The sequence below is a fragment of the Moschus berezovskii genome, chromosome 5 (assembly GCF_049115385.1).
Source record: "Moschus berezovskii isolate FMDL1 chromosome 5, NW_MosBer_1.0, whole genome shotgun sequence".
In the NCBI taxonomy this organism is placed as follows: Eukaryota; Metazoa; Chordata; class Mammalia; order Artiodactyla; family Moschidae; genus Moschus; species Moschus berezovskii.
The window spans coordinates 12,816,307-12,946,166 of NC_142464.1; the positions used below are offsets into that span (position 1 = coordinate 12,816,307).

General features: G+C 43.2%; 1 protein-coding gene and 1 long non-coding RNA gene across 3 annotated transcripts; one reads left to right on the top strand and one right to left on the bottom strand.

Annotated features, from left to right (window-relative positions):
* The first annotated feature begins 1,801 nt into the window (after positions 1 to 1,801).
* Positions 1,802 to 116,005, top strand: SEC24D (SEC24 homolog D, COPII component). 2 transcript variants are annotated; one of them, XM_055434892.2, is made up of 23 exons: positions 1,802 to 2,004; positions 4,527 to 4,685; positions 14,681 to 14,810; positions 20,410 to 20,558; positions 22,026 to 22,301; positions 22,562 to 22,692; positions 31,630 to 31,741; positions 38,723 to 38,850; positions 68,684 to 68,822; positions 71,989 to 72,104; positions 79,709 to 79,833; positions 86,100 to 86,291; positions 86,860 to 86,953; positions 95,124 to 95,240; positions 95,952 to 96,122; positions 97,382 to 97,478; positions 97,606 to 97,751; positions 98,721 to 98,859; positions 99,626 to 99,744; positions 106,189 to 106,368; positions 108,107 to 108,298; positions 110,467 to 110,556; positions 115,179 to 116,005. In XM_055434892.2, the coding sequence occupies exons 2-23, from the start codon at positions 4,568 to 4,570 to the stop codon at positions 115,317 to 115,319; spliced, it is 3,102 nt and encodes a 1,033-aa protein (XP_055290867.1). In that variant the 5' UTR covers positions 1,802 to 2,004; positions 4,527 to 4,567; the 3' UTR covers positions 115,320 to 116,005. The 2 variants fall into 2 exon arrangements, with proteins under 2 accessions (XP_055290867.1, XP_055290868.1); XM_055434893.2 differs by having other exon boundaries at positions 22,565 to 22,692.
* LOC148777790 (uncharacterized) lies at positions 108,292 to 115,183 on the bottom strand. Its single transcript, XR_016037402.1, has 3 exons — positions 111,914 to 115,183; positions 111,606 to 111,674; positions 108,292 to 111,095 (listed from the first exon to the last, which is right to left on the bottom strand). It is a non-coding gene; the product is annotated as an uncharacterized LOC148777790 (long non-coding RNA).
* Positions 116,006 to 129,860: the final 13,855 nt, after the last annotated feature.

A 129,860-nucleotide genomic window follows, 5' to 3' on the forward strand; every position in this document is an offset into this window, starting at 1 on the left:
GAACTGAAACCGCAAATTGTTTGTTTCTGGTACCCTGAGCAAGGGGAGAGATCAAATGTACAAATCCAAATTTTGTGGTTTTACAGGAGCTGCAAGCTAACCAAGTCATTACTGTGTTTCCATTTCCAAGTGAGTCTCTCCTCCGTTGTGACATGGCTGTGATATGAAAACTTTTATTTTTTTTAATTGCTTTTTCAAGTTGCACTGCTTCAGCTTAGGTAGAGCTTCCTAAACTCCATCAGATATTTCCATCATATTAAGAATATAAGAAACCTAATGTAAAACAATTTTCATTGTAGATTTTTCAAACCTGACCAACGTTGAACTGGATGTAGGCAGATTCAACCAGGTTAACCACACCTTAATATCTTAACAAAAGTAAAATGGGGGAAGGGACCATTAGTCTTCACTAGGCTGGAACAGCATAAAATGCCTGCCAAACTCATGGATCATTTCAGCAGAAGCATCATGCTCATGCAAGTTTTTACCTAAGCATATCATCAGTAAAAGGAATTTGTCAAGTCGCTTTCACTTTCTTGTTGCCCAGAAGAAAGTATATTTTGAGAACAAAACACTGGTCTGGTGGTCCTTTTCTAAGTTTGAGCAAAGTGGTAGCTACACCAAGCCTTGGATTGGCTGAAGACCTATTTAGCAGTGGGGGGTTGTGAGAAAACAGCCAGATGGTACTGATTTTTAAGGTTACAGAGAGAGGTCAAGCTCCACGTCTCACCCAGGTTGCCTTTCTCAGCTGTCTGTCATAACACTGAGTGCTTATACATGGAGCGATCCCTGTTGTGGGGTGGACTCAGTCATTTTACTTTACAGACAACGAGTATGCCGACATTCGCTGAAGGAATACACAGAAATCTAGCAATCCTAGACCCCTCTTCCCATACTTTTAGCTGGGACGTCCTTTCTTCCGTTTTTGCGCCGCGTTGACAGCTGCCTTGGGCGTTCCTTCCTCTGTAGTGCCTCGCGGAGTGAGTCAAGTCTCTGTACACGTGCCAGATTCGCCTCTAGACTGCAGTCTCTTCGAGATCCCGAAGGGATCTTCCATGGGATACCTTCCCATGTCGGCAGTGCAGTACCCAAAATATCCTAGTAAATATTATTATTATAAACATCATTGTTACTAGTAAATATTATTATGACTCAAGTAATACGTACTGAATGAACAGCTGAACCTGCAACCTGTCGAATGAATGAATGTACTGATGCTGGGAAAGGTTGTGGGTGGGAGGAGAAGGGAACAACAGAGAATGAGATGGCTGGATGGCATCACCGACTCTGTGGACATGAGTTTGAGTGAACTCCGGGAGTTGGTGATGGACAGGGAGGCCTGGCGTGCTGGGATTCATGGGGTCGCAGAGAGTCGGACGCAACTGAACTGAAGTGAACCCTCAATACAGATTCCCTTCTTCCTACGGGAATCCACGGTGAAACTGTGGCTAAAAGGTAGCCACAGCGCTAACATCTTTGAGCTGCTGGAGGGAAACGAACCAACAAACAGAACAGGATAGGGGAGAAATGAGCAAACAGAGGAGGACGCGCAGGCAGCGCGCGCGGCGCGCACGCCCCGCCCCGCCGGCGTATTGCGCGCCCCGCCCCGCCCGGCCAGCGTCTGAGCGCGCGCCCCGCTCCGCCCCGCCCCCGCCCCGCCCCCGCCCCGCCCCCGCCCCGCCCCGCCGGCGTCTGAGCGCGCGCCCCGCCCCGCCCCTCCCCCGGCCCGCCCCGGCCCGCCCCTCCCCCGGCCCGCCCCGCCCCGCCGGCGTCTGTGCGCGCGCGCCGCCGGGGGCGCGGCCGCTGATCGGAGCCCGGCGCCGGGGCGCGCCGCCTGGAGAGGCTTTGACGTGGCAGTTCCCAGCCCGGCTGCAACGCGGCGAGCGAGCCCAGCCTGCGGGGACGCCGGCGCGGGGCGCGGCGCGGCGGGAGCAGCGGCCGCCGCGGAAGCGGGGCGCGGAGCGCGGGCTCTCGGAGGCCCGGCGGCGGGCGGGCGCCGAGCAGGTAACGCCGCGCCCAGCCCGGCTGCGCTGCGGCGGGACCCTTCCCCAGACGCAGTTGTGGCGGGGTGCGGTGCCCGGCTCGGGGTGCGCTGGGGCGGTGGCGAGAGACGGGATGCCCACCTGTGGCGGGGCAGCGGGGGCACCTGCTTCGCTGCTTCAGCCCTTTGGTGTAGTTTCATACTGGGGGGTGGGCGTGGGCAGTGTTTGCCCGCCCGCGCGCCCCTATCTTTGTGTCTGGGGATGCTGAAACTTCCTGGTTAGGGTCCTCAGTAGCCGCGGTATTCCGGCGTACTGCCCGCCGCTTAATTATCTCCGTGTCAACTTAATTTCCCCTTCCTTGGAGGGAGGGAATGCTGGAAATCCTCATTTTGTGATAATGGCAAATGTATCTTCAAGCTTCGGGAAGCCTAACAGTGAAGCTGATTTGTCCAGATCCCAGCTGGGTCCAGTGTAAGACGTGCATCTGGTGAGAATGGTCGAGTGACAGCGGGCTGGGGGTTGTCCTGGGCTTGGAATCCCAGATTTTGAGGCTCGGCCTGCTCGTGCCAAGTGGCTTTCTGCCATGTTGCCGCTTGAAGCTGAGTCAGGTTTCTGTAACTTGGTGCTCCAGTGTGAGGAAGTTTGACGTGGCACACTGGTTTGAGTGAGGAAGCAAATTCCTGCCAGGACCAGTGAAGAGGGACCCGACTGCTTCCTGCTCTTTGGAGTGAACATCCCTGCCTTTCCTTTCTGTCACTCAGCAACAGGCTGCTGCGTAGGTGTGTTACTGCTGACTTCCTAAATCGCTTGGTTGGATGAGCTTGACCCAAGCTCAGGCTGCCACGTCTCTCTCCGCTAAGTGGGAGGAGGGAAGATGTGTTGTCAGTAACATCGTGGACCCAGGGGCCTATCACTCCTCTTTTTTAGATCTCCCCTTCCAAGGAGAATAAAATGATCTTACAGTATTTTTACTTCAGTTGCTTTCATTTTGGAATCGTATAGTTTAACATGAAATTGAAACCAAGTGAATGCAGTTTCCTGAATATGTTTCAAACCTTAGCCGGTTTCACTGATCTTATAGTTTAAAAGATAGCATCGTAAAATAGCAAAAGGAAAAATATTCCAATGCTGGGTGAAGAAAGTGGAAAGAAGTTGTAGAATCGTTGTTTTTTTAATCTAGAAAGGCTTTAGAAGCTTCATTTTGTAAGAGGGAACTGACGCTCAGAGAGGTTCTTCAGCTCATTCTGTGTCACACAGCTAAGGATGAGCAGATGTGTAGTGTAAACCCACTTCTCTTGCCGGGATTCAGAGCTTTTGCTGTTATAATTTTTCTTTTTAAGAGTAGTTCTATGAAATGTCTCTTCTTTTATGAAACCTGGAGAAAATGTCAGCTTTAAAAACATGTTGATGTTTTGGTTCTGAGTAGAATCAAGATGGATCTGTTGTATTTGTGAGTTGTATGTGTGTGCTTAAACACATGTGCAATTGGACTTTTCCCCTTCATTCTTTAAATATCTGTGCATGTATTCTTAGTGTGGTATTTAAATCAGAAAGAAAGTCTGTCATCTTTGCCTGAGAAACAACTGACAACTCTCAAGTAGTTGTAGGCTGCCACTTGGCTTCATCAGTATATGACTCATAAAATCAGTCCATTATCAACTTATTTTCTACTGTATCTGTTGGACTTTTTTCCCCCTTTATCCTAACTGCCTCGTTAAAGTTACTAATTAGGATAGCACTAAAACTCTTGAGAGTCCCTTGGACTGCAAGGAGATCCAACCAGTCCATTCTAAAGGAGATCAGTCCTGGGTGTTCATTGGAAGGACTGATGCTGAAGCTGAAGCTCCAATACTTTGGCCACCTCATGCGACGAGTTGACTCACTGGAAAAGACTCTGATGCTGGGAGGGATTGGGGGCGGGAGGAGAAGGGGACAACAGAGAATGAGATGGCTGGATGGCATCACCGACTCGAGGGACATGAGTTTGGGTGAACTCCGGGAGTTGGTGATGGACAGGGAGGCCTGGAGTGCTGTGATTCATGGGGTCACAAAGAGTCGGACACGACTGAGCGACTGAACTGAACTGAAAATGACACAAGTGAGAACATCCAGTTGCAGGCTACTGGCAAGTCTGCTGGTCAGTCAGCGACAGTGACATGTCGTTACTGCCAGTGACATGTTCTGTGCAGAAACAGGGCCCTGGAAACAAAAGACACCAAGATCTACAGTAGATACATTTATGAGAGACTCTCTGTGACACAGTTTAGGCTTACAATGAAAAAGGGATTGGCAGCTGTTATTCAGGATTTAATGCCTGTGCATTTGCCCAGGGCTATGGAAGTGAGTTACTGAGTTCCATAGAACTGTGGTTAGAGACTTTTTAGGGGAAAGTGATATTGTTTGATATGAAGCTGTCTCGTGCACTTGATAACTGTACCTTTCTTCAGAGTATCATAAACATTTATTAACCGTGTTTATATTTTTAATAACATTAAGTGACTCAAACTCTCGCGTTGATGTTTTTTCTTTTTCCTTCTGTTACAGGGTTCTTTTATAGAACTATTCCTTGGAATGATATTTTCATAATGAGCCAGCAAGGTTATGTGGCTACACCTCCCTATTCTCAGTCCCAGCCTGGAATTGGCCTTTCTCCACCGCATTATGGGCACTATGGGGACCCATCTCATGCAGGTCCTCCACCAGGTAAGGTGCATTATTTTGACACGTGTGTGATTATTGAATCTCAAACTCGGAGACATAAAATATTCAGAAAGAGCAGCTTTGGAAGAGTTGAATGGTAATTAAATAGACAGTGCAGTGGTTTGAGCTTATATGATTATTTAGAAAAGCCTACCTTATCACTTTGGTTTTTGCATGGGGAGTTTATTTTTTAAATATAAATCAAAACAAAGACACTTCCTGAGTGTCTTGTTTTTACTGTTAGACTTGCTCTTGCTATTAACCGGTAGTGTGAGGTTATTATAAACACTAAAACCCCCACAAATTATATATACATACACATATATGTGTATATATATATATATTGTATACTAAATATATATGTCTTGAGTATATACATATACTAACTAATATTGGAAAAATCTCATTAGATTTGTATGCTGAAGTTTACTCAGTGATGATAATAATGAGAAAAACATAGCCTTGCTGTAAAATCATTATTGAATAATGTTGGTTGCCCTAAAATTCGGTACCCAGCAAGGAATCTTGGTTTTTGGAGCAGAGGTGGGAGAAGGAGTCATGGAGAGGAACTCCTGTTGCTCTGACGGTAGCTGATATGGTAAGGTCACCTCCCATTTTCAAGGGGCTGCCCTGAGGGGCCAAGTTTCAGGGTCAACAGGGAGGCTAATAATAGCTTGTTTCGGTGCTGATGACCCCGGAGTCCCTAAAAATATTTGTGAAAGACAGTTCTTGGGACTTCTGAGGAATCAACTCAAATCTTTGGGTAAACTGGGCTTTGTATAAATAATTGAGTATCTCTGGAGATTTACTAGGACTGACTCAGGGATGTAGGATCCAGGCCTTGCTGGGTAGCTTGTGTGGAGTGCAGAGTCAGCCAGGGGTGAGGAAAGCTTCTAGGGAGGCTTGATGGTAGCAGCCACGCACAGTTGTAGCAGAAGATGCTGTGAGACTGAATTTCCTGTGGGAAGTCGTTCTTCTGACTTAGTCCAGGTTTTAAAAACCTCCAGATGAGGCATCATCCTCTTGTCCAGGTTCAGTCCTCCTCATAACATTTCTTGATCTGGGTCCTGTAGGAACCATTTAACCATCTTTCTCCAATTTCTTTTCTGTCTGGTGGTTCATTCATTTATATATAATGATAATTATGCATTACTTTTTTTTTTTTGAGTGCTTACCATGTATCATAAGCTGGTCCTAAAAGAATTATGTGTATAATTTTCTTTAACCGTCATTCATTGCTGTTCAGTAGATTATTAGCCCTATTTTGCAGCTAAGAAAACCAGATGTCTGAAATACCATGATTTACCCAAGGTACAGAGCTGGTAGTGTAACCAGGATTCACACCGAGGTCCCTCAAGAAAACAAACAGCAAACTCGAATCAAAACCTAAGTAAAACATTCAGTGTTGCTCACTTTTCCTCCTGCTCTTTGCAGCCATCTCTTGAACGAGTCCTCAGCCCACTCCCTCACGCCCCGTCCTTGCTTCGCAGCCCTCCACGGCACAGTGTATTCTTGGCTCCGTAGCCTGGGCCCTGTCCACCCTTCCCTTCTCCCACTAGGGTTGTTGGGGATCTCCTGTTACCAAAGGCAGTAGACACTGCCTTGTGCTCTTGAATTTGACACTGTTTACTGCTTTTGTTTGCACAAAACTCTTTTCTCTTTTGTTTTCAATGACACTGTCCTTTCGTTAGTTTTCTTGGTGGCTTTCTGGACATCTCCTCTAAGGGGTTCCCACTTCCTCACATGACCCTTAAGTGGTGCTGATTCTGCCTCTTTGTTCTGTCTTCACCCTTCTTTCCCTCTCACTCTGTAGATTTAGTCCCTTAACTCTATTATTCCATATGAAGGGCTAGTCTCTCAGATCTTTTCCTCCAGCCCAGATGACTTTCTTAAGCTCCAGATCTGTATTTTCAGGTGCCAGCCTGTTTACATGGGTATATCAAACTCATCATGTCCAAAATAACTCAGTATATTTTTTCATAACGCATGTTTTTTCTGGCATTCCATACTCACCGAGCAGCCATCATTCATTCAGCTGCCTAAATTAGAACTTTTCACTGTTTTAAAAAATCTTTCCTTTTACCTGCTATAATCCAAATTCTTTTGGGGGTAATTGTAAATCTTTTCTCCCTGCTTCCTCCTTTCTACCCAGTAGTCACTATTCTTGCTCCAGCCATCCGCCTCTCACCTGGATGACTAACGTTGTCTCCTAATCACATCCTCTCTCCAGCCTTTCTCCAAACAGTCCAGTTCTGTGTTCCATTCATTCAGTTGCTCCATCATATCCGATTCTTTGAGAACCTGTGGGCTGCAGCACGCCAGGCCTCCCTGTCTGTCACCAACTCCTGGAGCTTGTTCAAACTCATTCATGTCCTTTGAGTCGGTGAAACCATCCAACCATCTCATCCTCTGTCTTCCCCTTCTACTTCTGCCTTCAATCTTTCCCAGCTTCAGGGTCTTTTCCAATGAGTCAGTTCTTAGCATCAGGTGGCCAAAGTATTGGAGCTTCAACATTAGTTCTTCCAATGAAAATTCAAGACTGATTTTCTTTTCAATTGACTGGTTTGATTTTCTTGCAGTCCAAGGGACTCTCAAAAGTCTTCTCCAACACCACAGTTCAAAAGGATCAGTTCTTTGGCACTCAGCTTTCTTTATGGTCCAACTCTCACATCCATATATGACTACTGGAAAAACCATAGCTTTGACTAGGCAGACCTTTGTTGGCAAAGTAATGTCTCTGTTTTTTAATATAGGTATAAGTATATTGTATAGATTGGTCATAGCTTTTCTTCCAAGGAGCAAACATCTTTTAATTTCATGGCTGCAGTCACCATCTGCCGTGATTTTGAAGCCCCCAAAAATAAAGTCTGTCACTGTTTCCACTCTTTCCCCATCTGTTTGCCATGAAATGATTGGTCTGGTTGCCATGATCTTAGTTTTTTGAATGTTGAGTTTTAAGCCAGCTTGTTCACTCTCCTCTTTCACTTTCATCAAGAGGCTCTTCATTTCCTCTTCCCTTTCTGCCATAAGGGTGGTGTCATCTGCATATCTGAGATTGTTGATCTTTCTTCTGGCAATCTTGATTCCAGCTTGTGATTCATCCAACCTGGCATTTCACATGATGTACTCTGCATATAAATTAAATAAGCAGGGTGACAATATACAGCCTTGAAGTACTTCTTTCCTAATTTGGAACCAGCCTTTTGTTCCTTGTCTGGTTCCGTCGCTTCTTGACCTGCATTTAGGTTTTTTAGTGCTCTTGCCTGGAAAATCCCATGGATGGAGGAGCCTGGTAGGCTGCAGTCCATGGGGTTGCACAGAGTCAGACACGACTGAGCAACTTCACTTTCACTTTCATGCATTGGAGAAGGAAATGGCAACCCACTCCAGTGTTCTTGCCTGGAGAATCCCAGGGACGGGGAAGCCTGGTGGGCTGCTGTCTATGGGGTCACACAGAGTCGGACACGACTGAAGTGACTCAGCAGCAGCAGCAGCAGGAGGCAGGTCAGGTAGTCTGTGTTGGAGGGAATTTTATAGCCTGCAGATCTAATTCTGACTTTCTTCTGCTTCAGACCTTTCTGGCACCTCCAGAAAGCTGGTCTTGCCTCCGGTCAGTGCCTCCACCCCATCCTCCCCAGGGTGTGTTCTACCCTCCTCCCCCAGACTCAGTTCACCTGTGGGGCTTGCTGACATTTCTGACCACTTCCCGTTCTTCCTCAAGCTCATTCATAAATCCTCTTCTCCTGTGTTCTCCAACCCCTGTGTGGCTTTGCTGCCCGTTACCACGCTGTGTGTAATAGATGTGCCTGAACAGTTCAAAAGGGCCTCAGTCGGTGTTCGTTCAACAAATGAGTGAACGACCAGCTGCTGCATTCATCAGCAAAGTACTCAGGTGTTCACCACTGGTAAAACACTGTTGGATTAGATCCTTCATGCTTTAATTTAAACCTCTTTCTCCTCATCAGTTCTCAGATACCAGGCTATCAGCCTCTATATACATACCCTTCTGTAAATAGTGGTGTATTTGTTTAATGATTTGAAACTGTCACTAACTTACCCTAGCCTATCTTTCTCTGTGCTGAATGACCGTAGATCTCTTAGTCATCAGTCACCGCATACCTTCTTTTCTAGTCTTTTCGTGTACCTTGTATTTATTTATTTTTTTTTGTGACAGACTCAGAGAACTTAGCTGTGGTTCCTTGAACTCTCTGTTCTGCCATAGATCTGGCCACGTCTTGGTTTCTGTTTCTTACGTACCATGCTGTCCTTTGTGCCTAGTGTGTGATGCTTGTGCTATGCGGAAGCAATGTAGCAGGTTTATTGGGTGAGCAAAGTGCCTGTGGCAGTGTAGCAATGAATAAGAGGAACCCAAGCTCTGTCGTATAGTACGGACTTGTCTAGTGGGACATGCGTTAAAGAAATTGATGGTGACAGAGCAGGGGAAACACCATCTGAGGAATTAGGGGGTGGAATGGAAGCTCATAGCAGGGGCACCTAACCAAGGCTTACAGGTGAGGGGGTCTTCCTGGAAGGAAGAACCTGAAAGATGAGGGTCGGCCAAATAGGGAGGCGGGTCACTGGGGTTGGAGAGGTGGCGCCTTTGAGGACCTGCAGGAGGCTCACCGTGGCTCAAAGGACAGTAGGGCGCAGTGAAGCGTCTTAAGCGGGGAAGGGTCACGTATATTGTTTAGTTATATTCCACATTAGAAAGAGTGTGAGGAGGGAATCAGTGGACACACTGCTTTCTGGAGCACAGTTTGGAGTCCTCAGCACTGCTGACATCTGGGGCCACCCTTTGGTGTGGGAGGCCGTGCTGTGCACCCTAGGGCCTTGAGCAGCATCCTTGGCTTCTCCGGCTCATCAGACAGCAGTGCTCCCTCTTCTACTCCCACCCTGGCCCTAAGCCATAGCAACCGAAAGTCTTAGACCCTGCCAAGTGTCCCTTCAGGGGCAGCATCACCCTTGGTGGAGGACCACGGGAGGAGAAGGGGACGACAGAGAATGAGATGGCTGGATAGCATCACCGACTCTGTGGACATGAGTTTGAGTGAACTCTGGGAGTTGGTGATGGACAGGGAGGCCTGGCGTGCTGTGATTCATGGGGTCGCGGAGAGTCAGACACGACTGAACTGAACTGAACTGAACTTGTCTAGAAGCTGAGCAGCAGGATCTGTTGATGTCCTGGAACCGGGAGCTGTGGTGAGGCTTCTAATAAATAGTGAACTTTTGTAGGAAAAGCACCAGCCACAGCACCTTAGAAACGAGTCATTATGGTTCTGCCCGTATAATGGAGAGTTTGTTTATTTTAGATAAACTTTCTTTCTCAAATGGTTTTCAATTTTGGTTTCAGTTTGTCAGATCCAGGGCCAAATCCAAGATACGCTTTTCTGTGATGTTGTCTTGGTCAGAGGTCAGTCTAGCAGAAAGACATTTGTAAAAGGGTATCAGGAAGCTAAGAAAGTAGCAGAGTCAGAGAACCAGGCTTGGGACTCTGTGGTCATGGAGCCGACATCCAGTAAGCATTGCCTTTCAACCCGGGAGCCGTCACTAGAGCACATGGCAGCCCAGTCTGTAAGGAGTCTAGGAAATGGAGATTCCATCTTTCCAGCTCAGGACCACATGGAAAAGCAAGCCAGAAAGGAATTAGAATTGGTGTTGCGTAAGCTAGTCTGGCGGAGAAGGCAATGGCAAGCCACTCCAGTACTCTTGCCTAGAAAATCCCATGGATGGAGGAGCCTGGTAGGCTGTAGTCCATGGAGTCGCTAAGGGTCGGACATGACTGAGCGACTTCGCTTTCACTTTTCACTTTCACACATTGGAGAAGGAAATGGCAACCCACTCCAGTGTTCTTGCCTGGAGAATCCCAGGGAGGGGAGCCTGGTGGGCTTCCGTCTATGGGGTCACACAGAGTCGGACACGACTGAAGTGACTTAGCAGCAGCAGCAGCAGCAAGCTAGTCTGGAGAAAATGTCATTTCTTTAAAGGCCAGTTTATGATTTTAGATATTTTTCTTTGGGCATTGTTGTTGTTGTCCAGTCCCTCAGTCGTGTCTGACTCTTTGCAACCCCATGGACTGCAGCACGTCAGGCTTCCCAGTGCTTCACTGTCTCCTAGAGCTTGCTCAAACTCATGTCCATTGAGTCAGCGATGCCATCTAACCATCTAATCCTCTGCCACCCGCTTCTCCTCTTGCCCTCAATCTTTTCCAGCATCAGGGTCTTTTCCAGAGAGATGGCTTTTTGCATCAGGTAGGCAAAGTATTGGAGCTTCAGCTTCAGCATCAGTCCTTCCAATGAATATTGAGGACCGATTTCCTTTAGGATTGACTGGTTTCATCTCTTTGCTGTCCAAGGAACTCTCAAGAGTCTTTTCCACAATTTGAAAGCATCAGTTCTTTGGTGCTCAGCTTTCTTTATGGTCCAACTCTCACATCCGTACATGACTACTGGAAAAACCATAGGTTTAACTAGATGGACCTTTATCAGCATAGTGATGTCTCTGCTTTTTAATGTGCTGTCTAGGTTGATCATAGCTTTTCTTCCAAGGAGCAAGCATCTTTTAATTTCATGGCTACAGTCACCATCTGCCGTGATTTTGGAGCCCCCAAAATAAAGTCTGTCACTGTTTCCACTTTCTCTCCATCCAATTGCTATGAAGTGATGGGACTGGATGCCATGATCTTAGTTTTTTGAATGTTGAGTCTTAAGCAAGCTTTTTCACTTTCTTCTTTCACCGTCATCAAGAGGGCATAAGCATAGTTAGATCTTTCTCATGGTATGGTTTTGCTTTCCTATGAGTTCTCATACTGAAATTCTCATAACCTGATTTCTCTTTATCTCTGATCACTTATGAAAATGCCAGGTGTGTGACCAAAGACTATCACTTTGCAGTTATCAGTGATACTGATAATAGAGTCCAAGTGGCCCCCGGGACTTTGTAGTCTGACCCCAGCCAACCTGGACAGTCTCTGCTCCGGCCACTTCCCCACCGTCTGACAACACTTCGCCTTTTGCCTGATCACACCCCGCCCTCTCAGATTTTCACTTAAGCTTTGCCTCCTGCCTGGAACCCCTGTCCTATCTGTGCTAAGACAGCTCCTGCGCATTCTTCAGAATTCACCCTGAGCAGGCCTTCCTCTCTGAACTTTTCTTGATTCCCATAGGAAGCGTTAGATGGTTCTTCTGCATTTTACACTCGTCACCAGGCGCTGTGATTGTCTGTTTACACGGTTGGCTCTTCCCTAAGTGATTGAAAGGCACACTGAATGTATGTCGAACAAGAATGAATTTGAATCGTTGCTACAGAGTTGATTTCCAAAAATAAAAGGGAAAGAATCTTTTAGTAAGATTTGTGTGAGACATTTCTGCTTGAGTGTGTAAGAACTGTTTTTGGTTTGGTTTGGTTTTTAGAAACAGGTTTATAAATATATGCGTCTCATGTACACACGAACATAGCAGGATGTGAATAACCCCGAGAACTAGTTTTTGATGCTGTGTGAGGATTGCTGATGAAGCTGCTATTTGCTTACCTGTTTAAGGAATGAGAATATCTTTGGTTTCTTGCAGTGCCTTTGATTATTGCTGCATTAGCGCTAGCATTGTACATTTTCTCTTTTTGTCCAAAATAATCTTTTAAGAATGAAAATACAAGAGTGCATATAATTATGATGTATGTGTCTTGTTAGAATATATTGATAAATCCTTGAAAAGATGCAAAGGATGTGACCAGGGTGAGAAAACCAAGATTTCTTGGGAGATTCCCTCTATATATCTGGCATTGTTCTGGATGCTCCTATGCCCGTTACCTAGTTTAATTCTCAGAATGATCCACAGAGACAGGGGACACTGTTGCCATGGTACAGTGTTAAAAGTTTAGGTTCTGAAAGAAAAAAGTATCTTTTTAGGGTCACAGGTGTTTGGTGATAGAGTAAGATTGCAGACTCCAGTTTGTGTTGCTGTAAGTCTCATGTTTTTCTAACTCTGCTGGATTTGAGGTATAAACCGTATGTAAAAATAAGAATAATATTTGTTGTTTTTGTTCTTGGTATATGGAAAATGGCTAAATAAACTGTGACAGTAAAGTTAATATAAATTTTTTCTTAAGTTTGAGGAATTCAGTTTTAAGAAAAGAAACCTTTGTATAAGCTTCACTAATATTATTCATGAATACTGCTACTTCACTGGCTATGTTTCATTCTGGATTGCCCAGGCATCTGAGAGCATGCCCTTCAGAGGGTTATGATGACCACATAGGAAATTCTTCCTGGGCCACTGTAGGGTCATCCAGTCACTTTCCTTACTCTCTAAGGGAATAAACTTTCTCGGAAGATGAAAGAAGAAAGGAAATGTTGAGCATGAAATACCATTGTGAGGTCAAATGGAAGAGTTCCCAGAAGGCAGCCAGGAGGTCACCGGTGATGGTGCCAGAGAGGAGAATGGGGTCAACAGTGAAGCGAGCGAGAGAACGCAGGCTTGTGGTTATGGGGGAGCAGGGCAGGGGCGGGGTGAACTGGGGGATCGGGACTGGCATATACGCACTCTATATGTAAAATAGGTGACCAATAAGGGACTGCTCTATAGCACAGGAACTCTACTGTGTTCTGGATTGGTCTACATGGGGGAAGTATCTGAAAGAAGAGTGGGTGCATGTATAGTAACCAATTCACTTTGCTGTGGTGTTGAAACTAACATAGTGAACCAACTATACTCCAATCAAAATTAGAAGAAAAAAGTTGAATGGTCTGGAGCAAAAACAAGCAAAATGGAAGTAGGGACAAACACATAGAAGAAATGTACTTTTTCCCTTTTTTTTCCTGAAGTCTGAAAGGGGTGTCACAAGTAATCAAGTCTGAAGCTTTCCTTCTGCAGTGAGGGGAAACTGAGGCCCACAGAGAGAAACTTCTTGCCCAGCGTGGCTGGATGTGGCTTCACACTGCTGTAACCCAAGCTCAGTGATTTTTCTCCTGTACCACCATTTCTCTAGAAGAAGGAGAGTAAAAATGTTTGAGAACAGTTTTTTTTTTTTTTTTCTGACAAAGAGACTTTATTGGAAAGGGCACCCAGGTGGAGAGCAGTAGGGTAAGGGAACCCAGGAGAATAGCTCTGCCACGTAGCTCACAGTCTCGGGTTTTGTGGTGATGGGGTTAGTTTCCAGGTTGTCTTCAGCCAATCATTCTGACTCAGAGGCCTTCCTGGTGCTGCATGCCTTGTTCAGCCAAGACAGATCCCAGAGAGAAGGACTCTGGGAGGTGGTCGGACCTGTGGTGTCTCCTTTTGACCTTTCCCAAACTCTTCCGGTTGGTGGAGGCTTATTAGTTCCGAGAACAGTTTTAAAGAGAAACTTTCAACGATCTCTGTTGCAGAAGAGGTGCTTTTAAATTAAAATGGGCACTGCTGGGAGCATCTTCATTGTGTGTGGTTTCGTAGTTTGTATGAGAAACTGGGATAACTTGCGCAGTCCCTCAGCTGTTTGTCACCCAGCCCATGGGAATCCTGGAAAAATGATTAACTCTGAGGCCTGTGCTCTGGATCCATGGGAGAAACAGATGCTGTTCTCCATTCGCTTTCCTCTTGCTGTAACTCAGGCATTTTCAGAGGTCCTCTTCCCCCTGGAGTTAGAATTACTATGCTTTGTGATGCTTCATACTGTTTTTCTCCCCAGATTTGTAGTCTGATACCCAGTGGGCACATTTCACTGTGTACTCTAGCAGTCTTTATGTGATGGTGTCTATCAGGGTGCCTCTCTACCAGACACAAAGATTTGCTTCTGTTTTAGTTTCTGGTTAGTGTTAAAGTGATGTCTGCGCTCCTGTCACTGTGACGGTCAGACAGGGATGCTGCAGCCTGGCATCGGCGAGTCTCTGCTGGTGAAAGCAAGTGTGAAGGAGACCCTGTTCTAGCCCGTTCTGCCCTTCCTGCTTTCCGTTTTTGACCCATTACCTTTGTGTCCTCTCTCCCTGCACATTCACACTCTTCTAAGCTCCTGTCCTTCCCTTGCAGGCATGATAAAGCCAGCGGGGCCTCTGGGGGCTGCTCCCCCTGGGGGGATGTTGCCTCAGGGCCTCCCGCCTCCTGGACCCCATCAGTTTGGCCAGAACGGAGCTCATGTGCAAGGTCCTTCTCCACAAAGGTGAGCAAGAGGCTAACCCCCATGTGTGTAATCTACTGAAATTGTCTCACAGGTCCCACAAAGGTGAGCTGGAGGCTACCCCCATCTGTGTAATCTACTGAAATTGTCTCACAGGTCCCTTTTGGACGTGCAGTTTTGTCGATTGAAACTTTGACCTCTTGATGCCTCGAAAGGATCTATTGGAAAACTCAGGAAACAAAGCGTTTAGAAAAGTTAGGACATTGAAATACCAGTACTAATAAAATACCAATACTGTTAAAAAATAATGAAAATGACTTGTGTCAGTAGCTTTTAGTTTGGAATTATATTCATCTTGTGTGTATGCATGCTCAGTTGCTAAGTTGTGTCCGACTGCAACCCCACGGACTCTATCTGCCAGTCTCCTCAGTCCATGGGATTTCTCAGGCAAGAACACTGGAGTAGATTGCCATTTTCTTCTCCAGGGGATCTTCGCAATCCAGGGATTGAACCCACGTCTCCTGCATTGGCAGGTAGGTTTTTTACCACTGAGCCACCAGGGAAGCCCATATTCATCTTAGTGTTTTGTATTGATCTCTGATTCCTTCAGATGTCTGTGGTTTATATTTTCCAATGAAATTTTAAATCATCTGTTCTCTTAAATTCTTTACAGAGCTGAGTTCAATGCCAGTAGGTGCTGAATAAATACTTAAAAAATTAGATTGCGGCCAGTGGTGAAGACTGTGGATTTGGTGTGGAAGGCACACAGATGCCAGTGAAGGACTCTTGAAAGTCAGGGTGATACTAAAACCAACCCAGGAAATCAGTCTGTTTGTGTTTATAAATTAAGGAAGGGAGAAGTGGGAGGCGGGCCTAGAGAAGCCAAGGTGTGGGATGTGGGACATGCTGGGAGCCCTGCAACCCTTTGGGACTGTGCCCTGCGGGGCGAGCCCACCTCACACCTTCCTGGCTGGAATCCCATTGTCATGTGTCCTGTGAGATGTTGCTGTTGAGAATCTCAGTGCTAAGCGGTAGACAGTGTTTACGTTGGAATTTGTCCAAGGATTACCCAGAGGCTTTGTTTCCCAGGTTCCTTCCCTAGGTTGTCAGGCTGCAGGGTTGGGGTTGGGAGGGGAGTGGGCCCTCTGGAGGACTCTGGACCCTGCCGATGGTGAGGTCATTGGGTTACCTTTTCAAGGAGACCTAGTCCCTGATAATGGGGAAACTCCCTCTGGCATGTTTTAAATCATCACTGACAGGGCATTCATGAGGCTGTCTTTTCCTGGTTCTTGTTCTGATAACATTTTCCATTGAAATGGTAGGTCTGAGATGCAGTGAAGGTTATTGTAGGGATCACTGGATGAGTGAGTCTAAGTAATTTGGTTTCCATGGGATTGTGCTTTGAACAAGGAGCGTGAAGTCCAAGGCCCCAGTTCAGGACATGCCCCTCCGGCCCCCAGTCTCAACAGTATCGCAGTGGGGCCTGAGGGGAGGACACGAAGGTTGACCCCAGATGCCACCTCCGGTTCATTACCCTTCTGATGCTGGTGACCTTCCTAGGCCTCTAGATCTCATTTTCCTCACTTGCAAAATGAGGAAATAGAATTCTCAGTCCTGAATACAGGGGAGAAATTCTGGAGAAGTACATTGTTGTGGACTGTCAAGCAGGTCAGATTATTTTTTTAAAGAAATGCAAAAATAGAACAGCCACTTTGAAGTTAAAATTTGAGTCACCAGAAATAGCCTAGATTGCTTTGAACTTTTTGGTTATTTCCACTTGTTTTGCTTGAATTAGGTTGCTTATGTGTGTGTGTGTTAGTCACTCAGTTGTGTCCGACACTTTGCAACCCCATGGACTGTAGCCCCCTGGGCTTCTCTGTCCATGGAATTCTCCAGGCAAGATACTGGAGTGGGTTGCCGTTCTCCTCCCCAGGGGGTCTTTCCTACTCAGGGATTGGGCCTGGGTCTCCTCTGAGCCACGAGGGAAGCCCAGGTAAATCATGGACTTGGCCATCAGTCCCATCTTGGCTGTGTGGCTGTGCGCTCAGCACGGCGTCTGCCGCAGTGATGAGTAGCAGAGATGGTAGGGTCGGGCGTGTGAGATACTCGTGGCTCAGGCAGTTCTGGATGGACAAGTTACTCCACCTCTGTGCGCCTTGGTTTCCTCATCACAGGTGTAACAGTAAAGATGTTCTGGTGAGGATTTTGCTCATTAATCCGTGCAGGGAACCTCGCACAGTGCTCAGCACCCATGAAAGGCAAGGTGCGTTAGCGGTTATCAGCACCAGTCCAGTGGACTTGGGAAGTCTCCGGTGTGCGGCTTGCCCTGCCTGCTCGCTCAGTGTAGCTGCCTATCCCAGCTCCGCTGAGGACTCTGCCTGTGTTGTGATTCCTAGGGAGACGCTGACAGATCTTGCCCCATCTCTGTCTTCTCCTGTGCTGTTCAGTTGCTTCAGCTTACACTGAATTAAAGGTTGGAAGTGGAGCTATAGAGACTGAAGTTATGGTTGACGGTGGGGAACGATGGGGGTCAGGGATAGTTAGGGAGTTTGGGATTGTCATGTACGCACTGCTGTGCATGGATAACCAAAGAAGGACCTTCTGTATACCACAGGGAACGCTGCTCAATGTTATGTTGCAGCCTGGATAGGGGAGTAGTTTGGGGGAGAAGGGATACATGTTTATGTATGGTGGAATTCCTTTGCTGTTCACCTGAAACGATCACAATTTTGTTAATCAGCTAGACGCTAACACAAACTAAAAAGTTAAAAAAAAAAGGAGAGGTCTGGTGTTCAGGCTGAGCCTCTGTGGTGAGACTCCCTAGCCTCCAAGGATGCATTTCCGTGTCTGCAGTTCAGGGCAGGGCAAAGGGCCCAGTGACTGTGCTGGTGAGTCATTCCAGCCTGACGACAGGGGTTGTCAGAGAGCAAAGGTCACACATGGCCTTTTTGTGATGATATAGCACTTCAAGGAGTCATCTCTCCTGAGAGGACTCATCCTAGAAGTCTTTTCATTTTACCACATCCAAACTGTTGAATAAAGACGTGATCAATTCAGAGTCGTCCTGCTGGTTTAAATTTTAAAATCATAATTTTTATTTTTAAATATTGCTATTTCAAAGTTTCCTAAAACTTAAAAATCATACCTAGTCATTTGGCTTTTTTATCTTGGCTGAGGCAGAATAATGTCTTAAAATTGTAAATGGTACTAAAGTTATCTACAATGTGTTACTGCTGGGTGGGATTAATTTCTTATATAAAATCTGTAACCTAAAGTTCCATTGTTAAATTTTTAAGGGAAAATTTAATTGTAAGTGTTTTGTTTTGACCCAAGAAATGGGAAATTATGTGAGAGGGAAGGTGGGAAGGAGACTCGTCTTCTCAAATGGAAGCTATTTTTAGGGTGAATCTACCAAGAAATTGGTTTCAATGGAAAAGTAGAAAACAAGAAAAATAAGAGGAACACATAGTTGTGTTGTTTTTCTTTTTTTGTGTGTGTATGTGTAAAGCAGTGACGATTTGGCAGAGCTTTTTTTTATTCAGTGGGCTTAGTATTTAAAAATCTAGATTTTGTAGCAATCAAATCTTGAAAATTTGGTACCTTACCTCCAGATTCTAACAAACTTCAGCATGTCACTCACTTCTTCTTAGGCAATTTGTTAACTTGAAGATGAAAAGTGTTTGAGGTTGAGCAGACCACAGACAGCTGAGTCATCTCTTGAGAGGTTTAGGGTGAAACTGAGGCTCACTTCTGATATTTATTAATCCTTAGGTTATAACCCTTTATGGTTCTTTTTGATTACTTCTTCTGACGGTCAATGAAACGGTTAATTAAAATATGTAATTGAATAAAAAAAATAATAAAATATGTAATTGGAGCTTTTCTATTCTAATTTTCATTATAATTGTGTTAAATCTATAGATTTAACTTGTAAAGGATTGATCTCTTAGTAACTTTGAATCTTTTGATTTATAAACAAGTATATCCCTCTATTTAAGTCTACTTTAATTTCTCTCAGCAGTAATGTATATCTTCTGGTATAGAGGTTTTGCACTTATTTTGTTAAATTCATTCCCAATATTGTATGTTTTTCAATGGTATTATAAACGGTGTATTTTAAACTTTCACTTCATTGTTTGTTGCTAGTATATAGAAATAGAATTCATTTTTGCAAAAAAAAAAAAAAAAGTGAATGGTTCTTAGCCAAGAAACATACTCAGTGGAGTAATCAATGAGAAACACTTAAATCTGTATGATTTTTCATTCTAACCACATTATATTTAGAGCGGGGAAAGGGACTGTTCCATTTTTTGGGTTGAAAACTGAGAGCTACAAGGAATTACTTGGCTTGTCCCAGCTCACACAGCAAGTCTTTAGGTTAGGAATCAGGGGCCTGGATTCTCACCTAAGCTCTGAGATCCACGTGGCCTTGAATAAACTAATTTAGAAAAGTAATGAAACTTGAAAAATATTAAACTACTTTGTATGTTTAAGATGTTTTGTTAATCATTTCATATGTATGTCAGCTTTTAAAAATATTTTTATTAAAAAGTTGTCTAATAAAAGTTATCCTTTTAATACTACTTTATTTTTACTTTTAAGTTGATAATATTGCTTGACTGATTCATGTTGACATATGGCAAAAACCACCACAATATTGTAATCATCTTTCAATTAAAATTGATTAATTTAAAAAATCCAATATGTTTAAGAGTTAGGTTGATCAGAAAAAAAAATTGCAAATTTCTGATGCCTAACTTCTAGAATATGTATTAGGCAGTGAATGATAAGTTGGCATTTATGGGTCAAAAAGTAACAGCTAATGGTTATTCAGTCTCTCATTCTGTATTTTATATCTTTAACCTTTTGTTAAACAGTACTTGAGGGTGCTTGTCCTACTTCTATTTGAAACGTATTTCATCCTGTCTATACTGTCTCTTTAAAAGTGATTCACAGGATTTTATATTTAAAAAATATTGTTAACATCTATGAAATATTTCTGAACATGTTGGGGAAATGTTTTTTCTCAGAAGAGTGACTGATACTGCCTGCCTTCTCCGGTTAGCCCGCACCCTGTTCCTGGACCTCACACTGCAGTCACTAATACGTTCTGTAGCATATGTGCATTCTGCCTGTGTGCAAATGTTTCATTTATACGTGCAACCCCATGAATGAGTTTTAAGAAAAAGACAAAGAGCATAATTTTTTGAAAAAAATGAAGTGATTTCTTTTTATGAAGCAATGGATTTAGAAAGCATATCTTTAACACGGTTCTCAAAAACGTAGTTCTAAGTGATCATAAAGATACAGTCAACAAACATTTTAGTTTTCTTGATTTCTGTCCTGTTGATCATTAGCCCATAGGGCTAATGGACTCAGCTTCCTAAATTGATTTCCAAAGCTTGTTAAGTGATTATCATTAGCTTTCTTTTTTTTTTTTTTGGCCAGGTGTCTTGATATCTTTAGCATGTGAACATAACTATGGGATGGTGCTGCACGATTGATTTTGAGCTCACATTGAGGTTAAAGACGGATCATGTAAACTAGTCCTTTTCCTGGTGCCCGCTAGATGGGCTGAGTTAACTTTGCAAGTTGTTGTATGTTATTTGCATGTGACATTAACACCCCTTTTCTCTCTCAGATTTCCTGGCCCTCCACCTGTCAACAGTGCGGCCCCTTCCTACCCACCATACTCGCCCTCAACACAGTCATCGTATCCAAGTCCGGGGTCCACTTCGTCCATCGCCCAGCTGGGCAGTCAACTCAATGCTATGCACATTAACAACTATGGTAACAATTTCATTTTTCATGCTTATTGACTGCCTTGTTTCATGAGTATTTTTAGTAAGAAACTTTCTCCTTAGATTCAAAATAGCCATATCTCTGCTATACTATATTGAACTAATTTTGGACATTTTCATATAAATTATCTGTATTATATGTGGCAGTAATTTTTTTTTCCCAAATCATGCTGCCATTTATTTCAAGGTAAGTGAAGGACCTGCAGAATGCCTTACATTCAACACTAGACCAATAAAAAAAAATACTGACTTTACAAATAAACGTTAGAATAGTGAAATTACTTTAAGAAATGTAAGTATTTACCCTGTGTTTATTATGAGGCCCACAAATCAAAAATATAGTACTCTTTGTTTCACAGTGCGTTTTAAATTCTGCATTAGATCATGGGAGGAATGGAAGCTCAGATGTTGTGAGGCAGAAAAGAATAATAGAGAAAACAGTTACAGTACTGAGATGTACATCAGTAGAAATGCTGTCTATTTTAGGAACCATGGAAATGTTCACGGCAACAACTGCAGGGTCAGCCATTGATCTTGATGACAAATGCTTTCATTACTTATAGTTAGTTTCTTAAAAGTATCGGTAAAACTCCCCTCAGAATGTTTTCTTTTACTGATTTCAAAATGGATACACCTTCAAAGCAGCAACTCAGTTTCACATAATCAGAGAAAGGAAAAAATTATCTGGTTCTACAATTTCAAATATGACTGGATAGAATTTTAGTTGCTAGTCTCTTCTCCTTCGTGACTTCTTCCTACTTCCAAAATCCATTCTATCAAGTCAAGCACAGGATGCAAATAATTTATTGACCTGAGTAAATAATGCTTGTTATGTAAAACATTTTTTTCTTCTGTATGATTTTCTATACTCTGTACCAAAGTTTAGTTGCTCAGTCGTGTCCGACTCTTTGTGACCCCATGGACTGCAGCACGCCAGGCTTCCAGTCCACTTTTCAGGAAAAGACTCTGATGCTGGGAGGGATTGGGGGCAGGAGGAGAAGGGGACGACGGAGAATGAGATGGCTGGATGGCATCACTGACTTGATGGATGTGAGTTTGAGTGAACTCCGGGAGTTGGTGATGGACAGGGAGGCCTGGCGTGCTGTGATTCATGGGGTCGCAAAGAGTCAGACATGACTGAGCGACTGAACTGAACTGAACTGAACTGAATGCCATGTATTAGGAAAAGTGAATGCAACTGAGTTAAAATTTATCCCTCTAATTTTCTATCATTACAAATGTAGCTCTTTTAAAATTCTTCACTTGTATAAAATACCCCAAATAGGATTTGTGTTACTGTCCAAATGATGATTTCTTCTTATGGAGGAAAAAATTGACTTGTAAGAATGCCTTCTTGCTTTACATGGGAAGAGGAGTGTCCCTGTATATATGTGGTGGAACTGAAAGTGTTGCAGAGTTTGGTGTTTAGGTGGGCTGGTCTTCTGTTTTTGCCTAGGTTCAGGGGTGGCTCCCCCCAGCCAGGGCCCGCCTGGCCCTGCGTCAGCAGCGTCATTCCAGGGGCCTCCACAGCCTCCACAGCCGTCCATTTTGCAGCCTGGATCTCAGATTCTCCCCCCACCGCCCACTGCACTAAACGGTCCTGGTGCCTCAGCCTTGCCTCCGTCAGCGCACAGACCAGACGGGCTCCCTGGGCCTGCTCCTCCGAACGCCCAGTACCAGCCCACGCCTCTCCCAGGACAGACCCTGGGCCCTGGATATCCTGCACAGCAGGGTAAGGTCGCCTTGGGTTACCTGGGGGTACCCTTAATTGGGAATCAGGTTTGTTCCTATGGTACTAGACATCCATCCCTTACTGTTTTTGAATAGTGTAACGAGTAAAAAGACAAGGGGAACTGTAGATGTTTGCTTTTAATTCCCTGCCTTATTTAATATGAAAAGCGCAGCATGCTCGACTGACCAGCATAGTATTGTCAGTGAGCCCTCTGTCTGCGGCTGGGGTTATAGTCACTTCTTTTTAAATTTTCTTCCAAGCAGCCAACTACGGGCCCCCAGTGGCAGGGGCACAGCTCTCCTACCCGGGAGGCTTCCCGGGAGGGCCTGCACAGATGGCTGGCCCACCTCAGCCCCAGAAGAAGCTGGATCCCGACTCCATTCCCAGCCCAGTAAGTGCTTTGCTCTCCATCTCCCTCACGAAGAACCCATTCTTCACTCAGAGCTCTCAGAAACACTTCAGCTTGTCAGCGTTCACCCTGTCCTTTATCGTCCAAGCACAACACCCATCACGTGGGTGAGGCTCGCTTCCCTCTGTGTATGTACGGGGTGGGGAGGGCGCGTCATGGTGTACCAGCGGTCTCCATGAAAGAGGCAGCCTATGTGGGCTTGTTTGGTATCATGTAATCTTGGCAGGATCCACTGATGTTTATTCTCATGTGCATCAGCAGTATTTATTGATACTTAATACTTTGGCCTCTTCATGCGACAAGTTCACTCACTGGAAAAGAGTCTGATGCTGGGAGGGATTGGGGGTGGGAGGAGACGGGGACGACAGAGAATGAGATGGCTGGATGGCATCACCGACTCGATGGACATGAGTTTGAGTGAACTCTGGGAGTTGGTGATGGACAGGGAGGCCTGGCGTGCTGTGATTCATGGGGTCGCAAAGAGTCGGACACCACTGAGCGACTGAACTGAACTAAACTGAATGATTCATTTGTAATAAGAATATATTCTATATAAAAATGCTATTTTCAGAAACTAAAAGATCCTTTCAGGATACCTATAGGAGTGAAAGTACAAAGTATTTTACATATTTTTAAAAACTGCTTTAAATAAAATTAGAGCTATAACTTATTCTCCTCCACCGAAGTGATTTTCTTTAGAGGAGTACTCTTTAGTAACTGTATCAGTCAGCTTTATTAGGTTTAGTCTGCATAATAAACAGTCCTCAATTTAGTTTATATCCACAAAGATTTATTTATCACCTAGGTTACCTGTCAGCTGCATTAGCTGCAGTTTGATTTTAGATTCTGCTCCATATGCCCTTATCACTCCAGAATCCAAAGTGAATGGACATCCCTACTGGGGACATGTATTATCATGATAAAGGGAGAAAAGGAGGAAAACTGTTTAAAAGATGCAATAGCTCTTAAAGCTTCCAGTCAGATGTAACACATGTCAAAATCACTCACATGTCCTTGGCTGCAGCAAGTCGTATATCAAAGCCTGATGTCAGTGGCGGAGGGATATAAATGTTTGCCTCAGCAATTGGAAGTCTTATGGCTCTGAGCAGGGATGTAAACTCCTTTGGTGTAAGAATGAAATTGTTTACAGTTAACTTTCATCTTTGAAGTGGTTTTATAAACATGAGTAGAAAAATTTAGAAAGAGATTAAAGAGCACTAAGAGATACTATGTTTATATTTTATATTATTTATAACCTAACTTTTGTATTAACAAATCATCAGAAAACTTAGTAGCTCAGAAGCACTATTTATTCATGCTCATGAGTCTGGGCAGGTTTGCTAATCGGGACTGGATTTGACTGATTTGGGCTTGCTTTGTGCATGTGGGGTCAGCTAGAGGCTCGGCTGGAGTCTGAATGGTCTAGGATGGTCTGTGCGTTTTCTGTGGTTGCTGTAGCCAAGTGCCATGAACTTGGTAGCTTAAAGCAACAGAACTTTCTCGTCTTTGAATTCTGGAGGTGGCACGCCTGAAGTCAGTGTGTAGGCAGGGCCGTGCTCCCTCCAGAAGCTCCGTGAGAGAGCCTGCTCCTTGTCGTTTCTTTGCAGCCTTTGCCTCTGTTGTTGCATCACCTTTCCCCCTCTCTGTCTTCTCCTCCAGGTGTCAGTCTCAAAACTGCTTGTGCCTCTCCGTAAGTTTCATGTGATTCCCTGTAGGGTCCACCAGATAACCTAGAATAAGCATCATCTCTCAGAATTCTTAAATTTGATCAATTCTTTTGCTGTATGCAGTGTTTTTGTTGTTTAGTTAGTAAGCTGTGTTCGATTCTTTTGTGACCCCATGGGTTGTAGCCCACCAGGCTCCTCTGTCCATGGGATTCTCCAGGCAGGAATACTGGAGTGGGTAACCATTTCCTTCTCCAGGGGATCTTCCCAACCCAGGGGCCAAACTTGCATCTCCCGCTTTGCCGGCAGATTCTTTCCCTTCTGAGCCCCCGGGAAAGCCCCATATGCAGTGCCCTTATTGATGATCATATTTCCAGCCATTACTTTACTAGCTTAACATTGGGTTGGCCAAAATGTTCACTCAGGTTTTCCTGTATGATAGTATGGAAAAACCCAAACGAACTTTTTGGCCAGCCCAATGTTAAATTATTCCGCTTGAAGAAGTACCAAGTACTTGTGTGATCACAGTTTACCTTCTTATTTCTCTGCAGCCTCTGGGTCGTTTCACTTCATTCTCTGACGCTTTCTTCTGACAGCCGGTCTGTTCGTCTCTCCAGTACTGTCTCTGCCGCAGTTACTGGCAGTTTTACCATCCATCTGTAGAAGCTTCCATCTCCAGTGTCTCTCAGTTCTTCATCTTCCTCTCTTCCCACGTGCTTTTTCATCTGCCCCACATCTAGTCTTACCATGGATCCTGTCATTGCCAACAACCATATACCTTCGAAGTCTCAGTTGAAAACATCCTGTCCTGCACCCACTGCCGCTTATCTTTTCAGCTCAGTCCCTTTAGGACTCAAACTCCCATAATACTCCGCCCACCAGGATTTGCAGTCTACCACTTTTTCTTGATTCCCGTCACCTTCATCTTCTCACTTCTCTTCTGCAGCTTAGATTACGTGATCCATAATTATAAATCTGTCCCTTGCGTCTTCTGCTCTGAATTCCTTTGCCCCCTCCCTCCCCTGAATTCATCTAGAAAATTCCCATTTGTTGTTAAACTAACTTTCCACCTACTCTGGTTAGGCGAAGACAACTCGAGAAAGATGCATGCCACGCTTACTGGTCTCACTTTGAATTCATAACCACGTTGTGTTTTTCTGAAACCTGGCTGTGTGAAATACCAACAGGTGGAACATTTAAAATCACCGATGCCTTGCTCCCAGCCCCCCACATTATAATTTAATTGTACTGTGCCTTGTGGTTTTCCACAGTTTCTCTATTAATTCTAATGTGCAGCAAGTTTGGAGACCATCACCCGCCTCAGCTGACCCCCTTCCATTTCCCTGGACGACTGTCATTTCTTCTCTCTTGAAACTTCTGATACTACCTTTCCCTTTTCTGACTCTTTAACGATCACCTTGCTTCTGAGAAAACAGAAGAAATGCAGAGACCCTCTGCATGCCTCATTTCCACATCTCCCCGCGTCTGTTCCCGTTTGCCCCTCTTCCTGCTGTTAGTGAGAATAAGCTTGTCCATACTCTGAACCAAGGCCGTCACCTCCACTTGTGCCTGGGAATCCATCCCTTATGGCCTTTCAAGAACAGCCTCCCAGAAAATGTCCACTGAATTCAGTTCAGTTCAGTTCAGTCGCTCAGTCGTGTCCGACTCTCCGCGACCCCAAGAATCACAGCACGCCAGGCTTCCCTGTCCATCACCAACTCCCGGAGTACACTCAAATTCACATCCATAGAGTTGGTGATGCCATCCAGCCATCTCATTCTCTGTCGTCCCCTTCTCCTCCTGCCCCCAATCCCTCCCAGCATCAGAGTCTTTTCCAGTGAGTCAGCTCGTTGCATGAGGTGGCCAAAGTATTGGAGTTTCAGCTTTAGCATCAGTCCTTCCAATGAGTTCTCAAAAACAAACAACCATCACTAGGATATATGTCTATATATGGAAATAAATTTGTTTTAAAGAATTGGTTTCCTTGATTGTTGGGGACTGGCAATACCAAAATCTGCTGGGCTGGCCAGCATGCTGGAGACACAGAAAGAGCTGATGTTGCAGCTGGAGTCTGAAGGTGTCTGGAAGCAAAATTCTCTCTTCCTCTGGGGACCCTGTTCTTTTTCTCTTCATCCTTCAGCAGGTTGGATGAGGCCCACCCACTGCTTCATTCAAAGTCTGCTGATTAAATTCTAACCATATATTTTTTTAAAATGCCTTCACAGCAAGATCTGGACTGGTGTTTGTAACTGGGTACCGTGACCCAGCTACACACACACACACGCACCGTTCTGTCCTGGGCCCTCCCTGCTCTTCTCCATCGCGCCAGTCACACCAGTCCCCTTGTTCTTCTCAGCCAGATGTCCTCCTGCCTCTAGGCCTTTGCACATGCTCTCCTCTCTGCCTAGACCTCTTCCCTGACATGGATGCAGAGCATGGCTCGGTTCTGCATTTCCTTCACATCCTCTTTGCTCATCCCTGAGCTCACTTGCACCCTTATCCACATCGCTCGTATCCATAGCACTTATGACCTCACAGAGGGTGTATCTGATTTATGCATTTATCTCCTGTCTTCCGAACTAGAATGTCAGCTCCAAGGGGTCCAGGATTTGGTTTTGTTCACCGCTGTGTCCCTAACACACAAAACAGGGCCTAGGACAGAGTATGCCCTCACATATTTGTTGAATGAATGTTAACAACAAAAGCAATAAGCAGTATATGTTGTGATTTACTTCAGACTCCTAAAATATACACATACAAATCAGTCCAATAGTATTTTTATCTTAAAAGTAATGAAATAGCAATGCCTTATGGAACCTGTTTATATTCTTATTACCAAAGTAGAATGCTTTTGCTAACTAAAATAATTCTTCCTTCTGGAAAGAAAGATGTGAAATCATATTTTCTGATCTGTTGCATGCCAGTCCTGCACTAAGGGCTCACTCCATGTTCGGATGGTGGTCTTGATCCACACTTTTGGAGTGGAGGACACTGGTGTCACCATCAGACTCTTCCTCACTCTCTGATCAGCGGGAGGGTTATCCAGAATTTGAGCTCTCCCGCCTCCCTTTTTCTCTAACCGTGCCAAAGTGCAAATGGTTCTGCTCTAAGCGGCCTGCCTTAGCGGTGCACGTGCGTCTTGTTATCTTGCCTCCCTTGTCTGTCTTGTTCATTTATCTCAGGAAAATCACTTTCTTTTTTCTCTTTCCTGATTCTATTTTATGAGAGCAAAATACTCTATTCATAGCAGAGAAGTGTGAAAGTAATTCTAGTGGCACATCTTCTGGAGGAGAAAGAAATCCATAAACTTTGAAGTGGCATTAGTGTTATCAGGAGTTACTGTCAATCAAGCTGAAACCCTTTGAGAACTGAGGCACACTCAAAACCTCTATTGAGATTTCTCTGTGGTGCTTTATGTCTAAGCTGTTTTCCGAGAACATGGATTTGAGGTTTAAAATTAAAGCTCTATTTTTAATAATCAGAAAAAGAATATATGCATATGAATCACTTTGCTGTATACCTAAAACTAATATGGTATTATAATTCAACTATGCTTCAACTTAAAAAAAAATCTCCTAACAGAAAGAAAAGAAACCATTGCTCAATCCAATAAAAACTATATATTTAGAAATTACTGGAACTGTTATATTTCTTACTCTCTTTGTAGTATTCTTGATCTCTTTGCAGTATTCTAGCAAAGACGTGTATTTATTTAGAAGTGTATGATTACCACTTGTCATTGTTTCTTTGGAGGCAGTGCTTTGTAAGTTGCAAATGGCTAATTTAAAACAAAGTTTCTGGAAGCATAGTCTATTTGGAGACTGAGAGCTATCTAAGATCAATATATAGATTATTGTGGTTTTTACCTCACTTTCGTATTTAACACTTCATTCATTGAAATGATGACAGTAAATGTTGATAATAGAAAAACTACTCCAGTTTTGAAGAAACCAGACAACCCTGTGGTTGAAATATGGAGTGTGATTACAGTGTTTTAGTTTTTCTCCTTGCTTCTTTTCTCTGCACATGGTAGCTTTTAGTCTCATTTGTATCTTACAGTAGTTGTAAGATTAATTGAATAAGAATTTAAATCCTATGAAATTAAAGAGAAATGTGTGGATTTAAAAGCAGGCTAAATCTATCTCTGATATGTTGTAGAAACCAGTGATATCAGTGCCAACTGGGGTATGGATTGGACGAGATGGGAGGGGAAATGGAGCAGGTAATGTTTCAGAGTTTAGGGAAAGACAGTTTTCTATTAGTAGTAGGTTTTTTATTTTCAGTTGAAATATAGTTGGTTTACAATATTGTGTTTCAAATATACAGCAAAGTGATTCAGTTATACATATTTTTCAGGTTTTTTTCCCCACTGAATACAGTTCCCTGTGCTATACAGTAAATCCTGTTGTTTATCTATTTTATATATAGTGAGGTATATATGTTAATCCCAAACTCCTAATTTATTTCTTACCCTTTCCCCTTTGGTAACCATAAATTTGTTTTCTGTGTCCGTTAGTTTGTTTCTGCTTTGTAAATAAATTCATTTATATTAATTTTTAGATTCCACACTTAAGTGATATCATATATTTGTCTTTCTGTCTTACTTCACTCAGTATGGTAATCTCCCAAGTCTATCCATGTTGCTGCAAATGGCAATATTTCATTCTTTTTTATGACTGAATAATATTCCGTTGTATATACGAGGTCTTCTTTACCCATTCGTCTGCTGGTAGACAGACTGTTTCCAGTAGTCTTAGCTATTGTAAATAGTGCTGCTGTGAGCATTGGGGTGCATTGTATCTTTTTAATTTGTTTTTATCTTTTCCAGATATATATACTCAGGAGTGGCATTACCATATCATATGGTAACTAGTTTTTTGAGGAATCTCCACACTGTTTTCCATAGTAACTGTACCAATTATATTTCCACCAACCAGGTAGAAGGGTTCCTTTTTCTCCACACCCTCCCTGGCATTTATTATATATAGACTTTCTGATGATGCTGTACTTTTTGATAATGACCAGTGTGAGGTGATTTACCTCACTGTAGTTTTGATTTGCATTTCTGTAAATAACTAGTGATGTTGGGCATGTTTTCATGTGCCTGTTGATCATCTGTGTGTCTTCTTCGGAGAAATATCTGTTAATATTCAGGCCTTCTGTCCATTTTTTGATTGGCTTGTCTGTTTCTTTAATATTGAGCTGTATGAGCTGTTTGGATATTTTGGAAATTCGCCTCGTCAGTCATATCATTTACAGTCCATAGGCTGTCTTTTTGTTTTATTTATGGTTTTCTTTTTTGTGCAAAAGCTTTTAAGTTTGATTAGGCTCCATTTGTTTATTTTTGGTTTTATTTATTTTTCCTTGGGAGACTGAGCTAAGAAAATACTGCTACAATATATATCTGAGAATATTTTACCTATGTTTCCTTCTAGGCGTCTTATGGTGTCATGTCTTATACTTAAGTCTTTAAACTACTTTGAGTTTATTTGTGTATGTGGTGTGAGAATTGTGCTAACTTTATTGATTTACATGAAGCTATCCAGTTTTCTCAGCACCACTTTCTGAGAAGACTGACTGTCTTCATTGTATATTCCTGGTTCTCTTCTTGAAGCTTTAATTGAATGTAGGTGTGTGGGTTTGTTTCTGGGCTCTGTTCTGGTCCACTGAGCCATGTGTGGTTTTGTGCCAGTGCCACGCTGTTTTGATTATAGTAGCTTCATAGTGTTGTTGTCTGAAGTCTGAGAGAGTTACGCTTCCTGCTTTGTTCTTTTTCCTCAGAATTGCCTGGAGTATTTCTGGGTCCTTTGTGGTTCCATATAAATTTTACAATTATTTCACCTACTTCTATGAAAAATGCCATGGGCAATATGATAAGGATCACATTAAATCTGTAGATTGCCTTGGGTAGTATGACCATTTTAACAATATTCTTCCAATCCACGAGAAGGGGTGTCTTTCCATTTCCCCTTCTCTTTCTGATGTTTCATTGTTAAGGAAATGTAGCAGATTTCTGTATATTAATCTCGTACTCTGATGCCTTCCTGAGTTCATTTGTTAGTTCTCAGAGTGTTGGTATGGAGTGTTTAGGGTTTTCTGTACAGAGTATCATGTCGTCTGCATATAGGCACAGTTTTACCTCCCAGGGGCACATGGCCTGTGCTGACTCCCCACCCTCATCCTTTCCTACTACCGAGTTTCAGGCGGGATCCTTCCTGCAGCTTTGGTTGCATAAGAGATCTTTTGCCAGCGTTCAGTTAGTACTCTGGGAGTTCTTCCACATGGAGATGTATTTCTGATGTGTGTGGGAGGGGGTGAGCTCCACGTCCTTCTACTCTGCCATCTTGATCTCCCCTCATGTTAATAGTGTCTTTAAACTGCATGTCCTCCAGTGTAAATATTCCGCTCTGAATGCTCATCTCATTTCTCCCCACTTTCCCCTCTAAATTTTTACTCCTTCCTTTTTTTTTAAGTTTCTTGTCCCTTTTACCCTGTAAGAAAGAAGTGAGGGCAGGGAGAAGAGAAAGAGAAAGATCCTTTTATTATTAGAATTCCTTGCAACTAGTCCCTGGACAGTTACAACAGAAGGACAATATTTTGTGCCTATATCTTCATCAATAAATGTTTTAGTAGAGCAATATAAGGTGTTTCCAAATTAGAGGACAAAACTTTGGGACTTTTCTTTCTTCTCATCTCTATATGGTAGGCAAAAACCATATGGGAACACTTGATATTGTTTGTCGCAAGGAGCAGGGATGTGGTGGGGAAACTTGAAAGGCAATAAATTAAAGATTAAGAGGGATTTGAGGAGAAAAGTCAGGGCTTCTTTAAGTTATATGTTGTAAATCATTTCTTCTGAATTTAATTATTTTTAGCTTTTTAGAGTTTTCTTTAACAGCAGAAAGTATTTTATTTTTTTAAATGTTATTTTCAATTTCTTTTCCAGTGAGAATCCTTTCCCAAAGAACTCTTACCTGTAATCCCAAGACACAAATTGAATAAAAATAGATTTCCCTGAAAGATCAGAGTTGGAGCTCAAGAGTATTACAGAATAGAATTTGGAAGCTACTGGCTTAAGGTTGTGAAAGTAAACAAAAGTGAGGCTGAAGATAGGATGGATTCTCAGGGAGAGTTTGATTTGAAATCAGCTGAAAGGATCTAGAAAATGCCTGTGCCTGCATGTGTGTGTATAATGAGAGGGAAATGCTGAGAAGTCTGAACTGACTTTAACTTGCCCTTGATCTCCTACTTACAGATCCAGGTGATCGAGAGTGACAGAGCCACCAGAGGGGGACAAGTTTATGCCACCAACGCCAGAGGCCAGATCCCTCCACTGGTTACTACAGACTGTGTGATACAAGACCAAGGTATTCTCTCAGTTAGTTTCTGACTGAGGTCTTAGTATTTCTCACCATTTTTTTTTTTAAAGCAAATGCACTGATACTGTCCAGTCATGCTGTCACGGATGGGCCACCCCTTTATAGCTGGTAACAGGAACTAATTTGTCATTAGTCAAGTATGGAGAAGGCACTGTCAGTTGAGTTCTTGTCAAAATCTACAAGTTTAAGAAAAATTTAATTTATAGGTTTGAATTTGTTCATGCCCTACTTTGGTTTAATTTATTTACTACAGTGAGAACCTGGCAGAATGGCATGAGCACGGTAGGGAATTAAATATTTGACTTAATTAAGCCAGCAGGCTTGGGTCTAGCCCCAGTGACATTTCTTAAATGAGTCTTTTAATGTTTGGGGCTCTGGTTTCCCATTTTAAAACTGGACGAGGAGAGGCTGAGCTCTGTCTCTACTGACTGTACCCAATGTTTGCTATCAGTTTCATATTTCTGTTAAAACTTTGTCCAGGTTTAGTCAGGGAATATATTATTCTGTTTATGGCAAGTTAAAATACAGCCTGATGCAATGTGCCATGTTAGATTCTGAATTTAATGGCGCATATACTCAGTTCTGGAGATACAGCTTTGGTCCACAGCAGGTGTGCTGGCTCATCTCAGAGTTGCTGAGTCAGCCAGCCTCCCGGTGAGACTCCGTCTGTTAGTCCGTCCTGCGCTCTGCCCTCAGCGCGGTCCTTTCAGGGCTTGCAGCGCCGTGGGGCAGAAAGAGCTCTGACTGGAGTGTGGCGCCTGCACACACACCCAGGTTCTCTTCTCACTGTCCTGAGCTTTGCTCGTCCCACCTCTTTGAACCTTAGTGTTGCCCTCTAAGATGTGAGGACTGAGGCCTGCCCTGCGCCAGTGTGAGGATTAAAGGTGACTCTCTGTGTGCTGTGTGTGTCTGTGTCTGTATGCTTGCATTGGCATTCAGCCACTAAGTCGTGTCCGACTCTTTGTGACCCCGTGGACTGCAGCACACCAGGCTTCCCTGTCCTTCACCATCTCCTGGAGCTTGTTCAAACTCATGTCCATCGAGTCGGTGATGCCACCCAACCGTCTCATCCTCTGTCGTCCCCTTCTCCTCCTTCCTTCAATCTTTCCCAGCATCAGGGCCTTTTCCAGTGAGTCAGCTCTTCGCATCAGGTGGCCAACGTATCGGAGCTTTAGCTTCAGCATCAGTCCTTCCAATGAATATTCAGGATTGATTTCCTTCAGGACTGACTGGTGTGCATGCATGGAAGTATCTTTATATGTGTGTGGGGTCTTGACCTGTAGAACGGGTTGATATAGATTATAGATGATGTTACTGTTAGAGATACTACTATTAAAACAGACTTCAGATTACACCATTTCCTCTACTAAAAGTGATTTGTTCCTGATTACGTACAGAATCCATCCAAACTTGTTAAATGAATTCATATTTATTTGGTACTTATGACCTGGTAGGTTGAGCTATATGAAATTGCTCATTTTTTCTGTTTTGTTGACTTACAAAAATGGCAGTTTCATTTCAGCCTAATAGTAAGTGCTACATTTGTATTTTTTAATATTTTAGTTGGAGGCTCTTTACAGGCCTAATGAATATTCCTTACCAGCCTCTTCTCTCACCTGTTTCTTTCTTTACGTCTGCCTTAGCCATACTAAACTCACCCCATTCCCCGCATGTCACTGATTCTCACTTTGTGCTATTATCTCTGCAACAGGTTAGTACTGTTTTTGTTCACCATTGTATCCCGAGGAAGTCACCTGGTATCTAGAATATAATGGCCACCCAACAAGTATTTATTGAACAAATGTACTTGGTATATATAACTCTAACCCTTTTAGTTGGGAAATTCTTAGTTCCTCCAAACTCAATTTAATTTTCCTTTAGAAATCTCCTCTAATTTCTCCCCCCACAGTGCTTCATAGACACTCCCACTATAACCCTGTTCCATTAAATTTTACTGTGGTTGGGTCATCTTTCCTACAAGGCTGTGAGCTGCTTAGACCAGGACCACACTTGTTCGCTCATTCTTTCACTTATTTGTTCAGCAAGTGTTCAGTACCTGTTACCACTGTGGTTAATATTTATTAAGTGATGGCTGTGCATTAAGATGTCTTCTAAATACTTCATTTAATCTTCCCTGTAACTTACTGAGATAGGCATTAATCTCATCTTCATTTTACAGAATGTGAAACCAAAGCACAGAATGCTTAGGTCATTTACCAAGATATTCTGCTAATGGGAAGCAAAGCTAGAATTGGAATCCCAGCATTCTGATGCTAGAAGCCATGCTCTTAACTACTCACCTACTGCTTCAATTCACAAGTAAAAGACACAGTTCTATTCTTTTCTTTCCTTTGGCTGCACCATGCAGCATGTAGGATCTCAGTTCCCTGACCTGTGATCAAACCTCTACCCCCTGCATTGGGAGCGCAGAGTCTTAACCACTGGACTGCCAGGAAAGTCCCATGGTCTTATTCTTAGATGAGTGCAGAATCTGGCACGGAAAAGATACAACTAAATATTAATATTATGGTAATGGATGTGAGAGTTGGACTGTGAAGAAAGCTGATCGCCAAAGAATTGATGCTTTTGAACTGTGGTGCTGGCGAAGACTCTTGAGAGTCCCTTGGACTGCAAGAGATCCAACCAGTCCATTCTAAAGCAGATCAATCCTGGGTGTTCATTGGAAGGACTGATGCTAAAGTTGAAACTCCAATACTTTGGCCACCTCATGCGACGAGTTGACTCACTGGAAAAGAGTCTGATGCTAGGAAGGATTGGGGGTGGGAGGAGACGGGGACGACAGAGAATGAGATGGCTGGATGGCATCACCGACTGGATGGACATGAGTTTGACTGTACTCCGGGAGTTGGTGATAGACAGGGAGGCCTGATGTGCTGTGATTCATGGGGTCGCAAAGAGTCGGACACGACTGAGTGACTGAACTGAACTGAATGTTATAAGGATAAAATGCATTTTGCTGTGGGAACTTAGACATGCGGTAACTAGCCCAGCCTGTGCTGCTAGAGCAGGGCCAACTAAGCTGAGCCTTGAGTGAGCAGTGTGGACCAGAACGCAGGAGGGGAGCTTGGGAGAGGAGAAGGTCGGCAGCCAGCAGAGATGGCTATGCTGAGGCCTGGCAGTGGGAGAGCGTGCCTGTGTTAAGGAGCAACACCCGCAGAGTTTTTTGTTTTGTATTTTTTTTTTAACATAGAGGTGATTTTTTAAAATTGAGCCGGTTTTAAAAAATTGTGGTTATATACACATAAAATAAAATTTGCTGTGTTAATAATTTTAAGTGTACAGTTCAGGGTTGTGCAACCACCATGATTATCCGTTTCCAGAACTTTTTCATCAGTCTACACTGAAACTCTCTACCCAGTAAGCCACTGCTCCTCATTCCTCCATGCTGCCAGTCCCTAGGGTCTTCTGTTTTACTTTCTGTCTCTGAATTTGCCTGGTCTAGATGCCTCGTGTAAGTGGATTCATGTAATATTTGTCCTTTTGTGTCTGGCTTATCTCACTTCGCATAATATTGCCAGAGTTTGTCCATGCCGTAGCGTGCATCAGAAGGCTGAAGGATACTCACTCTCGTGCATGTACTGCCTTTTGTTCATCCGTTCGTCTTCTGAAGGACACATGGGTCGTTTCCATCTCTTGACTGCACTGCACAGCTGTAGCCGCGAACGCTGGTCTCCATGCGTCTCTGTGAGTCCCTCCTTCAGTTCTCTCGGATGTGTTCCTAGGAGTGGAACTGCTGGATCGTATAGTCCATGTAGGGGAAGCGGAGGAGGAAGGTGTAGAAAGAGGAGGAGGGACTGGCAAGGGCTTGATTACCATCAGCTCTCCACAGCCTGCAGCCCAGCCCTCAGCAAGAACGGGGAGCTGCCTGGCAGGGAGAGAGCCCTGCGGTTGGGCAAGTCACACCCGTTTGCTGTGAAGCCCCTTTCTCTGGCTTATTTGCTGTTACTTATTAGTAAACTTTAAAAATTTTTATTTGTTAAATTGATTTACAGTATCATGTTAGATCCAGGTGTACAGCAGAATGATTCAGTTTTCTATATATATTCTTTTTTGGATTCTTTTCCATTATAGCTTATTACAAAATACTGAGCATGGTTCCCTGCGCCATACAGTAGGTCCTCATTGATTACTTTATATATAGTAGTATGTGTATTGGGAGAAGGCAGTGGCGACCCACTCCAGTACTCTTGCCTGGAAAATGCCATGGGTGGAGGAGCCTGGTGGGCTGCAGTCTATGGGGTCGCACAGAGTCGGACATGACTGAAGTAACTTCACTTTCACTTTTCACTTTCATGCATTGGAGAAGGAAATGGCAACCCACTCCAGTGTTCTTGCCTGGAGAATCCCAGGGATGGGGGAGCCTGGTGGGCTGCAGTCTATGGGGTCGCACAGAGTCAGACATGACTGAAGTGACTTAGCAGCAGCAGCAGAAGCAACAGTATGTATATGTTACTCCCAACTTCCTAATTTATCCCTCGCCCCTCCCTTACTCCTTTGGTAGCCATTAGTTTGTTTTCTATGTCTGTGATTCTGTTTCTGTTTTATAAATAAGTTCTTTTGTGTCATATTTTAGATTCCACATATAAGTGACATTATATAATATCTGTCTCTGATTTAACTTCACTTAATATGATGATCTCTGCTGCTGCTAAATCACTTCAGTCGTGTCCGACTCTGTGCGACCCCATAGACGGAAGCCCACCAGGCTCCCCCGTCCCTGGGCTTCTCCAGGCAAGAACACTGGAGTGGGTTGCCATTTCCTTCTCCAATGTGTGAAAGTGAAAAGTGAAAGTGAAGTCGCTCAGTCCTGTCCGACCCTTAGCGACCCCACGGACTGCAGCCTACCAGGCTCCTCCATCCATGGGATTTTCTAGGCAAGAGTACTGGAGTGGCTTGCCATTGCCTTCTCCGATGATGATCTCTAGGCAATGCCAAAGAATGCTCAAACTACTGCACAATTGCACTCATCTCATATGCTAGTAAAGTCATACTCAAAACTCTCCAAGCCAGGCTTCAGCAATATGTGAACCATGAACTTCCAGATGTTCAAGCAGGTTTTAGAAAAGGCAGAGACACCAGAGATCAAATTGCCAACATCCACTGGATCATGGAGAAAGCAAGAGAGTTCCAGAAAAACATCTATTTCTGCTTCATTGACTATGCCAAAGCCTTTGACTGTGTGGATCACAATAAACTGTGGAACATTCTGAAAGAGATGGGAATACCAGACCACCTGACCTGCCTCTTGAGAAACCTGTATGCAGGTCAGGAAGCAACAGTCAGAACTGGACATGGAACAACAGAGTGGTTCCAAATAGGAAAAGGAGTACATCAAGGCTGTATATTGTCACCATGCTTATTTAACTTCTATGCAGAGTACATCATGAGGAACGCTGGGCTGGAAGAAGTACAAGCTGGAATCAAGATTGCTGAGAGAAATATCAATAACCTCAGATATGCAGATGACACCACCCTGATGGCAGAAAGTGAAGAGGAACTCAAAAGCCTCTTGATGAAAGTGAAAGAGGAGAGTGAAAAGGTTGGCTTGAAGCTCAACATTCAGCAAACAAAGATCATGGCATCTGGTCCCATCACTTCATGGGAAATAGATGGAAAAACAGTGGAGACAGTGTCAAACTTTATTTTTTTGGGCTCCAAAATCACTGCAGATGCTGATTGCAGCCATGAAATTAAAAGATGCTTACTCCTTGGAAGGAAAATTATGACCAACCTAGATAGCATATTAAAAAGCAGAGACATTACTTTGCCAACCAAGGTCCATCTAGTCAAGGCTATGGTTTTTCCAGTGGTCATGTATGTATGTGAGAGTTGGACTGTGAAGAAGGCTGATCGCTGAAGAATTGATGCTTTTAAGCTGTGGTGTTGGAGAAGACTCTTGAGAGTCCCTTGGACTGCGAGGAGATCCAACCAGTCCATTCTAAAAGAGATCAATCCTGGGTGTTCATTGGAAGGACTGATGCTAAAGCTGAAACTGCAATACTTTGGCCACCTCATGTGACGAGTTGACTCACTGGAAAAGACTCTGATGCTGGGAAGGATTGAGGGTGGGAGGAGAAGGGGACGACCGAGAATGAGATGGCTGGATGGCATCGCCGACTCTATGGATATGAGTTTGAGTGAACTCTGGGAGTTGGTGATGGACAGGGAGGCCTGGCGTGCTGTGATTCATGGTATCGCAAAGAGTCGGACATGACTGAGCGCCTGAACTGAACTGAATGTATATATTCCAATGCTGCTTTCTAAATTTGCTCCACCCTCTCCTTCCCTCACTGTGTCCACAAGTCTTTTCTGTGTGTCTGTTCCTGCCCTGCAAATAAGTTCATCAATACCATTCCCATGGATATTGTTTTAATACTCTTGCATGCTATCAAAAAAATATTTGGTCAGGAAACTTGGTGTATTTTTAAAATAGATTCAGGTGTTTTTAAAAATTTTTATATTATAAATAGAATTTTAATTTCTAAATTGAATTATAAGTTAAGGAGGAGAACATGGTCAAACGGAATTCTATTTGGCACGGTATCACTAGCTGATATGAAATGGTATACAAATGCTTACCTTTCTCATAACAGATGTATTGATATGAGAGGAAGAATAAGAAATTTTATTCTTATGTTTTGTGTCTTTGCTTTACTTTTCCCATTGAATCTAAATACCTCTCAAATCTCTAAGTTGGCTATATTAATACCCTGCTTATGGAAAATAATAATTTAAAATCTTTTACACTTTTGCAGCAGTATTTAGTGTCTTATTTTACAAGAAACTGTAGTGTGCCTAGAGTATAGATCATAAAATTATACAGTGCTCCTTTTTATTTTTTAGAAATCATGACGCTTTACAAATAAGGCAATGTGTTACCTAGACATGCCTTTATGAATATTTAAATATACTTGGCAGATTTTAAGTCTGCATCGTTGACCGTTTCAGGCAATGCCAGTCCTCGGTACATCCGCTGCACCACGTACTGTTTTCCCTGCACATCAGATATGGCCAAGCAAGCTCAGATCCCATTAGCCGCGATCATCAAGCCCTTTGCCACGATCCCTTCAAATGAGGTAAGTGATGAAAGTAACAAGTCAGTAATTTAATAACTCTAAAATTCTTCTTTTGTCATTATTTTCCTGTATATTTTTCTGTGTCATAAACAGAAAACTGGAGCATGAAAAACATGTAGTCATTCAATTCTTTAAGTAAACTAAAATCTGATAACTAAAGAGAGCCTACCATATAGCACAGGGAACTCTGCTTAATGCTCTGTGGTGACTTAAATGGGAAGAAAACCCCCAAACGAGGGTATATGTGTGTGTATATATACATATATATATATAGCTGAGCTGACTCACTTGGCTGTACCACAGAAACTAACATAACATTATGAAGCAACTAAACTCCAATTTTTAAAAAGTAAGTTTAAGAAGAAAGAGAAAAAAAAATGATAAACTGTGTTTTTTTGGCATCCTGTATTCCAAACACAGATGGGCTAGGCCACTTTTTGGCCTATTGTAGCTATGCACATGGGCTGCAGCCTGCCAGACTCCTCTGTCCACGGAATTCTCCAGGGAAGAACACTAGAGTGGGTAGCTGGCCGTTCCCTTCTCCAGGGGATCTTCCTAACCCAGGGATGGAACCCAGGTCACCTGCACTGCAGGCGGATTCTTTACCAGCTGAGCTACCAGGGAAGCCCCTGGTTTGTGTCGTTGGAAAAGTCCCTGATGCTGGGAGAGATTGAGGGCAGAAGAAGAGGACGTCAGAGAATGGCATGGCCTGAAGGCATCACTGAGGCAATGGACATGAACTTGGGCAGACTTTGGGAGATGGTGAGGGACAGAGAAGGCTGGCATGCTCAGTCCATGGGATTGCAAAGAGTCGGACACAACTGGTGACTCAACAGCAACAGCAGCAATGCACATATACAGGAAATAAGGACTGTCAGGAAAGGACAGATCCCCAAACCTCTTGTGAAGTCTTTATGCCCTCGCTCAGTACTGCAGCATCGAGGTGCTCTGGTGAGAGGAAGATAATGCAGGCTGAGGCCCTGGGTCTTACTGCCTCTGCTTTAGAAATCACTGGGCCAGGATGCTCATAAACCCCTGTCGAAACTCAGCAGGGTTAGAAAGCATGAGGTAGGTCAGTCTGTATCTTCCAACTGAGAAAGGTGTACCCAATTTATAGTTACTATGCTGTATGCTATGCTCGGCTGCTTCAGTCACGTCTGACTCTTTGCTACCCCATGCCTGTAGCCCACCAGGCTCCTCTCATGGAATGTTCCAGACAAGAATACTGGAGTGGGTTGCCATTTCCTCCTCCAGGGGATCTTCCTGACCCAGGGATCGAACCCAGGTCTCCTGCATTGGCAGGTGGATTCTTTACTACTGAGCCACCTGGGAAGCCCCCAGTTTATACTTAAGTGGCGACAAAGAGAAGTGGTGTGTATTTAAGGTCTCTGATGTTAGGATGCTGTTAGCAGGTCCTGGGATTAGGACGTCCACTCTCTGCAGCTGCCGTTGCTCCTTTTGTTGCCCCTGAGTGGTGGATGTCCACGTACGCATGGAGATTAGACACGAGGGCCTTTAGCAGAGCTGGTCAGGTGGGGGCTGAAGGAAAGCCTTACTCGGGCTGGAGCTGTGACTGTAACCTCGCAGTGGTCCAGTAAATTAGGCTGAGCTCTGGCTTCTGTTTGCTCGCTAAAAGCTGAAGCATAGCTGCTTTTCCCAAGTCAAACCTGACCTTGGCTCTGATCGTTTGAGATCGCTGACCTGATGCTTACCTAGTAGCACCTGAGTGAGAAGTAGAGCCTATCTGCTTCTGCTGCTCAGTCGCTCGGTCGTGTCTGACTCCTAGCGACCCCATAGATGGCAGCCCACCAGGCTCCTGCGTCCTTGGGATTCTCCAGGCAAGAACACTGGAGTGGGTTGCCATTTCTTTCTCCAATGCATGAAAGTGAAGTCGCTCAGTCTTATCTGACTCTTAGTGCATGGACTGCAGCCTACCAGGCTCCTCCGTCCATGGGATTTTCTAGGCAAGAGTGCTGGAGTGGGGTGCCATCACCTTCTCCAGAGCCTCTCTAAGAGAGAGCAAATCTGTACTGTTTCTAGGGCCTGTCATGCCAGCTGGGACAGGGGTAAAGTGACCTGGGAAGGGGTAGGGGGGCTGCTGTATGACCCCTCAGAGAAGGAAGAGAGAGGAGAGAGGCAGTGTCCACGTGCACAGTGGCTTCCATCCCCTTTGAGATGTCCGCTCAGTCTTTTTTCTGGGTGCAGCAGCAGGCCACCATCTCCGCTGAGGCACCGCGACCTGGATTCGAGTTGGGCATAGCAGAGGCACTGGGTGCTCCCGGAAGCCAGTCTTCCATGCAGTTGTGGTCTCGTAAATTGAGAGGTACATTCAGCATTTGCTTACTTTAGGGATGGTGTCTTCTGTGATGGTCCCAGAAACTTACTGTAATGCTCCGAAGTGGAAGTGTTAGTTGCTCAGTCATGTCCAACTCTTTGTGACCCCAGGAACTGTAGCCGCCAGGCTTCTCTGTCCATGGGATTTCCCAGGCAAGAATACTGGAGTAGAGTGCCATTTCCTTCTCCAGGGGATCTTCCCGACCCAGGGATCGAACCCACATCTCCCAAGTCTCCTGCATTGCAGCTGAATCCTTTACCACTGTGCCACCTAGGTGGAGAAGGAAATGGCAACCCACTCCAGTGTTCTTGCCTGGAGAATCCCAGGGACGGGGGAGCCTGGTGGGCTTCCGTCTATGGGGTCACACAGAGTCGGACACGACTGAAGTGACTTAGCAGCAGCAGCAGCAGTGCCACCTAGGAAGTCCCATCAGTTTATCTTCTCTTTTAGTGATGGACATCTGGCTATTTCTGCTTTTTGGCTTTTGTGAATAAAGCGGCTTCTATAAATATTCTAGTACAAGTGTTTCTATGGACACGTATTCATTTTTCTTGGATTAATACCTGTGAGTAGATTGCTGGCTGATAGGGATACATGTTTATAAGAAACTGCCGTACCATTTTCCAAAGTGGTTGTATGATTTTGTAGTCTTTTCAATGCACTATCAGAGTTCCAGTTGCCCTGCATTCTCTCCAACCTTTGGTATTTTCGTCTTTTTAATTTTAGCAGTTCTGACTGCTGTGTACTAGTATCTGTGAGAGAGATTTCTTAAATTTTAATCTTGACCCTTTGAACAAAATTTAAAGTGTTAGTGAATCAGTGTACATGGCACCATCATTAGCAGGTGTTAAAGTTTTGTCGTATTTGACTAAGATGATTTTCTAAGAGTTAAAGCGTCATAGGATATCTCCTCTTCCCTCCCACTCTAGGCACAAGCACTAATGAATTTGGTGTGTGTCCTTCTATACTTGTGGATTTTATATATTTGACTTCATATATATGTGTCTATGATAATATGTAATATTTTTTGCCTTTTAATGAATCAATTACTTTTAAATAGGTAACATACAAACATTCAAAAGATGAAAATGGTATACAGTGAAAAAGTTTCCTTCCTACCCCTCATTCTTTGTGATTCCTTCTAGAAGTAAGTATGCATATACCAGCATATCAATATCCATCCTTTAAAAAAATAAATGTATAAATGATAGTATAGCATACTGTCACCACTCCACTCCCCCACTGGCTGGATGAAAGTCTGGGTCACCAAGGGTTTAGGCCTTCTTGGCAGCCTTCCCTCTTGTGGTTTCCATGACAGCCTCCTGGTGTATGTTTTCTGGCCTCACAGGGAGGGAGCATTTTAGTCCCTTTTGTTATCATCCTGACTTCTAATACTGGGGCTCAGTAAGGGTTGAGTTTGGGGTTTCCTCTTTTTTTTTCTCTTTTTTATTTTTTAAAGTATGGAAATATGATAACACATTTATAGGAGACTTGGAAAATACAGAACAAAGTTACATATAGTTCCAGTATATATTGCAATTATTTTTTAAGTAGATAAATTAAGATCTTTAGTTGGAATTTCAATATCAAACTCTCAAAAATTAATAGAATGAATATACAGAAAAGTAGAAAGATAGAGTAGACCTGAAAAGCACCGTGAACCAATTCAACATACTTGAGATTTATACAATTTTCACACAGCAATAGGATAAACTGGGAGACACTGGAGTATATCCAGGAACATAAAACAAGTGCAAAAATTTCTTGGTCTAAAGGTATTGAAATCATGGAGAGTCTGTTCTCTTATCACTGTGGAATTATGTTAAAAATAAGTATCAAAGGATATTTGAAAATAACTCGGGGTCTCCTCTTTTTTCCTCTTAGACTCTGTATCCCCGCAAAGACTAAGCATCTGTAACAGTTTCTGATGAGAAAAATAATAGTCATAACTTACAAAGCACTTAGTGAACACAGTTAGAAATTTTTTAATTTAGTTCATTTAGTTAATTCTCACATCAGCCTAGTTATTGTTCCATTTTTGATATGAGGACACTGAGTCACAGAGTTCGATAACTGAAGACCGGTAGCTAATAAATGTTACCTAAGACCAGTGGCTGCTGAGTAACAGAGCTGGGATTCCAAGCCAGGTGGTCAGAGGCCAGGTCCTTAACTCTAAGCCACTGTACTGTTGCTCGTCTGTGGCCCCACCTTCACATACCCAAGTGCCTTTCTAGACTCTCTCCTTGCGTACCTCTTAGAACCCTCAAACTTCACATGTTCAAAAGTGAATTTCTGGTCTCTGCACCCTAAACCTGTTCATTCTTCCACATATCCATAAATGGCACTATCATTTATTTAGTTCATGTCAGAAGCCCAAAGCTAAACAGTTATAGTTAATAATAGAAAATAAGGGGTATGCTGATTTTTAAAACATATTTATTTGGCTGCACCAGATCTTAGTTGTGGCATGTGGGATCTAGTTCCCTGACCGGGGATGGAACCTGGACCCCCTGCATTGGGAGCATGGAGTCTTAGCCACTGGACCACCAGGGAGTTCCTGATATTTTATATTTATAACCTGTAATCAAGGAAATAAGTTTTAAAGTTTGTTTCTTGAAGGAAAATGGATCGCATGAATACTGTTATCCTCCTTCTGAATAGCATCCTAATTTCTTTTCCTCTAGAATAAATAACTTGCTTATTTTTCGGTATAGTAAAAGTTTAGGATTTTATTCCTTATCTAATATTGCCACTATTGCTGCAATTTAAAAAAATATATCCTTCAAGATACCCTGATTTGGCATCTATCACAAGGATTTATTTAGTAAAGCTTTTTTTTTTTTAAAGTCACTTCTGTTCTTTGACAGAACCTTTAAAGCATGTCATTGTGTTAGCAACGGACTATAAAAATAAACCTAACCCAGGCAGTTACTACCCGAGAATGTTCCCCGTGAGCATTTGCTTTGGAGATGTACGCTATTTCCAAGGACATATCTGTGTCATCTTTGTTTAATATTTCATGCTCCTTACCATAAATTTTAACTTTTTTGGTATTTGTTTTAAGTGAAACCCATTAATTATATTATATTTAATATAATTAAATATGAGGTATTTATTCAGCAAAAGTAATCAGTTATCTTGTAGGCTATTTTGTTTTGTAACCTGTGAATTTATTTTTGATGTTGTATTTTAAGAACTAAGGTAGAAATGGTAGATTTCTGGCAAAAATTATACTTAGTTCTTCATTTTCTTTAAAATAGGAAATTTTACATTTTGGACAAGTACGTACATCATCTAATTATACATGAAATTAAGTACCTACAAAACAGATGGCAGAAGCTTTTACTCCATTTGGGAATAGATTCAGGAGTATCTGTGTAATTTTCTTAGATTAGAAATGGATATAATAGTCAAAGTAATTTCCTTTCTTATTGATTTAATCACATAATTTTTTTTATCCAAGACTTTAAACTTGATTTATAATCAACTGTTAACTCTGTAGGAACTTAGCTGGACTTTAGGGACACAGGGAAAAACAAGACCAGTTATTCTTGTCTTTTAGGTAAAAAATCTGGGACATAACTAATTTTTGTACAGTATGAAAAAGTGGGAATAATCTTATTCTTTGGAGTTTAGGTTCAGGGAACTTGTACCTTGCTGCTGCTGCTGCTAAGTCACTTCAGTCGTGTCCGACTCTGTGTGACCCCATAGACGGAAGCCCATCAGGCTCCCCCGTCCCTGGGATTCTCCAGGCAAGAACACTGGAGTGGGTTGTACCTTAGTTATGACTTAATGCTGTGAAAGTGCTGCACTCAATGTGCCAGCAAATTTGGAAACCTCAGCAGTGGCCACAGGACTGGAAAAGGTCAGTTTTCATTCCAATCCCAAAGAAAGGCAATGCCAAAGAATGTTCAAGCTACCACACAATTGCACTCATCTCATATGCTAGCAAAGTAATGCTCAAAAATCCTCCAAGCCAGGCTTCAACAATACGTGAACTGTGAACTTCCAGATGTTCAAGCCAGATTGAGAGAAGGTAGAGGAACCAGAAATTAAATTGCCAACATCTGCTGGATCATCGAAAAAGCAAGAGTTCCAGAAAAACATCTACTTCTGCTTTACTGACTACATCAACACCTTTGTGTGGATCACAACAAACTGTGGAAAATTCTTCAAGGGTTGGGAATACCAGACCACCTGACCTGCTTCCTGTGAAATCTGTATGTAGGTCAAGAAGTAACAGTTAGAACTGGACATGGAACAACAGACTAGTTCCAAATAGGGAAAGGAGTATGTCAAGGCTGTATTGCCACCCTGCTTATTTAACTTATATGCAGAGTACATCATGAGGAACGCTGGGCTGGATGAAGCACAAGCTGGAATCAGGATTGCCAGGAGAAATATCAATAACCTCAGATATGCAGATGACACCACCCTTATGGCAGAAAGTGAAGAACTAAAGAGCCTCTTGATGAAAGTGAAAGAAGAGAGTGAAAACGTTGGCTTAAAACTCAACATTCAGAAAACAAAAATTATGGCATCTGGTCCCATCACTTCATGGCAAATAGATGGGGAAACAATTGAAACGTTGAGAGACTTTATTTTGGGAGGCTCCAAAATCACTGCAGATGGTGACTGCAGCCGTGAAATTAAAAGACCCTTCCTCCTTGAAAGAAAAGCTATGACCAACCTAGACAACTTATTAAAATTAGAGACATTACTTTGCTGACAAAGGTTCGTCTAGTCAAGGCTATGGTTTTTCCAGTAGTCTTGTATGGATGTGAGAGCTGGACTATAAAGAAAGCTGAGCACTGAAGAATTAATGCTTTTGAACTGTGGTGCTTAGAAGACTCTTGAGAATCCCTTGGACTGCAAGGAGATCCAACCAGTCCATCCTAAAGGAGATCATTGCTGAATATTCATTGGAAGGACTGATGCTGAAACTGAAACTCCAATACTTTGCCACCTGATGTGAAGAAAAGACCCTGATGCTGGGAAAGATTGAGAGCAGGAGGATAAGGGGCTGACAGAGGATTAATTTGTTGGATGGCATCACCAACGCGATGGACATGAGTTTGAGTAGGCTCCGGGGGTTGGTGATGGACAGGGAGGCCTGATGTGCTGCAGTCCATGGGGTCACAAAGAGTAAAACACGAGTGAGCAACGGAACTGAACTAAGTATGACTTAATGGATAAGGAAGTTTGTACTGTTATTAAATAGTTTAAATTATTTTTCTTCATGATTGTTCATAGTCTGATAGATTTGGTGGGTATGAAGAATATGTCATTGGAAAGAAAAAGAGTTGGATGTCAGTGAACTGACAAATGGGGTTAACCAAAAAGGGAAAGACTGTCAGAGAATAAATGGACACCAGCGTATTACATCCACATCCGTCACCTGTAGAAGACACTGCTTGGTCAGGCACCAGCCTCAGCCAGTCTTGCTGGCATGAGTTTGCAGAATTTTGGCAGAGTTTCCACTGCTGTTTCATCCATCAAAGGGAAGAAAATCTGCTTCACTGTCATAGTTTGTGTGTCAGCTTTTTAATAGGAAGCCAGCAGCTTGTGATAAAGGTGTTATCCGAGTTTTATAGATGAAGAAGTTCTGCAGGTTATGGGGCAATTAAAATCATACAGTAAAATCATTGCTAATAAGTAATGCTGTGGAAATCAAGGTTCCAAATTCCAAGTTTTTTCACCAATATCTGGCTACTGAGGTTTTATTTACTAAACACATAAAATAACATTCCTTTTTCTTGCTGGCAGAGATCTATTGCTCCTGCAAACTTGTGGGTTAGCTTGACATGTCCACCGTAGACCTCTTTTCTTGAATGTTACCGCTTAGCCCCTTGAAAACAAAGACCATCTGGAATGTGGCAGTGGGCTGGGCATGCCGTGGAGGTCCTGGCCGAGCAAATGCATTCTCCTGTGGGCTGGACAGACATTTAAAAGACAAAGACAGACCAAACTGCAGAACAGTGGCTGAGCTCTCTAGGTATGTTAGGCTTCTAACAAACTGTGAATACAGGAGAAAAAATCACTGGAGAGATTGTCGGTGTATTCTATCTCCTATTAATGTGATAGCACTGTATTCTGTCATACTAATGAGAGAGGTCATATTTGACCTTAAAGAAAACAGAAAATTAAGTAGGAAGACTATTTTAGTAATTTATATTTGTTTTTAGTTTTTGGTCGTGCTGGGTCTCTTTCTCTAGCTGTGACGAGCGGGGTCTGCTCTTCCTTGCAGTGCGCGGACTGCTCACCGCTGGGGCTGCTCTTGTTGCCCAGCGCGGGCTGTCGGTGCGCGAGCTTTGTTAGCTGCAGCATGCAGGCTCAGTAGTTGTAGCTCCCAGGCTCCGGAGCACAGGCGCGGCAGTTGTGGTGCACGGGCTCATCTCCCCGGACCAGGGATCAAACCCGTGGCCCCTGCATTGGCGGGTGGATTCTTATCCTCTCTACCATTGGGGAAGTCCTGGAAAGAATTTTTGATCATATAAAGGTATTTGAGAAACCATGTTGAAAAGCTGACTACTTTCTCCAAAGCACAGTAGGGAGTAAGCATTATGTGGAACACTGGGCCAGGAAGCAGGAAATGACTTTAGGTCTGTGCTGTGCCTTGTATTGTGACCTTAAGCTTCCATTCCCAAGTAGGAGGATGCCTGCTTCTGACGTTCTGTAAATCTCGAAGGCTAATGTCTGCCTTCCTTTTCCACTCTTTCTTAGGTTTTCAGCGTGGATTACCATGTACTTGTCACACATCCTATATATTGTTAGAAATTCATATGGACATATTGCACAACCCAACCCAAAGGGGTTTCATTAATAGTATACTTTTAGTATATGAAACCTATTAGTTTATTATTTACTTAAAAAGTACATGAAGATTGTGAAACTATGCGTTTTTATATCTAACCCCGATTTAGCTAGCTTTAGTGATAAATATGCTCTGAAGTGAAACTGATTACTGCATAAGACTGTGTCCTTTAAGGAACTTAAAGACTTATATCTTAAATTATTTTAAAATGAAAGCTTCAAAAGCCTGAATCTATTTTTAATGTGTATTATAATCTTAAATTGTTTGCTTTAATGCAGTATTTCAAAAGTATTAACATAAGAACTTGGAAACATAGATTGTATGCACTCATGTAGAAATAGAATTATGAATATAAGATTTAAAATATTTAATGTATAAAGTTACTTTAGAAACTGAATCTTATCCCTTAAGGGTTTTGGCCGCTGTTTGTATACCGCTATGAGAAAGTACTATGAAAAAAAGCTTGGCAGCTGGAGAACAGAATGTTATCCCTTTTTAGAATGGTGTTAGAGCAGACACACAGAGCTGCCACATTTGTCAGGGCAAAGGTTGTTAGAATACTATTTTAAGTTACAGTTTAGAAAGTTAAATACACCAAGCTTATTCTTTCAGTCTTGAAATTATTCATATAAATATTTCTTTTATTAAATGGAGAATTATGTTGGGAGAAACAAGAAGAAAAGAGAAAGTGTTCTTCCTTGGTTTGATTTTCAGTGAATCCATATGTGGGTTTTATGACCTTTGTGCCTGGCAACTGAGTGTTGTGGTTGTTGAGTCGCTCAGTCGTGTTCAACATTTTGCAACCCCATGGATTGCAGCACACCGGGCTTCCCTGTCCTTCACTGTCTCCAGGAGTTTGCTCAAACTCATGTCCATCATCATGGACATCATGGTCCATGGGATGGACATGAGTCGATGATGTCATCCATCTCTTTCCCACTTTTCCTCTTGCTCTCAATCTTTCCCAGCATCAGGGTCTTTTCCAATGAGTCAGCTCTTTGCATCAGGTGGGCAAAGTATTGGAACTTCAGCTTCAGCATCAGTCCTTCCAGTGAATTTTCAGGGTTGATTTCCTTTAATATTGGCTGGTTTGATCTCCTTGCAGTCCAAGGGACTCTCAAGAGTCTTCTCCAACACCACAGTTTGAAAGCATCAGTCCTTCCAGTGAGTTTTCAGGGTTGATTTCCTTTAATATTGGCTGATTTGATCTCCTTGCAGTCCAAGGGACTCTCAAGAATCTTCTCCAGCACCACAGTTCGAAAGCATCAGTTCTTTGGCACTCAATTTCTTTATGGTCCAGCTCTCACATCAGTACACAACTATTGGAAAAACTACAGCTTTGACTTTACGGAACTTTGTTGGCAAAGTAATGTCTCTGCTTTTTAATATACTGTCTACCCATAAAAAAAAAAAAAGTTCATCATAACTTTTCTTCCAAAGAGCAAGCATCTTTTAATTTAATGGCTGCAGTCACTGTCCACAGTGATTTTGGAGCCCAAGAAAATAAAGTCTGTCCTTGTTTCCATTTTGTCCCCATCTATTTGCCATAAAGTGATGGGACCAGATGCCATGATCTTAGGTTTTTGAATGTTGAGTTTTAAGCCAACTTTTTCACTCTCCTCTTTAACCCTCATCAAGAGGCTCTTCAGTTCCTCTTCACTTTCTGCCATTAAGGTGGTATCATCTGTATATCTGAGGTTATTGATATTTTTCCCAGCAATCTTGATTCCAACTTGAGCTTCATCCAGCCTGGTATTTCGCATGATGTACTCTTCATATTAGTTAAACAAGCAGGGTAACAAGATACAGCCTTGACATACTCTTTTCCCAATTTGGAACCAGTCTGTTGTTTCATGTTTGATTCTGTTGCTTCCTGACCTGCATACAGATTTCTCAGGAGGCAGGTAGTGTGGTCTAGTATTACCATCTCTTGAAGAATTTTCCAGTTTGTTGTGATCCACACAGTCAAAGGCTTTAGTGTAGTCTATGAAGCAGAAGTAGATGTTTTTTGGAATTCTCTTGCATTTTCTATGATCTAGCAAATGTTGGCAACTTGATCTCTGGTTCCTCTGCCTTTTCTAAATCCAGCTTATACATCTGGAAATTCTCATTTCATGTACTATTGAAGCCTAGCTTGAAGGGTTTTGAGCATGACTTTGCTAGCATGTGAAGTGAGTGCAATTGTGTGGTAGTTTGAACACTCTTTAGCATCGCCCTTCTTTGAGTTTGCGATGAAAACTGACCTTTTCCAGTCCTGTGGCCACTGCCGAGGTTTCCAAATTTGCTGACATATTGAGCGCAGCACTTTAACAGCATCATCTTTTAATATTTGAAATAGCCCAGCTGGAATTCCATCACCCCCACTGTCTTTGTTCATAGTAAGGTCCACTTGACTTCACACTCCAGGATGTCTGCTTCTAGGTGACTGATCACACCATGGTGGTTATTTGGGTCACTGAGACCTTTTTTGTACAATTCTGTGTATTCTTGCCTCCTCTTATTAATCTCTTCTGCCTCTCCTGGGTCCATACTGTTTCTTTTTCTTGATTGTGCCCATCTTTGCGTGAAATGTTCCCTTCATATGTACAGTGTCCAAGACCAGGCTTCCTGGGTGTGAAACACTGGGCACCCACAGAGAGCCACCACAGCTGAAGAAGTATTTTAGAGCCACTCACCATCATTTTTATCAATTCTAAGGCCCACATTTTCTTACATTTTAACATTTCTGAAATAGGAGTATGTCTTACTAACAGTGAGTTAGCATTATGTCATGATAAGTTGGAAGCTTTGATGGGATTTTAGAATCATTGAAATACATTTGTATACCCTGCTTTATGATTTCTAACTCCAGTTATGTTTTGTAGGTATTTAGATAATACTGGGACTTGAAGTTTACATAGTTGATGTGTCCTCTCACTGGTAAAGTATGAGAGAGTAAAAAATATAAGGATTTTTATTTGAAAGTTTCCTGAGCAACAAGTTCTCATTGAATAAAAGGCTAAAAAAATTTTTTTTTAAAAAATAAAGTCCTATTTTTAAGGAAGGAAGAAAAGGAAAGCCTGTGTGAACCTGTAGTTTAGAATTATTTTGTGGAATATTTGAAAATGACACCTGAGCTTATCTGGTGTGTGAGTGATCGGGGAGTGACTCTCTGGCAGGAGGTGAGCATCATGTGGGCAGTGTGGTTCGGGCAGGAGCTTGGGTGTCAGATGAAGTTGAGTGCACAAGCTGACCTTGGAAAAATTTCCATAACGTTTTTGAACCTCACTTTTCTCATAAAATTATAGCACCACTTAACAATTAATTTAAAAATAAGCTGGTATGAGAAATGAGTATCTTTTTCATTGGTTACCATTGTTTCCTGTACAGTATTAAATTCTTCTTTGGAAAATTTCATTTAATCCAACATTCATCGATTTGGGGTGCCTGCTGTGTGCAAGTATGAAAAGTATAGTAGCTTGCGTTCACCTGCAGTGTACACACCCAAGAGAGATACTGTCAAACCCGTCCAGGGATGCTAATCACCTGTCTCACGTAAGAAGGAGCAAACTGAAATGGATGCCACAATTGTGTTCATGCAAGAAGGGAAGAGCTACTCATTCACGTTTTTTAAAAGAAATGTTGCATGGTCTCTGTCATTTGATATTATAATGCTATTTTCTAGTTTTTACTATTCAAATGAAAATCATCTACCATTATAATTATATAAACATTTCTTTAGCTTTTTGTTTTTTCATAAGGTGCTTCATGGGCACTTGCTGAAATAATTTTCCCTCAACCTCCTCCACACTATCCTGCCCTTTTAGCCTAGTTAATTCCTGTTCACCTTTTAAATTTCTGGTCAAGGTCACCTCCTCAGGAGAACATTTGAGAATTCCCCACATTTATACTCCCTGGAGCTCTAGTACTGTGTTTCACAGTTTGCAATTTTGTATTTATGTTTTTGACTCTGGTGGGGACCACCTGTAATTTTTTCTCACTATTTCATTTCCTAAGACCTAAAACAGTTCCTGAGAAATTTTTGTGCCAAATAAATATTTGATAGTTTCATTACATGATATAATTTGTGTATGGAAGTAAATTGGAATTTTGAGACCAGGTAATTTGATGAGTTTGCTGACTTAAAAAAAATGCACAATATGAAAATTATGAGTTAAGTTTTATTTGGGGGCAAAATAAGGACCATAGCCTGGGAGATAGCATTTCAGATACCTCTGAGAAAGTGCTTCAAAGAGATGGGAGGAAGGCCAGTATATACGTGATTTTGGTGAAAGGGGAGTACATGAATCAAGCACATGTTTTTGTGCAGAAGGTTTCTGCTGATCTAGGGAAGGTGTCCGCTGGTCATGTGAAGGGGTCTGCTGGTCATGTGGAGCAGTCGTCACCATGGAGAATTTCAGTGCTCTTCTAAATATGAGGAGATACAAGAGCTGAGCTCATGGCTCCTGAAAATATCTATCTGAAGACCTGTTCTGCGGGCTTTTCCCAGAGCACGGAGTGCCTCCTTTCTGCTCTCCACCCTGAACTCCTTTCCAGTCAGCAGCCATCGCAGCACAATTTAATTCTTGTCGAGGTAGACAGCAGGTGCCAGTTTGGAGGTGACAAGGTTTTCTGTGCTCAAACCCTTACTGAGCACCTACTTTACGCAGAAATGCTGCATTTGGTACTAAACAAGTTTCAAAGTAATTTAAGAAGGAGCCGACAATCTGGGAGCCAAATTGTGCCAACTAGGATAAAATCTGCTTAAAAAAGTTCATAAGGTTAGCTTAGGTTTCACTTTATTCTCCCCCCAGCGTTTCTTTTCATATCATCTCCCTGTAAAGTGAAGATGTGTTTGTGTGTGTGTCTGTGTATGGGGGGAGGATAAGTGAGACATGTTAAAAAGAGAAGAGTAAATCTTTAAAATGTTATTCATTGGGAAAATAAGAGCATGTTTGACATTCTTGAACAATATGTCTGCAAAATCCAGAAAGAGAACAGAAGAGCCATATGGTATGGTAAAATAGAAAGTGAAAGTGAAGTCGCTCAGTCGTGTCCAACTCTTTGCTACCCCCATGGACTGTAGCCTACCAGGCTCCTCATCCATGGGATTTTCCAGGCAAGAGTACTGGAGTGGGTTGCCATTCCCTTCTCCAGGGGATCTTCCCAACCCTGGGATCGAACCCAGGTCTTCCACATTGTAGGCAGATGCTTTACCGTCTGAGCCACCAGGGAGATCCTATGGTAAAACAGAAGAGACATAATAAAAAACTCTATTGTATGTAGATATCATGGAATTCATCTATTGCAGAGTTCACTCTTCTTAATCCAGAACTGAACCTCTGGAGGTAAATTGACTTATGTCATAGTCTTTAACATGGGAATGAGATTTAAATTTCTTTTTGTTTGCTTCATTCCATACTGTCTTCTCTTCTATAGTTTAAAAAGTTTTGAAAAACTTTTATCTAAATACTTCAAACTTACAATTTCATCTACATTTCTCATTTTCCTATAGAAAAGGGATAGACTATTAGCTCATATTTATCAGTTTTTATTACTTATTTGATAAATTAAGAATCATCTTTCTTCTCCTTCCAGCTCACTGTTCATGCATAATAAATATATAAATGTATTTATTTCTCCAGTTGCTTTCAAATTGGTCACATACATTTTCTAAATTAAAATTTTCTTAACTTCTTTTACAACCCTGTTTTCAAGTCTTACCTCCAGATGGCTTTTGTCTGTTTGCCCAGATCAAATTAACTCACAAAAGATGATTCAGCACATCACTTGGAAGCAGACCGTCCGGGGCACGGGGCTGCCCTCCAGTGGAGACCCTGACAGCGGGTCAGACTGTGTGAATCTTGCAGTCTTGTATTTTTCTCCCCGCTCTAAAAACACTTCGTATAAAAAGCTTCAGATAATCTTGGATAAATGTAGAGCTTCTGTAGGTGTAAACTGTGAAAAGAAAAATGGTAATTTGACTTTTGTGATATCCTTATATACAGAGTTAGTTATGTAATTGTATAACATATGGATTTAAAAATTTTTTAATTGTTTTGCACATAATGACAGCAGTAATACATTGTTATGTGATATGATGAGCAGTGTCCATTTTTATGAAGAATCAATTTATTTCAACAAGGATTTTTTTTTAATTGACATACAGTTGATTTATAAAGTTCTGTTAGTTTAAAGTGTCCAGCACAATTATTTAGTTATTCGTACATATATAACCAAGAAAAAAAATGTGGAAAGGCAGAATGGCTATCTGAGGAGGCCTTACAAATAGCTGAGAAAAGAAGAGAAGCTAAAGGCAAAGGAGAAAAGGAAAGATATACCCATCTGAATGCAGAGTTCCAAAGAAGAGGAAGGAGAGATAAGAAAGCCTTCCTCAGTGATCAATGCAAAGAAATAGAGGAAGACAACAGAATGGGAAAGACTAGAGATCTCTTCAAGAAAATTAGAGATACTGAGGGAATATTTCATGCAAAGATGGGCACAATAAAGGACAGAAATGGTATGGACCTAAGAGAAGCAGAAGATATTAAGAAGAGGTGGCAAGAATACACAGAAGAACTGTACAAAAAAGATCTTTATGACCTAGATAACCATGATAGTATGATCACTCACCTAGAGCCAGACATTCTGGAATGTGAAGTTAAGTGGGCCTTAGGAAGCATCACCATAAAGCTAGTGGTGGTGATGGAATTCCAGTTGAGCTATTTCAAATCCTAAAAGATGATGTTGTGAAAGTGCTGCACTCAGTATGCCAGGGAAAACTCAGCAGTGGCCACAGGACTGGGAAAGGTCAGTCTTCATTCCAATCCCAAAGAAAGGCAATGCCAAAGAATGCTCAAACTACCGCACAATTGCACTCATGTCACACACTAGTAAAGTCATGCTCAAAATTCTCCAAGCCAGGCTTCAGCAATATGTGAACCGTGAACTTCCAGATATTCAAGCTGGTTTTAGAAAAGGCAGAGGAACAAGAGATCTAATTGCCAACTTCCGTTGGATCATCGAAAAACCAAGAGAGATCCAGAAAAACATCTACTTCTGCTTCATTGACTATGCCAAAGCCTTTGACTGTGTGGATCACAATAAACTGTGGACAGTTCTGAAAGAGATGGGAATACCAGGCCACCTGACCTGCCTCTTGAGAAACCTGTATGCAGGTCAGGAAGCAACAGTTAGAACTGGACATGGAACAACAGACTGGTTCCAAATAGGGAAAGGAGTACGTCAAGGCTGTATACTGTTACCCTGCTTATTTAACTTATATGCAGAGTACATCATGAGAAACTCTGGGCTGGATGAAGCACAAGCTGGAATCAAGATTGCCAGGAGAAATATCAATAACCTCAGATATGCAGATGACACCACCCTTACGGCAGAAAGCGAAGAAGAACTAAACAGCCTCTTGATGAAAGTGAAAGAGGAGAGTGAAAACGTTGGCTTAAAACTCAACATTCAGAAAACTAAGATCATGGCATCTGGTCCCATCACTTCATGGGAAATAGATGGGGAAACAGTGGAAACAGTGGCAGACTTTATTTTTGGGGGCTCCAAAATCACTGCAGATGGTGATTGCAACCATGAAATTAAAAGACACTTCCTCTTTGGAAGAAGGGCTATGACCAACATAGACAGAATATTACAAAGCAGAGACATTACCTTGCTAACAAAGGTCCATCTAGTCAAAGCTATGGGAGAAGGAAACGGCAACCCACTCCAGTATTATTGCCTGGAGAATCCTGTGGACAGATGAGCCTGGAGGGCTGCTGTCCATAGGGTTGCACAGAGTTGGACATGACTGAAACGACTTAGCATGCACGCATGCATCAGAGAAGGAAATGGCAGCCCACTCCAGTATTCTTGCCTGGAGAATCCCAGGGACAAGGAGCCTGGTGGGCTGCAGTCTATGGGGTCGCACAGGGTCGGACACAACTGAAGCGACTTAGCAGCAGCAACAGCAGTCAAGGCTATGGTTTTTCCAGTAGTCATATATGGATGTGAGAGTTGGACTATAAAGAAGGCTGAGCACTGAAGAATTGATGCTTTTGAACTGTGGTTTTGGAGAAGACTCTTGAGAGTCCTTGGACTGCAAGGAGATCCAACCAGTCCTTCCTAAAGGAGATCAGTCCAGAATATTCATTGGAAGGACTGATGCTGAAGCTGAAACTTCAATACTTTGGCCATCTGATGCGAAGAACTGACTCATTAGAAAAGACCCTGATGCTGGGGAAGATTGAACGCGGGAGGAGAAGGGGACGACAGAGCATGAGATGATTGGATGGCATCACTGACTCAATGGAGATGAGTTTGAGTAAGCTCCGGGATTTGGTGATGGATAGGGAAGCCTGGCATGCTGCAGTCTATGGGGCTGCAAAGAGCGACTGAACTGAACATATATATCTGGGCTTCCCCGGTGGCTCAGCAGCATAGAATGCCTACAGTGCAGGAGCCTCAGGAGACATGGGTTCTATTCCTGGGTTGGAGGAAATGGCAACCTATTCCAGTATTCTTGCCTGGAGAGTCCATGGACAGAGGAGCCTGGCAGGCTGCAGTCCCTGTGGTCGCAAAGAGTCAGACACGACTGAAGTGACTTAGCATGCGTGCACCCATATATCTATTTTTATCAAATTCTTTTCCTTTATAGGCTATTATAAAATGGTGAGTATAATTCCCTGTGCGAAACAGTAGGTCCTTATTGGTTATCTGTTTTATACATAGTAGAGTGTGTATGTTAATCCCAACCTTCTAATGTAGCTCTTCCCCACCTTTCTCCTTTGGTAACCATAAGTTTATTTTCTATGTCTGTGGGTCTATTTCTGTTTTGTATTTAAGTTCATGTGTGTCTGTTTTTTAGACTCCACATATAAGTGATATCATATGATATCTGTCTGTGGCTTACTTCACTTAGTATGCTGATCTCTGGGTCTATCCATGTTGCTGCAAATGGCATTGTGACTAATATCCATTGTATATATGCTCCACATCTTTATTTAGTCATCTTTTGATGTGTGTTTAGGCTGCTTCCATGTCTTAGCTGTTGCAGATAGTGCTGCTGTGAAAGTTGGGGTGCATGCATCTTTTCAAATTAGAGTTTTGTCCAGATAATGCCTAGGAGTGGGGCTGCAGGGTCAGATCATATGGTAATTCTGTTTTTGGTTTTTAAAGGAGCCTCCGTACTGTTCTTTATGGTGGCTCTACAATTTACATTCCCAGCAGGGTAGGAGAGTTCCTTTTCTCCACATCCTCTCCAGCATTTATTATTTGTACACTTTCTGATAGAGGCCATTCTGACTCATGTGAAATCTCATTGTAGGTGAGGTGAAATCTGATTGTAGTTTTGATTTGCATTCTCTAATAATTAGCAATGTTGAGCATCTTTTCTTGTACCTTTTGGAGAAATGTCTGTTTAGATCTTCTGCCCACTTTTTGATTGTTTTTTGTTTTTGTATTTTTTTTGACATTGAGTTATATGAGCTGTTTGTATATTTTAGAAATTAACCCCTGTTGGTTGCATTGTTTGCAAATATTTTCTCCCATTCTGTGGGTTGTCTTTTCATTTTGTCTGTGGCTTCCTTTGCTGTGCAAAAGCTTTTGCATTTAATTAGGCCCCATTTGTTTATTTTTGTTTTTATTTTCATTCCTCTTGGAGACAGAGTCAAAAAGATATTGCTGTGATTTATATCAGAGAGCGTTTTGCCTATGTTTTCCTTTAGGAATTTTTTAGTATCCAGTCTTACTAATTTTGGATACTAATTTAGGTCTTTAATTTGTCTTAAGTTCATTTTTGTGTATGGTGTTAGAGGATATTCTAATTTCATTCTTTTCCATGTAGCTGTCCGTCTTCCCCAGAACTGTTTATTGAACACTATCTTTTCTCCATTATAGATTCTTACCTCCTTTGTCATAGATTAACTGACCATAGTTCTGGTCTGGTCTGAAATAGCTCAGTCATGTCCGACTCTTTGGCGACCCCACGGACTGTAGCCCACCAGGCTCTTCCATCCATGGAATTCTCCAGGCAAGAATACTGGAGTGGGTTGCCATGCCCTTCTCTGGGAGATCTTCCCAATCCAGGGATCACACTCAGGTCTCCTGGATTGCAGGCAGATCCTTTAACTGTCTGAGCCACCATAGGTGCATGTTTTCTTTCTTTCTATCCTATTCAGCAAGGATTTAATTCAGCAATGTTTGCTCTTTACCCGTTTTGTGCCACCTACTCTTCATGGTCCTGGGATATGTCAGTGAACAGGACAGACAAAAATCTCTGTCCTCACGGGACTAACATTTTAATGGAAAGAAGAAAGACAGTGGACCTAGTAATAACAATGGAGCAGGTCAGGGGTGGGGACAGCCTGGGGAAGGCGTAGAGCGCAGGTTTCAGATGGCATAGGGTGGACAGTGCACCTGGTTGAGATGGTCTCATTTGAATACAGACTCGGCTCATGCTTGGGGGGGAATGTTTGAAGTGTTTCCATAGCCATAAAGAAGTGAGATAAATGGAGGGAAGACTGGCTAACTTGTAATTCTGTCAGAAAGACAAAGGAAGTTGGCCTCTGAGCTTATTATCTTTAACACTTTCATCTTTAAAGTGGAACATTTTACATTTTTTTGAGAAACAAAAACTGCGAATCATTTTGTTATGGAAGAAGCAAACTTGATTCATAGGGTTTTTAAGTCTACAATATATTTTCATGATCTGTTGACCACTCTGTGTTCTTATAGCAATTAGACATGGCTTCAGCCAGTGGCCTATAATCAGACAACAAAATATAATAGTTCCTTTGGGACTCAAGATAAATTATAATAGGTCAAAGTTTGAAAGACGTGGGAAAATATCTTTTGACTATAGAATTCCTGAATAGTGTAGCTCCTTGAGAGGGAATGTCTCACTCAAGTTTTCAACATGTGTTCCAGTAGGAACAGGAGCGCTGATCTTTGCAAATATGCCCGTAACTTGAAAGACTACGTCAACACAATCCAACCCCAGGAGACCATTTTTTTGCCTAGGAGTTACTTCTCATGGTGTGTAATTGTGTCATAACTATGGCTTCCGTCCAGGAAAACTGATGGGGTGGTGCTCTGAACTGCACTGCCAGCTGTGTTCCCTCTGAAACCCTGGGTGCCCTGTCACCAGGAGCAGCCCTCTTGGAGACTGCAGCATACGGTCTGATTTGACCTTCCCCCTGAAAAGCCTCCCGGCACTGGAGGGCCTTGGGAGGAGAGGCACAGCTGTGTTTGCTTTAAGATGCTGTTGGCCATTGCAAGAGAAGAGGCTCCCGGTCTACTCATTTTTGCATATCTTGGGATGAACTTAACATCCTAGGGTTTTTCACACCCAGACCTGATCTTCTGTGATGGAAGGACTGGCAAATATATCCAAACGTGACTTCTGTATTTTCCTTCTTCCTTCATTTTTCTTTTTCATTCAGGTTTTCCTTTTCCCCTCCCGCTCTCCCTCTTTTTCTTGTCACCCGTTCAACAAGTATTTATTGAGAATTTACTGTGAAAGATGCACCACTGGGAATCAGTGGTGAACCTGAAGTTTACCTAAGCAGTTAAGGAATGGACTTTTTTAGTTAGAAATTTAGAAGTAATATTCAAACATCTTTTGAGTTTATTTTTAAAGGAGATTTTAGGGATTGAATAAAATACAGCCGATGATGAAACAAACAGAAATTCTAAAAATTCCTCACGGTAATTGTAAAGAATTTACTAATAAGAAGGTTTGGAAACAAGTACCAATCATTCTTCCCATCCCATCCTTTTAGCTTTGTGAAGGAGAGATCCTGACTGGTTTGAGATGAGAGAGAAGGAGAGGGGTGGAGCGGAGGCAGGAAGGAGAGAGACCTGAGCAGTCAGGGTATGCTGCTCTGCCTGGCTTTGAGCATCCTCCCCAGAACCCCTCCAGCCCTCCTGTTCATCTTCCTTCTGCTCAGCTCAGCCTGGCTCCCGCCTGCCGGCCGCCACCTTCCCCGAGCTCAGGCTTTTCTTCCTGAGCCGGGCCCCCTCACTGTTCTGTCAGTCAGTGGAAATGCAACTCCTTGGAACTCCCCGCTGCTGTGAAAGAATCCTTTACCCTCCCCCCTCTCCCAAGGAGCGGTTTCTTCTTTTATTTCTGCCTTTGGTTTCGCATCTATCATGAACTGCCCTGGGCTTGGGACAGAATATTTGCGGGTACCTGGTAGATATTCTGTCTGTTCATTCAAAATCTGTCAACTGCCCGTTCTCTCAGGAATTGCTCTGTAGGAGAAACACCAATTAAACAAACAAATGAAGGTGTCAGGCCTGTAAGGCACGGGTCTGAGAATTTAGTAGTGATGCTCGGAAGTAAAGCCCTGTGATGGGTACTGTCAGGCGCAAGGCCCAGTGGCGACACGCAGCTGAAATGCCTGAGCCAGTGCTGAGGGGCTGGTTGAGACTTGCTCTTGGTTTAGTTAAAGTCCCTGGGAACATGTCAGGAGGAGAGATGGACACTCTTTCTTGTAGCAGGAGGGAGAAAAGGAAACATTAAGTAGGTGCTGGTCTGTTCATGGGTGTTCCTATCTGAGGTTTTGTTTTCCTCTGTGAGCAAGGAGGTGAGGTTATCTGCCGAGGGAGGTGGGAGGAGAGCTAAGGATTCAGTGGAACTGAAAAGACACAAAATAGCTCCTGTAGAGAGAGAGGAGACACTTCACAGGTCCCAGGTACCACTGAGGGCTTGGTTCAAGCAGTGGGACTGTGGGTGATGGCAACTTTCTCCGAATCGATGTGCTTCTCTACCAAAGCAATCTGCAGGTAGTTTCTGAATGCATAGCACAGGAAATGAACGGGGATTCAAAGCTCCTGCTCTGCAGTTTACTGGGCGAATGAATGAATCCCTGTTCCTCACTGATGTCATTCCCTTCTCAACAATGGGATGATAATTCCCACACCCATGGTTGTTAACATCTCAGCATCACGAGATCTTTATATACATGAAAGCATTTTAAACCACAAATCATACAGATGATAGTTATGATCTTGCATATATTATAAATTTGAGTCAGGATTTGTCAATGCTGGATAGACACAAAAAACAACCCCCCTCCAAACCAAAAAAGACCAGTTTCCAAATTAAAGACGTGTTAAAATCCAATGTAAGCTCTCGATACAGTTATAACAAGAGTAAATGTTCTGTAACATTATATGCAATATTGCATTGTTGTTCATTTGCTCAGTCGTGTCAGACTGTTTGCGACCCCAGGGACCGCAGCATTCCAGGCTTCCTTGTCCTTCACCATCTCCTGGAGCTTGCTCATGTCCATTGAGTCGGTGATGCCATCCAACATCTTATCCTCCATAATCCCCTTCCCCTCTGACCTTCAGTCTTTCCCAATAAATGACTACTCAGTAGCATTATTGAAGAGGAAAAAAATTGAAAATAATCTCTCGAGTGCCACAGACTAGCAAGTGGTTAATTTTCCAGAAATACAAAAACACAAAGTTTTAGGGCCAACTAAAAACACTTTTAAAAGTATAAATGTATTCTTATAGTTATTTCAATACATTGAGTGTTCTATTATTAGGCTCGGTTCTTTTTAGAAGAATGATTTTTAAAAGGCATTCAAAAAATATATTCTTTCATACTGTATTGGTAATTTTTAAAAGTCCAACAAAATAGTCCTGCTGTTGAGAAAACGTGTGTACAGTAAGCACCTACTGCCCTGAACCTTTTCTGTTGGTATAGGCTGACCAAACGGTATACGTGGTGAGGCCGAAAATAGAAAACGCACACAAGCTTCTCATTTCTCCTTCCTATAGAAATATCTTTAATAAGCACAGTTGATATAGACTCTCTTTTCATTTTAGCTGCTGGGCATAATCCTCTGGGAATCCGACTCTGCTTGTCTTTCCGCATGCTTAATAGTCTGAACGTTTAACATTTTTAAAGGGTAGTTGTTTCATCACGAGTTCTGGATTATCTTTTCACATACCATTTTCATGCTTCCTCTTATTATCCCCTGATTAATCCAAATTACTGACTGAAACTCTCTTGAGATAGACCCAAACTGTAAGCAGCACTCCAGGCCCAAAGAAGTAGCTGTGTGCCAGGATCACATTTGACAATACAGTATCTTTGCTGCTAGAGATATATATATATTTACAGTAATTTACTAGGGGATATAGTCTGTTATTGAATATGATCCTATATCAAGCTGGAGGACCATGCCGCATTTTGATTTGAGGAGCCACTGGAGGCAAAACTGTCTCTCCCATTTCTAAGTAGTTATTTAGCCTAGCTATTTCCTTCAGGCACTTAGTAAAGTTGATATTCTTTGTGTGGGGACAGCTGTGTAGTCCCAGGACACTGACTGCTCTCCTGCAGACTTCTCATGAAGAAAATAGGAGAGAAAAAAGGAAGTATATATTGAAAATGCAAAATGTGTATCTTTTTCAGAATCAGTAAACAAGCATTGGAAGATGGGAAACTGGGTGGTTAAGAGTGAGCTTGTGTGTAGGTGTGTGCCTGTGTTAGGACTGAGCTGAAAGGCAGAGGGGCTGTGTTCACCCAGGAGCATCCGGAGATGGCTGGAACCTCCCTGCGTCAGTGTGCTTCCGGGATCTCCCTGTTTGGCCGCTGGGTGCTGTGCCTTCCCGGTGCACACCACTGCCGGTGGTTGGATCTTCCAGCAGCAGGAAGATCAGCCCTCCGTCACAGGTGCTGCTGAGCGCCATGCCTCACGCTTCACTGTCTTCACCTTGCTGCTTTGTACCCGAGTGCGAGCAAGCGTGGGGAGCGGGTGGGCGCCCGCAGCAGCAGCGCGGGCTTCCTGGCCCCCAAGCAGCAGCATCCTGCGTGCCCGGGCCGCCCGGCCCTGCAGGGCCCCCGTTTTTCCACATGTAGTCACAGAAGTTGGGAGAGGATTCAGTTCAGTTCAGTTCAGTTCAGTTGCTCAGTCATGTCCGACTCTCCGCGACCCCATGAATCACAGCACGCCAGGCCTCCCTGTCCATCACCAACTCCCCGAGTTCACTCAAACTCATGTCCACAGAGTCGGTGATGCCATCCAGCCATCTCATTCTCTGTCATCCCCTGCTCCTCCTGCCCCCAGCCTTTCCCAGCATCAGAGTCTTTTCCAGTGAGTCAACTCGTCGCATGAGGTGGCCAAAGTATTGGAGTTTCAGCTTTAGCATCAGTCCTTCCAATGAACACCCAGGATTGATCTCCTTTAGAATGGACTGGTTGGATCTCCTTGCAGTCTAAGGGTCTCTCAAGAGTCTTCTCCAACACCACAGTTCAAAAGCATCAATTCTTCGGCAGTCAGCTTTCTTCACAGTCCAACTCTCACATCCATACATGACCACTGGAAAAACCATAGCCTTGACTAGACGGACCTTTGTTGGCAAAGTAATGTCTCTGCTTTTTAATATACTATCAAGGTTGGTCATAACTTTAGAAACCTTTAAAAAAGGGTTTTATCAGCTATTAGCTGCAGTAAATTTGGCACAGTCTGTAATTTCTATGTAATTCATGCTTAAAATAGCCTGTATTTCATGCTTAAACACGTTTTCACCAGAATTTTTTTACCCATTATCAAAGACTCTCTCAGCAAGAGTATAGGTTTCTTAATTTTGTGATGATAACAACTGACATAAATCCAGTTAATTATGGTGATAGCTACATAAAATGTATATAGCATAATTATCTTGAGTATTTTATTACCTGAGGAAATAGTTTTAATTTTTAGTTGTACAGTGCCACCTAGTGGATCTGTGGTATAAGAACACCTTCGTATTTTCTTCAGATTTCCAGGTTTGGTGTAACTAGTTTATAGATATAGTTATAGGCAGCTTAAGGGCGTCTCTGGTGACTCAGCTGGGTAACGAATCTGCCTGCAATGCGGAAGACCTGGATTCGATCCCTAGGTTGGGAAGATCCCCTGGAGGAGGGCATGGCAACCCACTCCAGTATTCTGGCTTGGAGAATTCCATGGACTGTATATATATAGTTCACGGGATCACAAAGAATTGCACACGACTGAGTGACTTTCACTTTTTCATAGGCAGCTTAAAGGTATAGGCAACTATAATAGCTACCTTCTGTTATTTATCACTTTGCTAAAACAGACAGTCTATATGGAAAGACTTGTGTATTCAGACTTTGGTTATAGAGATGCCAAAACAAAAGTACCCAGGCCATAAACTTTACCAAATTCTTCATGTTGGACCTTTCTCGGTTGTGCTTCATTTCTTTGAGCATTTATTTCTGTTGTTGCTTTGGGTTACAATCTGTGAATACTTTAACGTTGCTTTTATTAATGATGATTTCCCAAGTAGTCTTTCTGCTCCTTCATTGCCCTTTCAATCGCATGTTTGTGTGTTTAATGTCTTTCTGCCCCGTTGGACTGTGTACCCCATCAAGGCACACAACACACCCAGCGCTGAATGCACAGATGTTAAAGAGGGTGGCAGGAGCGCTTGGAAACTGATGGCATAGAAATATAGGAAAACTTCAAAAGTTGTGTTAGCAGTGCCGAGGAGTTGCTGATTGACACATTTTGTTGTCTGCTCCTTTTACATGGAATCGTATTCAAAACTTTTAACGCTGAACCTCATTTCTCCATGAATTATATTCTTTCTTGTGGTCCAAATGGACTGTGGTGTTATATATGCATAAAAAGGAGATACCTTTTATTCAACTACAGGATCTTAGTTAAAATTAGTACCAATAAAGTATTTGGTATAACCCTGGTGGATCAAAACACAAACCAGGGGTTCAGATACTGTTCTCCTCTTTCTTTCCCCAGCATCACCATCAGTTTCGTGTTATATAAACTCAGGCCGCGCAGGACCGGAGCCGAGAAGAGCCAAATGAGGGTTTAGAGTGAGGCTCTCCATCCTTTCACTTTTCCATTTAAGAAAAGTACAGGGAAAAAGAGCAGGCAGGAGTATACTGGAGGCCAAAAGAGTGAAAAACGCACTCATCTACAAAATTGCAAAGTCTGAAAATATTTCTGAGATACATGTAATATAATGTCCTTATTAAGAAGAAGAAAAAAGAAACTTAGGACTTTTTGGAAAGTTACTTGATTTTACTAAAGTTGAACTGAGAATACAAGTGAGATTAGCTGTTTATGAGCTCATGCATGCTACTGTAGAGCAGATAAGCAGACATCTGGAGAAAGCAAAGAAAGTCTCTGATGGCTTTCAGCACAGCCTGAGAGACGTGAAGCAAGACAGTGTGATGTGGAAAGCCTTGTGCCGGCGCCCGGAAAGAAAATGTAAACAGTCTAAAAGCTTTTAGCATTCTTTACTGTCACCTCAATTGTCTGCAGACCTTCCCTTACCTATCCATCTTTCAGTTTCCAAAAGAGAGAGAATTGAAAAAAAATGCACGCGTGTTTCACAGCCTCCATGCAGTCATCCCTCAATTCCAGTTTGTGACGAGACGTTCACTTTCAGCTCTGCAAGTTTGAATCTGCCTGGACTGGAATGCTTAGATGGTAGCTGCTGACAATTTCACAGTCATTTTTGGCTGGGCCTGCTAAGTCGCTTCAGTCGTGTCCGACTCTGTGCGACCCCATAGACGGCAGCCCACCAAGCTCCCCCGTCCCTGGGATTCTCCAGGCAAGAACATTGGAGTGGGTTACCATTTCCTTCTCCAGTGTGTGAAAGTGAAAAGTAAAAGTGAAGTCGCTCTTGGCTGGGCCTACCTTTGAGTAAATCACATCAGGAAAAATAAGGTTAATTTCCATTACCTCTGCTTTGTCTAGCAAATAATTGCATCAGATTTTGTTGCTAAAGTGTCTCAGTGAATTGATGACAGACTTTGAACTCTTTGAAAATGATGAAAGGATGAGAGAAGTACACTTGGCTGGAGTTGATATATGTTGCAAGCTTTAACCCTAGTGTAACTCTCTTGAAAGCAGCTCCTCATCTCTGAGGTTGAAGCTGTAGAATTCCGCAGCACCCAGAGAATGACTGATGACTGGGTTTTTGACCCAGAAAAAAGCTACCTTATTGTTACAATTTTGTTGTCTTTCACTTCTGATTCTGGTCCTGCGTTCATTGACCTAAACCCGTATCAACTTTTTTAATAGGAATATAGTTGCTTTCAATGTTGTGTTAGTTTCTGCTGTACAGCGTGAATCTGTCATATTTTCGTTTGCTTCCCTTTTGTTCCCCTCAGATTATTTCTTATTATTTCTAGTTGAAGACAACACACATTCATCACTTTATGCCTTTCAAACAGTGTATATGAGAAAGTGTTGCATGGGTCTGTGTTTGAATGCATATATAGTATGCCTTCCCTGAGTGTATGCAAGGACTTCCCTGGTGGCTCAGATAGTAAAGAATCCTGCAGTGCAGGAGACATGGATTTGATCCCTGGGTTGGGAAGATCCCCTGGAGGAGGGCATGGCGACCCACTCCAGTATTCCTGCCTGGAGAACCCCCATGGACAGAGGAGCCTGGAAGACTACAGACTATAGGGTTGCATAGAGTCGGAAAAGACATACAGCACATGTGTATGCAAATCAAACTCATAGAACAATTTTAAAATCTAGTGTGCCTCTCACCTTTTTTAAACATCAGATGGTATCAAAGGTTCAGGAGAGGGAACTCATGTACACCCAGGGCGGATTCATGTCAATGTATGGCAAAACCAACCAATATAATATTGTAAAATAAAAAAAATCTCCTGAAAGGTAGATGCCCTGTCTTCTAAATCATTTTTACATTTCATAGTAACAAATTAGCTAATTTAAATATTTATATGAATAAATGCCTTTAGAAACTCAAGCCTATCTCAAAGTTATCAAACTCTAACCCTCCTATTAAATATACACACTCTCTTGAGCTGAGTGGTTTTAAGATAGGAAAGGTTGTTCTGTAGAGATATGACAACAACATTTAGATACCTTTTATCCAACAATTTTACGCCAGGCTTAATACTCTATATTGCACACGGCCTCCTAATTGTGTGGGGCTTCCCTGGTGGCTCAGATAGTAAAGAATCTGGCTGCAATGCAGGACACCTGGGTTCGATCCCTGGGTGGGGAAGATCTCCTGGAGAATTATTCTTGCCTGGAGAATTCCTTGGACAGAGGAGCCTGGTGAACTACAGTCCATGGGATGGCAGAGTCGGACACAACTGAGAGACTAACACTTTCGCTTTTTCTTCATTGAATCCTTCTCACAGCCCGACCAGTCGGACACCAAAGCCATACCCATGTACAGACCAGGAGAGACCAGAAACAGGAAAATTCAGTCCATCTCCTGGCTTCCTTGAAGCAAGAGGTGGGAGAGAGGACAGTGCCTAGTGATTCTGAACGTATTTTTTATCCTTTGCCTGATTCTTTTGTGTATCATGCTATGTGTTTTTTTCCTGCTCTGAGGTCTCAAAACTCATTTCTGAAACCTCAGCAGATGTTTCCACATTGGACGTCTGGGACAGACTGTAGATCTCTCTCTCTTTTTCCCTAAGAAAATGGCAGAAAATGGCCTTATGACCTCACTTCATCGCCACCTTCCTCCTACTCTTCAAGTCTCCATTAAGCAGCAGTCTGCTCTATTTACATCTGTTTCTTTAAAGAAAAACTTAGTTGATGTGCCAAACCCTGTATTGTCAAGCTTTTCTAGAAATGTTATCTTTAAGGAGATTTATAAAAACAAGAAGGATCTTTGTGGTTTTGTTCTGAAAGCTGGAAGTGCTGAGAAATAAGGCAGACTTCCAATGCTGAGCTTTTTCACTTTCAAGCTGTAAAGGATGTGTAATGGGTTCTACACATGTTTATGAGGAAGAAGCAGTTGAAATATTTATTCTTTTTGTTCGGGCAAAGCATGACCTGCTGCATTGGGAGTACTTCCTTCATGAGACATTTTGTCATGGGATAAAGAAATAGAAAAGGCAGGATCAGCCTCCTTGCCTAAATGAGTGAACATCACTGCAGATTTCTTCTGAGAGTTGCTGTTTTGAAGAAACATTTTGTATGTTGGGTGGAATTACCTAAGCAGTATGCCGCTGTGCACACTAGTGCTTTTAAAATCAGACCTAGTTCCCTTCTTTATTTATAGTTAATGAACAAACTTAGCAAGATATGTGATACATGGTATCCAGGACATTTTCAAATAAGCTTTATTAAGTATTCTTGTTGTTTAGTTGCTAAGTTGTGTCCAACTCTTAGCAACCCCATGGACTGTAGCACTCCAGGCTTTCCTGTACTTCACTGTCTCCCAGAGTTTGCTCAGACTCATGTCCATTGAGTTGGTGATGCCATCCAACCATCTCATCTTCTGTCACCCACTTCTGCCTTCAATCTTTCCCAGCATCAGGGTCTTCTCCAGTGAGTCGGCTCTTTGCATCAGGTGGCCAAAGTATTGGAGCTTCAGCTTCATCATCAGTCCTTCCAATGAATATGCAGGGTACCATCACTGTATTTTATTTTTCTCTTTCTGTCTTCACACACATTGGTAAATACACACATACATAAATGTACAAGTATGTTTATACACTAGGCATGCATTTAAAGTAATTTTTGTTTGGGTATTGCCTTGAATTCCACACAGTCTCAAGAGAGGCGTCCTTACTCCCCTGGTGGACACTGAGTTGAGTTCCTTAATGAGTCCAGAGTTTTCCCATTTCAGTGACTGCAATTGTAGGACTTCTGAAGAAACCTGGAAACCCTGTGCCCACGTGTCTCTCACTTCTGCTTGCTTGCTTCCTGTAGACGCCCCTCTACCTGGTAAACCATGGGGAGGCTGGACCAGTCAGATGCAACAGGTGCAAAGCCTACATGTGCCCGTTCATGCAGTTCATCGAAGGAGGGAGGCGGTACCAGTGTGGCTTCTGCAGCTGTGTGAATGACGGTGAGTGGCGCCCGCAGCGGGTCTGCGCGGCGTGCGGCCCTGAGGGCCCGGCTGCTCCCTCGGCGGTTTCGCGCCTGCGTCATCACGCCCATGGCCTCTCGGCTCGTGGGCGGGCTCTGGTGGGGGAGCAACGCTGGTCTCCTTGTGCACTCACACCCTTCACACAGCCCGTGGCTTCGCCCAGCCCCCAGTGCGGGAGACTGAGAGAGTGAGGCCTCCTCAGAAAGACCTTTAAAAGCCCCGTGCTGTGGAGTGGGATCTTGGTTTCCAGCCTTGTCTCGAGGACTGGCGCCGGGGCCCCTGGGCAGTCTCTCTCCCTGCAGCGGCTGTGGCGCCTGTTCCGCACACGCTGGGTATGCTAGTGCGAGCAGGCTCCGCTGGTTCTCTGTCTTTGCTGCTCTTTCTAAGGAAGGTCTTATTCCATCGCTCGTGCTTCGTGAAACCTGCAACCAAATCCTACACAATCCTGGGACCTGGATTTTAGGAATCCTGTGAGCACACGCTTCCAAGTGCTTTAGTTTTGGGGGGAAAAGTCAGGAGATGGCAGAGGCCTCTCCTGGAGCATTTTCGCCACGCCTCCACAAGGTCACTGGATTCCCCACGTGTTCACTCAAGCCCTCAACTTTCTTCGCAAGGTGATCAGAAGTCCATCCAGGATCCATCCACGTAGAGCATCTAGGATTTTTGTTTTCTCTGGCCTCATGCCCAAAGTGTCAGCGCGAAGCCTTAAAAGGCCCTGCCACTTCCTGGTAGAGGAAAAACACACAAAGTTCTTGTATTTCTACACCCGAGGGAATCCCTAGGGTGTCCACTCCTAGGAAGCTGCTGTGTTCATTTGCTAATAGGGTTGTTCGTATTGTTGTTGTTGATCAGTTGCTAAGTTGTGTCTGACTCTGCGATCCTATGGACTGCAGCACGCCAGGCTTCCCTGTCCTTCACTATCTCCTGGAGTTTGCTCAGACTCATGTCCATTGAGTCAGTGATGCCATCCAACCATCTCATCCTCTGTCACCCCCTTCTATTGCCTTCAGCCTTTCACAGCATCAGGGTCTTTTCCAATGAGTCTGCTTTTCACATTAGGTGGCCACAGTATTAGAGCTTCAGCATCAGTCCTTCCAATGAATACTCAGGGTTGATTTCCTTTAGGACTGACTGGTTTCATCTGCTTGCTGTCCAAGGGATTCTCAAGTCTTCTTCAACACCACAGTTCAAAAGCATAAATTCTTTGGTGCTCATTTTTCTTTATGGTCCAACTCTCACATCCATACATAACTACTGGAAAAACCACAGCTTTGACTATATGGACCTTTGTCGGCAAAAATACTAGATTCCAATATTTGTTCCTGCAGGAAAGCCAGACCCCCTTAGATTTACACTGGCACCTACATTCTTCATTTAGGTTTAAAGAAGGCAAAGATTTGTTAGAAAGAACCTTACAGGCATGGTCACATGGTTTCACTCTGTTTTCCTTCAAAATGTCAGAGATTCTCTGAGTTAGAAGAACTTGAGGCCAAAGACACGCAGGAAGACGAGTGTCACGTGGTCTCGTGTAATTTATGGGGGGACTTGAATCTGGTTTATAAAACATGACAGATAATATTAAATGCTAACAAATATAAAGCTAATTGATTTTAAGGGGAATTTTTTTCACCAATTACATGTAGATGTGTGAATAAAAATAAATTATAGAAAGTGTGTAGAAAGTGCCACCCATGCATCCTGAACAGCTGGTGCCACATTATCCATCTCATCTATTCTTGCCTGGAAACTTCCATGGATAGAGGAGCCTGGCAGGCTGCAGTCCATGGGGTTTCAAAAGAGTCGGACACGACTAAGTACCTGAGCATGTTAAACATAACAGAAGAGCAGTTTAAAGCCGTCATAGCCTTCTTAGCTCAGCTGAGACTGTCAGCTTCCACAATCTTTTCAAAACACTGAATTTTCCAAGTTCTGAGATCCCTATGTATAAGTGAATTTTATAAAACTTGTTTAAAAAATGGCCACAATATAGTAAGATAATTGAAAAAAAAAGCCTTAATGACTGTTTTCTTACGACCAAACTAAGAGAGCAGTCCTGTTGTAACCCACGTGCTAGTGAAGTGAAAGCCGCTCAATTATGTCCGACTCTTTGTGACCCCACGGACTATACAGTTCATGGCATTCTCCAGGCCAGAATACTAGAGTGGGTAGCCTTTCCCTTCTCCAGGGGATCTTCCCAACCCAGGGATCGAACCTAGGTCTCCTGGATTGCAGGCAGATTCTTTACCAGCTGAGCCAACAGGGAAGCCCAACCCATGTGCTAGTTCACAACTAAAAATAAAGAAAACTGAGTTACTGGTTTTAAAACAAGTCATTAGTTACATGGTTTTACAAATGAAAATGTTGTTCTTTATGAAATGCTTAAAACCAGAGCATAGCTAGTTATTCTAAGTACTTTTGTTGTCAGTGGTTTAATAGTCAGCCCTGTTCTTCTCAAGGCAGTAGAGTTCGTTTGCACAGAGATACCAGGCCATATTTGTCCACGAGTTCAGTGTGTGAGTCATAAGTGTTCCTGTCCTACTGGATGACTTCCAGGGCTTTGCCAGAACTAACCTTCTTAGACATTTGAATCAAATTAAGAGTTCCTTAGCTGAGATCTCGTGGTGTAGTCTTTCCCTAATACAGTAATCGTCTCCACTCTGAAGCCCAAACATTAAAGATTACCGTGCAAACTCCCCATGGCTGAAGCCATCTCTGATTAATAGATAATAAACATTAGCGCTAATAGTATAGCCCAAATAACCAATGTATATTTGCTGGGGTATTGAAAATTTAAATAGTTTGAAAAGTTAGAGTTCCTTTGAGAAAAGGTAATTAAATAGGGAGAATTAACTTTTGGTTGTGACGATTTAAAAACTCCCGTGCTTTTATCTGCTGTTTCTCTGTAATGATCCAGGCCATTAATGTTCTTTGTCATCAGTAATTTGCAGAAGGGTCAGGAAGTTATTTTAGAAAACCCTCATTCTTTCCAAGACTGGGAAGAAAGACTAGCGGATTTTTAGAATATGCTACATTCCAGCTTTACAGTGCTTTTTTCTCCTTTCCTCCCATAATAAACTTTAAGAACTTACTAAATTGTCTGTGTTGTAAAAACAAAAGATTCCCTTTCCTATTTTGTTTTTATTAGTTCCACCATTCTATTTCCAACATCTGGACCACATCGGAAGAAGACTGGACCACTATGAGAAGCCAGAGTTATCTCTAGGATCATATGAATATGTTGCTACTTTGGATTACTGCAGGGTAAGTGCTCCCAGGACTTCCAGTGTTTATGTATGGATATCAGATACTAGTGAATAACTTTCATGTTTAATGAAATGACTCTTAATTCACAACCAAGGCATTTCAGTGGTGCCATGGGGAAGTAGAAATCCCTAAGACACAGATCAAGCCGTCTCGACTGTTAACGTGATTAGCCAGACCATCCACTGCAATGACAGGAAGAAAAAAGTAATAATTTCATTTTTATGTCCCTTTAAGAGAGAATATGCTAGGTTCTTATGCAGTAGTTCCCTACAGCACCTCTGCCCTATTTTGTCAGTCATCCCCAAAGAATCCCCCTTCGCAGGCTGAAGGTCAGCCCGTCTGGTCAGTAAGACTATTGACGTGTTTGTCTGGCTCTTTTCTCCTCTCCCGCTGCCACTGCAGTAAGTTAGGCTCTCAGAATCGCCCTTAGATTATTTCAGCAGCCCGGGATCCTGTCCTCTGGCTTCCTTCCTTTAAAATGTAACTGTGAGACGACTCCTACTGCCTCAATCTAAAAAATTAAATTCAAAAGTTTGTTTCCTTATAAGACCATTAGCTCCCACCTCAGCTGCATCTTCAGTTGTACAAAACTCTGGCTCCCATACTCTGCTCTGCTCAACTGCATGCTTGTAGCCCAGATATGCTTTTGACCTGACTGTGTTTTCATCCTCCTGTTACAGCTCTTCATATCCCACCCAGCAAATTCCTACTTATTCTCTAATCTCTGGCTGAAATTTTATTTTATGTGAGTGTCTCTCTGACTTCATTGTGGTTGTTATTTACTAAATGTTCTGATTTGTCTTCCACATAATTTGGTCCATGTATCTGTTTTAGCAGTTATCCCCATAGAATTTAAATCTTCCTATGTTTTCCCTTTTCCTAGATTCTGATATCATTGGGAACAAGAATATTGTCCTACCTGTGTTTTTTTAATATATCAGCTTTTTGGAATTTAATTAACTCATTTCTGGCTGCACCGAGTCTTCGCTGCTCGCAGGGCATTCTCTAGTTGTGGCGAAGGGGCGCCACTCTCTAGTTGGGACGTGAGGGTTCCTCACTGTGCTGGCTTCTCTGTTGCGGAGCCCAGGCTCTGGGTGCGTGAGCTTCAGTAGTTGTGACACGGGTTTCATTGCTTTATGGCATGTGGGATCTTCCCAGACCAGGGATTGAGCCCGGGTTCCCTGCCCTGGCAGGTGGAGTCTGAACCACTGGCCCACCAGGTAAGCCCTGTCCTAGCTGTCTTTCCGGCATCTGTCGCAGCTCCTGCCGCAGGGTGGGCGGCGGATCAGCGCGTGCGGATGGATGGGTGAGTGAGCCAGTGGACGAGTGAATGAATCTTCAAGCATGTCACCCCTCCCAGGACCAGCTGTTTCCCTTCTCCAACCTCCGAGTGACAGTGACATCATTATGGGTATCTTGCAGGTCTTTAAAATTCTTCCATGGTTTGAAAACATCTTCTTGGATGTCATTTCAAGTTTCAGCTTGTGTCTGAAGTGCTGTGTGTAGACTTGAAGACACAGAGTCATTCTGACTTACTTCCCCTTCCAAAAATGAGTGCTCCGGAGGGCCCGGCCCTCAGGAAACGACCTCTGACCCACAGACTTCTTCCCTAGATGTTCACTAGGGGGCCAGCCCACCTTGTGTTCAGTAAAAATTACAAGGAACATTGTTCCTAATTGGAAGTTTTTTCAGTTGAGTGAATTTAAAAATGTTTTCCAATTAATATACCTTTTTCATTTATTTTAGTGTGTTATATGAGTTTTTCACTACATAGACCTGGTTGTCAAAGAGCTCATGCTTTATTAGTTTTAGGTGTAAGGTTGGAACATGTTTAGGGGAAACATAAAAACATTTTTTGGTACAAATGATTTATTTCACATGAAAAAAATGTCCTCGAGTACCAATTGCTTTTGGACAGTTTGTTTGTCCTTTAACTGTTACTGATGGAAGGAAAAGGTTTAGGCAGAACAGAAACATTTGAAATTCTAATTAAATATAATAAAGCTATTGTAACCTAGTGACAGAAAATTTATTCACTGATCTTTGCAACTGCAGTATAAATGTAACTGCTCCGAGTTTACAGTTCTCTGCCAAAAAGGCTATATTATCTTGATTTTCTGCTTTTTTAGTAGAAACCTAGGCAGGGAGTCAAATCTATTTCTGGGAACAAAAGTCTCAGTATCTTCAAACTCTGCTATGTGGAAATGCTCCAGACATCTAATTGATGGGAAATCTCACACAGCAGGCAAGGAACCAAATAAAAACTGTACATTTAGAAGAGTTTTTTTTAATAAGCTTAATGTTCCTTTTATTATTCCAAATAAGGTTCATAATAAAAAGATACTCTTAGTATCTTAAAATTTAATTATAACTTAAAATGTAAATGAAGTGTAATAATGAATTGCCTTAGGGATTTGGATGGTGTGGCTTCCTGGTGGTTCAGTGGTTAGACTTCGCCTTCCAATGCAGGAGGTATGGGTCGGTTCCTGGTAAGGGGACTAAAGATTCTGCATGCCTCATGGCCCAAAACCGAAACATAACAAGCAGAGGCAGTATTGTAACAAAGTTAATAAGGATGTTAAAAAATGGTCCACATTTTAAAACAGTCTTGAATTTGTATGTATATTTTGTAACACCGCGCAAACTTAAAGGAGAATTACAAAATCACATTTTTACTATTCGTTTTCGTTTACCTTAATGCCAAGTTTCGGTAATAAACTCAGCACTCATCGCGCGTTCACTGTGCGTGATGCTCCATGCTGAGGGCTTTCTCTGTGCATCATGTGCTTCTCCAGTGAACTTAGGCTGTGAGTTACCACCGTGATGTGGGGACACTGAGGCTTAGAGACCTTCAGTGCCAACCTCAGGCCATACGTGTGGAAAATGATGGGGCCAGACCGGAAGCCACGTCTGTGTGACCACACAGCCCCTGTTCCCTACCTGTGTGCTGTGGATATGTCGGCATGTATCTACAGCATCACCGTGGCGTTTCCCTAGAAAGAAAGACCCAGCTCTGTCTCATAACTGGAAGTTTTTTACCTTGAAATTTATGGAATATATCTACCGCACATAGTGTGCCTGGAAGGTAAACTTTCATTCCAAACTAGTCATCGTTTTGTTTTTTTTTTTAATGTAGTTTTTCCGTTTAATTTTGGTTCATGCTGACATTTTATACCTAGTATGTCCAAGGCTTATTGGTTGTAATTCCAAAACTAGCAAGGATATGAACCCCTTCTCAGTCCTTACCGTGCATAGAGACCTGATAAGAAAAGTACATAATTATAAATCCAAATGGAAATGCTACAAGAGTAGAATAATTGGAGTGCCATGAGGAAAGTAAGTGACATTTGAGCAGAGGATGGACATGTGAAAACGGAAGGGGAAACTAAGTGGTGAGCAGAAGCAGCTGCTCAGGTGTATTTGCAGCTTACTCCAGTTCCTTGGGCAGCCCACTCCAGCGTTCTTGCTGGGAGAATCCCGTGGGCAGAGGAGCCTGGCAGGCGACAGTCCATAGGGTTGCACAGAGTCCACACGACTGACGTGAGTTAGCACTTTTGGGGGTGAGGTGGGCTTTGTAGATGAACAGTGGGGCCCCGGTAGAGGGACTAGAGTAATTGGAGAGTATATTCCTCTTTCCCCCAAAACACAGTCATATTCAAATATTTTTTAAAAACCCTGTGCCAAACAAAATAGTTTTTCCTGCCAAGGAAATATTTTTCTTGGCCCAGGCCCGCTAGGTTGTGACTTCTGGATAGAAAATGTTTTGAAAATGGCAAACACTTAAATTGGAGGAATGTGTTTTGGGGCATGATAGGAAGTAAAGCTGGGAAGTTGTTTTGAGACCAGACCGTCCTTTTATGTTCCACTAGGCTTGGCATAGCTTTGATCTCTTAGGCTTTGATACATGTTTGCTGAATGAGTATTATGGGGAGTTTCAAATGCCGGGCCATTGAAGAATTTTATTAATTCAGTAGGCCATGAGGACAATTAAAGGCTAAGAGGGAATTATTGCTGTTAATCCACCCATCCATCTACGCCTTCATTCAAGTATCCCACAGTACTGAGCACTCTTCTGACCAGGCTCTGTGCCTAACTCTGGGGACTTGGTAAGCTTCCTGTCCTCAGAGGAGCAGTATTGGGGTCTGTATTGTGCCTTGGGTAGTTTATTCTGACAGCAGTCCATGTCCTGAGAGGAGGGAGATTGGTTAATGTAGTAGTTAACCAGTTAACATGCAAGGGAAAATGAGGGTCATTTAGCAATTCCTCAAAAAAAAAAAACAAAAAAACCCCCAGCATTAGTCACAATAGCCAAAAGGTGGAAGCAACCCAGGTATCCATAGAGGGAAGAATGAATGAACACAATGTGGTGTGTACTTACCATGCAATATGAGCGAGCTTAGAGAGGAAGGGAATTCCGACACATGCTTTACCATGGATGAATGTTTAGGCCATCAAGCTTAGAGAAGCCAGTCGCAAATTACAAATGCTGTATGGTTTTACTTAAATGAAGTACCTGGGGTAGTTCAACTCATAGAGACAAAAATTAGAAATGTAGAAAAGGGGTTCCCAGGGACTGGGGGGATGGTAAATGACTGTTTCGGGTATGAAGTTTCCGTTTTGCGTGCTAGAGATGGATAGTGGTGACAATTGCACAACAATGTGAGTGTGCTTGATAGCACAGAATTTACACTTAAAAATGGTGGTGCTTTTTGTTTAGTTGCTAAGTTGTGTCCAACTCTTTTGTGACTCCATCGACTGTACACTGCCAGGCTCCTCTGTCCGTGGAATTTCCCAGGCAAGAATACTGGAGTGGGGTGCCATTTCCTGCTCCAGGGGGTCTTCCCCATCCAGGGATCAAACCCAAGTCTCCAGTGTCTCCTGCACTAGCAGGAAGATTCTTTACCACAGAGCCACCAAGGAAGCCCAAATGGTGAAGATGGTAGATTATTTTCTGTGTTTTACCACTATTGAAAATAAGTTTAAAAGGAAAGAAAATGAGGGTCCAAATTTGGTTACTGGAACTAGAAGGAGCCGCAGAGGCTTCACAGTTAACTCCGCGTGGCTGGTAAGGGAGATGGTCGGTTTCAGAGAGAAAGAGGGATGTGAAGCCCGGATTATTTGAGAGCATCATGCTTTCTGTAAGCTCCTTATGGAAGACTAGCCGGAGTGGGAGAAGTGTTGTCTACAGTTCTGAGTGTAAGATGCTGGGCTGTAGTTGATTGGAATGCTGGTTGGGAGCTCAGGAAACAGGCCCTGAGGAGGGAACCTGAGGAGTCGCCGATAGAGGTGCTGCTTAAAAATGAGCAGGTGCGATTCTGTGCTGGAGCATGTGGTAAGGAGAGCGAGGAAGGCGTGCTTGGGAAGAGGTGAGAAAGTGAGAAACGGGAAGCGATCAGACAGGTGGGAGAGGAAGCGACACTCTGTGCCTCGGCAGCTGAGGAAGGGAAAGTGGTCTGCCAGGCTGAAAACTGCAGAGAAGGAGATTAAGGCTGAGGGCGGAATTTTATTTCCGATCAGTGTAGTTTGCAGCCAGGAGGTCTGTGAGCTTCAGGAGAGCAGTTTTAGTAAGACGATCCAGTAACCAGCTTACAGAGTGCATCCATTGCTAAGCTTGGCTGGACAAAGCCCGCTGGGGTGCCTGGGTGGAGTGGTGGGTGACGGCAGCCAGTGATGGGGCCAGTCCAGGTGTTGAGGCCCAAGATGAGACGCTTCCCAGTGGCTAAGAGGCGGATGGGGTAAAACATGTGAAAGAAGCATTTTGAAAGAATAAATCGATGGACCTTGATGGAAAGAAAAGGAAGCGTCACATCTAATTTCACGTTTCCAAGTCTTTGGGTTGATGTGTAGTGATCTTATTGAGAGCTGTTGGAAGGCACTGTTCCTTAAAGGAGTAATATATCAGTTTTGTGTAGGTGGCTCAGATGGTAAAGAATCTGCCTGCGGTGTGGGAGACCGGGCTTGGTTCCTGGGTTGGGAAGATCCTCTGGAGGAGGGCACGGCAACCCACTCCAGTACTCTTGCCTGGAGAATCCCATGGACAGAGGAGCCTGGTGGACCACAGTCCATGGGGTCACAAAGAGTCAGACGTGACTGAAGTGTCTAACACACAAAGTGACGAAGATGAAGAAGGTGCGGAAAACAAGTTGAAGGGATGCAGTACACGGAAATGTGTAGACTGGAGAGAGTGGGGCACTGGTGGTGCTGAACTTCGGAGAGAAGGCAGAATTGGTAGGGCGTGTTTGGCCTGGTCACAGGTTTTGGACGGTTGTTTTAATTCTGTGTAAATCAGCATAAAAATGTTAGGAATTAGATTATGTGGAAATCAAGAGATTGGCAATAAAAATTGCTCGCGTAGACATCAGTAGAGTTACTTTCTTTTTCTGACGTGTTTTATTTGGGCCGTGCTGGGTCTTTGTTGCTGCATCAGGCTTTCTCTGGTTGCGCTGAGCAGGCTGCTCCTCGTGGAGCCTGGGCTCGGCAGGGGCGGTGCACAGCCTTAGTTGCTCCAAGGCATGTGGGATCTTCCTCGACCAGGGATTGAACTGGTCTCATCTGCACTGCAAGGCAGATTCTTAACTACTCTCCAACCAGGGAAGTCCAGTAGAGTTCTTATATTTCTTTGTTGGTCTGATTCTGGATGTGGCAAAACTATGAAATCAATCAGGTTGGTAGTTTTCAAGTCCTGCAGTTTTTTTTTTTCTTTTTCTTTTAACAAATGACTTTTATTAGAGAAATGTTACATCTAACCCTATAGTTGGATATAGGATGAATTAGTAAGATAATTGGGAGATATTATCAACTAATTTTATAATTGTAGCAATTAAAATATAATTTAGAACATTTTTCATTTATCCTAAAGTTAAGTTTAATTAGCCTTAATTCTTTATTCTCTCTTGTCACAAAAGACATTTGCCTGTGGTTCTGTTTCCTAAATATTTTGTACAATCCAACTGATGAATCCCTTGCTAAGAGCTGTTTGAACACCAGCCAGTAAAGGGACCAAAAGCTACAAAACGTATTTAGCAGCTGCTTTATGTTACAGTGATTATTTCAAGCAGAAAAAAGACCCAGTATTCAACTTTTAATATAGTATAGTTTTGTATGTAATTTCATATCTTTAAAGAGCTTATAAAGGAAGAGTTGAACATGATGATATCAAGTTTATTAAGTTTAACTTCAGTTTCAAAAACAAACACTAATTATGGTTTTGTACTGTTTGATGGCACAGTTTGCCAGGGTTCCATACACATTTCTTCCCCTAAGGCAGAGGGTTATAAGCAAAGCCCCCACAAGACTGTCCTCACCTTTGGGCAGTTGTGGTCATAAGGTCTTCTGAGCCCTGCAAAAGTGAACCTTCTCTGCTAGCTGTCATAATCCTGTCTATTTCAGTAGTGGGACTCAGGTCGCAGCCTGGAAAATAAACAGCCTTTACCTTTTTTACAGTGGCAGAGACTGTTCCAGAAAGTGATTTGATTCCACAGATGTCATATCATAAAATATTAAAGGAGAGGTCTGATGAACTTCTAGAGTTCCTGGGGGCTTTAATTTGATTATGAAACAGATGTACTTTATATGTGTGTGATTTGCTTGCTTTCATGTAGAAGAATAAGCCTCCCAACCCACCAGCCTTCATCTTCATGATTGATGTGTCATATAGTAACATCAAGAATGGACTTGTGAAGCTCATATGTGAAGAACTGAAAACCGTGCTGGAGAAACTTCCAAAGTAAGGGAACTTCCATTCTTTTTGTAACTTACACAATATTGCTGAATTAATTTATTGGCCAGAAAACAAGTGCTGAATGGCCCACTGAGGTTTTTTGCTAATGGGGACATTAGATAATTGTTTCAGTTCAGTTCAGTCGCTCAGTCGTGTCCGACTCTTTGAAACCCCATGAATCACAGCACACCAGGCCTCCCTGTCCATCACCAACTCCCGGAGTTCACTCAAACTCTTGTCCATCGAGTCGGTGATGCCATCCAGCCATCTCATTCTCTGTCGTCCCCTTCTCCTCCTGCCCCCAATCCTTCCCAGCATCTGAGTCTTTTCCAGTGACTCAACTCGTCGCATGAAGTGGCCAAAATATTGGAGTTTCAGCTTCAGCATCAGCCCTTCCAATGAACACCCAGGATTGATCTCCCCTAGAATGGACTGGTTGGATCTCCTTGCAGTCCAAGGGACTCTCAAGAGTCTTCTCCAGCACCACAGTTCAAAAGCATCAATTCTTTGGCGATCAGCCTTCTTCACAGTCCAACTCTCACATCCATTCATGACCACTGAACAGCATCAAATAATCCTCAAAAAGTCAGAGTGCTCTTTTGTACGAAGAAAAAGAAACAAAACTGATAAGAAATAATGCCACAGTAAGCAGCATTCAAAACACATTCTAGGGACTCCCCTGGTGGCTCAGTGACTAAGACTCCGTGTTCCCAATGCGGGGGGCTCAGGTTCAGCCCCTAGTCAGGGAACTACATGTCGCAACTAAGAGTGTGCATGCTGTAACTAAAAACAAAGAAGCCCTTATGTGTCCCAACAAAGAGGGGAGATCCCGCGTGCTGCCACTAAGGCCTGGTGTAGCCCAAACAAGTAAATAGCTAAGCAAAAACTAGTCTTAAAAAAGCACCTTCTAAGTTGTAAGGAAGATCCCAGCAGTGTGGTGGGAAAAGCCTTGGCAGTCAGTTTTCCCTTTTCAAAAACACTGCTTTTCCAGTGGAGACAGGTAGTTGCTGGTGTGGTAGATATTTCTAAGGGACACAGGAAAACTGACCTGCCCTCTCATGGCAGCCACTGTGGCTCTTTGGCCAAATTTCTTTCTGTCCTTCTGGTTCCCGTCTGGCCCCTCGGCAGCCTTCCTGCCTCTGTGACCTGTAACTTAAGGGCACAGCACACATCACTTGTCTTGTCATTGCAGGAGGAGTGCATAAAAGGAAAGATGGAAAGTGCGTTAGCAAACATGACTGTGTTTTATCGTACTCAAACTAGCTTGTTTAGGATTGGAGCTAGCATCTAAGAAGGAGACTTGGAGCAGGGAGAAAGCCTTTGTTTATGCGAGGGAGGCATGCTTAAGGAAGAAAAGAGGCTGTGGAAGGCCGTCTGAAACCTCGTGTGTGCAGCAGTCTTGGTCCCTGCCGCCCCTCCCACACCCTGAGCGTCAGCAGCCCCTGTCTGGCTGGGCTCTGCGGGCTGGGCTGTCCGCCGCCCCCGCGGCTCCGGCTCCGCGGGCGCCCCTCCTATCTGCTCCGCGCGCGGCTGGGGCTGCGGCGCCTGTGAGAGAGGCTCAGCTGCGTGAACGCTGGTGCTGGACCTCCCAGGAGTTGTTTTGTTTGTATCCGTGAAGTTGAAGTCATCATATTCTCAAGGAGATGGTTTGGAAAAGCAGTGGGGGTGTTTAAGAAAACACTGAGGTGATTTCAAACTGAAGCTTGCAGTGAAGAATGAGCTGGAGCAAGATGAAGATGGGGCAAAAAAAAGGCCTTGCCGCCTGCCAACGGTCGCGACCGCGGTTCCTGTTACCTCGTCCTCAGGGACACTTGACAAGGAGGAACTTTCTGCCGAAAACGACGTCTTTGATCACAGACCTCTCACAGAGCTGCTTTAATATTACTGCACCTGAATTTCACACTTGAGGAGTGTGAAAGCTACTCTGGTTTCTGGAAATAGTCTCTCTCTCCCCCCTTCTCTCGAACTGCTTCAGATTACTTTCTCACATGACTCGTCACTTCACCAACCCCATGTGCCTTTTCAGCACACTGGTGATATGAAGCTTGTAACCTATGGATGTAAGTTATAAAATCACACTATTTAGGTGTCATCATAACTTTTGTATACTGTTGGAGCAGACATGTGACTTTGGCAAAAGATAAGAGAAAAATAAAAAGACACTGCTGGCTATTCCCTGCCACTTCTCAGATATTTCTCATAAAAGTTCTTATTCAAGCCAAAATACCTTCCCTTTACCTTTTAAAAATGAGCTTCCCTGGTGGCTCAGCTGGTAAAGAATCCGCCTTCAATGTGGAAGACCTGGGTTCGATACCTGGGTTGGGAAGATCCCTTGGAGACGGGAATGGCTATCCACTCCAGTATTCTAGTCTGGAGAATTCCATGGACGATACCTGGGTTGGGAAGATCCCTTGGAGACGGGAATGGCTATCCACTCCAGTATTCTAGTCTGGAGAATTCCATGGACTGTATAATCCATTGGGTCACAAAGAGTCAGAAACGACTGAGCAACCATTCCAGTGCAGGAGATGCGAGAGATGTGGGTTCAATCCCTGGGTCAGGAAGATCCCCTGGAGAAGGAAATGGTACCCCACTCCAGTATTCTTGCCTGGAGAATTCCATGGACAGAGGAGTCTAGAGGGCTACAGTCCATGGGGTTGCAAAGAGTCAGACATGACTGAGCACATCTTTTAGATTAAAGCAAATCTGTTTTTTCTTTTCTTCCATGAAATCTATTTTGGGCTTGTGTATGTGTGTGTGTGTGTATAACTATATTTTGATGGTATGATTGCCATCAGTTTGGTTTAATTCTTTGAATTAAAGCAGGTAATATGCCAAAGAGCATTTTAAAAGCACAGTATAAGTCTTGGTTAATGTCTAAGTCGGGTCTTCCCTGGTGGCTCAGTGGTAAAGAATCTGCCTGCAACGCAGGAGACATGGGTTCAATCCCTGGGTCAGGAAGATCCCCTGGAGAAGGGAGTGGCAACCTACTCCAGTGTTCTTGCCTGGGGAATCCTATGGACAGAGGAGCCTGGCGGCTACAGTCCAGGGAGTCGCAAGAGTCGGACATGACTTAGCAACTAAACCACCACTCCCACAAATGTCTAAGGTATGTTCATCTCTCAGCTAGTCTTTTGAGAAGGGAAAGCCCTTTCCTTACTATTGAACTTTAAATTTGCGTCTTTGGTATGGCCAGGGTGACAGACTTCTCTGTCTGACTTTTCCAGAAAAGGACAGAAAAGATTTGAAGTGTTTTACTTGTTATTCACACCAAACTCCTGGCTTGCTTTCTGAGTTGTTTGTGTCTAATGCTGGTGTAGCTAATATGTTCAAAATGCTTAATTTTGGAATATTCTAGTTCTTCAGGTTATTTGATATCTTTGGTGTTACTCTGTCATATTCAATTATAATAGGGGCGAGTGTTGAGGGAAAGGGTCATTGAAAAAGGGAACAAACCACGTTGTTCTTTATGATATCCTGTCTATAACTTTACAGAATTTGTATAGAATTAATATGAAGGAGAGACAGATTCCATTTTCTTCTGGATATGGTTTATCAAGGCAACTGTCCTGTTGAAAAATAAAATTTTAGCATAGTTCTTTCTTAAATTTAAAAACAGCTGTTCCAGTGAAAACATTACTCCTACTATTTTGTAATAATGTGAGATGTCCTGACTAGATATTTATAAAAAATGTTAATTAGAATTTAAGTGAACCCTATGAACCCCAGGATACTCTTTTCCCATCACTAAAAATGTCCAAATCCAATGGGGAATAGCAATCCAGATTCTTCTCTATAATTTTTGTGTCTTTTGCCTTGGCTGACTCCAAGTTAACTATTAAAAGAGAATAAATGCCCTTCATGATTTGCTGGACATTTTTCTCTTATGTAATACAAGATTCACTGGGAAATAGGAGCTTAACCAACGGTGTGCTGGAAAACTGCTCTGAAATAAGCAAAGCCTTTATTTGTATTGTTTGCTCATTCCTGTCGTGTAAACACTTCCAGGAGGCTGATTTTAAGTTACCAACGCAACATCACTCACCTGGAGTTGGGAAAAGATGCAATCAGTTTATCAGTCTGGGCTCTAACCTGCCATCCCAAACACATGTTTCACCATCATGATAATCGTCCTCAGCAAGACCTCTCATTCCCCACATTGCTAGACCCTCAGAGCAGAGAGCATAAGCCTTGAGCCGTGACCTTTATTGGTTTATAGGCAAGGATTCGGGAAATGTTAACTGAAAGACAGTATCCACCAAGAGCCAACTGAGAAGGAGTTGTAGGAAGTTGCTGCTGCTGCTAAGTCGCTTCAGTCGTGTCCGACTCGGTGTGACCCCATAGACGGCAGCCCACCAGGCTCTCCCGTCCCTGGGATTCTCCAGGCAAGAACACTGGAGTGGGTTGCCATTTCCTTCTCCAATGCATGAAAGTGAAAAGTGAAAGGGAAGTTGCTCAGTCGTATCCGACTCTTAGCAACTCCATGGACTGCAGCCTACCAGGCTCCTCTGTCCATGGGATTTTCAGGCAAGAGTACTGGAATGGGGTGCCGTTGCCTTCTCCATGTAGGAAGTTAGGAAAAGGAAATAACTTCTGGTTGGTGGCATCAGGGAGAGTTTCACAGAAGGAGGACTTGTGCTTGGCCTTGAGGAGTAAGAGTCTAACGAGAAGGGAAAGAAGAGGGGAAACATGGATGCCGTGTAGTATAGTCACTGGTTGCCTGAGGTCACACAGTTTAGGGTGTGGAGGGGACGTGTGTGTGAGAGAGTCTGTGTATGTGTAGTTACAAAGATAAGGATTCCCATTTCTAAAAATGTTGCAAAAGTCCAAAATACAAACATTTACCAAGTGCCTCTGGAAGAGATTATAAGGATCTATTTAAACTGCCCACTCATTTAACAAGGCCACAGTGAAGAGCAAATGCCATCAGCAAAGTAAACAGAAAAATAGAAGAGAATTTAAAGTCAAGAGTCAGCCTGTACTCTGCTGAGACATCGAGGAAGTTGGATGTCTGTGGTGGAATCAGCAGTTGGAACTTGACGTCATTCCATTTTCCTTTCTCACTCAGGTAACTCTTTAGGCCGTGTGCAAAGTTTGGAAACCGAGCACACTAGGTTCTTTTTCAAAAAAGCTGCTTCCTGAGCAGAGTAAGTTTTACTGAAATCTAAGGGTCAGAGAAAGTGGCATCTGTGTTTTGTAGCTTTCACACAGTCCCTGAGCACTGTGTTATGTCCACTGCTGATTATTAGTAAGAGCATCAGTGGTGTCCAGGTGTGTTATTTTAGAAAGGGGTGTGGGAGGAGGAGGAGGGAGAAAGAAAAAAATCGGGAGTTCAGACCGCTCAACTCTGAATTTACTCAGTACAGACTTGGGTAAGAAGATTCATACCTGCATACTCCTTTCAGGAAGAATAGAGCCTTGTCCTGGAATTCTGCAAAAATTTTAAACTCTCTGTTACAATTCTGTAGTCTTTATTGCTTTTACTGTCTAGTTGTGAGTATCACAAATGGTTACCTAATAATTTCATTGTCAATTCGTATATGTGGTTGTTTTACGCATTTGCACTGCATGTTTGTTTATATGGTGGTGGGTTAGTTGCCAAGTTGTGTCCGACTCTTGTGACCCTATGGACTGTAGCCCGCCAGTCTTCTCTGTCCGTGGGATTCTCCAGGCAAGACCAGTGGAGTGGATTGCCATTTCCTTCTCCATTATATGGTATATAACTTTCAAAATCTAGCTCATCTCCTGTTGAGTCTTGAGAATGGGTAAAATGAGTCATAGGGGAGGAGCAGGTCCTTTCTTGATAAAATAGCTGTCCCGTTTGTCATCTGAACGTGTGTTTCTCTTCAGATATGGCATCAGTTACTCTGACCTTCTGGTGACTTCTGAGAGCTTTGTTTATAAAGAATGTAATAAGCCTAGCTTGTTTATGGTGGTGGGGGTGGGGGTGGAATACTTTGTAATTGCTATGGCTTGAGAATAAATATGTTAGAAAAATGCAAACAAATTCATAATATCTATTTGTTTATATACGTAGATTTTTGAGAATTTTTTTCTTATCAACTTACTTAGTTTTGAAATATCTCCCACCCCACCACTGTGACTCAGTATTGCCTACATCTGGTAAATGATAACAAAACTTTAAACATATCTTCCATATATTTTATGGAATTCCTTACTGAATTTAATTTAAATTCCTTACTGAATTTCTCATAGAAACCTCTCTCTCATAAATTTATGAAAGAGCCTCAAACTTTCTCCCCCTCTCACAGGGAAGATCAAGAAGAAACTTCTGCAGTTCGAGTTGGCTTTATCACATATAACAAAGTGCTGCACTTCTTCAATGTAAAGAGTAACCTGGCCCAGCCTCAGATGATGGTGGTGACCGATGTCAGCGAGGTCTTCGTTCCTCTGTTGGACGGCTTCCTTGTCAACTATCAAGAATCTCAGTCTGTGATTCACAAGCAAGTACCAAGTGCTTTACGACTTAGACCCAGATCACGTGTCTGTTCGTTCATGTCTTGATTCAATCACACATGTTTTGTTTTCTCATTAACAAGGGGGTTTTAACACATGGATTATAAAACTCTATGTTAGGTCTGTCTCTTCTCAGTGTAGACCAGAATCTAAAATGAGGAATGATCCAGTGCTCACACTCAGCCCTGTCCATCCCTTCTCTTTGCAGGAAAGGCAGCACAGGAGTTATTTCCTGTGCGTGGATGAGCATTTTCACTGATGATGTAGCCACTGTTTATAATTCGTAGTCTAAGAGATCAGAGATATGGTAAATAGAAAAGTGACATTTATAAAGAGCGTGACTTTTGTAAGTGTTCCAACCAAATCATGAATTTTGGTGCCAAACCACAACAGGATATCATTCCCTGAGGAGTGACCTGTGAAATTCACCCACAGGCATTCAGTGTAAAATAAACGCCATATGTATTTAGCCTTGATGTGTTCCTGAGTTATTTCTTGATGTGTGTTATAAATATACTAAGTATTTAAAGCCTTTTGCTCATTCATTTCTTACAGTTTATTGGATCAGATTCCAGAGATGTTTGCAGACTCTAATGAAAATGAGACTGTCTTTGCCCCTGTCATCCAGGCTGGCATGGAAGCCCTAAAGGTGAGCAGAAGCCACTTTTGGTTGGTAGTAAATAAACTTTAAAAATGACACACACGGGAAGTTTCATCCATGAAACGAAATACAGCCTTCATTGAAACATGCAGCTTGCTGGAGGCTGTTCCCCACTTGCGCGCAAATCTCAGGAGGAAACGGCCAGACCGCAGCTCGCTCCCAGCGTTTACATTCCAGCGCTGTTAGCATCTGAGCAACTGATTCTGTCGGGTTTCCGGTTTAGCTCCTCCCTTTGGCTTTCATATGAACTTTATGTGATATCTTTTCAAATTATTGCAACAACATCTGAACTACCAGATATGAAGAGGAAAAACCCCCATTTCTCTCCTTCCTTGGGGTTTTCAAACATTCAGGGGCAAAGTTGTGACAGAAACAAGTGCTGCTGGGCCTCCCCGAACGCCCGCGGGTGTGGGTTGCCACGTCTCTGCTTGGGAAGCTGGGCCCAAGGGACTGGTCATTGTCGTAGTAATTAAGACAGTGGTTTGAGGAAGGCAGGATGGTTGGAAAGTGCTTCACTCTTAATCATTATTACCTTAGCACAGGAGTCACCTTTGGCCTAGACAGCTAGTTCCTGAAATTGTTTTTTTAATCTTATTATAATACTTAAATTAATTTTTAAGATAAAAATGGCTAGCAATAATAACAAACAGCAACAACAGCCCTACAGAATTAAGTTTATGAACTACTTCCACATAAATTTTGTGTCCAGACGTTTTAGTCTGGTTCCAGTATAGATGCTTGCCTGGGTTTTTTGATCTTCAGATTATTTATTGATGAGATCAAAGACTTGCAGATATCCCTCAAAAAGCCTCAATACATGTTCAGTTCAATTCAGTTCAGTCGCTCAGTCGTGTCCGACTCTCCGCGACCCCACGAATCACAGCACGCCAGGCCTCCCTGTCCATCACCAACTCCCAGAGTACACTCAAACTCATGTCCACAGAGTCAGTGATGCCATCCAGCCATCTCATTCTCCGTCGTCCCCTTCTCCTCCCGCCCCCAACCTTTCCCAGCATCAGAGTCTTTTCCAGTGAGTCACCTCGTCGCATGAGGTGGCCAAAGTATTGGAGTTTCAGCTTTAGCATCAGTCCCTCCAATGAACATCCAGGATTTAACATAAAATTAAAGATAAATTTCACATCCGAAAGCTGTATGGAGATGTTAAGTTTCATTCCGTGGAAGCCAGCAGTGATCATTGTTTGGGCTACAGAAAGACTTTAGGAATTCCTATTTTATTCCACAGTGCTAAAGACAAATAGCTGTTTCAGTTTGAAAGTTCTGCAGTTGTTATTCTGACCTCTGGAAAGATGTCTAGAAATTCATATGTAAATTTCCTGATACGTGATAAGTTATACATGATGCTACAGGTCTTTCTACCCTAAAGAGTTAGTCCTGGGAGTAACAGTATATTCACCTGCGCGTGCCTGAAAGGAAAGATGAGTGGAGAATCGCAAGCCAGTAAATCGTTAGTTAAGACAGCAGAGTGGCTCTTTAGTTGCTCGTAAATAAATTTTTTAAAAAAGACAGGCGTGCACACACACAGGAGTTTCATCCATAAAAGAAAATATAGGCTTCATTAAAATATGCATACAGAATCCTGGCTCAGCCCCATATATCATTTCTAAGAGGGAGCAATACTGTCTTGTCACAGTGGGTTCCATACTGGCAGTCCACAGGAGGTCTAGAGGCTGCTAAGCATCCTAGAAAGAAAAAATGTAGGGAGCAATTTGTGTGCATGCTTTCCACGTGTCCAAAGTGTGGTGTTACGACACATGACGGAAAAGCACTGTGTTCTTAATGAGCCGGGTGTTCTTGGAGGTCACTCAGCACCATGCTGACTGCACTGTCAGTGTTTTCAGCTGCCCGTCCCTTAGCAGAGGCCAGTTCATCTCAGTCGATCTCCTTTTTATTTTTATATTATACTTGCAGTTTTAATGTTAGAGTAACATATGCCTTTCCACTGATGTTTAAAGAGAAGAAATGAGCATCTAAATATAACTAATCAGAAGTCAAAGCTGATAAGTACACTATTCTCACAAAGTAGAATGAACTCCTTTTGGAGAAGGTAAAGAACTGTCTATGAAGATGAGGAGCTGCCTTTACAAGACGACAGAGTTGGACATGATGTCCTTGGCGCTTACTGCCCTGTGCCTGCTGGCAGGTTGTCCCCCAGCCCCAGCCCTGAACAGACTCCTTGGCTGCAGGACCGGGAGGCAGCCACGCCCCAGCTCACGTCAGTGCAGTCACACGTTTAAAGGGCAAGTACTTTTAAAAACTACAGCTTTTTGGCCCCACTTCCAGAGATCCTGATTCATCAGCTCCACAGTTTACTGATTATCTGTATTTAGGAACCATCGGCATCAAGAAAAGCTACTCATTCTGCAATCTCTCAGAATATCCTCACATTAAGTCCCCAAGAAATTGCATACCTGACCCTTCCAGCTTCACATTACACTTGGACTGAGAATGCTTTTCATTTAACTACGATTTAATGTCTTATTCTGTGCTTTATTTTTAATTTAATTTATGTATTTAGCTGTGCTAGGTCTTTGTGGCCCGAGGTGCAGTGAGCAGGGGCTGCTCGTTGCGAGGCGCAGGCCTCTCACTGTAGTGGCTTCTCTTGTTGCGGAGCACAGGTTTCGCTAGCTGTGGCACACGGGCTCTAGAGCACAGGCTCAGGAGTTGGGGAAGACAGGCTCAGTTCCTCCGCGGCATATGAAGATATTCCCGGACCAGGAATTGAACCCATGTCTCCTATATTAACAGGCAGATTCTTTACCACTGAGACACGAGGGGAGCTCTTCTATGCTTTCATCTAATGGTTAAATTAAGAAAGAACACAGTGAAGAAAGTTTCTTTCTTGTGTAGAACGTTAAGTGGAGACATTATTGAATGATTCAATCTCTAACATGTAGAAAAGATTCAGTAGCTGGTTTCCTGGAGTCAGTTGTGATAAGCATTCTAATTCATAGTTTTATCCTTAACTACAATAAAAATACTACTACTACTTAGGGTGGATGTTCTGGTTTTCCTGACCTTTCTACTGATTTCTACATTTGCCTTAGTAATTCTATTATTATGTGCCTTTAATTGTCTGTTTCCTCAAAAGTTTTTTACAAGTAGATTATTGCTATAAATAACAAATTAATGAAAAATGTTTCTTCTGCATCTCCCAGGAAGATTCCAGGTGATTATAATTTGTTGTATAAGAGCAGAAACTACTGTAGTATAGTTGGAGCTTGTCTGTGGGTTATACTTTCTGCCTCAAGCAACTTTGTCAGGTTTGGATGAAGAAAAAATAGGATAAATGTGTTGTGTGTTTGTGTAAAAGTGTGTGAATGTCTGCTGTGTGTATGATAGTTCAGCTGCCTCTGACAGTCATATTATCTCACCATCTTTCAGGGCCTGTGTGGCTAAAGATCAGTCAGATTTAAATTTGTATATACACATACAAGGGTACTAAAATTCTTGCCTGAAGTCATTATCAGGCTGAAGGCTAACAGTTTTGAGAATCTGCAGGGTAGTATGTAAATATTGACGAGACCACATCATTCATTCACTTGTTCTGTCAATCAACAAAGATTGACTAAATGCCTGTGTTTTATGAGACAGTGTTAGGACTACTGTCCCTGTTTCTAAGTTGCTTACAGTGTGTAGAAGAGATGGAACTCTGTAATACAAGACATGATGTTTATTGCTAATATTCCCCAAAAAAGGGTGTGGGGAGGAGAGCAGAGAGTCCCTCTGGAGTGTCCAGGTTTGCGGCAGGTCAGTGAACAGCTCAGCGTATTCTGCCCAGGAGGCCAGGGCCGAGCCTCACCCCCTCTGCATAGGAGGAGAAGCTGAAAGGACAGCAGAGTGCACCGTTTGTTCTTTGTGTCCAAGCGGAGACGCTGTAGAACCAGACTCCCCCACTTGAATTATAGCTTTACGTTCTATCAGATAGGTGCCAAGTCAAAGCTATCTATAATTAGCTGTAATAAACTTTTTGAAGCAAAGATGGAAGACAAAAATGGACATAAAACATGCGCAGATTGTCACAAAGATAAAAAGTGCTGTTTGGAGCATTCTCACTCGTGCTTTCCGCAATGTCTTCATTCTCTGTTTTCTGTTGCACGTGCTTCCTTGTGCTTTTAGTGTCTTTTTTTTTTATATATAGTTTTTCAAAATCTGCACCTATTTTAAAATCTGACACTCGTAACCCAACTGTATGTGAATTGCTGGCACTGTCTTTCAAGTTGGCCTCAGAACAGTTTTCTGAGTTGGCTTTCACTTTCCCATAAAACGAGATAAACAGAGCTTGCCGAAAAGTCGGAGGGAAATGGCCTTTAGCGGTTATGCTTCAACTGCATCATTAGATGCGGGGGAGTTCCTGTCTCAGTTGTCTTCATAAGCGCTTCAGTTTGGTTTCGAGATGCTGTGTCACCACCTTCCCTCCGCAGGAATTCATGGGCACCTGTAGGGTGAGGGGCCAGAGCTGAGGCGGGCGCAGGGAGGGCGGTGTGGCTAGAGAAGCACACGGGCGGAGAGCCACAGGCCTGCCTACTGTGAGGACCAGAGATCCTGTCATGAATTCTAGAGAAGTCTCATCTACAAAGCAGAGAGGTGGAGGCAAGCAGCTCTGCCGAGGGCGATGAAAACAGCTCTCTCGGAAGAAAGGACACTGGAGCTGAGTTTTGAACAGTGGGCTCTGCAGGTCAGCCTCCCTCAACCTGTTTTCATCATAACGAGAATGACCTGTCACTCGTCTAATCCTGTATGATACCCTCACGTGGGCACAGTCAGTTTCTGGTAGAAACATGACATTTTGTAGGGACATAAGGCGTATAAAGCCATAGGAGCTCTTTCTTTTATTGCTACCTCTAAACGATCTAAGGATGTGATTAATGAAATTATAAGCCTGAAATTAATAGCCATTATATATATAAAGAAAAAAGATAAATATGCCTTCTTAATTTTTTTCCCTAATATTATACTTTATCTTTTTTCCTTCAGAGTTTTACTCAATGGGTAATATTAACTGGGCAATCATGTATGTGTAATTATGATTAACACCATGTCCTGGATCCTTGAATTCTCTCAATATTTTTGTATAACAGTTACGATGGTTCCAACATCATATAGTTAGGTAATTGAGGCGTGAAGTGAAAGTCATTCAGTTGTGTCCAGCTCTTTGCAACCATGGAACTCTCCAGGCCAGAATACTGAAGTGGGTAACCTTTCCCTTCTCCAGGGGATCTTCCCAACCCAGGGGTTGAACCCAGGTCTCCTGTACTGCAGGCGGATTCTTTAATAGCTGAGCCACCAGGGAAGCCCCATTGAGGCACAGAGAAGTGAAATATTTTGCCCAGTGTCATTTAGCTAATAAAACGTCTGGGATTCTAAACCCTTGCAGATAGGAACTATACCCATGCTCTTAACTCCTGTGGTATAAAATTACAATCCTCCTATGAGTAGCAAAGATCTAGATGGATAGAAGAATTTTTGACAATAAATTCCTTAGGGAAATTGGGCAGGTGAGGCAAGAAAAGTCAGGGAGAAGATAGACTTTTAAGAAAAGTTTTATACCTTTTCTGCTACTTGAACTAAGACAAAAAAATACTTTTGTTATGGTAAAAGTGATAAAAATGAAAAAAATTTAGTCATAGAATTTCAAAACCTTTAATGTCTTATTATCAGTATCACTGGAAATTTTACTAGGATTCGGTCATTGGAACTAACATGTGTCTCTTGGCCAGAGTGTGGGCAGCTTGCTTCTCCTGTGCGGTATGTCTGCACCTGGAGGGCCACTGTCCGTGCTCTTCACTCTTCATGAGAAGAAGGAAGCCTTCCTTTCTCCTCGTTAATGTTGTGTCTGTCAGTAATTTTCAATAGACATCTCAGGCAACAATAAAACTGCTGCTCATACTGCGTCACACAGAGAAGATGAGATGGGGCATGGCTTACCTCCCCTTCTCAGGGTGTCAGCTGGGACCCTCCCCCTGGGACCCAGTCCACGAAGCACATCAGAATGTCATGTGGTGAGACCCATTAGGACCGGGCTAACTTTGAGTTCTCTTCATTTGCTGTTTGAGGAAGTTAGTCACAAACCCACACACCTTATTATTAGCAATAACTTCCCAACACATTTTGCAGCTGACCCAGGCACACCAGCGTATGCCACTGAACCCCATCTTTGCACACTCCACTCCAGGTCACGGAAAGGGAGAAATATATTCCAGCCAGAGGGAATGGTGCAAAGATAAAGAGGTCATCTGGTCCCATCACTTCATGGGAAGTAAATGGGGAAACAGTGGAAACAGTGTCAGGCTTTATTTTTTGGGGCTCCAAAATCACTGCAGATGGTGATTGCAGGAATGAAATTAAAAGATGCTTACTCCTTGGAAGGAAAGTTATGACCAACCTAGACAGCATATTAAAAAGCAGAGACATTACTTTGCCAACCAAGGTCCATCTAGTCAAGGCTATGGTTTTTCCAGTGGTCATGTATGGATGTGAGAGTCGGACTAAAAGGAAAGCTGAGCACTGAAGAATTGATGCTTTTGAACTGTGGTGCTGGAGAAGACTCTTGAGATTCCCTTGGACTGCAAGGAGATCCAACCAGTCCGTTCTAAAGATCAGTCCTAGGTGTTTGTTGGAAGGACTGATGCTAAAGCTGAAACTCCAATACTTTGGCCACCTCATGCAAAGAGTTGACTCACTGGAAAAGACTCTGATGCTGGGAGGGATTGGGGGCAGGAGGAGAAGGGGACGACAGAGAATGAGATGTCTGGATGGCATCACCGACTCGATGGACTTGAGTTTGAGTGAACTCTGGGAGTTGGTGATGGACAGGGAGGCCTGGCGTGCTGCGATTCATGGGGTCGCAAAGAGTCGGACACAACTGAGCAACTGAACTGAACTGAAAGCATATGGTATACTCCAGGAAAGCAGAGGGGGGTTAGAACTTTCAGTGTAGGGGATGGTCAGGGCAAGATTAGACTGGAAAACAGACTCAGACTCAGCTCCAAAGGGCCTTGGAACTGTTTTTACGTGCTGTGTGACCTGGGCCAGACTGGATGGGCCTCAGTTCTCCTGACCTTAATATTCAGCCCATACGGTCTTCTTCCCCAGGTTGTCAGCATGAAATAAGAAATGTGTCCAAAGGTCTGGGGCAGAGATGCACACAGCAAATATTGGTGGCAACACATCCCACTGTTTCCTGGCCTTCCCGCCCAGATAAAGGGATGTGAACTTTATTCTGTAATGGAAAGCCTTCAGGCATCCCAGGGAGAAAAGCCACCTCTGTGATCAGAATGGTTGTCTTCATTTTGAGGCAGCGATGAGCCCAGGCGACTTGGAGAAAGGCAGGACTGCAGAGGGGCAGTATCCCACGTTACTTACTTTCAGTAAGGTTTGCTCATAGGCTACTTCTTAGCTCCTTAAATTTAAGATTTTAAATCTTAATGCTGAGTCGACATTCATGGCGCCCACCTGGGCTCTGTTGCTTCCCAAGGACTACAGGTCGACGGGGTCACCGTGATCCCACGTTTCTTCCTTCTCTTGCCTGCAAGCTGGCTCTTGTCTCACGTTGCCACAGCACTGCCGCATTCTTGTGCATTCCTCCTCGGGCACACTGCAGGTGTCACCTGTGTTTACTGACGGTGTCAAAGAAGAGCTCCTCTCCATCAGGATCCTGGGAATCGTATTGTTTACTTCTACTTTGGGGATTCACCTGGTTCTGAAAGACTTCTGTTGGCTGAAGGAGAAAGTATTTTTACTTAGACACATCATTTTAATAGGTGTTTAAAACGTCATGGTACAGAGACCTACATTTAAGTATCATCTCTTTGGGGATTCCCGGTGGTCCAGGGATTGACACTCCATGCTGTCACTGGTTGGGGCCTGGGTTCCGTCCCCGGTTGGGGAGCTCAGATTCTGCAAGCCCGCAGCGCAGCCAATATATACATATTTATAGTCTCTTTCATTTACAGGTTGTTTGACTTGAAGCAGATCTCTCAGCCTCCCTGAGCCTGTTTCCCAGTCTATATAAGGCACAAGGTTATTGTGAGGATTGATGAGATGTTTACAGTGCTCGGCTCATAGAAAGCACTTATATTTTTCTGAGTCCCTTATAATAAAACTTTCCCACTGAAGTCTTTTTTTTTTTTTTTTTAAGGCAGCAGACTGTCCTGGGAAGCTGTTCATCTTCCATTCCTCTTTGCCAACTGCAGAAGCACCAGGGAAACTCAAAAACAGAGATGACAAAAAAATGATTAATACAGACAAAGAAAAGGTATTTGTAAACAGCTGCCCTTTGAAATGTCCACATGTCAGTTCTTACAAGGGAATAAAGAGAGAGGGCATGTGTGATTTGTGTAGGAAAGGGAGCGAAATTAAATGCATAAATCCAGGGTACTGTACATTGTAAGGAAGATTGTGAATTGTAAATAATTTGGGAAACTGTATATTCCTAGGGAAAGTGATATCTGACCTACATTAAGATAAAATCTCAAGTTTTTCATGTATAACCCATGTAAGACACTGCTTGGTGAGACTGTTAGGGGATGGGAGAAATGGGGGGAGATGCAGAAAGCTCAGGTAGAGGGTGAGTGTGATGGACAGCCCCCTAGGACGGCACTCCTGGGGTGCCCGGGGCTCAGCATACGCTCTGCTCAAACCCTCTGAGGTGTTGCCCTGGGACCCAGCCAGGGGGCAGGGTGAGCCGCGAGGCGGGCGTCCAGCCGGGGCCAGGCGGCCCCTGACAGGCCGCCTCGTCCCGGCCTGTGCAGGGCGGGCAGCGGCATCAGCGCCCCTGGAGTCATCAGGGGGTCAGGCGACAGCAGGCACACGCGTGCACTTCACGTGGCACACGCCTGGCACACGGGGCGCTCGACGCACACGCTCCCGGGGAGCACCACGGCTGCTTCCTCGCCCGGAGAACGTGATGGAAACGAACAGAAACGTTGCGTGCGTTTCAGCCCCCTCTGCGCGTCCTTTTCTTCAGATACTTTTCCAGCCTCAGAACAACGTCTACGACTCTCTGGCCAAAGACTGCGTGGCTCACGGCTGCTGCGTGACCCTCTTCCTCTTCCCCAGTCAGTACGTGGACGTGGCCTCCCTGGGGCTCGTGCCTCAGCTCACGGGCGGGACGCTCTACAAGTACAGCAGCTTCCAGGTAAGCGCCGCAGTCTCTCCCCTGGGCTCCTCCTGCCTCTCGGGACTTGAGAGCTGTGCCCCCTTGTGGGCAGCCGACAGATGGGAACTCTGGAGCCGATGGAAAGGACGGACTGGTGGTTAAGAATGGCTTTCCTGGGAAGCAGAGGGCGGGGAGTAGCACTGGCGCATACACACGAGCGTGTGTAAAACACGCAGCCAGTGGGGAGCTGCTGTGTGGCCCAGGGAGCTCAGCCCGGGCTCTGCGGTGACCTAGACGGGGGGCCGTGGGGTGGGGTGCAGGGTGAGGACGGAGGGGATGTAAGTATACTTAGGGCTGATTCACGTTGTTGTGCGGTAGAAACCAACACAATATTGTAAAGCAATTATCCTTCAGTCAAAAAGAAATTTTTAAAACAATTACAGAAAAATGCTTTCCTGCGTCCTAAGGTATGGCGACAGATTGAGCTCAATTCAGCCTCAGGTTTGAATATCAATGTAAGCTTCCCTGTTGGAGGGAAATAATAGTTTTGATAAAATGTTTATATGTTGTATAAAACTTTATATTCAGTATATTTAAGATGGCTTTTTAACGTGACCCTGTGTTTGTTTTAAATTGTTATGGTTTGAAGGGGTCAGTTCATTGTACCCCTCTCTTCCAAGCCTGAAGTGAGAGTCAAGAGGTGATCAGAATGTCAGCACTGGAAGGGACCCAGGTCTGTGGGACTTGCTACTCCTCTCCCCTCCGTGAGACAGACATCACTAGTCACACGGTGGGCGCAGATAGAAGTGTCTCCTGTGGACCCCTGGCCCTTGAGAGCACCAATATTGAGGGCCCGGCAATGCATGCTTCCTGCAGGCTGCCCGTTCCCACCGCCCCAGGGTGCAGAAGAGGCTGAGCTCTGCCCACCCAGCTCCTTGTCCCAAACTCAGACGTCACCTGCCCTCACCTGAGAAGCAGTGAGGAGGTGCCTCTGCTGTGTGTACCTCCACATGGAAACATGGAGTGGGAATGAGTGTTCCCGCAACAAATGTGACAGATGTTCATCATTTTCATTTTGATGACTGCCAATTACTTTTGCATAGCTATGTACTTGCATTGTAAACTAGCTAAGAGATTTGATAAGATCAAAGATTACAAGTGAAATAACATTGAAAGGGCTTTCAGAACCCTAAGATTTCTGGATAAACTAGGTTTTAATCAAGATTTTTTTTTTTTAAAGAATTGTTTTCAGTATTTTACTGCCACCTGGTGGACATGATTGTCCTTTATTCTTTTAGATGCACTTGGACAGCCAACAGTTTTTGAATGACCTCAGAAATGATATTCAGAAGAAAATAGGATTTGATGCTATTATGCGCGTTCGTACCAGCACAGGTACTTTTTATACTGTTTTTCAGGTGTCTCATGTATAATTGCTTCTTCTTGAAACTAACAACAGACCGGCAAAGAAAATGACAGTAAAATGAGGAGAAACAAAATTTCCGTCTTTCCTCATCTTCAGGTTTCAGAGCCACTGACTTCTTTGGCGGCATCTATATGAACAACGCCACCGACGTAGAGATGGCAGCCGTCGACTGTGACAAGGCTGTGACCGTGGAGTTCAAGCATGACGACAAGCTCAGTGAAGACGCCGGAGCCTTGATTCAGGTGACTCAGCGGACTCCTGTCTTTTGCTTAGTTTGTTACTGACAGTGGTCACTGGGGAGACCCCAAGACCGTCAGCTGTGTCAGTCTCTCCATAAGAAGTCCAGCTCCGTTTCTCCGAGGGTGGAAGTCACTAGATTGGCGCACTGTGGTTTACTCTGCACACTCTGATCCTGTGCTGTTTCTCTGAAGTAATGATGTCTATGGAGTCTTTGCATGAGACCCCACAGACTTGAGGTCAGATGACAGGCTTCGGTCCCCAGCGCCGCTGGTTTGTGTACCCCTGCCGTGCGCCGGACACCGTGCTGAGACGGGTCGTCATATCAGAAGCAGGTGTCCACAAGACCTGGCTTTGTAGCAAGTAAGATTAACTAGAAGCTGTGGAGACTCTGACATAAAACAGGAGAAATTCTAATGCTCAGTTTTCAGACAACAGTATCACCCTCAAAGAAGGGAGAGGTTGACATCAGATTGAGGAAGAACTCTAGTAACTAATGTGTGCTTTAAAATCACAGAAATGGGGACATGGTTACTTGTTTGCATTATCAAAATGTATACATTTATCATTAGTATAAAACCTGTCACCAGAGCTAGCTGTTTCTTTTTGGGTGAAGTGAGCCTGGAGTAGGACTATGATAATGTGAAGGTATTATTTCTGGACCTGAATCCCTGGCAATAAAATCTAAGCTAGGAAGTGTAGCATTGTGGAAATGCAAACAAGTATTTGCATGTGAACAGCCCTATTAAAACCTAAGTTTAAACCAGCGAAATGCTACATGGACTCCCAGTGTATTGCTGGCCATCTTTCCTCCCTTATGTGTTGTTTAGTCTTTAGCAATAATAGGAAAAGCCTGTTGGAGGCTTTAGAGGTCTTGGGGCTGTGCACGCTGTTCTGTGCATGTAAGTGAGAGCAGGCTAGCTTGGGTGGACGTGCTAACCAGGAGACACATGCCCTCAATGTTGCCTCTGCAGTGCGCTGTGCTCTACACAACCGTCAGCGGTCAGAGACGACTTCGGATTCACAACCTGGGCTTGAACTGCAGCTCCCAGTTGGCAGATCTCTATAAAAGCTGCGAGACAGACGCCCTCATCAACTTTTTCGCCAAGTCAGGTAACTCTCTGCCAGTCCTGGGGTACAGAGTACCTTGCCTAGTGGTTCAGGCAGCCTTATGGATTAACCGAGTTAGTAGCTAACTGGTCTTGGGATGGTGTAGCCTTCTGGTGGGTAGATTCAGAATTTATAAAAGCAGAGGGTGAAGAATAAGAGTCAGCATTTCTAAGTCTAGACAAATAAGGAGAACACTGAGTCCTTCCCAGGGCAACAGAGATGAAATTGAGGAAGGTGATCCTGAGACTCATGATGGTGTGCAAGTGTGCCCTCTGGCACATGGAGATAATGGAAGAATAGGGTCCCTCACATGAGACTGAACTGGATTATCCTTACCGAGATAATTAGGAATTGGTAGGGGCCCACGGAGGAGTTTTCTGGCTCCTTCTCCCCTCCTTGCCCCAAACCCCAGCTGAAATTCTACACTGAGCTTTAGAAGAGCAGTCCAGCCCATAGGAGTTCAGAACATCAGAGATGGTGAACTGGTCTTGCTTTTCTCTGTGAGTAGAGTCCTGTTTCTAATATTCTGAGGAAGAATCTGGACCGATTTCCTGCCTTTTGTTATAGGTAGGCTATTGTTTTCCGTTGGCTAAACCATCATACTGACTCAAGAGGAGAGAGCCTTATCCAATGACTTTAACATTGTAAAATGCTGTTATTCCTGACTGAGCAGTGTGAAGATAATAGCAATTTGTTCTTTTATTATATTTGGAGGGATCCATTTCTGAGCTAAACCTTTGATGCCCTTTTCATTGTTTTGTGCAAACAGCTTTTAAAGCAGTTCTACACCAACCTTTGAAGGTCATTCGGGAAATTCTGGTTAACCAGACTGCCCACATGTTGGCCTGTTACCGGAAGAACTGTGCTAGTCCCTCTGCAGCCAGCCAGGTAAGTCACCTGCTGTCTTCAGGGACTTGCTCACGCTGCGCTCTGCTGCTGAGGGCTGCTGTGGTCTGGGCACTGATATGCTGCCTGGTGAACTGTACAACCAGGAACTCCGAGGGTGCCACTGGGGACCATGGTATTTCTATGTGTGAAAGTCACTCAGTCAGACTCTGCAGCCCATGGACTGTAGCCCGCCAGGCTCCTCTGTCCGTGGGATTCTCCAGGCAAAAATACAGGAGTGGGCAGCCGTTCCCTTTTCCAGGGAATGCTCCCAAACCAGGAATCAAACCCACGTCTCCTGCAATGCAGATGGATTCTTTATCAGCTGAGCTACCAGGGAAGCCCATGCTATTTTTACAGCCAAAAAGCTTAGTGCCATTAAGTTATAGCCAAAAAACTTACAGCCATTAAAAAAATTTAGTGGCCTTACAACACGCATGAACCTCAAAATGTGTGTGTATATTGTGCTGACAGCCACTACATTATGTAAAACAAAAGAATGTTATATGTAAGAAATGTCAATATAAATCAGGTTTTCTTTTGCATATAAAGATGAATATTATATTGTGAAATGAGGACGCTTAAATACTTTTTGGATATATTAACAATCAAAGTTGACACGAGCTAATGGCAGAAATGACTTATCTATATTTTGTAAACACAAAATTTATAAATTCTAAAGTTCTTTGTATTTAATAGTTAATAATAGGGAATCCCCTGGCAGTCCAGTGGTTGGGACTCCGTGTTTCACTGCAGGGGGCACAGATTTGATCCCTGGTTGGTGAACTAAGAACCCCATGCTCAAGGCCAAAAAAACAAAAAATGAATAATAGGTATGAAGAGTTTTTAAAAAAAACTAGCTAATAACTTGAAATTTTAGAATATCTTTTAAATAAATCTGATTCATAAAAAGACAAAAAAAAAAAGGCAGAACCTCAGGCCCACATTTATTTTTGCATCTATTCTCTTTTTCATAATCTTTCCCATCATAGCTAGATGCCATTTTTCATAGCTGTGTATTAAACATCTGAACACAGAATCAAAGAAGACAGCAACAGGTGGGAGACTTTCTGGTTAATTCTTGTCCACAGTGACACCTGAAACCCCACCTAAAGCAGCCCTTCAGCAGCAACAATAGTAGAGATACATCTGGGGGCCAAATTCATAATCTGGGTAATGCAGGAAATTAAAAGATCGTTATTAGTTTGGACTTTTTACAGAAATTCCTTTGTTGTCCAGAGGGATTAAAGTAGCCATCCCTTCTTTCATCTCCTGCTGATAATCACAGGAGCAGCTCTCAGTTCTGTGTGAGCCAGTCCTCTTTGTCATTCAGAGGATTTGCCTCTTCTGTAAACTCAGCGTCAGTCCCTTCTCAGAGCATCCTACACAGAGCCCCCCGGGAGCTCCTGGGTACATGCCAGCCAGGACCACCGCACCCCCCAGTCTCACTGTTTGGAGCTCTAGAAACACTGCTGTGTCTGGAATGTCTCACACATCAGGAGGACTTGCTGAAGAAGAGCAGGTACAGTCAGTGAGCTCTAAGGAAGTTTATTTGCTAAAACAATTCGATTCAAAGAAACCTTACATTAAACACAAATCTGTTGCCTATTTAAGGGAAGAAATAAAACGGGTCGGTTCCTTCTGGTTGAAAGTTGTAAGCTTTGCCTTTACTACTAGATCATCTGTTTGCATAGTTTATTTCTGGAGTGACAGCATTCTGATGCCAGTCTGTTTCTGAAAAAAAGTAGATAAAGATTATTCCTGTTCTTCTGGAGATTTTTCTTTCTCCATTAGCACATTTCAGCTGTACCTTTATCCATCATGGAGTAGGGAAAATGTAGAGATGATAATACTGTTAGTAACACCATTACTTCACAGAATGGCTAGACTTGAGGTTCTTCTCAGAGAATGTAACTTCAGATTTGGTGGTCTTTCCATAGTTCATTTGCAAGAAGTTATTTCCATGGAGAAATTTGTACAGGAATTCTACTGTTTTATTCAATACTACGGAGCCCAAAGTTTCCTTGGTCCAAGCAAGACTGTTAAGGAGCTGTGTACTTGCATTATATGTATTGGACCTCAGGAGATATGCTTTTACTGAATTGTCAGGGCCAGCACAAGGTTGATGCAAAAGAGGAGCTTAAGGTGCAAAATTTAAGAAGGCACCCATTCTGCAGGTCATAGGACAGATGCTGGGTTCAGTTCAGTTCAGTCGCTCAGTCGTGTCTCACTCTCCGCGATCCCATGAATCACAGCACGCCACGCCTCCCTGTCCATCACCAACTCCCGGAGTTCACTCAAACTCATGTCCACAGAGTCGGTGATGCCATCCAGCCATCTCATTCTCCGTCGTCCCCTTCTCCTCCCGCCCCCAACCTTTCCCGGCATCAGAGTCTTTTCCAGTGAGTCAACTCGTCACATGAGATGGCCAAAGTATTGCAGTTTCAGCTTTAGCATCAGTCCTTCCAATGAACACCCAGGATTGATCTCCCTTAGAATGGACTGGTTGGATCTCCTTGCAGTCCAAGGGACTCTCAAGAGTCTTCTCCAACACCACAGTTCAAAAGAATCAATTCTTCGGCAGTCAGCTTTCTTCACAGTCCAACTCTCACATCCATACATGACCACAGGAAAAACCATGGCCTTGACTAGACGGACCTTTGTTGGCAAAGTAATGTCTCTGCTTTTTAATATACTATCAAAGTTCGTCATAACTTTCCTTCGAAGGAGTAGGCGTCTTTTAATTTCATGGCTGCACTCACCATCTGCAGTGATTTTGGAGCCCAAAAAAATAAAGTCTGACACTGTTTCCACTGTTTTTCCATCTATTTCCCATGAAGTGATGGGACCAGATGCCATGATCTTTGTTTTCTGAATGTTGAGCTTCAAGCCAACCTTTTCACTCTCCTCTTTCACTTTCATCAAGAGGCTTTTGAGTTCCTCTTCACTTTCTGCCATAATGGTAGTGTCATCTGCATATCTGAGGTTATTGATATTTCTCCCAGCAATCTTGATTCCAGCTTCTTCCAGCCCAGCGTTCCTCATGATGTACTCTGCATATAAGTTAAATAAGCAAGGTGACAATATACAGCCTTGACGTACTCCTTTTCCTATTTGGAACCAGTCTGTTGTTCCATGGCCAGTTCTGACTGTTGCTTCCTGACCTGCATACAGGTTTCTCAAGAGGCAGGTCAGGTGGTCTGGTATTCCCATCTCTTTCAGAATTTTCCACAGTTTACTGTGATGCTGGGTTAAGACATATAATTTAAAACAACATTAAAATTTAAAACAACAGGCAAAAAATTTGCCCTGTTTCTAAACAGTCAGCATCCCCTATTTAAAAGTTTCACTCCTCCCCTCCACATCTCAGAAAACCTATCGGTGCACGAGTTCTTCCTTAAAAATAAATAAAACAACATTAAAACAATTTTTAACCTTACATAAGCAGTGTAGCTTCCTTTTATTATTAAATATAACAACTCACTTTCCCAAACTTAAATATATTACATCATATGGGAGTACATTGACTTCAGGAGGTAAGTCGCATCACCTTAACTGGAAAGTAATAGTTTTTTTTTTCCGTTACGACATCTGTTACTTCAAAACCCAAAGCAGAGAATTCTCCAAATTCAGTCAAACTTAACTCATATGAATTTGCACTCCTCACTCACACCTTTTCTTCCCGAGAGTAATTTCACTATTTATGAAGAGGATCAGGGAGGTGAGGAAAGGTTTTAAGTACTGATCTGTTACCATATTTTCTTCCCTACCTCAAAAATATTGACTATCTGTTTTCTTTCACTCTAACTCATTTTTCTTCGTCACAAAATTTCCTTCTTACTTTCACTCTCTGTTCTATTCCTCCTGCCCTCTATCAGTTCAGTTCAGTTCAGTCGCTCAGTCGTGTCCGACTCTTTGCGACCCCATGAATCACAGCACGCCAGGCCTCCCTGTCCATCACCAACTCCCGCAGTTCACTCAAACTCATGTCCATCGAGTCGGTGATGCCATCCAGCCATCTCATTCTCTGTCGTCCCCTATAGTCTCCTCTAATCAGACTTTTTAGTCCTGAAAGAGTCATCACGGGCCAAGCTCAACTCTTTTGTGGTATTTAGGGCAACAAATTTCTAAACTGTCTTAATATGACCTGATTAATGAGAAACAGCCAGTGAATTGCAAGATAATATTTAAAAACTGTACATACATGCTTCTCTATAGGAATCTAAGAACATTTTTAATCCATAACAGGTAAGATGCCTAACTGGTAATTAGCCCAGAAATAGCCCTGGGGCCACTTGGCTCCAGTGACCATGGTTTATGTCCTGTATCCTTGGATCGTAATTTTTTTTTTTAATCCTAATTTTCCTTGGCTGAAAACATATTCCAGTACCAAATGCTGTCAAATAAAAATACTTTATGCTAAATAAGTGAAGTAAGTCAAAGAAAGATAAATACCATATGGTTTCACTTATATGGGGAATCTAAAAGACAAAAACCTAGCTCAGACACTGAGAAGAGACTGGTGGCTGCTAGGAGGTGTGGAGGGCGGGCAAAGTGGGCGAAGGGGCTCAAAAGGTACAAACTTCCAGTTATAAAATAAGTAAGTAATGGAGAGATGATGTACAGCATAGCTGCTCTAGTTAATGACACTGTATTGCATGTTTGAAAGTTGCCAAGAGTAAAAAGTTATTAAAGTTATTAAAAAGTTCTCATCACAGGAAAATTCTGTAACTTTGTATGGTGATGATGTTAACTAGAATTGTGATCATTTCACAATATATACAAGTATCAATTATTATATACCTGAAACTAATGTTAAACGTTATTTCTCAATTATAATTTTATGCTAGAGAAGAAATTCTGAGAGCATTTCCTCATACGAAGAAACATGCATTTATCTAACTGTCTTTGGTTTTTTTGAAAGGAGATAAAAGTTGAGAGGAAAAACAAACTTCAAAGTAGAATTGTTCTAATATATTTTCCTTAACCAGTTAGAAAGTTCTGTCTTTACATATTCCTTACTTAGAAGATCATGAGAAGCGATGATAAAGGGATTTGAGAAATAAATCCTATTAATAACAGAGCCCTAAGGGAAATTTTCTTTTCAGCGTGTATTCTGTTAAGTGTATATTTTTTTCATCATTAAAATAGAAAGCTAAAAAGAAATCATGAATTTATAGATCAGGTATTTATATTTGCAGATTATCTATCTCCTGTATATGCTTTTCTTTGGGATATTTTGTTTATTGACCTACTATAAATGGAAGAAATGACACTCAGTCTCTCTTGATTCTGAGCCATATTTGTAAAACTGTGTTGGTAAGGTTAAACACACAGGCAAATTATTTGTAATTTTTTTACTCATGTTTCTAGAATTGCTTCATTATGTTACGGTTTGGAGCATCATATTATGGTATGTACTTGGAGGCAGTTAGAATGAAGTCAGAATGAGGTCACATGAGCCAGAGAGAGGATGGAGAGGAAGAGGGTACAGGTGGATTTTAAAGGTTATAAAGGTGGATTATAACATAATTGAGAGAATTTGTGTTCAAATTGAAGGTAAAGAAAAAATGAAATTAGGGTTCATCTAGTAGCTCTAGTATCTGAAACAGGAAACATAAGAGGAAAAACATGTTTGTGGAATTGTAGGAGTTTGACTTTTTCCTGTTATCATTTAGTGACATACCTAATAAGTTCACAAAACATTTCCTGTTTTGATTTCTATACATATTGAGCAGTACTGGAATCTGAACTTTCCTTATTACGGTTTATCTGTCTATATGCGTATCATCCCCAGTGCACATTAGACAATGTTGCATGTGGACTCTGGCTCATTCCTCTGCAGAGGCGTGGATGCTGTGATAGAACCTGTGACACAGCCCTGCCTCAGTGTCTGATGAGTCTGTGACTGAGTTTAAGCTGCAGGAAGAGCACACAGGAAGAGAGATCCCGGGGGTAGCTGGAAATGCTGTTCTTGAACTCAAGAGGTAGAAAGAAGCTGGTAATACAGATTAGGGAATAATTTATACATTTTATTTAATAAACGTGTATGTGACACTATGTGCTGGACATTCCTATAAGTGATCCACAGATGAGAAATAATTTAATCCTCCTAAGCACCCCAGGATCATGAAGTAGAGGTGTTATTTCAGAAGAGAAAGTGGAGGGAAAGAGAGAATAAGGCGTTTTCCCGAGGCAGGGCTGGGCCCACACGCCCCGCGGCGAGCTGTGCCAGGAGCACTGCGCCAAGCCGCCAGGACCCTGGAGAGCGTGGCAGCCACCCGCCTCGCTGGGAGTACCTGCCCCGCGCTGCTGTCCCTGCTCCGGGTGCTGCACGTGGGTTACCGTTTCGTCCTCGCTGCAACCTCAGAAAGCAAATCTCGTTTCTCTTTGGTCTTGATTCTCAGTAAAGAGCAAGCATCTGAAACCAGTGTCTGTCTCTTCCAGCTGATTTTGCCGGATTCCATGAAAGTCCTGCCGGTGTACATGAACTGCCTGTTGAAAAACTGCGTGCTGCTCGGCAGACCCGAGATCTCCACGGACGAGCGGGCCTACCAGAGGCAGCTGGTCATGACCATGGGCGTGGCCGACTCGCAGCTCTTCTTTTACCCACAGCTTCTGCCCATAGTAAGCAGGAAGTGCGTTGTGGTGGCGCATTTCCTAGAGACGTCTGGGAGAGAATCATCGTTTGTTCTTAGCCAGAAACTTCGTTGTCATGTGCAGCGCAGGCCTGAGACGGGCTCGGGGCCGGGCGCTCCAGCCCTGCCCTCATTCCCAGATGGGTCCTCTTTGACGGATTAGGCAGACTGAATGGTCAGGAAGCCCACCTTCAGTTGAAGAAATCTACTCTATGGCATGAAAGGCAACTGCTATATCTGTATGGACTTATAAACACACGTTTGTGTTTAGACAGTGTATTAATTGAGAGTCATCACGTTTCATCAGAATGGCTCTAATGAGCCTTGTGCAGACGCCCTCAGGGAATTTACCTGGTGATGTACTCTGCTTCTTTACTGAAGACAGCCCTGACGTGCTCTGTGCCTCGGCCCCTTCCCCCGAGACCCAGCAGGTTATAGCTGCGGGATCAGAGCAGGGACAGCCGAGGGCTGGTTTCTGACTCCTGGATCAAAACTCAAGCCCAGGTTCTCAGTAGTAGTGCAGTTAGGAAGAGTTAACGTACGTTCAAATAATTGATTTTCAGGTAAAACTGGACTCTGCCAGAGAAGCTGGGACCCTGCGGGTCTCACTGTGACCGCCTTGCCGAGGTCCCAGTGGGTGCTCGCAGTGCTCTGCTGTGAGCACGGCGTCTGACAGCCTCTCCCTCTGGAGCGCCCGCTTCCCGGTTGCTCTCGCGCTGCCCCGGCCTCTCCCGCTGCCGCCTTTGCTGGCTTACCCTGCTTTCCCCGTGCGGGCCCCCGGCCGCTTCTCCCGTCTGTGCACACACCCCTGCGGGGGTCCGACCTGCGCCAGGCCGGCAGCCACAGTCTGTGCCGACGCTCCAGCTCGGGTCTGCAGCCGGCACCGCCCTGAGCTCCGCGCATTGGCGCTGCAGCCCCGGAGCCCCGGCCCAGGCACCGCCCGAGCGCGCCTCCTGCAGTCTCCCCTGCGCCTGTCCCCCTCTCTCCTTCCGGCTCCTCAGGACCGAAGGCCCACGCGCACCCTTCGGCTCTCTGCTTCCTCACCCACATCTCATCCGTCAGCACGTGTCAGCTCTCCTTTCCGAGAACATCCAGAGTTCGGCGGCCACCGTCACCACCCAGACCCCGGCAGAGTCGCCTCTCAGGGCCCCTGCGGCCCTCCGGGCACTTTTTGGCGCGGAAGTTAGAGTACCGCTGTTCAAGTAACTGTCGGTTCATGGGCCTCCGCCCCTCAGAACACCTCAGATTTCCCACTTCAGGAGATCCGACCTGCTTCCCGCCTGGGCCCCGCCCTGCTTTCTGTCTGACGCATCTTAGTTCTGTCTCTCACTCCAGCCACACTGGGCTCCCGCTGAGCCCTGACCGTCAGGGACAGTCCTGCGCCTGAGGGCCTCTGCACCCGATGGCCCCCATCTGGATGCCCACGGCCCAGCTCAGACGTTACCTTCTTAACAAACCTCTGACTCCCCTGTTTAAAACTACCACCACCAGTGTGCTCTATCTCACTGCCCTGCTTCACAGCACTTAACACCGTCTAAACTTCTATATACTTAGATTATCTGCTGTCTTTTCTTTCCTCCAAAACGTGGTTAGCTATGCAAGGCAGGGATAATTGTCTAATGACTGGAACGCCTGGCGCAGGGCAAGGACTCATGGAATGGGAACTGGGAGGGAGGGGGAAGGAAGGGGAGCAGGAGGGCCTTCTGACCGTCGCCTCTGCCCCGCAGCACACCTTGGATGCCAAGAGCACAGCATTACCTGCTGCTATTCGCTGCTCTGAGACCCGTCTTTCAGAAGAAGGAATCTTCCTCTTGGCCAACGGTCTAAACATGTTCTTATGGTTGGGGGTAAGCAGCCCACCAGAACTGATTCAAGGAATCTTCAACGTGCCATCTCTTGCACATGTCAACACAGATATGGTAGGTATTTTTTGTTTTGCAGTAATAAATTCTTAAATGCTTTTTGTTCATGTGCAACCAAGTATTATAGAGAAAACAATAAGGTGTGTAGTTCTATATAAGAGAATTTCATGTTTTAATGAATAACAATTAGCTAGCATAAAGTTGTTTGTATAAAGTATTATCCAACAACCAAATAATATGGCTTTAATAGAGATTGCCAACACTACCAGAGCATTTCCTATTTGTTAATCACTGTGCTCCAAATACTTTAAATACACTGTTTCATTTAATTCTTGTAACAAGTAAGTGAGACAGATACTAGTATCAACATTTTCTAGACATCTCCAGTGAGGTAGAGACAAGTTCTCTCAGCAGTAATGGCAGAGGTGGGAGGTGAGTTTGGTCTTGGGCTCTGGGCTCATCCCTGGTGCTGAACTACTTATTCACAAGGTTGTAGAATCTGTCATACACGTTTAGCTACAGATATGACCACCCCACAAAAACAAATTATGCGCCCTTCTGTTTCATTTATTTCAAAAGAGATTTTAGATTTGATGTAGAATGAACACAAATGATGTTCTTAAACTACAATTGCTGGCTTTCCTAGTACACTTTGAGAATCACACTGACTACATACCTTATTTGCAGACCATCGTGTGAGCACCACTGCTGTGATGGTTGTCTTCCTCTGCTTGACTGGATTCCCTATGAATTCAGATGCAGAATGCAGCAGAGAATTTGTTCCCTGAGCCTCACTTATGTTTTGGCAGATGTCTTAAGGCTTTAATTTCTGGTATGAAGGTAGACACATAGCATCTGGAGGACGAGTCTGGATTAAAATTTCAGGTTAAATAGATACGTGGTTAGTTTAGAGAGCTGCATATCTGTTATGAATGTAAAAATATATTTTTAAAGAAGGTATCCATTAAGACATTAGTTTTAAGGTGAAGAGTCAGAAATAGTAAGATGTTTGCATGTGGTTGATGCACGTGCATACTGCATGTGGTGAAGAATGATTAGAAATTCAATTTCTTAAAAATTAGAATGCAGTGGGCAAACAACTGTGAGTGTGAAGAATGTTTATATAAAATTTAAGGAAGCTGCCTCTTATGTAATGTATTAAATATTAAATTTCACATTAAATTCACATATAAAATAAATGTTAATGCATATTTGTTAAATATACGTATGAAGTAGCCAAAGTCTGTCCACCACAAAGCAACAGGTTGCTGGGTTTGTGTTTATGTCTCCATATTTCTTCTCAACCTTCTTCAAAAAGTAAGACAAAAACCAAATATTGCTTTCTTTTTAGAGACAGTTGGTACTTTGAGACATATAAAGTATACTTATTTTATGTTTGTTTTTTAAATGAATATTAAAAAATAGTCTTAAATGTCAAGAGAATACATAGAGGATGTGGAATGTGAATATAAATAATGAATTTCTTGCCATTTTTTTTTAACAATTCCTGTGAAAAATATTGGCTATGATCTTTTCCTAAGACGTGTGACTTTTTGGTAAAATGTTCCAGTTCACTTTTCCAGTAGCTAACTCACAGATTTTGTCTTAGCTCTTGGTATCTCCTTGCTTAGAAGTAAGCATTAACATTTACTGTCTTAATGAAAGAAATCTAAGTTCAGATCTCTCATGTCTGCCAGGGGCCACATGCAGTGGGTGCTATCTTTTATATACCATTACCCAGATTTCAGGGAAATCTAAGAGGCCACATTTCCTCAGAGAAGTCAGCATTTGGTGGTTTGTTTGAATGTTGGGACAGTGGTATTTGGATGGCATTTTCCACATGGGGTAATGCCTCAGGGTCCTGCCGCTGATCCACTGAAGGAAAAGAATATCCTTCTCGCATAACACAGCCTTGAAATATCCATCTTGCAAAGGAATTAAAATCATGGTGAGTTGACATTCTTTGCAAAAATCATGTACTGTTTCTGTCAAATTATGCTGATAAGTATGCTGCTGCTGCTGCTAAGTCACTTCAGTCGTGTCCAACTCTGTGTGACCCCTTTTTAATGCATTTTTATTTCACATTTTTGGTTTTTAGGTAGATGAACTAAGCCAACAGCATGGAAGGATGTTTTTTAACTTTAACATTCTAATAATCTCATTCTGCTTCTATCTAAATGTTGTAAGTTGTACTGAAACTTAAACTTTATTTTCCTTAAATTTAGACATTATTGCCTGAGGTGGGAAATCCATACTCACAAACACTCAGAATGATAATGGGTATTATTCAACAAAAGCGGCCATATTCAATGAAGGTAAGAAAGAAATTTTCTTCTTTCTTCAAGTGTTCTGATTTCCTTACAGACTTTAAAATGCATGTCCTATATTTTTATAACATGATTTCTGATAGAAAACTCACAATGTCTGAGTATACCTACCTACCTGTCAACCACACACATACAAAAATAACTATCACCATGCATTAACTATGGGTTATCTTATAAGTATTAACTTAAGAAACAATTGATATTATTAAGTCGTTGAAATGACTTTTCCTTCAATGCTTAAAATTATAGAAGTATAAAGGCATTTGTTAAATTTGACTTTTACAGCTTTTATTATCTCTGAAAAATTTTGTTATCCTAGTCCTTCCAAGCTTTTTTTGAGTGTGAGTAAAAGAATTTAAAATGTCTGTTAAGTCAGGAAAATTATGCCATGTTGCCAAGTGCCAAGTACTCACCCCATCTTCCTTTTCAAGCTCAATAGTAGAATCGCCTGGAATGTACAGATGACGGTGGTCTATTACTGTACTACTTCCTGCAGAGGTGCAGGACACTCAGCTGCAGGCAGGCCTCTACAAGAACCAGGATATTGTGGGGCTATTGTTCCCCCAAAACATAAATATTATGTCAGTTTATATCAGTGTTCTTTACCATGATAGATACTCATGCATGCAAACGTCAACTTTGGTAGAACTTCAGAAAGTTGAATAAAGAGCTTTATAATCTCTAGGACATCTGGGTAAACAAAGCCCTTCCAGAACTGTTTTTACATCACTACTTGGGTTCAGTTTCAGGGCAGGACCTAGAGATGGCAGAGAAGATTCAAACTAAACATGTTCTTCACACAACACTCTGAACACCCTGGAGACGTGATGAAATCTCAGGGTCTTATGACACACAGATTGACCACCACTAGTGTTCAGAAAGCACAGCAAGGATGATCCACCTTTGTCCTAGTGGCTGTATCTCCACAGCTGGCCCCAAATTGCAGAGGAGGAGCCAGACTAAACGTGGCGATCACCGCTGTGCTCAGTAACCCCTTTTCCAGGAAAAAAGAAAACCCTTTTCCTGCTTTCTCTCACCTGCTCCATGACCTGCTTCTCAAGGTCACCTCAGCTATTAAAAGATCTGCAGTAGTCGCCAAATATGATCTGTAAATAAAATATAAGAAATTATATAATATTAATAGTAATTTTAACTTGAATGATTTTATGTGCTACTTGCAAATGTATCTCTGTTTGAAAAATCCTTGACATTTTCAGGGTTTCAAAGAATTTGAAAATCTAAAATCCAGAAATGTGAGAGCTGAAGGAATCCAGGAGATGCCTGGTCCCCCACAGCCTCTCAGCTGCCATTGCTGCTTAGCTGACATGAAGAGGAGTGCACTCACCTGGTCAGGGCGCACAGCTAGGCCACAAGAGACACAGGCCTGTCCTGGCTGTTCAGTCCATGCACTTGGTTTTACTTCTTTTTCTCCAGCCTTTGAAAATGGATCACACAAAGGAAATGAAAACACATTTAAAGAGTCTTTATATCTTTGAAAGAGTCCCGATTGACTAGGAGGAGGAAAGGGTCAAGGATAGCAAAATCAAACCAGAAGGCATTGCTACCTTCTCGATTATGCTAGTTAGCTTTTCAGAGAATCAGCCCTCTTAGAGCTCATTGTCGGCACAGTCTTACATTTGTGGGAGAATTAAAAAAAAAAAAAATTTCTCTCACAGTGTATTCCCAGGTTACCTAAATCAGCTGCTTTACTGAAATTCTAGTCCTGCCCTGCTCATGGTTCTCCAGGCTGCAAAGTATTTCTTCTTCCTCTTGTGTTTCCTAGAATATTCCCTCCCCACTGGCTCCTTCCCAGTTTACAAGCTGTTTTCACATCTTCCTTCTTGGAAGCTGCTGCTTCTCCAAGACGCTGCTTCCTTTTCCTTTTTATCCCACAAATTTGTACTGAACACTAGAAACATAGCAGGCATTTTGCCACCATGCTTTCTGAAATGTTAATAACTGCTTGTAATTTCCTTCTTCCCATCTCCAGTTTTCCCTGAACTGCCAAACTGCTGAAGACATTTTAGTCTCAACCCCTTTACAGGATTGAGTACTACAGCTTTCCTCAATTTTTCTCTTCCGTCCGCTTTCAAGACATCATACTCTCCTGATTCTTTCTCACTGGCCTTTTTCCTTTGGCTTCTCTTCATTCATATGCCCCTTAGGACAAGTTGCGTTCTCCTAAGTTATACTCATGGCGCACTCCTCTCATTCAGCATACTCCTTTTGGGCTACCCTGATCACTGCTGTCATTTATCTGTGCCCTGTGAAACAGGCAATGTGAGAGAAGAAAATGCATTTTGAAGTACAATAATTCTGTAAGACCACTGGTAACATGGCCCAGAGAATATCCCATCTAGACCAGTTGGATTAACCACTCCTTCCACGGAAAGGACACACAGGAACCTGGGGGGAGACCAGCAGTGACCATTTTACAGTCCTCTCCCCTCCCCACCCCACAGAGCTGCGTCCCTCCCTATGGAAACACTGAGGGGAATAACACAGATTCCCAGGCCCTCCCAATATACTTTCTCTGGCATGGGTGGTATATCCATGAGAAGACTACCAGCGCGTCAAGACGCCATATCCACCACTTCTATAAATGCAGTTCCCTGAGACTTTCCACCAAGTGCTGAGTGATCCAGCTTTGTAGACTCAAATGCGAGAGCAGGACATTAATTCCTTTACCTTAAAGATGAGTTCCTTCCAAGGCTGAAATTCATCCCCTCTTCTATTTCCTATTTCAGATCATGGCCAGATGCATGCATCATTACAGTGACCACTACGTTTAAGCAAAAAAATAAATATGAACTTCTGTTAATTTCCATAGAACAGTTAAATTCTAAGGAAATTAGGGCCTCAAATCCTTCCCTCCATGGTGCTTTTGTTCTGCCCAGCCTCAGCCTGAGCTGTCTCACTGAGGCCAGACCCACATTGCTGTTGCCCATAGCAGACAATGGCAGAGTCCTAGAGGCACCTGGAGAAAGGTGGAGAAGACAATTTGCTTGTGTAAATTTCTCTTTTCGAGAAAACTGCCTTGGTTTCCGGAGAAGGCAATGGCAACCCACTCTAGTACTCTTGCCTGGAGAATCCCATGGACGGAGGAGCCTGCTAGGCTGCAGTCCATGGGGTCGCTAAGATTGGACACAACTGAGTGACTTCACTTTCACTTTCGTGCATTGGAGAAGGAAATGGCAACCCACTCCAGTGTTCTTGCCTGGAGAATCCCAGGGACAGGGGAGCCTGGTGGACTGCTATCTATGGGGTTGCACGGAGTCAGACACGACTTGAAGCGACTTAGCAGCAGCCACAGCAGCAGCCTTAGTTTCAGGCTCACCAGGATGCACACTTCAAACTCCTTGGCAATGTTCCCATGGGAGGGGCTAATTTCTTTCCCCACATCAGATGGGATATGACTGTGCACACTGCTGTTCCAGTGTCAGCTCCCAGGGCCTGGCACAGACAAGCCAAGACATCACGTGTGTCCGTACCCACATGGAATTCGCTGGCTCGAAACGGTAGCTGCGCCCAGCTGACATGGAACGTGCCTTCCTCACCGCAGCAGGCATGAAGCTGGTAGCAGCAGGCACTTTGCGTGGTTTCACAGGCAAAAGGAAGTGAGAGACGATGCCCTGGTTCTTCCTAATTATACAGGTGGTAGATAGAGACAATGTTTTGCACAGCTGTCTCCATTAACCACACACACAGCTCAATAGATATCAAATTCTGACCATTGTGATCATCTGCTTTAACTTCTTGAAATAGAAGTGAGTAAGTGGGTCAACAGAAGAGCTGAGAGTATTCATGACAAAACCTTTTTCTGGTCTTCCTCCCCACGGGCCTCTCCCTCTAGAGTAGCACTGTCCAATAATGCAAGCTGCACATTAATTCTGTACTTTGTAGCAGCCACAATTAAAATGAAAAACAATTTTGATAAGGTTTTATTAACTTATCCAAAATATTACCATTTCCACATGTAATCGGTATAAAATTTTGAATCTTTTAAGATTAATTTCAGTAGTTTAAGAACGTTATCTTTTCCATCTGTCTCCTTTGCAGCTACACTGCCTCTTTCAGGTCTTGACTGTCCCCCACCTTAGATGCTTCCAGCTGCTTCATGTCTCGTTTCCCTCACCCCCCTAGTGAACGCTATGCCCCATAGCCAGTTTTTCTTCATCACCGTCATTGAATCACATTTCCTACAAAAACCCAAATGCGTCACCTCCCACAGACCTCTAGAAGTGTGTGCTAATTTACCTGCCATCCAGGACTGTGTATTTGGCACGTGGTTCCCCAGTAGAATGCTCCCTAACACCATACTCCCACATCCTTAAGGAAATCCTACCCTGTCCTTTAAGGTTCTGAGATTCACTGCCATTGTGAAGCCATTTCCATGGCATTCTGCTTGTGTTTCATTGTTGCCACTTACATGTCTTGATTTTCCTGGCTTTGCACTCACTGCATCTCTCCACTCTGGGTAACAGACTTTCCTATCCTCCTGCAAGACCTCATAGACAACAGACATGTAATTCTGGTGGAACTGAAGCATACAAAATTGAGGCACATTCAGGAAATGTTTATAATCAGCTGCCTTGTTGTTTTCTTCCTAGCTGACGATAGTAAAGCAGCGAGAACAGCCAGAAATGGTTTTCCGACAGTTCCTGGTAGAAGACAAAGGACTTTATGGAGGATCATCCTACGTGGATTTCCTTTGTTGTGTTCACAAGGAGATCTGTCAGCTGCTTAATTAACAGAACCTTCTCTGCTGTTAATACTGCATTTCTAAGGAGACACTCTCCTTCTTGGTGCCTAATTCTCCAGATAGTAACCGTCTAGTTTTGATTTCTTGCTCATTTTCAGAATAGCTTTCCAAGACGGCATTTTAGAACTTCAGCTTTGGTGCTCAGGTATAAAGCCAATTGAGGTACAACTGTACCTTAAAGGGAACAGTCTATTTCTGATTGCACAATTTAAAAAAAAAATGATGCAGTTTGCATTTCATGAAAGGCATAGTTTACAGAACTGTAAACATTCTCAGTTTTCTTTGTGCTAGACATATAAATTATTTTTCAAAATGTATAGATTTGGGGTACAAAGTTGTCTCAGCTCCTCTCCCACTTACAGTTAGGGATAAAAAAATTAATTTTTACATTATACTTAATTTTTTTAAACAATATAACCCCATTGAACATTTTTCAACTTAAGGTTTGCATAGCAGACTTTTAAATAACCTTCGAATATATTTTGTGGAACAATTTGTGTTCTACATTTTTTCATAATTACATGTTGTGTATGTTAAGACTATTTTCCAGTTGTTATTTTGTCTGTAAAACTGTCTTTATCAATATTCTTCATGGTTCCCTGTACAATTCTGATGGTTTCTACCTGTATATAATGGATCTTAACCAGTATCAATAAATCACTTCATATGCTCTTACCTACCAGGTAGAATTCATTATTTAAGTATTTTGAGGTTTTAAAAGAAATAAGAGTGGTAGTTAAAGTGTCTTGGAAAAAGTTGGATGGATGGATCACTAAAAAACTAAGTTTTGGGGGTGAGTTGGGAAGAATTAGGTAAATAAAGCAATGTCAGACAGTATACTCAAAGGCAATTTAAAAGTTCTCCAATGTGTCTTGGTGAGCAAAATAAAAACAGGACCATTATTAATGAATATACACAAACCTAGGAGAGCAGCTTTGAGTGGTGTGACACAGGTGTCTCCTCCTCTCTCCTGTTCAACTCTGATGTCAGTGATGTGAGTAATTAGTAAGAGCTAAAGGACACTGAATACATACAATGTCCCAGGAACTGCACTGGCTGCCCTGTGAACATCTCCACGTTCATTCCTCACAGTAACCCTAATCTTATCATCAGCCCCATTCACAGAGGAAGAAACAAGGTTGAAATGGCTAAGGATTTCATCTGTGATTACACGTCACTCCCTAGAGCCAGACATCCGAGCGTGTAAGTCAAGTGGGCCTTAGGAATCATTAGGATGAACAAAGCTAGTGGAGGTGATGGAATTATGTTGTTAAAGTGCTGCACTCAATATGTCAGTAAATTTGGAAAACTCATCAGTGGCCACAGGACTGGAAAAGGTCAGTTTTCATTCCAATCCCAAAGAGAGGCAATGCCAAAGAATGATCAAACTTACCACAGAGTTGTACTCATTTCACCTGCTAGTAAAGTAATGCTCAAAATCCCTCAGCAGCATGTGAACCAAGAACTCCCAGATGTATATAATACAAGCTGGGCTTCAAAGCAGCAGGGGAACCAGAGATCAAGATGCCAACATTCGTTGGATCACAGAGAAAGCAAGGGAGTTCCAAAAAAACATATATTTCTGCTTCATTCATTACACTAAAGCCTTTGACTCTGTGGATCACAGTCAACTGTAGAGAAATTCTTAAAAGAGATGGGAACACCAGACCACCTTACTTATCTCCTGAGAAACCTGTATGAAGGTCAAGAAGCAAAAGCTAGAACTGGACATGGAACAACAGACTGGTTCAAAATTGGGAAAAGAGTATGTCAAGGCTGTATACTGTCACGCTCTTTACTTAACTTCTATGCAGAGGAGTTGTTGTTCAGTCAGCCAGTCATGTCGGACTCTGTGACCCCATGGACTGCAGCACACCTGGCCTCCCTGTCCTTCACCATTTCCTGGAGTTTATACATCATGTGAAATGCCAGGCTGGATGAATCACAAGCTAGAATCAAGACTGCTGAGAGAATTATCGACAAGCTGAGATATGCAGATGATACCACCCTAATGGCAGAAAGCAAAGAGAAACTAAAGATCCTTTCGATGAAGGTGAAAGAGGAAAAATCTGGCTTAAAACTCAACTTTCAAAACACTAAGACCATGGCATACAGTCCCATCACTTCATAGCAGACAGATGGGAAAAAAACGGAAAAAGTAACAGACTTTATTTTCTTGGGCTCCAAAATTAACTGTAGGCAGTCTGACTGCAGCCATGAAATTAAAAGACACTTGTTCCTTGGAAAGAAAGCTATGACAAAACTAGACAGTGTATTAAAAAACAGAGACATCATTTTGTCAAGAAAGGTTCGTATAAGTCAAAGCTATGGCTTTTCTAGTAGTCGTGTATGGATGTGAAAGCTAGACCAGAAAGAAGGCTGAGCACCGAAGAACTGATGCTTTGGAACTGTGGTGTTGGAGAAGCCTCTAGATAGCCCCTTGGACTGCAAAGAGATCAAACCAATCGATCCTAAAGGAAATCAACCCTGAATATACATTGGAAGGATGGATGCTGAAGCTCCAATACTTTGGCCACCTGATGCAAAGAGTCGACTTACTGGAAGAGACCGTGATGATGGGAAAGATGGAGGGCAAGAGGAGAAGGGGGCGGCAGAAGATGAGATGGTTGGATACTATTATCGAGACTATGGTCATGAGTTTGAGCAAACTGGGAGACAGTGAAGGACAGGGAAGCCTGGCGTGCTGCAGTACATGGGGTCACAAAGATTTGGTCATGACTTAGCAACTGAATAACAACAAGCCTAACAAGGTATGCTTTAAAATTTGTAGATATCATGAAATCAAGAAAAATAACAAATATACTGACAGGATTAAAATCTTCCCACAAGTCAGTGAATCGCATAATGTTTCAGATCAATTTGGAATAGTTTTAATAAATGTAAGATTCTGAACTTGTGTCCAAAACATAAATGTACATTTAGCTGCTTCTTAGAGGAAAAAAAAATCTGAGTTATTTAAAAGAGAATGTATGAGGTCTGCCAATATGAACCTATAGGAGGATGAATGCATATATGATCCCAAGCTACTTTTTAAACAATGATAGTTCATCAAGTAAGTACACCAACCATCCCACTCCACTCTGAGGTGAGACCACAGTTAGGTGAGTTTCTGTTCCAGGCACCGTGCTCTGCATGAAACAGAAGCCCAGCCCACATCCCTTAATTCACTTGAAGATAGTCTAATAGATCAGCCAAGAGGGCAGAGGAGATATACCCTGAGCTCACTTCTTTACAGGCACTGCAAAATCACAGCTATCTGCAGAACTACTACTGACAAAAAAGACCAGAATCTCCCAGAAAGGATATGCAACTAAAGATAAAGAGGGACCACAAGGAGATGGGTAGGAGGGATGGAGTCAAGATACAGTCAAGTCTCATAACTCTGGGTGGGCAGCCTACAAACGGGAGAATGCCAACCGCAGAGCTTCTCCTACAGGGGTGAGAAGTCTGCACCCCACGCTGGGCTCCCCGGGCCAGGATCCCCGCACAGGGAACAGGAACTCCCGGGTTATCTGTGAAGGCCAGCAGGGCTTGCTTTCAGGAGTCCCCGAGGGCTGAGGGACACAGACTCCACTCTGAAAGGGCACACACAGGCTCTCTCTCACATGCTCCAGGACCCGGGGCAGAAGCAGGAATCTGGTAGAAACTTCGGCCAGACTTACAAGAGTCTCCCAGAGAGGCGGGAGGCAATGCAACTCCCCCACCCTGAGGACGAAGACACGGGCAGTCATTCTGGGAGGGCCTGTTCTGCCAGGTGGACACTGTGCTGGCGGGCACCACTGTGGAGCCCTCTCTCTAGTTCAGTTTCAGGACCCAGCCCTGCTCCCACCCTACATCCTATAGTTGTCTGGCTGGGATGCCCCAGGCCCAGCAGCTGACAGCCTTGCCACCGGAGACAGGCTGATTGAAGACCCTCAGGGCACAACGCTGCCCACTGGACAGCCCAGGACCCAGCCCCACCCACTAGGGCGGCAGGCAATAGACCTGCAACCCCCAGGGCTTTCAAGCCAGAGACCCTAGGACCCAGCGCTCCCTGCCCCCAACCAAGGAGCAGACACCAGCCAAAGAAAACTGCAGCTCCGATAGCTGACCACCCACTAGCAAGCTACACAAACTTCAGGACCCCCCATGACCCTACACCCACCTGTGTCAGGAACCAGCCCTGATCACCCGCAATCCAGCACAGCTCTGGGACACCTGGGCCCTGCAACCAGACTTCAGGACCCGTTCTGTCTGCCAGTAGGTCAGCACCAGACAGGGCCTTTGTACCCACAAGTGGATGGGCAGCAGCCTGGGGTCTCTTGGACAGACTCCACTCACTAATGAGCCAGCATTAGCCATGGGCCCCCCTAGATTCAGGAGTCAGTCACCCTGTGACCCAGACCTGAGCTAAGTAAAGGTAGAAAAAAATAAATCAATAAATCTTTCTTGGACTTATCAGGAGATGGCCCAAATCAATAAAATTAGAAACGGAAAAGGAGAAGTTGCAACCAACACCACAGAAATGCAAAGGATCATAGGAGATCACTAAAACAACTACATGCCAATACAATGGATCACCTAGCAAAAACGAACAAATCCCTAAAAAAGCACAGTCTCCCAAGTCTGAAACAGGAAGAAATAGAAAACATGAACAGACCAATTACCAGCAGTGAAATGAATCACTAATAAAAAAATAATAATAACAAAAATAGTACACAACCAGATGACTTCTCAGGTGAATTCTATCACACATTGATAAGACTTAACACCTATCCTTCTAAAACTATTCCAAAAAACTCAATGGAAGAAATGCTTATGAACTCATTCTATGAGGCCAGTATCACCCTAATACCAAAACCAGATTAAAAAAAAAAAAATCAGGCCAATATCACTGACGAACACATATGAAAAAATCCTCAAAAAAAAAAAAATACTGGCAAACCAAATAATAAAATGGTCATATACCATGATCAACTGGGATTTAATCCAAAGATACAAAGAGTTTTCAATATCCATAAAATATGATATACCAAATGAACAAACTGATAAAGAACACACTATTATCTCAAAAGATACATAAAAATCTTTTGACAAAATACAGCATCTACTTATGATAAAATTTCAGAAAGTGGCAAAGGGAATATACCTCAACATAATAAAGGTCATACATGACAACCCACAGCTAACATCATACTCAACTATGAAAACTGAAAGCATTGACTCTAAGATCAGAAACAAGACAATGATGCCCACTCTCACCACTTTCATTCAACACTGCTGGAAGTCATAGCTACAGCAATTAAACAAGAAATAAAAGAAATCTAAATTGGAAAAGAAGCAGTAAAAAAAAATAATAACACTACTTGCAGGTATCATACTATATAAAGAAAATCCTAAAGATGCCACCAAAAAACTATTCAGTTCAGTTCAGTTGCTCAGTCGTGTCCGACTCTGCGACCCCATGAATCACAGCACCCAGGCCTCCCTGTCCATCACCAACTTCCGGAGTTCACTCAAACTCATGTCCATCGAGTCGGTGATGCCATCCAGCCATCTCATTCTCTGTCGTCCCCGTCTCCTCCCACCCCCAATCCCTCCTAGCATCAGACTCTTTTCCACTGAGTCAACCCGTCGCATGAGGTAGCCAAAGTATTGGAGTTTCAGCTTTAGCATCAGTCCTTCCAATGAACACCCAGGATTGATCTCCTTTAGAATGGACTGGTTGGATCTCCTTGCAGTCCAAGGGACTCTCAAGAGTCTTCTCCAGCACCACAGTTCAAAAGCATCAATTCTTTGGCGATCAGCTTTCTTCACAGTCCAACTCTCACATCCATACATGACCACAGGAAAAACCATAGCCTTGACTAGACGGACCATTGTTGGCAAAGTAATGTCTCTGCTTTTTAATATGCTATCTATTAGAGCTCATCAATTAATTCAGTAAAGGGTACAAAGTTAATATAGAGAAATCTGTTGCATTTCTATATACTAATAACAAACTAAGAAAAAGAAATTAAGGAAATAATCCCACTTATAATCAAAAATAATAAAATTCCTGGGAATAAACTACCTAAGGAAAAAAAAAAACAACTGTAAGACAACTATAAGACACTGGAATGCAAAAGGAGGAAGTCAAGAGATAACCTGCAGTAACAGGCAAGTTTGGTCATGGAGTACAAAATGAACAGTTTTGCCAAGAGAATGTACCGGTCATAGCAAACACCATCTTCCAACACAAGAGACGACTCTACACATGGACATCACCAGATGGTCAAGACTGAAATCAGATTAATTATAGTCTTTGCAGCCAAAGATGGGAAAGCTCTATACAGTCAGCAAAAACAAGACAGAGAGCTGATTGTGGCTCAGATCATGAACTCCTTATTGCAAAATTCAGACTTAAACTGAAGAAAGTAGGGAAAACCACTAGGCCATTCAGGTATGACCCAAATCAAATCCAGTATGATTATACAATGGAAGTGACAAAGACATTTAAGGGATCAGATCTTATACAGCGTGAAGAACTATGGACGGAGGTCCCTAACACTATATAGGGAAGCAGTGGTTAAAACCATCCCCAAGAAAAAGAAATGCAACAAGGCAAAATGGTTGTTTGAGGAGGCCTTGCACTGGCTGAGAAAAGAAGAGAAGCAAAAGGCAAAGGAGAAAAGGAAAGATATACGCATCTGAATGCAGAGTTCCAAAGAAGAGCAAGGAGAGAGAAGAAAGCCTTCCTCAGCGATCAGTGCAAAGAAATAGAGGAAAACAACAGAATGGGAAAGACTAGAGATCTCTTCAAGAAAATTAGAGATCCCAAGGGAACATTTCATGCAGAGATGGGCCCAGTAAAGGACAGAAACAGTGTGGAACTAACAGAAGTAGAAGATATTAAGAGGTGGCAAGAATAGACAGAAGAACTATACAAAAAAGGTCTTAATGACCCAGATAACCACAATGGTGTGATCACTCACCTAGAGCCAAAACTTCTGGAGTGTGAAATCAAGTGGGCCTTAGGAAGCATTACTATGAACAAAGCTAGTGGGGGTGATGGAACTCAAGCTGGGCTATTTCAAATCCTAAGAGATGATGCTGTGAAAATGCTGCACTCAATATGCCAGCTAATTTGGAAAACTCAGCAGTAGTCACAGGACTGGAAAAGGTCAGTTTTCATTCCAATCCTGAAGAAGAGCAATGACTAAGAATGTTCAAACTACTGCACAACTGCACTCATTTCACATGCTAGCAAGGTAATGTTCAAAATTCCTCAAGCTAGGCTTCAACCTACTGAACTGGGAATTCATCTTTCATTGTCATATCTTCTTGCCTTTTCGTACCGTTCCTGGGGTTCTCAAAACAAGAATAGTGGAGTGGTTTGCCATTCCCTTCTCCGGTGAAACACATTTTGTTAGAACCCTCCACCATGACTCACCCATCTTGAGTAGCCCTACACAGCATGGCTCATAGTTTCATTGAGTCAGACATGGCTGTGGTCCATGTGATCAACTTGGCTAGTTTTCTGTGATTGTGGTTTTCATTCTATCTGCTCTCTGATGGAGAAGGATAAGAGGACTGTGGAGGCTTCCTGGTGGGAGGGACCAGCCGTGGGGAAAACTGGGTCTTGCTCTGCTGGGCAGGGCCATGCTTAGTAAATCTTTAATCCAATTTTCAGCTGATGTCCCCTCCCTGTAGTTTGTCCAGAGGCCAAACTATGGTAGGAGTAATGGCAGTGATGGTGACCTCCTTCAGAAGGACTTATGATGGCACTGTCGTATCCAGTGCCCCTGACCCCGTGGCAGGCCAGTGTCGACCCACGCCTCCACCAGATACTCCTGGACACTAACAGGCAAGCCTGGCTCGGTCTCTCCTGGGGTCACTGCTCCTTTCCCCTGGGTCCTGGTGCACACAAGGTTTTGTCTGGGCCCTCCAAGAGTGTGTTTCCTCAGTCCTGTGGATGCTCTGTAATAAACTCCCACTGGCCTTCAAAGTCAAATTCCCTGGGAGTTCTCCGTCCTTTTGCTGGATCTCCAGGTTGGGAAATCTGTTTGGGCCCTAGAACTTTTGCAAGAACTTCTTTGGTATAATTGTTCTCCAATTTGTGGGTCGTCTGTTGATGGCTCTATAGTAGGGCTAATGGCGACCTCCTCCAAGAGGAGGAGGTCTCATGCTGCCTCTCCCAGGTCTGCTGCAGCCAGAGCCCCCGTCCCCCTGGCAGGCCACTGCTGACCTGAGCCTCCGGAGGAGACACTCAGATACTCAGCGGCAGGTCTGGCTCAGTCTCGTGGGGGTCACTGCTCCTTTCTGTCCTGGTGTGCACAAGGTTTTGAGTGTGCCCTCCGAGTGGACGAGAGTGAAAAAGGTGGCTTAAAACTCAACATTCAAAATGAGGATCACGGCATCTGATCACTTCATGGCAAACAGATGGGGAAAGAATGGAAACAGTGACAGACTTTATTTTCTTCGGCTAAAAAAATCACTGCAGATGGTGACTGCAGCCATGAAATTAAAAGGCACTTGCTCCTTGGAAGAAATGATATGACAAACCCAGACAGCATATTAAAAAGCAGAAACACTACTTTGCCAACAAAGGTTGGTATAGTCAAAGCTATGGCTTTTCCAGCAGTCATGTATGGATGTGAGAATTGGACCATAAAGAAGGCTAGGCACTGAAGAATTGATGCTTTTGAACTGTGGTGTTGGAGAAGACTCTTGAGAGTCCCTTGGACTGCAAGGAGATCCAGTCAGTCAATTCTAAAGGAGATCAATCCTGAATACTCATTGGAAGGACAGATGCTGAAGCTCCAATACTTGGGCCACCATCTGATGCGAAAACCCGACTTATTAGAAAAGACCCTGATGCTGGGAAAGAAGGATCGAAGGCAGGAGGAGAAGGGGATGACAGAGGATGAGATGGTTGTATGGCATCACTGACTCAATGGACATGAGTTTGAGCAAGCTCTGGGAGATACTGAAGGACAGGGAAGCCTGGCGTGCTGCAAAGAGTCAGAAATAACTGAGCGACTGAACAACAATAAGGCTTCAACAGTACATGCACCGAGAACTTCCAGAAGTTCAAGCTGGATATAGAAAAGGCAGAGGAACCAGAGATGAAGTTTCCAGCATCTGCTGGATCATAGTGATAGCTTACGGTCAACGGTGTTGGATTCATGATCTCTGAAGCTTTAACTTCAGGACCAGGGACCAGGCTTGATCACTCAAGAGCTTTTGTACAGCAGAGTTTTATTAAAGTGAAAAGGGACTGAGAAAGCTTCTGACGTTGACATCAGAAGGGATACAGAGAGTGCCCCTCCTTTCCACAGTAATAGCAAGCCCATCCGTTTTCACCTGGGTCTCAGGGTGTTTAAGAACGGTTCTGACAGCCCTTACTTTTTTTGCTGCCTTTCTTTCTTTTCTTCTATTCCCTGCCATAAAAGACCGAGCCAGCTGCAACAGATTATCTAATACTGATTGGTCCATACGCCTGTTTTAATAGCTTATGGCAGATATCTGGAGCCAACTGAGTGAGAAATCTATCTTTTAAGATCCCTCCTTCCTCTTCACTTTTGGGATCAATCTCAGTGAATCTGCACAGGGATTCCCTCACTCTAAGAATTTACCAGGAGCTTCCTTCTCCTCCTGTTCTATGTTTGCCAATTTGGCATAAAGTCTTAGCATGTGCTTGCCTGAGTCCTTCAAGAACACACCTACAAAATGACTCTGATCCCATCTTCCTTTACCGTGTGGTAGTCCCAGGCTGGTTCTGTAGTTGGGACTGCCTGATTCCCAGTGGGGAGGGCAGCTATCTCGTCCTCCCTCTCCTGCACTGATTCATTACCAAGCCATTCATCTCCATAAGCAACTGCTTTTCCCGAAACATGAGTTTTGAGTCGGGGGTTAGCATTCATCTCAGGATATGCATGACATCCTTCCAAGAAAGGTCATAAAGCAGAGTAACACCCTTAAAAGCTCTAATATATTTTTCTGGGTCCTCTAAATAGTCTCCCAGATCTTCCTTGATTCTTTGTATTTCTTGTTAAGAAAAGGGCTTATTAACTCTCATGCTGCTGCTGCTAAGTCACTTCAGTCGTGTCCGACTCTGTGTGACCCCATAGACAGAAGCCCAACAGGCTCCCCCATCCCTGGAATTCTCCAGGCAAGAACACTGGAGTGGGTTGCCATTTCCTTCTCCAATGTGTGAAAGTGAAAAGTCAAAGTGAAGTCGCTCAGTCGTGTCCGACCCTTAGCGACCCCACAGACTGCAGCCCACCAGGCTCCTCCATCCATTATTTCTCCCGGTGGGTGCTTCATGAAGAGGCAACAGCTTGTGTGGCTGTTCCTCAGTCTCTCTGGCTGCTCTACGCATGTGATCCCAGGGAGAGATTGGAGAAACCTGCTCTTTTTTATCTTTGTCTCCTGGCCTCCATCTCATCCTATATTTCATCCTGTATTTCACCCTTAGTTTTTGCCATCTGAGCTTCTCTTACTTCGATGGTCTGAGTTTCTATTGAAACCAGAGTAGTCTGAGGTTGTACTGAGACAGAGGTTGTTTGGACCTCTACTTGGGCCATTTGAATCTCAGTTTGAGTTGTTACCGAGACCAACACAACCCTTCATGGGGGGATTGCCTGACTTTCAGTTTGCCCAGTTTGGAGCCCCAGGAGTGGGGGCAAAGTAGGAGGACAGGAGGGAGCTGAAGGTTTCACACCCAAATCTACACCCTTAGGACATAAATCTAGCATGTATCACAGAGAGAAAATGGGTACTTCTACCCATTTCCCTTGCTTTCTACAGAAGCGGTCTAATTGTAAAACAGTATTATAGTTAAGAGACAATGCAACTGGCCACAATTCGCTATCCTCCAGTGTGTACCGCAGCCATGCAGTATCACATAGGAAGACCAGGTGTGTCTTCTTTAAGCCCTGGGGATGAAATCTATCCCAGTTTTTTGGGATACAGTTCACAGGAGTGAGGCTGGAATTGTTAGCTCCCATCTGTAAGAGAGAAAAAAGGGAGCAGTGCCCTCCTTCTGCCAGAGGTTTCAAACCCTCCCTGCTCTAGATGGAGTGCAGACAGACTTTCCACCGAAGCTTTCCTCCCCTGGTCGGACTCAGTCTGTCCCTTACTGACGCAGGTGCCATACTCGTCCCTCCCTGTTCTACCACCGAGAAGGGGTGGGGATGCACAAGGGGTAGACCTGATGGCATCCAGACTGATGACCAGCTCCTTACCATTAAAACCTTGCCTGCCTCTGATACCACCTGGGGTGCAATCAGAGTAACCTTCCGGAATGCCTCCCAAGCTAAGACCGCTGGGGGAAATATTTGTCACCTGAGTGCCTGTGCACCACCCTGAGTATATACCTGACCACAATAAGACCAGTATTAACATAAAACCAAACTGTTCCTTCTGAGCGTCACCACACCGGTATTCTCACAGATTCCACAGAAAGAAAGGAGTTGGGACAAAAGCCACTGGAGAGCCTCCTCTGGTCCACTAAGAGCTAGTGTTACCAAAGGAAGAAGCCCACTGTCCTTTCTGAGGAAACTTGAACCTGAGAGATGCTCTTGGAGCTAGAGCTCCATCTAGCTTCCAAACTTTTGATTCCTAGTGAAGCTAGGCACTTCCTGACTACCAATCTAAGTTTGAGACCTAAGTAACAGTATACTGTAACAGCACAGATCAGAAGTCTCTTGAAAGTCTGTGGTCCAACAGAGTAGGTAGTAGTTCTAACTTCCCACGCAATTACAAAGTGGGCAAAGAGACCAGGAAAAGGTGACCGAGTAGGAAAAGTTCAGTCCACACGCTTTGCCCATCTCTGGCCGCTCCCCAAGCAGGGAGGTTGGGTGTCCCCTGGCATTGGCATGTTGGTATAAACCCCCAATAAGGCGCCCCTTTCTGGGGCTGCCTTCAGTCATTACAAGTCACTGCAAAAACACAGAACAGGGCTCATCACTTGTTTCACACAGGGCGTGTCATTCGTTCACACAAGCACACTGAAGAGTTAGTAAAGCAGAAAACGTGTGTACTGAGAAAGCAAAGAGGCTACAGCTCTGAGTGTTCTTACCTTGTCCTGAAGATCCCAGATGAGCCTCCAAGATGATAGCTTACGGTGCATGGTGTCAGATTCGTGATCTCCAAAGATTTAACTTTGGGACCAGGGATCAGGCTTGATCACTCAAGCGCTTTTGTGTAGCAGAGTTTTATTAAAAGTAAGAAAATGGACAGGGAAAGCTTCTGACATAGACATCAGAAGAGGGATGAAGAGTGCCCCCCTGCCAGTGTTAGCAAGCTGTTTTATGTCTGTTAGAAAGCTATTAATCAGACAAGAAAGACACTTCAAGGCTGACAGAGTTTCACCAGGCCCCTCTCCCACAATACACATTTTTGAGATAGGATGGCACGAGGCGTGATCCCCCAGTCATAAAACAATTGATATGATATGAATACTAGCTTGTTGAGCTACTATCAGCCCAAGGTTTGAGAAAAGTTAATCTTAGATGGAACCATTTTGAAGGGCAAATTTCAAAGCAAATACATAGTTTCCTTAGCATAGTTTAAGAAAAAAAAATATTTCCATAGAGTTTGTTTCCTCCTGCCACTTAAGGGAGAGATAAAAAATGTCTGAGACTTGCAGCCTATTTTCTCCATTTGGAGACCCCTGGCCTTTCTGCCTTCCCCTCTCAATAGAAAAAGCAAGGGAATTCCAGAAGATCTACTTCTGTCCATTGACTATGCTAAAGCCTTTGACTATCCACTTGTGGATCACAACAAACTGTGGGAAATTCTTAAATAGATGGGAATACCAGACCCTCTTACGTGCCTCCTGAGAAACCTGTATGCAGGTCAAGAAGCAACAGTTAGAACCAGACATGGAACAATCAAATGGTTCAAAATTGGGAAAGGAGTATGTCAAGCTGCCATTTAACTTCTATGCAGAGTACAGCTATGAAATGTGGATGAACTGGATAAATCTTGGATGAATCTCAAGCTGGAATCAAGATTGCCAGGAGAAATATCAGTAAGATATAACTCAGATATGCAGTTGACACCACCCTAACGGCAGACACAGAAGAGAAACTAACGAGCCTCTTGATGAAGGTGAAAGACGACAGCAAAAAGGTGGTTGAAAGCAACACTCAAAAAACTAAGATCATGGCATCTGGTCCCATCGCTTCACGGCAAACAGATGGGGAAAGAGTGGAAACAGTGACAGACTATTTTCTTGGGCTCCAAAATCACTGCAGATGGTGACTGCAGCCATGAAATTAAAAGACGCTTGCTCCTTGGAAGAAAAGCTATTACGAACTTAGCGTATTAAAAAGCAGAAACATCACTTTGCCAACAAAGGTCAGAATAGTCAAAGCTATGGTTTTTCCAGTAGTCGCGTACAGATGTGAGAGCTGGACCAACCATAAAGAAAGCTGAGCACCGAAGAATTGATGCTTTCGAGCTGTGGGGCTAGAGAACAGTCTTCAAAGTCTCTTGGATAGCAAGGAGATCAAACCAATCAGTCCTAAAGGAAATCAACTCTGTATTCACTGCAATGGCTAATGCTGAAGCTCCAATACTTTGGCCACGTGATGTGAAGAACCGACTTGTTGGAAAAGACCCTGATTTGGGGGAAAAGACTGAAGGCAGAAGGAGAAAAGGGTGACAGAGGAGGAGATGGTTGGATGGCATCACTGACTCAATGGACATGAATCTGAGCAAACTCCAGGAGATAGTGGAGGACAGGGAAGTCTGGTGTGCTGTAGTCCATGGGGTCGCAAAGAGTCGGACATGACAGAGACTGAACAATGAGACAATGAAGAAAGAAATTAAAGACAAAACAAGCAGATGGAAAGATACACTGTGTTCATGGATTGGAAGAATTAATATTGTTAAAATAACTTATCTACCTAAGACAATCTACAGATTCAGTGCAATCCCTATCAAAATACTAAGGGCATTTTTCACAGTAATAGAGCAAATAATTTAAAAATCTGTATGGAAACATAAAAGGCCCCAAACAATTGTGAGAAAGAAAACCAGAGCTAGAAGAATCACACTCCCTGACTTCAGCATATAATATGAAGCTACAGTAATAAAAATACTGTAGTACTGGAACAAAAATAGACAAATAGATCAATAAAACAGAATAGACAGCCCAGAAATAAACTCACACATCTATGGCCAAAGCAAGAATATATAATGGAGAAAAGACAGTCTCTTCAATAAATGGTGGTAGGAAAACTGGATAGTTATATGTAAAAGAATGAAATTAGAACATTCTCTAATACCACACACAAAAACAAACTCAAAATGTATTCAACACCTAAATTTAAGACCAGAAACCATAAATCTCCTGGAGGAAAACATAGGACAAACACTCTTTGACATAAACTGTAGCAGTAATTTTTTTGTGTTTCCTAAAGTAAAGGAAATAAAAGCAAAATTAGACAAATGGGAACTGATTAAATTTAAAAGCTATTGCACGCAAGGGAAACCATAAAACGAAAAGGTAGCTACTAAATGGGAGAAAATATTTGCA

What these genes read in the sequence shown, in the direction of transcription:
- SEC24D (XM_055434892.2), top strand. Translation starts at nt 4,568, where the DNA reads ATGAGCCAGCAAGGTTATGTGGCTACACCTCCCTATTCTCAGTCCCAG. An exon ending in GCGCGTTCGTACCAGCACAG is followed by an intron (nt 97,479 to 97,605) that starts GTACTTTTTATA and finishes CCTCATCTTCAG; the next exon opens with GTTTCAGAGCCACTGACTTC. An exon ending in AGCGGCCATATTCAATGAAG is followed by an intron (nt 110,557 to 115,178) that starts GTAAGAAAGAAA and finishes TTTTCTTCCTAG; the next exon opens with CTGACGATAGTAAAGCAGCG.